Source organism: Rhinoderma darwinii, chromosome 3 (assembly GCF_050947455.1).
Source record: "Rhinoderma darwinii isolate aRhiDar2 chromosome 3, aRhiDar2.hap1, whole genome shotgun sequence".
Taxonomy (NCBI): Eukaryota; Metazoa; Chordata; class Amphibia; order Anura; family Rhinodermatidae; genus Rhinoderma; species Rhinoderma darwinii.
The window spans coordinates 219,549,499-219,693,677 of record NC_134689.1 but is presented as its reverse complement, the minus strand read 5'-3'; the positions used below and the strand labels follow the sequence as shown (position 1 = coordinate 219,693,677).

General features: G+C 42.3%; 1 protein-coding gene across 1 annotated transcript; it reads right to left on the bottom strand.

Annotated features, from left to right (window-relative positions):
• Positions 1-54,874: 54,874 nt before the first annotated feature.
• On the bottom strand, positions 54,875-130,838 carry BEND7 (BEN domain containing 7). Its single transcript, XM_075857395.1, has 9 exons — positions 130,653-130,838; positions 130,244-130,308; positions 110,548-110,625; positions 79,802-80,104; positions 78,394-78,516; positions 70,626-70,882; positions 63,487-63,712; positions 62,548-62,673; positions 54,875-61,033 (listed from the first exon to the last, which is right to left on the bottom strand). Exons 2-9 carry the CDS (start codon positions 130,302-130,304, stop codon positions 60,975-60,977), a joined length of 1,233 nt encoding a protein of 410 aa, XP_075713510.1. The 5' UTR covers positions 130,305-130,308; positions 130,653-130,838; the 3' UTR covers positions 54,875-60,974.
• Positions 130,839-144,179: the final 13,341 nt, after the last annotated feature.

The window sequence follows — 144,179 nt, the reverse complement described above, 5'->3', positions numbered from 1 at the left end:
CTACAGTGCAGCATTTAAAAGAAACAGGATCCTGACCTGTCCACAGAGTTTAAGGCAGCACAGAGTATTTCAGGAGATGAGCGTGCAGATTCAGTGCTGCTGTGAACTCTGCTCTTACCATTACGTAGCTCTCAGTCTGTTACCTCTCCTCCACTCCTGTCCTCAAGAACACCTTCACATGATTGGCAAGTCACCACGTAATGGTAAGAGCAGAGTTCACAGCAGCACAGAGTATTTCAGGAGATGAGCATGCTGATCTTGTGCGTGGTGGTGACTTGCCAATCATGTGAACGTGTTATAGAGGACAGGAGTGGAGGAGATGTAACAGACTGAGCTACGTAATGGTAAGAACAGAGTTCACAGCAGCACAGAGTATTTCAGGAGAGGAGCTTGCAGATTCAGTGCTGCTGTGAACTCTGCTCTTACCATTACGTAGCTCAGTCTGTTACCTCTCCTCCACTCCTGTCCTCAATAACACCTTCACATGATTGGCAAGTCACCACCCCGCACAAGATCTGCACGCTCATCTCCTGAAATACTCTGTGCTGCTGTGAACTCTGCTCTTACCATTACGTGGTGACTTGCCAATCATGTGAAGGTGTTCTGGAGGACAGGAGTGGAGGAGAGGTAACAGACTGAGAGCTACGTAATGGTAAGAGCAGAGTTCACAGCAGCACTGAATCTGCATGCTCATCTCCTGAAATACTCTGTGCTGCCTTAAACTCTATGGACAGGTCAGAATCCTGTTTCTTTTAAATGCTGCACTGTAGCGCAGCCTTATATAGTGGATCGAGCGTGTTCCCCAGCAGCATTTAAAAGAAACCGTGTTTGTGTATGTGTATATATGTGTGTTTGGGTATGTGTGTTTTTGTTTGTATATGTGTTTGTGTATATGTGTATGTGTGTGTATAACTGTGTGTGTGTGTTTGGATATGTGTGTTTTTGTTTGTATATGTGTGAGTTCGTGTATATGTGTGTGTGTGTTTGTCTGTTTATGTGTGTGTGTGTGTGTTTGTATATCTTGTTGTTTGTGTATATATGTGTGTTTGTGTATGGTTGTTTGTTTGTGTGTGCGTGTATATATGTGTGTAGGTGAGTAGAAGTATTGTTATTGTTCACATTGATAACTGTTTTTTTATGTTGTTGCAGATTTTGATGTACCGATTGGACTACATCTTCGATTCGTTGGACTACTGCGTAGATCTACGTTTTTTCAAATTTTAATAAAATGGTTAACGAGGGCTTTGTTGGGGATTTCTTATTTCAATAAAAAAGAATTGTCTTTGTGTTTTTTTTTAAACTTTATTAGTGCCTAGATAATGGCAGTTGGCTGATTGACAGCGTCCATTATTAAGGCGGTACTTAAGTGTTAGCCGGTGCAGAGGCTAGCACTAACCACCCATTATTACCCCGGTACCCACCACCACCAGGGGTGCCGGGAAGAGCTTGGTACGATCCAGTACCCGACCATCTGTTGTGATGGTCGGGTACTGGGGCGGCCGTAGGCTGGTATTATGAGGCTGGGAAGGGCCAAAATCAGTGGACCTTCCCACCCTTGTAATGCTAGGCTGCTGCTGCTGTGTTGTATCGGGCTGGTTATAAAAATGGGGGGGACCCCCACGTCGTTTTTTTTTTTGAATTTAACAAATTTAGCAATAGACGGGTCCCCCACATTTTTAATAACCAGCCATATACAAGGCCGCAGCAGTCTGGCATTACATTGGTGGGAAGGGCCACTGGTTTTGTCCATTCCCAGGCTAATAACACTGTGTTGTATGTGGCTGGTTATGATAAATTGGGTGGAACCCCATGTCTTTTAAAAAAAAAAAATGTAAATAAATAATTTAAAAAAATGACGTGGGGTCCCCCCCACTTTTATAACCAGCCAGATACAACACAGCAGCAGCAGCCTAGCATTACAAGGGTGGGAAGCTCCACTGTTTTTGGCCCTTCCCAGCCTCATAATACCAGCCTGCGGCCGCCCCAGAGCCCGACCATCACAACAGATGGTCGGGTACTGGATCATACCTGGCTCTTCCCGGCACCCCTGGTGGTGGTGGGTACCGGGGTAATAATGGCGGTTAGTGTTAGCCTCTGCACCGGCTAACACTAAGCCTCGCCTTAGTAATGGATGTTGTCACTCAGACAGCGGCCATTACTAAAGTGGTAGTAATAAAATTTGAAAAGAAAAAGACAAAGATATAGATAAAATATTTTATTGAAATAAAGCACCCCCAACACAACCCTCATTAAAGGAACAGTGTCATCACAAATATTTTATTAATATGTTAAAGATGTTAGTGCCTTAATATAAACGTTTATTTTCATTTGTGTGTTTGTGTTTTACTGTTTCTTTTTTTCACACTTTTTTTTCCCTATGGGGGCTGCCATTTTTTGTTCCATTTCTGTGTGTGTCGATTAACGACACACACAGACATGGAATACGGCAGCCACAGTCCCATAGGGACTGCGAACGGCTCCCGTCCCATTGACTGCCGTGTACGGCGTCTGTGTGGGAACTGCGCATGCGCCGCTCCCACACAGTCCTATTCGAAATTGGCGCCGTCCGGCGCCATTTTCCTGTGGACCGGAAGTCGCGGCCGGACAGTAATATTACTACTTCCGGTCGCGGCTTCCGGACAAGTGCACATGGAACAGCGGCAGCAAAGGGAGCGGACGGGCCGCGGCGGCAGGAGCAGGTAAGCGATTTCAATGTATGTTAGTGTTTGTGTGTGTTTACTACTGCATGTAAACCTACTACACTGTGGGTTACCTCAAAAAATGGCGACGCACAGTGTAGCAGGTTAAACCTTTCAAACCCCTCGTTTATCCCGGCACTAGCCAGGATAAAGGAGGGGGGGATGCTGAGCGCTCACTAGAGCGATAGCTTTTAACCCAATGTTGCAATGCTGCAATTTTGGGAACTAGCTCCAAACAGCTCCATCTAGTGACCAAAAATGGGTAGTATTATAAATTTGAAAAAATTTATAATATTTCCTGACTCGCGAAAAAAATAAAAAAAATTTGAACAATGTTTTATCACCCACACACTAAATGTTTAAATTTTAAAAAAAAAACATGTTTTTGGGGCGACACCATGCCTTTAACCATTTTATTGTAGAAAAAAAACACGTCATCTAAGTAGTCCTCGAAACCGACGTAGTCCAAACACCAAACCTGTGAAAAAAAAAAAATTAAATAAAACATGTCGTAGGCTTAGATTCAGTTTAATGTGTGATACTGACTGTTATACCATGTATAGAAGCCTGCCGCGAAGTTGACTTAGATACAGGGCGCCAGCAGACAGTATCATACATAGCCATACATACATATATACAAACATACATACAAGCATTGACATATATACATGCAAATATACATACATGCAAACACACACACACACACACACATATACATGCAAACTATCATACATACATGCATACACACACACACATGAAAACATACATACATACAAACAAACATGCAAAGATACATACATACATACAAGCATGCACAAATATACATGCAAACATAAATACATGCAAACATAATTACATACATGCACATATATATATAAACATACATGCAAACATACATGCAAAAATAAAAACATTCAAACATACATACATGCACATATATACATACATACATACATGACAACATACATACAAACATACATGACAACATACATACATGCAAACATACATACATACATGCAAACATACATACACACATGCACATGTATACATACATGCCAACATACATGCAAACATACATGCACATATATACATACATACATACATGACAACATACATACATGCAAATATATACATGCAAATATACATAAATACACACATGCACATATATACATACATGCCAACATACATGCACATATATACATACATGACAACATACATACATACATACATACATATATATATATATATACACACATGCAAATATACATACAAACATGCATACATACATACATGCAAACATACATTCATGCAAACACACATACATGCAAACATACATACATTCATGCAAACATACATACATACAAATATACATACACACATGCACATATATACATACATGACAACATACATACATACATGACAACATACATGCAAAAATACATACATGCAAACATACATACAAACATGCACATATATACATACATGCCAACATACATGCACAGATATACATACATGACAACATACATACATGCCAACATACATACATACCAAAAAAAATAATAATACGTTCATACTTACTTTCCTCCTGTCCGGCCTCCAGCGATGACGTTTCATCCATGTCGCCGCTGCAGCCTGTGATTGGCTGCAGAGGCGGTCACGTGGGATGAAGCGTCATCCTGTCGTGCGTGACCGCCACTACAGCCTGTGATTGGCTGCAGCGGCGAAAGGGATGAAACGTCATCGCTGGAGGCCGGACAGGAGGAAAGTAAGTACGAACGTATAATTTTTATTTTTTTTATTACATTTATTAAAATTGTATTTTCCGCGCGCCGAGCATGTACTGTGAAGGTTGCTGAAAGAGTTAGTGCAGCCCATTAACTCTATCAGCACCCCGGACAGTACCATGCTCGGCGCACGTAAGTGACAGGTTCGGTCAGAACTAGTTCGGTCCGAACCGAACTTTTTTGTGAAATTCGGCGAACTAGCCGAACCGAACTTTTGATAAGTTCGCTCATCTCTATTCAAGATGTTATCTGAGTCTATGCACAAAGACAAGTGTGACAGCACAATTTTATTTGAAAAGAACTTTGTAGGGGCTACTTATTCAAAAGAGTTCCTGAATTAAAGGGGTTATCTCTAAAAATTGATGGCCTATCCTCAGGATAGGCCATCAGTAGCTGATGGGTTGGGGTCCGTCTCCCGGGACCCCCACCGATCAGCTGTTTTGAAGGGGCCGCAGTGCTCGTACGAGTGCTGCTTCCCCTTCATTTCTTTTTGCTCGCTATGAATTGTCGACACGGAAGTAGCGGCGATTCACAGGTATTGTGTCACGTCTGGGGGTATGTGGACCCACTAGACCGCTCTGCCGTTGCAGCGAAGCAGTTCGCCAGAAAATAGTCAATAACAATCACAGTGCAGGAGTACCTGGAGGGCTATGCAGACAACACCAGATGTGGCGGATAACCTCAGACGTGGCGGATAACCACAGATGTGGCGTATGACCTCAGTCATGGCAGATGACCACGGACGTGGCAGATAAGGCAACACGACTCTGACACAATGAGTTTAGTCACAGGAACAAATGTAGCAACAAGATACAGGGGGCCGGATATGGGAACACAGGGAGCAGGAAACTACTAAGGGACCATTTCCTTAACGAACATGGGTAGACACAACAACGCTCAGGCAAGGAGTGAAAGGGCCGACCCCTTTTTAAAGTCCAAGGTGTTAACCGATTGGTGGAACACTTTTACTAGGTGCGAGCGCTGGCCCTTTAAGGCCGGGAGTGAACGAGTAACACAGAGAGGCAGCGCTTGCCGGCATCTCCGGGGTGGAGGATGACTCTGGTCGAGCAGTGAGTAAAGATGGCTGCCGCCATGGGAAGCCGGGTAGCGGCAGACGGCAGCCACCATCCTACACTACACCCCCCTTACGTTCCCTCTTCTTAGGTCCAGGGCATAGGAGGAACTTTTTGATGAGGGCTGGGGCATTGATGTTCTCCTCCAACTCCCAGGACCTCTCCACAGGACCATTCCCTCTCCAGTCTACCAGATAGAATGTCCTTCCTGCTACCCTCTTGGAGTCCAGAATCTCCTACACCTCAAATACATCACAAGACCCTTTGGGGGCAACTGCAGACCAGGGAGCTTTACTGTAGCAGTTCAGAACCACAGGTTTCAGGAGGGACACATGAAATGAATTGGGTATTCTGAGATTTATTTGTTGCAGGATCGCAAAAGGTCTGAAAAACCTGGGAGCAAATTCGTACGAGGGCACCTTTAAACAGATATTCTTCGAGGATAGCCAGACCTTGGTTCTATGAAGAAACTGAGGCGGCTTTCTTCTTCGAGTATCAGCCTTTCGCTTCATGCGATCGGCTGCCAGCAGGATAGAGAATCTGGTTTGCTGCCAAATGTGTAGAAAGTCTCCAAACGCAGAGTAAGCTGCGGGTATCTGAGATGTAGCAGGAACAGGAAAAGGAACTCGGGGATGTTGGCCGTAGATGATACAGAATGGCGTGGAAGTAGTGGACTCACTTGTGTGGTTGTTATAGGAGAAATCGACAGGGCATCGGCCCTCACATTCTTGTCATCAGGATGGAAGTGGAGCACAAACTGGAAACGGGCGAAGAACAGTGACCACCTGGCTTGACAGGGGTTTAGCCGTTGAGCCCACTGGAGATAGGTGAGATTCCTGTGGTTGGTGTATATCATGATGGGACGAATTGCGCCTTCTAGCAGATGTCTCCATTCCTCCAGTGCCAGCTTAATGGCCAGTAGCTCCTGATCCTCAATGGAGTAATTGTGCTCTGCGGAAGAAAAAAGTCTTGAGTTATAGCCACGCACTACTGCCTTTCCCTTTGGAACAGAAGTGCATCTGCACCAACAGAAGAAGCATCCACCGCCAAAGAGAACTGTCTGGATACATCTGGATGATGGAGGATCGAGGCTGAAATTAAGGCACTCTTGAGCTTGTTAAATGCTGACTCTGCCTCCAGAGTCCACACCTTGGCGTTCACACCCTTCTTGCTAAGGGTAGAGAAGGGAGCCATCAGCGACGAGAAATTTGGGATAAACTGCCGGTAGAAGTTAGCGAATTCCAGAAAATGCTTTATGGCCCGCAGTCCCTGAGGATGGGGCCACTCCAAGACGGACTTAACATTCTCAGGATCCATCTTGAGTCCTTGATCAGAGATGATGTAGCCCAGGAAGGGCAGAGAACTTTTCACAAGCTCATTTCTTCAGCTTGGCATGCAAACGATTCTCCCTTAATAGGATTTGACGGACATGCCCCCGATGTGTCGTCGCGCCTGGTGAGAAGATCAAGATATCATCTAGATAAACCAATAAGCAGACAGAGAGGAAATCCCGGAAGATCTCATTCACGAAATCCTGAAAGACCGCGGGAGCGTTACGCAGACTGATGGGGATTACCAGATATTCGTAGTGCCCGTCTCGAGTGTTGAATGCTGTCTTCCACTCGTTACCCCGACGGATTCAGACCAAGTTGTAAGCCCCACGCAAGTCCAGTGTAAAGAAATCACTAGTTGAGCAATTCTCCAGAGTGCATGTTATGGAATTGCTCTGTAAGCGATTCCCCAAAGGCAGCTGGAAACTGTCAGGAATATTTGCAAATAATCCACTACCTCAAGTCCATCACTACTCTCATCAGCAGAGTCTAAGGCTATTCTATGGTCTTCACCAGAGCCCACCGCAAGGCAGGTTGGATTTGGCTGCATAGAACCCAGGTTGCAGACAGACAGACAGCCAGAGGGTTAATAGCAAACAGAGTTAACCAGGAGAGAACGTAATTCCAAATCAGGAAACAGAAGAATACCAGGAGTTGCAGAGGTCAAAACCAGCCGAGAGCAGAATGTCCAAATCAGTGAGCAAAAAGGTTAATCTAAAGACAGAGTCGAGGTCCAGTTCCAAGAATTCAAATAGACAAGGTGATACAGGGTGTAACTGGGAGCTTCATCAGAAACTGCAAACACAAAGAAATTCACAAGCAACAGTGAAAGAACTAAACAGACTTAAATACTCCACCATAGAATCTGATAGGATGAATACGAAAAAATTAGATTGGCTCTGCAACTCAAACCAGAGCTGGCCAGACCCTAGGCTTGTAGGCATGGCAACCTTAAAGTAACGGATGTTTCCTTACAGTACCCCCCTTTCTACGAGGGGCCACCACACCCTTAAACCTCGGCCTAGGGTTTAAAGGAAACTTCAAATGAAAGACTTTAACTAAATGATTAGCATGAACTAAATAGGCAGGAACTCAAGTTCATTCTTCTGGCCCATACCCCTTCCAGTGCACCAAGTACTGGGGAGTACGCCTGACCCTTCTGGAATCCACAATCCTTTGAACCTGAAATTCCATATCTCCTTCTACCTGAACAGGAGGAGGAGGTTTCCTGAGTGGATCAGATGGTGGTACAATCTTTTTAAGGAGAGATTTGTGAAAAACATCATAAATTTTAAAAGCTATAGGAAGACACAGGGTTAATAACTTCAACTATTTCATATGGACCAATAAACCTAGGAGAAAACTTACGAGACGGTACTTACGAGGACCCATTGTATGTCTTTTGTCAGCATTTTTCTTTTGAATAACTTGGGAGCCTGAGCCAAACTGTGCACAGTTTATTTGATTCAACTTCCACCTCAGGGTTATTACTAGAAGAGGCAGAAAATGAACCAAAATGTGGATGAAAACCATAATTACAGAAGATCAGGTAAAAAGCAGAAGTGAAAGATAACTGTACACCAAGTTTCTTACTAAAAGCTCTCCAGAAGTTAGCCACAAATTGTACACCTCTATCAGAGACAATATTTTTCGGAATACCATGCAGACAAACCACCTGATCAATAAATAATTTAGACAGAGTTTTGGAATCAGTGAGTTGAAGCAAAGGAATGAAATGACACATTTTACTGAAACGGTCCACCACAACCCAAATTAGTTTTCCCATCAGAGGGAGGCAAATCGGTGATAAAATCCATAGACTGATGAGACCAAGATTTCTGTGGAATAGACATTGGAAGTAGTTCACCCATAGGATGAATTTAAGGTCTTAGCGAGAGCATAGACATCACAAGTAGAGATATAGGAACTAACTAATCATGAGATAAAGACGGCCACCAGTAGAACCGTGAGACTAATATTTTACTAAAAGTTATCCCTGAATGGCCACACAAAACAGAATCATGTAACTCATGAGCAAACGAAATCTGAACTGAGGAGGTACAAACAATCTCCCAGCAGGAATGGTTTGCGGAGTTGCTGAGATTCTTTAATCTCAGTTGCAGTATCAGGCGATATTGGAGAAACCACTACGACGGAGCCCCCTATAGTCGTGCAGGACTCTGTATAAAGGACACATGATGTAACTGTCCTGGGAAAGCTGGGTGATAAACAATATGCCCGCTGTTAGTGTGGTACCCAGCTTTCCCAGACCCCTGAACGATAAATCTCTCTAAAACCACCGAAAAAGGCCATACTTACAAATGAACACAGCCAGGTCAGAAACGCTGATGAAGGAGTGAGCAGGTGCTTTAAATAATAATAGCCACTCCCACTGGTCTTGAGGGGAGTGGTGTGTGGTGTGTGGCGCTTCTCTTGGACACAGCCGGGTCTTTGATGCTGGGAGAGCATGGTGTGTTGTTGTTTGGCATAGCAAGCAGGGTAGCCCGCTCTATGAACTATCAAGGCGTCACAAATAGGCTTCTACCTGGCTATACACGTTGTGGCTATTATTATTTAAAGCACCTGCTCACTCCTTCATCAGCGTTTCTGACCTGGCTGTGTCCATTTGTAAGTATGGCCTTTTTCGGTGGTTTTGTATATGTCCCCTTGTTTTTATCGGTTCTGTCTGTACATCAGGAACATTCTGTTCCATTTAAGGAGTTAGGGACTCGCAAGTCTGGGGATCCTTGTCGTGGATTGCGAGCTTGCGTCCTTTTGGCCAAAATGATTACTAATACCCCAGGTATTTTTCATTACTACGTATATTCGCTTCTCTTGGACACAGCCGGGTCTTTGATGCTGGGAGAGCATGGTGTGTTGTTGTTTGGCATAGCAAGCAGGGTAGCCCGCTCTATGAATTATCAAGGCGTCACAAATAGGCTTCTACCTGGCTATACACGTTGTGCCACATGACGTACACACTATCCCTCCATGTTTCACACACTTGCACCCCATTATCCATTTATTTCTATTGAGGCACTTCACTCATTACTGCCCCCTATATTTCACTTATAGTATTACACTTGCACACACACTATTCATTTATTATTTCTTACTACACATCCCATGCACCACACACCACTCCCCTCAAGACCAGTGGGAGTGGCTATTATTATTTAAAGCACCTGCTCACTCCTTCATCAGCGTTTCTGACCTGGCTGTGTCCATTTGTAAGTATGGCCTTTTTCGGTGGTTTTGTATATGTCCCCTTGTTTTTATCGGTTCTGTCGATAAATCTCTCTAGTTGTGCTGAGACTGAGAGGTTCATTAGTCACATTCCCAAACAGTCTCAGTACAACTAGAGAGATTTACCGTTCAGAGGTCTGGGAAAGCTGGTTGACCACCATTACCCCTCCTACTGGAGTGTGAGAGGTTCATTAGTCACATCCCCAAACACACTCCAGTAGGAGGGGTAATGGTGGTCATCCAGCTTTCCCAGACCCCTGAACAATAAATCTCTCTAGTTGTGCTGAGACTGAGAGGTTCATTAGTCACATCCCCAAACAGTCTCAGCACAACTAGAGAGATTTTCAATCAAGCGTTTTTTTAATGTGGTTTTTGTCACGTAAAATGTGCAAAAAAAAACGTGACAAATACACGCCGTGTGAACCTGTCAACTGAAAAGTCATTCACTTCACTTTCATCATTCTAAGGGTATGTTCACACACAATGATTTCAGCTAAAAAATCGGAAGCAGAACGCCTACAAGCATCTGCCCATTGGTTTAAATGGGAAATACGGCGTTCTGTTCCTACAGGGTGTTTTTTACGTGGTCGTTTTCCAAAAACGGCACGTAAAAAGACGCCCGCCAAAATGAAGTGCACATCACTTCTTGGGACGTTTTTGGAGCCTTTTTTCATTGACTTTATAGAAAAACAGCTCCAAAAACGGCCGTAAAAAAACGCGAGTTTGATTAAAAAATGGCTGAAAATCAGGAGCTGGTTTCCCTTTGTTTAGTAAGCGTGTGAACATACCCTTAGCCTTTTGGTGTATCCTATAACTTCTGCCAGCTGCAAAATCACACCCAAATTGCCTGCCGGACACTGCTTAACAATTAGAAGACACATTTTCCTGGCTTGTAGGAGGGGGGGGGGGTGAGATTCCCTCCCACATTTACGGCAGCTGTGAGTCAGGTTGCTTTGCCTTATTCACCATGCTGCAATTCTGGGAAGTGCCCACCCCTGGTGGCCAACATAGAAAAACATGTCAAATTATTATTTAATTTTTAATACTTTCCACCATGTGGAAGAAAAAAAAAATACAGCAAAAAACGTAAAAAATATAATAGAAATAAGTAACGACACTTAAAAAAAAAGGTCAACACGGTCCCCACGCCTATTTCTGAGGCATCAACCTCAACAATAAAGGGGCTAGGAAGGTCAGGTTGAACAAGTACAGGTGCTGCCATAAAACATTGTTTCAAGGTTTCAAAGGCAGAGTGTAAAGGATTTGCCTGACACAGCTTCTGTGTCGACGCCCGTAGTTAATCAGCCTACATCTGTTCCTAGGTCTGCTAGAGTGACTCGATCTGCTACCACTCAGACTTATACCTTCATTTGCTGCTTGTGCTTTGCCTGTGATTCTCCTGTTTCCTGGCTCTGCTGTTACCATTGACCTCTGCTTTATATTGACCCTGGCTTGACTGACTATTCTCCTGCTCTGCATTTGTTACCACGTAAACTCCTAGTTTGACTCGGCTAGTCCATTACTCTGTTATTCACGGTGTTGCCGTGGGCAACTTCCCCACTTCCTTTGCTTCTGTGTACCTTGTCTTGTTTTGTCTGTCGTGCACATATTCAGCGTAGGGACCGTCACCCAGATGTACGCCGTCGCCTAGGATGGGCTGTGCAAGTAGGCAGGGACTGGCGGGTAGATTAGGGGTCACCTGTCTGTCTCCCTATCCTGACATTACATAATCACAGGCCCATTTACCTTTTCTACCCTGGTCCCTGACACACTATGGACCCCCTTGATGCCCTGGCTCAGCAAATGCAGGGTCTCCCTCTACAGGTCCAAGACCTGGCTCAGAGGTGCAAAGTTGTAGGCTCTATTTCTGTTTAAGGCCCCACTCCTCAGGTTCTGAGAGCCAGCAAGTGGGTATAATTATGTCCCGGCTCCAGGACAGCCCCCAGGAATGGGCCTTCTCCTTGGCCCCTGACGCCCCTAAACTCTCTTCTGTTGACCTTTTCTTTTCGGCTCTCGGACTCATCTATGACGAGACTGACAAGACTGCCTTTGCCGAGAGTCAGCTGGTGACCTTATGTCAGGGTAAGAGACCCGTTGAGGAGTACTGTCCTGACTTTAGGAAGTGGTGTGTAGCTTCTCGGTGGAATGACTCTGCCTTGAGGTGCCAGTTTAGATTGGGTCTGTCGAACGCTTTGAAAGACCTGTTAGTTAGTTATCCCTCTTCTGACTCTATAGATCAGGTTATGGCTTTAGCGGTACGTCTTGACCGATGTCTAGTGTACTTGAGGGCAGGAGGCCCTGATCGCTATTCTAATATACTGCACTACATGTGTAGTACCGTGTATTACAGCTGTCAGCTACTCGCTGACAGCAAGCATAGTGGTTCCTGACTTATTCAGGACCCACTAGGCTTCCGTATATGGCATAGCCGGACGCGATTATAAGGCGTCTGGTTGCCATAGCCACCATCGCTGGCCGCTATCGTGTAGAGGGCTGACGATTGTAGTTTAACCGCTAAGAAGCCGCGATCGCTATTGAACGCGGTTTCCAAGGGGTTAATCAGTGGGGACACAGCGATCGGTCCCCGCTGAAGGAGCTGCGGCAACTGCTGTACGAGACAGCAGCTGTGACAGCTCCTGTATGTGTCGGGAAGACGGCCGAAATGGTCGTTCCTCCCGCGACGTACTATTCCCTCGCTGAGCGCGTACGCTGCACTTAGCACGACAGAATAGTACGTCGCTGAGCGCGAAGGGATTAATATAATGGCCTGTCTTTCCGGAGCAGAAAGATTATAAATCTGCCCCTTACGAAGCTTAGCATTAGGGAGAAGTATGATAGGACAGTCGTACGGCCTATGAGGAGGGAGAGATTCACAATTGATTTCAGAAAAGACAACATCCTCAACATTTTGAATACACTCAGGCAACGATGGTGCATTGCAAGATACATTAGTAGTAGACAGAGACATGCAAGATTCATAACATTTAGGATTCCATTTAACCCCTTCAGGACCCAGCCTGTTTTGGCCTTAAAGACAAAGCCGATTTTTTAAAATCTGACGTGTCACTTTGTGGTAATAACTTTGAAATGCTTTTACCTATCCAAACGATTCTGAGATTGTTTGCTCGTGACATATTGTACTTTATGTTAGTAAAAGAATTTGGTCGATAAATTCAATATTTGTGAAAAACACCAAAATTTTGAGAAAATTTGCAAAAATTATTGTTTTTTTACATTTTAATGTATCTGCTTGTAAAACAGATAGCAATACCACACAAAATAGTTACTATTTCACATATCCCATATGTCTACTTTATGTTGGCATTGTTTTTTTGAAAGTTCATTTTTTTTTTCCAGGATGTTACAAGGCTTAGAACTTTAGCAGATATTTCTCACATATTCCCAAGAATTTCAATAGGCTATTTTTTCATGGACCAGTTCAGATGTGAAGTGGCTTTGAGGGGCCCATACAATACAACCCCCCATTAATCACCCCATTTTAAAAACTGCACCCCTCAAAGTATTTAATACAGCATTAAGAAAGTTTCTTAACCCTTTAGGCGTTTCAGAAGAGTTAAAGCAACGTAGCGGGGAAATTTACAAATTTCATTTTTTTTGCAGAAATTCATATTTAATCCTTTTTTTTTTGTAACACAGAGGCTTTTACCAGAGAAATGCAACTCAATTTTTACTGCCCAGATTCTGCAGTTTTTAGAAATATCCCACATGTGGCCCTTGTCTGCTTATGGACTGAAACACAGGCTTCAGAATCAAAGGAGCACCTAGAGGATTTTGGGGCCTTCTTTTTATTAGAACATATTTTAGGCACTATGTCAGGTTTGAAGACATCTTTTCGTGCCAAAACAGTGGAAACACTCCCCAAAAGGCACCATTTGGCAAACTACACCCTTCAAGGAATTTATCAAGGGGTATAGTGAAAATTTTGACCCCACAGGTTTTTTGCTGAATTTAGTGGAATGAGGCCGTGAAAAGAAAAAAAAAATCCCCAAAAAACATAGAAGTTTTCAATTTTTACAAGGCATAAATAGACAAAAACACCCCAACATTCGAAAAACAATTTCTCCCGATTGTAGCAATACCCCATATGTGGTCATAAACTGCTGCTTGGACACATGGCAGAGCTCAGAAGGGAAGGAGCACCATTTGGCATTTGGAGCTCAAGTTTTGCTGCTATGGTTTTCGGCTGCCATGTCGCATTTGCAAAGCCCCTGTGGGACCAAAACAGTGGAAAACCCCAAAAGTGACCCCATTTTGGAAACAACACCCCCCAATAAATTTATCGAGGGGTATAGTAAGCATTTTCACTCCACAGGTTTTTTGCTGACTTTAGTGGAATTAAGGCGTGAAAATGAAAATCTACGTTTTTTCTAATAAAATTTAGTTTTAGCTCATATTTTTCCATTTTCACAATAAATAAAGGAGAAAAAGCACCTCAAAATTTGTAAAGGAACCTCTTTTGAGCACAGCAATACCCCAAATGTAGCAATAATCTACTGTTTGGACCCACGGCAGGGCTTAGAAGGGAAGGAGCACCATTTGGGTTCTGGAGCTCAAATTTTGCTGGAATGGTTTGTGGCGCTATGTCACATTTGCAAAGCCCCTGTAGGAACAAATCAGTGGAAACCCCAAAAGTGACCTTATTTGGGAAACTACACCCCTGAAAGAATTTATCTAGGGGTATAGGGACCATTTTGACCCCACAGGTTTTTTGACGAATTTAGCGGTATTAGGCTATGGAATTGAAAAGCTAAATTTTTTCAGATGAAATGTGGACATTTTTCAATTTTTACAAGGAATAAAGGAGAAAAAGCACCCCAATATTTGAAAAGCAATATCTCCCAATTACACCAATACCCCATTAGTGATCGTAAACTGCTGTTTGGAGACACTGCAGGGCTCAAAAGGGAAGGAGCACCATTTGGAGCTCAAATTTAGCTGGAATGGTTTTCGGGTGCCATGTCACATTTCAAAAGCCCCTGTGCGGCTAAAATACTAGGAGCCCCCCAAAAGTGACCCCATTTGGCAAACTACACACCTTAAGGAATCGATCTAGTGGTATATGAGCATTTAGACCGCACAGGTCTTTTGCAGAATTTATTGGAATTAGCTCGTAAAAATGAATATCAAATTTTTACACTAAAAAGTTGCATTTTTTTCATTTTTACAAGGGATAAAGGAGAAAAGGCCGCCAAACATTTGTAAAGCAATTTCTCCAGAGTATGGCTATACTCTACATGTTGTCATAACCTGCTATTTGGACACACAGCAAGGCTCTAAAGGAAAGGAGTACAATTTGGTTTTTGGAGTGGAGATTTTACGAAATGAGTTTTTTGACACCATGTTGCATTGAGCTAAGGTACCAGTACAGTCGAAAGCCCTGAAAAATTACCCCATTTTAGAAACTGCATCCCTGAAGAAATTTATCTAGAGGTATTGTGAGCATTGTGACCCCGCAAGTGTTTTGCAGAGATTAGTGCACAGTGGATGTTGCAGATTGAAAATTGCCATTTTTCCACTGATATGCCACTTCAGTGACCAATATGTTGTGCCCAGCTTGTGCCACTGGAGACGCACATCCCATAAATTAGTGGCTCACACTGTCAGGCTGAGAAGGACCACCATTTGGCTTTGGGAGCATAGATTTTGCTTGGTAGTAGTTTTGTTTGGGGTTTTACTGGTATTTCAGCATATAATGTGGGGGCATATGTAAGCTGTGCGGAGTACATCAGGGTATATGTAAGCTGTGTGGAGTACATTAGGGTATATGTAAACTGGACGGAGTACATCAGGGTATATGTAAGCTGGGCGGAGTGCATCAGGGTATATGTAAGCTGTGTGGAGTACATCAGGGTATATGTAAACTGGGTGGAGTACATCAGGGTATATGTAAACTGTTAGGAGTACATCAGTGTATATGTAAGCTGGGCAGAGTACATCAGGGTATATGAAAGCTGGGCAAAGTACATCATAGTATATGTAAGCTGGGCGGAGTGCATCAGGGTATATGTAAGCTGGGCGGAGTGCATCAGGGTATATTGAAGCTGGGCGGAGTGCATCAGGGCATATGTAAGCTGGACGAAGTACATCAGGGCATAAAAGGATGATGTAATAATGGGGTAAATGAATAACAAAATTAATAATCCATGGATTGGTGTGGTACGCTTTGAATCAATCTTTTGCACAGGCCAGGTTTTTGGGGTATTGTACAAAATATCTGTGCTCCAGCATTGCTTAATCTTTGACTTCTTCACTAGCCCTATAAGCAGCACAAGGCCCTAAAGTTTCCTCATCTCACCTGCATCTACGATTTTTTTCTTATCACTATTTATTGCATTTTTTGGGAGACGAGGAAACAAAAAAACAACAATTCTAGCACTTTTTTGTTTCTTCTTTTCTTACAGTGTTCACCGTGCAATATAAACAATATGTTAACTTCATTGTGTGGGTCGATACGATTACAGAGACACCAAATTTATATAGTTTTTTTTACGTTTTACTATTTTCCCACAATAAAAATACTCTTTTCTATAAAAAAAATTATGTTTTAGTGTCGCCATATTCTGACGGCCTAAACTTTTTTATATTTCAGTAAATATAGTAGTAGGAGGGCTTGTTGTTTGTGTGATGAACTGTAGTTTTTGTTGGTACCGTTTTAGAGTACTTGCGACTATTTGATCACTTTTTATAAAAAAAACAAGACAAGGTGACCAAAAAAAGAAATTCTGTCATTGTGTTTTTACGGTGTCCACCATGCGGTAAAAATATCGACATATTTTTAGAGTTTAGGCCGTTCTGAACGCAGCGATACCTATTATGTATAGTTTTTTGAATGTTTTAATTTTTTTTCATTCATAAAGGACTTGATCAGGGAAACAGGGCGATTATTGTTTTTATTACCTAAACTTTTTATTTATTTATTTTTCTTAAACATTTTTTTTTACACTTAATTTTGGAACTTGAAGATCTGATCTTCTGATCCCTGGTACAATACACTGCACTACTTGTGTAGTGCTGTGTATTGCAACTGTCATTTTTCACCTGACAGTTAGGAGCCCCACACACGAGCGTGTTCGGTCCGTGATATACAGTCCGTACGCCGGCCGCATTTCCCAGACCGAACACACTGCAGGGAGCTGGGCTCCTAGCATCATAGTTATCTATGACACTAGGTGTCACTGCCTCGTTGCGGGACCGTACTGTAATCATGTTTTCAGTACGGGACAGTACTATGCTTGCCGCCGTTGCAGCGAGATGTCAGCTGTATATTACATCTGACACCCGCTGAAGATGAAGCGAGCACAGCTCCTGTGCCTGCTTCATCTACATGACGGGTCTGGTACGTCGGGTTGCAGTAAGTTATTGTCATTTTACGGGAAGGGGTTAATAAAATATAATTTTACCCAATTAATAACAGGATTATGTGTCTGCAACCAAGGAATACCTAATATTACCTCAGAAGGCAAATTTTCTAGGATAAAGAACGAGATTAGTTCAGTATGTAAAGTACCCACTTCCAAAGTAACAGGCAGAGTAGAGAACTTGACCGGCCCCTGAAAGAGAGGGGTATTATCTATAGCAGACACATTCACAGGGCTACTCAGTTGAACGAGGGGAATAGCCAATTTTTTAGCAACCCGAAAATCCCAATAATTAGCCGCAGAACCACAATCTACAAAAGCCTTAAACATTATTAAACAATACATTAACAGGCAAAAGGATTTTTTGAGAAAATGTGTGAAAAACCTGACTGCCCATATGGCATTCTCGGGACCATCTAGGCTCTGAAGTTTTCCGGAGCTGGACATTTTGGGACTTGAGCATATTACCAGCATCCCCGCAATAGAAACAAATCCCTCTGCGTTTCCGGAAACGTCTCCGTTCTCAAGAAGAGATCGTGGAGCCCAACTGCATGGGCTCTTGTGCATCCGATGAAGGGATCTCAGCGCAGGGAAGGGGAGAGACCATTGCAGATTTTTCTTTTTTGCTCTCTCTTAACGTTGGTCAAGATGCACAACAAGAGTCATAATACCCTCTAAAGTCGAGGGCTGAGGGTAATTTATTAGGAGGTCTTTCAAGGTTTCAGAAAGGCCTCTGCGGAATCGACATCGGAGTGCTGCATCATTACACTGTGAAGAGATGGACCACTATTTAAATTCCGAACAGTATTCTTCGACAGGTCACCGTCCCTGCTAGAGAGATAACAGATTGGCCTCAGCCACTGCAGTGATATCTGCTTCACAATATATCAAACCTAGGGCCGCAAAGAAGGTCTCAACAGAAAAAAGTTCATGGGCATCAGGTCGCAACGAAAAGGCCCAGGTTTGAGGATTTCCTTGCAACAGAGAAATGACGAGACCAACGCGCTGCTGCTCAGTTCCAGACGAAGCAGGTCTTAATCGAAAATACAAATTACAACTGTCCCGAAAATTAATAAAAGGCTTACGTTCACCAGTAAAACCATAAGGTAAATTCATCTTTGGTTCGACCAGCGTCAGACCATGCATCTGTTCCACTAGGCCGTGCATGGGTTCCATAGTGGAAAGATAATTTTTACTTGGCATGAGAATATGTAATGGAATCACTAGTTGAGCAATTCTCCAGGGTGCACGTTATGGAATTGCTCTGTAAGCTATTCCCCAAAGGCAGCTGGAAACTGTCAGGAATAAGCGTGCAAATAATCCGCTACTTCAAGTCCGTCACTACTCTGATCAGCAGAGTCTAAGGCTACTCTATGGTCTTCACCAGAGTCCACCACAAGGAAGGTTGGATTTGGCTGCATAGAACCCAGGTTGCATTAACAGAATACGGTGTTGGACAGGAGGTACAACGCAGGCTATACCAGACAGCCAGAGGGTTAACAGGAAACAGAGTTCTCAACCAGGAGAGAATGTAATTCCAAATCAGAAAACAGAAGAATACCAGGAGTTGCAGAGGTCAAAACCAGCCGAGAGCAGAATGTCCAAATCAGTGAGCAAAAGGGTTAATCTAAGGACAGAGCCGAGGTCCAGTTCCAAGAACCCAAATGGTCAGGTGATACAGGGTGTAACCAGGAGCTTGATCAGAAACTGCATACACAAAGAAATTCACAAGCAACAATGAAAGAACTAACCAGACTTAAATACTCCACCCTAGAATCTGATAGGATGAAGACAGAGAAATTAAATTGGCTCTGCAACTCAAACTAGAGCCACCCGGAAGCTAGGCTAGTAGTCATGACAACCTTAATGAAACTGACGTTTTCCTAACATCCAGCTTAGAGATAATCTTGGCTTGTATACGGTCAAATAACTCAGGGATCAGCGGCAATGGATACTTATTCTTGACCGTCAACTGGTTGAGACCACGGTAGTCAATGCAGGGTCGAAGAGATCCATCCTTCTTTTTAAGGAAGAAGAACCTGGCTCTGGCCAGGAAGGAGGACTTTCATATGAACCCCCTCTCAAGATTCTCCTTGATATAGGCCGACATGGTCTGGATTTCTGGCAAGGAGAGAGGATATACCCATCCACGGGGAGGTGAGGCGTCTGGGAGTGGTTCAATTGGACAGTCGTAAGACCGGTGAGGAGGAAGCATCTCAGCCTCCACCTTGCTGAAGATGTCTGCAAACCGTGCATAGTGAGTGGGTTGTCCCACTAATGACTGGGGAAGGTGAGGCTGGACAGGACGGATCTGTGACAGGCAGTGGTGGAGACACTTGGAGCCCCATTTGAGAATTTCTCCGGAATTCCAGTCGGGGACTGGGGCATGCAACCGGAGCCATCCACTAGGTCCCCCAGACGAAAGCTCTCAGCCGAAACATACGTCGGGTGTGACACCTGACAGCACAAATCTATGGGTAAGTTGCTTATACTATATATCCACATATACTTTTTATTTAACCATTTGTTTGGGTCTGGTGCTGACTGCATATTTGCCTTCAAATGATTACTCAGACCTGGGACTCTTTGCATATTATTTAGAACACATTACATGTCTCCTGGGTTTATATATTTTATACACTATGTAGAGCACTGCATGTTCTTTCATGGTTGCAGTTACTCCAAGCCTTACTCATGATACTTTCAAAACACATATATATGTGTATTTATTATCCAACTATTGACAACTGTCTGGCCTCATCTGCTTCACACTGTGGTAATCATCTTTGATTTTAATGTGTGTGTTTTTTATATTGTGTACCAATAAAATGATATATTTTATCAGTATAAGCATGGTTTTGACTCTATTTTTAGGTTTTATTCTGATTATGTTATGAGTCACCGCTGACATCCCCCGCAGTCATGGGCGTTTTCTAATATATGCCCTCCCCCCATATAATTTTTTATATATGAACTACTGATATCTATTTCGTTTCTTTATAGAGGGGTATTTAGGTTGTCCTCCATATTGGTTAAGTACATGTATCTAAGCCTACCACAAGGTACTATGCATAGCACTACTAAGTGGTCGGCTTAGATACAGTATAAGATTACTGTCTGTTGGGGCCCTGTATCTAAGCCTACAATGTGGTAGGCTTAGATACAGGGCCCATCAGACAGTATTATACAAGATAATGTATCTAAGCCCACCATGTAGTAGGCTTAGATACAGAGTCCATGTGTGTTACTGTCTGTTATACCCTGTATCTAAGCCTACTACAAGGCAGGCTAAGATACTGGGCCCCAGCAGGCAGTAATGTTACACTTACCCTCCTCTTTGGCTCTGAGGGCAGCAAATGTCCCGACACTATCCAGTGTTGTGACGTCATGCGCGGCGCACAGCATCGTGACGCCGTGACGCAATAAGACGTCAGGACTTCCGCTGCGTTCGGGAAGGAGGTTAAGTGTAATGTTATTACTATAGTAACAGGATCCTGTGTATTTTATGACATGGGCCCCAGTTACTATAGTACTATAGTGCGGGGGGCCACGCATTGCAAACGCTGCCCGTTTGCAATTGTGACCCCTGTAGCGGCAGTCATCCGGGGCACCAAGCCAAAAATCTGGGGCTTGGGCCCTATAGGCCCGGTGCGAGCAATGCCCCTGCTCCAAGAAATGTCAATCTGTAAAGGATCTGCCAAACACATCTTCTGTGTGGACGCCCGTGGTTAGTCAGTCTGCACCTGCTCCTAAGTCTGATAGAGTGACTCCTTCTTCTACCACTCAGGCTGGGAGGCTGAGGAGTGGGAGAGCCTATCACAGCCTGGCTAGACGGAGCTAGCTCCCGCCCTCTGTCTATTTATACCTTCATTTCCTGCTTCTCCTTTGCCTGTGATTCTGCTTGTTTCCTGGCTCTGCTGCTGCTGCTTGTACTATTTGTCCTCTGCTTCATATTGACCCTGGCTTTACTGACTACTCTCTTGCTCTGCGTTTGGTACCTCGTACGCTCCTGGTTTGACTTGGCTCGTTCACTACTCTTGTAGCTCACGGTTTTGCTATGGGCATCTGCCCCTTTTCCCTTAGCTTCTTTGTACCCTTGTCTGTCTGTCTGTCGTGCACATAGTGAGAATAGGGACCGTCGCCCAGTTGTACGCCGTCGCCTAGGACGGGCCATTGCAAGTAGGCAGGAACTGAGTGGCGGGTAGATTAGGGCTCATCTGTCTGTCTCCCTACCCCGTCATTACATAATCACAGGCCCATATACCTTTTCTACCCTGGTCCCTGACACAACTATGGACCCCCTTGAGACCCTGGCTCAGCAAATGCAGGGCCTCTCCCTACAGGTCCAAGCCCTGACTCAGAGGGGCAACCTGCATGATGCTACCCTGGTAGTGCCCCCCACCTCACCTCTTGAACCCCACCTCAAGTTGCCTGACCGGTTCTCAGGGGACCGGAAGACTTTTTTCTCCTTTCGGGAGAGTTGTAGGCTCTATTTCCGTCTAAAGCCCCACTCCTCAGGTTCTGAGAGCCAGCGAGTGGGTATAATTATGTCCCGGCTCCAGGACGGGCCCCAAGAATGGGCCTTCTCTTTGGCTCCCGACGCCCCTGAGCTTTCCTCTGTTGACCTTTTTTTTTCTGCTCTCGGGCTCATATATGACGAGACTGACAAGACTGCCTTTACCGAGTGGTGTGTAGCTTCTTGGTGGAATGACCCTGCCTTGAGGTGCCAGTTTAGATTGGGTCTGTCGAACGCCCTGAAGGACCTGTTAGTTAGCTATCCCTCTTCTGACTCCCCAGATCAGGTTATGGCTTTAGCGGTACGTCTTGACCGACGTCTCAGGGAACGACGACTTGAACGTTTTTGTGCCTTCTCCTCTGGCTCCCCCATGATGGCTCCCGAGGTGCCGTTGCTTCGCTCTTCCACGGAAAACTCGGATGAACCTATGCAACTCGGGGCTCCGTGTCTCCCCAACAACGTAGAGAGTTCCGCATCAAGAATGGTCTCTGCTTCTACTGTGGGGATGACAAGCATCAAGTGAACAACTGTCCTAGGCGTAAGAATAAGCAGCCGGAAAACTTCTGCGCCTAAGTGACCATCGGGGAGGTCGCTTGGGCGCACAGGTATTTCCCGTATACACGAAACCTAATAAGATCTTGCTTCCCTTTCAGGTCTCTTTTGGTGGTAGGTCTGCTACCGGCAATGCCTTCGTGGATTCAGGGTCTTCTGCTAATATTATGTCTGTGGAATTTGCTATGTCTCTAGCTATGCCATTGATTGAATTGCCTAAACCTGTCCCGGTAGTGGGTATCGACTCCACTCCTCTTGCTATGGTCATTTTACGCAGCATACCCCTGTTTTTGAACTCATTGTTGGCACCATGCATTTGGAGCAGTGCTCTGTACTGGTGATGCAGGGATTATCGTCCGATTTGGTTTTAGGCCTTCCCTGGTTGCAGATGCATAATCCCACGTTTAACTGGAATACTGGGGATCTTACCAAATGGGGTAATGAATGCATGACGTCATGTTTTTCTATTAATTTTATTTCTCTCCCTGAGGAGGTGAACACTCTACCTGAGTTTATTCAGGACTTCGCTGATGTTTTTTCTAAAAAGGCCTCCGAAGTGTTACCTCCTCATAGAGAGTACGATTGCGCAATCGATTTGGTACCAGGAGCTAAGCTCCCTAAGGGTAGGATATTTAATCTCTCTTGTCCCGAACGTGAAGCCATGAGAGAGTATATCCAGGAATGCCTGGCCAAGGGTTACATTCGCCCCTCTACTTCTCCGGTAGGTGCTGGCTTCTTCTTCGTAGGGAAGAAGGATGGTGGTCTTAGGCCGTGCATCGATTACCGAAACTTGAATAAGGTCACTGTAAGGAACCAGTATCCCCTTCCGTTGATTCCTGATCTCTTCAATCAGGTTCAGGGGGCCCAATGGTTCTCTAAGTTTGATCTACGGGGGGCTTATAACCTTATCCGCATCAAAGAGGGGGATGAGTGGAAGACTGCGTTTAACACGCCCGAAGGTCATTTCGAATACCTCGTCATGCCCTTTGGGTTGTGTAATGCTCCCGCGATCTTCCAGAATTTCATAAATGGGACGGGCCGTTGCAAGTAGGCAGGGACTGAGTGGCGGGTAGATTAGGGCTCACCTGTCTGTCTCCCTACCCCGTCATTACACAATCTCTTCTTTAAAAATGGATTCTGGATGCAACTTTATTGTTTGTATGTACCAGAAATAGCATGAGTTTTTGTTCTAAAATCAGTCCATGATTCTAAGCTGGCTGGACATTTAGGCATTAAAAAGACTCAAGAACTTCTTTCTCGTTTCTTTTGGTGGCCAAGCTTTAAAAGGGATATCCAAAAATATGTTTCCATATGTGTGATTTGTGCTTATAAAAAAACTCTACACTCTTCTTCTTTAGGTACAGTCACTCCCCATTCCATTGCGCGCTTGTGGCTTAATTACTATGGATTTTGTGGTTGACCTACCTCCTTCCAAAGGAATGAACACCGTAGATTGTTTCACAAAGATGGCCCATTTCATCCAAATCAAGGGAATACCCAGTGCGGAACAAACTGCTGAACTAATGATTCATAATAATATTTGTTATATATATATCTTCACACTGGATTACAGGAGACCAACAAGAAAACAGAGAGTGCTTGTCGGTTGTCAGGATTTTTGTGGTCCTAGAAACTGCACCAAACAAGGTAAGGCGATAGATATGTAAGCTGCAATGAATATGGGTTCATTATTACCTTGGAAAGTTTTTGCTTGTTCTTTTTGCTAACATCTATTTCAATTTCTGGTTAAAAAAAAATAGTTTTCTCTCAATTCTACTATTCCTTTTGTATAAATCCTACAGTTACTGCAGTACCACTTGCACACAGAAGGTGTCAGCATATAGCCAAATTATTTTCCAGACTGTACACCCACTACGTTTTTTGTTTCACTTTTGAACCTCATGTATGATGGATGAATCTTATGTATGTCACATAAAATAAATATTACTATAACATCAGTATAAAACATAACAGTGAAAAGATAAAGAGAAGGTTACATAAATTAACTGTGACTCACTACAACATATATCCATTGCTAAACATATGCTGTATCCACAAGGAGAGGGAAGAAAACCTGGACCGCACATCTACTTGCTATACTTGATCTATTGCGGCTCAGCAAAATTTAAAAATGTATGAACATGAGGTTCTTAGTTAAACATTTTGAGCAAATTGTATAAGCCCACTTGCCACTTCACGGCGACCTCTTATTAGTGGGTCCCTAATCTATTAAGTACAGTATCCCATGACAACCAGTGCCACTACAACACAGTACCCACAGAGGGTTCAAACGAGCAGACCACGTGAAGTGGCAAGTTTGATCAAAATGTAAACTAAGAACCTCATGTTCATACATTTTTAAATTCTGCTGAGCCGCAATAGATCAAGTATAGCAACAGGATGAGCAGTCCAGGTTTTCATCTCTCCACTTGTGAAACATATGCTGTGTAATTTCATTGTACAGTTGTGCAAAAAATTACTACAAAATCTTATTTTTCTAATTTCCAAGATATATTTATATATATTTGGATCACATAAACAACAAAAATTTGAACGGCACATTCCAACATAATGATATAAAATGTGTATGGAGGTGCAAGAACAACTGTGACTGCAAATATACAGCAGACAAAAAATGGCGACAGCACACTGCGAACACTAATGTAACCTAAACAGCTAAATATAAATAAATATGCATTACTGCTAAATCTACTTACAATAGGGAGGTTCTTAGTGCACATTTTGATAAAAAAGTGTTTGCCCACCTGCCACGAAAAGGCGACCTCTGTAAGTTTTAACAGCACATTCCAACAAAATTATATAAAATGTGTATGCAGGTGCAAGAACATGTGTGACTGCAAATATACAGCAGACAAAGAAATGGCGACAGCGCACTGCGAACACTAATGCCACCTAAGCCACTGAATATAAATAAATATGTCACAGTCACAGGTGTTCTTGCACCTGCATACACATTTTAGATCATTTTGTTGGAATGTGCTGTTCAAACTTTTGTGTTGTTTATGTGATTCATATATGTGGGGTTAGTGACTGCCTCCATTTTTTGTTCTCGCACTCCTCCCATTCTTCCCTGGGTGATTTTAATTTGTTAATGCTGGTTCCTACCATCTCCAGATATATATGTAGGCTTAGGCCCCATGCGCACGACCGTATTTTTGTCCACCCGTAAATACTGGCGTAAATACGGGTCCTTGGTCACACGTATTCGACCCGTATTGCACCAATATTTACGGACCCGTATTTACGGGCACATTTTCGCTGCAAAATTACACTGCAGTAATCGGCAGCCCTTCTCTCTATCAGTGCAGGATAGAGAGAAGGGACAGCCCTTTCCGTAATAAAAGTAAAAGAAATTCATACTTACCCGGCCGTTGCCTTGGTGACGCGTCCCTCTCTTGACATCCAGTCCGACCTCCCTGGATGACGCGCAGTCCATGTGACCGCTGCAGCCGGTGATTGGCCTGTGATTGGCTGCAGTGGTCACATGGGCTGTAACGTCATCCCAGGAGGCTGGACTGGAGGAAGAAGCAGGGAGTTCTGGGTAAGTATGAACGTCTTTTTTTTTTACAGCTTTATCTATATTGTGATCGGTAGCCACTGTCCCTGGCGCTGAAAGAGTTACTGCCGATCATTTAACTGTTTCAGCACCCTGGACAGTGACTATTTACTGACGTCGCCTAGCAACGCTCCCGTAATTACGGGTGCACACACGTAGTCACCCGTAATTATGGGAGCCCCATAGACTTCTATGGGCCTGCCCGTGCTGTAATTACGGCCTGAAATAGGACATGTTCTAGAGGTACCCGTAGCCAATAGAAGTCTACGGGCCCGTAATTACGGCCCGTGATTACGGGCGTTTTTACGTTCGTGTGCATAGGGCCTAAGTCCCAGTTCTGGGTGTATGTGCAGAGTAGGACCCCACCTTACAGAGGTCGCCTTGTCGTGGCAGGTGGGCAAACACTTTTTGATCAAAATGTGCACTAAGAACCTCCCTATTGTAAGTAGATTTAGCAGTAATTCATATTTATTTATATTTAGTGGTTTAGGTTGCATTGGTGTTCGCAGTGCGCTGTCACCATTTTTTGTCTGATATATATATATATATATAAAAAAAGAAAGCAGCACAGCTTATAATATTCACAGGTGCTGTTAGTACTGGCAATCTGCTTGAAAAAAGAGTACAGATAGAGATGAGGAATTTCCCAAAATTCGTTTTGGTTCCTATTCACTAAATCGGCCACTAAATTCAATTTGGTCCAAATAAATTTGTTGCCAATCAAAAGTGCCCTGATTGCACCGAAAACTCATGTCCTACTCTCTGATCTCTTCTATGACGGTATCTAAGTTAAATCAAGCACTCTAATGTTAAGCCGGCCCCAGTTCACATTACACATTACGTTAAATGGCCTACACTTGACGTATACGCTGGGAAAAGCTGCGGACGTATACGTTAAAAGTAGGCTTTGACGAATGTCCTAACAGTGGCATCCGTCAAATCGACACGTCATTAACTGGTGTCATGTGAGTTCATAACATATCCATTAAACGGATACCATTATAGTCTATTGGTGACGTATGCCACTATTAGGCATCAGTTTAACGTATCTGTCACCTACAGACTATAATAGTATCTGTTAAACACATGACGTATATGTTAAACGTATACCTGTGAGGCATGCCATACAGTGGCAAACGTCACCCACAGGCTCCCATGTTAACAAACTATACCAAGCTATTATGTTGTTTTATGTGATTCTGTTGAAAGTGAGGGCCAGCACCATATATAGGTAGACGGAGCAATAAACACAGTGCATTTAGGGAAGGCTGCCTGCAAGGCATAATGTGGAAGCCCGTCCAGGGTCATGTGATACTTTTTATAATCTGTAAAATGATGGGCAGCGCTCACCAACAGGCACTATTTTGCTGCGATTTTTGCACCAAAAAGCCCAAATGTCTCGGAATTAGCTGAATCAGAAATTTTTGGGAAATTTGGATTGAATTTGATTCGGGTACAATCGCTTCGCTCATCTCTAGTACTAGTTTTAAAAAAAAATCACTAGTTCTTCTTGGTTTGCTTTTGTACAAATTCGGAGCCATACAGTGGTACAGTATGGCCCCACGCAGATAAGGCTATGTGCATGGTCTCCAAGTGTAGTGAATATTGGAGAAAGCAGTATGGGTAAAGAAAAACAAGAAACCTGAAATCTGAGATTTCAAATGTCTACTCACAATTTTTTTTTTAATACTGAACCATTAATGTTACTGTCTGTTGTGACAAAGGTTTTTCTTCAGGGTGCACTCACACGTGGCGTACTTGCATTGTATTTCCACAGCATATAAATACGCTGCAAAAAAACTACAATGTATGCCAATGGGAAAAATATTCTGTAACACAACAACTAGAGTAATCTGTCTGCGTTCTAGACTATTTTTCTCATACATATTTTTATGCAGCGGAAAAACAATGCAAATACGCCACGGGTGAGCACACCCTTCAGCCTTATTTCAGTGTCTTATGCTTATTATTTTTAGTGAATTCATCTTGTTACAATGCTGTGACATTTTTGGCACTATATGATAAAAGGAAATACATAATTGAACCCCTTTGTTGTGATCACATGGGCACTGCAGTTGTGTCTGCACATTTATTGAAGGGAGTTGGGGCGGCTTATGTTTATGGTGTAATGAGAATACCGAAAAATTAAACAAAACAAAAATGTTGGAATGAGTTGCATTAGCAGTTCTATGAAATCCACTAGAGAGCACTGTAACCTCAGGTATGACATCATCTATCAATGATCCAGAGCCACAGACTGGATCATCAGCATTTTAATACTGGGTAACTGAACTTAATGTTTCTCAAATGTGAAGAATAAAGGTGTGGGACTCAGCTATGTCCACACCCTATTCTACAGAATGTCCTCCAAGGTGTTCCCTCCTTCCTGTATCTACACATTGCATGTGTTCAATTGTCAAACTGCGTAATGACATCAAACATACCTGTACCGTGAATAATCTTACTGGGAGCGGCTATTGAAGTATAAACCATAGAATCATCAACAGGAAAGTGGTTAAACTGGTAAAATAATGCACGTCTGCAAATTTTGATGAGTTAAAGTTAGGTCATGTGTTAAACTAAAAATTAAATGAATAAACTTTTTTCATTGTCATTGAAATAAACTATGATAAGCTGAGTGATCAGTTATTTTATCATTTATTATATAGTTTAATAAAAGAAAATCAATAGTCAGGACAGGACCATTAAGATAACTGTTAAGGATCTGCCAGGCACAGCTTCTGTATCCACGCCCATAGGTAATCAGTCTGCACCTGCTTCTATGTCTGTGAGACTGACTCCATCTTCCACCACTCAGGATGGCAGGCTTAGGAGTGGGAGAGCCTATCACAGCCTGGCCAGACGGAGCTAGCTCCCGCCCTCTGTCTATATATACCTGCCTTTCCTGTTCCTCCTTGCTTGTGATTCTCTGTTGGTTTCCTGGCCCTGCGGCAGCTTCTTGAACTACTTGTCCCTGCTTCGTATTGACCCTGGCTTACTGACTACTCTTCTGCTCTGCGTTTGGTACCTCGTACACTCCTGGTTTGACTCGGCTTGTTCACTACTCTCCTGCTCTGCGTTTGGCACCTCGTACTCTCCTGGTTTGACTCGGCTCGTTTACTACTCTTGTTGCTCACGGTGTTGCCGTGGGCAACTGCCCCGTTTCCCTTTCTTCTGTGTTTCCTTGTCTGGTTGTCTGTCGTGCACTTACTGAGTGTAGGGACCGTCGCCCAGTTGTACCCCGTCGCCTAGGGCGCGTCGTTGCAAGTAGGCAGGGACTGAGTGGCGGGTAGATTAGGGCTCACTTGTCTGTTTCCCTATCCCTGTCATTACAATAACAGAGCTTTTGCATGCTATGTGAAGCTCTCCTGCCAAGAGTCCTGAGAGTCCTGTCAAGTTTCGTCAACTTCATAACTCTTTAGAAGCCGGGAATGTAAAAGAGGGAACCATGAGGTGTGAGCTTTATCAGAGCAAAATGGCCAAAAGATTTATTCTGGCAGCGTTCTTATGGCCACTGGATCAGCCGTTTTGCTCTTTTAATGGATTTGATGTAAAAGAGAAGGTCATTGTTCACATGTATCTAATATCCATGAAGGTCTGTTGTGCTTACCATTTATTTTTAGATAATTATAGTATTATACTATTATATTTTTTAGGGTGGTGCAGTAGTTAGTGATGGTCTCCAGGCAGAAAAGTGTGCTTATAATCTAATTTTATTCAATAAGTATGATAGGTCCGGAATTATTCTAAAAGTCTGGACGCTGTTCTTTTTCTTTTTATGGAGCACCAAATCCCCTGGTTTCTTTCAAACACCCGTAGTGTAGTATGATACTATTCTGTCTTCCTGCAGCTGCCACTAGGGGGAGCTCACTGCATAAGCATTTAGACAGCTCCCATTAAACTCAATAATAAATTCATATGTAGGGAGCTCCTACTAGTGGTGGAAGAAAGAATTGTAATTTTGTATTTTTTTTTCCTGAACTGCTTCAGGCACTAGGGGAACCACTCTAAGTAGGCCCCTGACTATATAAACTATATTAGCCTAAGGCCAGATTCATACGAACGTGGGGAAACTTGGACTTGACATAAGGCAGTTTTTCACATCGAAGTTGCCCCCGTGTGGGTCGGGTTTTCATGGTTCCCCATAGACTTGAGTCTATTGAGGGATCCGTGAAAACTGAACAAAATAGGACATGTTCTTTTTTTCAACTGAACCTTCACACGATCCGTTGAAACAACGGCCGTGTGAACTGGCCCCAATGAAATGCATGCGTCTGTGTGATGGCCATTGTTTTAATGGCCATCACACGTATGTATACCACGGTCGTCTGGGTTTCTCCCAAGTAAAGCTGGTAGTAGTTTTATTAATGCAGAAACATTTTACTTAAATTGTTTGCAGTGGAAGCTTTCCTTATTCATATAAACCATTGAAGGTCATTTCAGTCATTCATCCCAACGATCAGTTGTAGCTGAAGATCAGATGCAGTTGTAATTCCATGGTAGGGCTTATTTTCAATAAGCGGAGTACTATCTTCCTACTATTTGATGTGTATATGTAAGGAATCCGATTTCTTACACAGTTTCTGCTGCTGCCCCGTTATAAAGAAATTTTAGTATAAGGTAAATCAATACTCTAATGGAAAAATGTCATTTCTTTCTTCAATGGGCTGTTTAGTACTTTGGAATGGAGTGAACTTCATTTTATTCACAAAGAAAAATCTTATTCTTTCTGCAGCTGTGATAAAAAAAAAAAGAAAATGGAAATGTATCCTTATTGCTTTTCGTGTTAAATCGTCTCTCTCTAAAGTCCTATGATACCTGCACTAGCTTTATTTCCACTTTGTTACTAACAATTAGTCCACAAATTCACAATTTCAAATGAACTAATTGGTTGGTCATAATCCCATAAATTCCTGTATGAAATTGTGTTGTCATGGAAGATGGCTGGTGACGGGGATGCAAAAAAGTATTTGCTGCAGTTTTAATTAAAGTCTACAAATTCCATGATATACTAGGGTAGATATATAAATATATACACCTACAACTGTCCTGATGTGCGGTACTTCTGCTTAGGTGTAGTTGTTTTTTAAATATGGCTTGACTAGAATGTCATAGTTGCCATATCCCTTTACGCCCCTCCCAAGAAATTATACTTTTGTCAATGGAAAATAATAGTCAATAACCTAGTGACCTCTGTTCATACTGGCTTCCATTATTACAGGAGCCATGATCGATAGGATGGAAACGTTGTGTAACAGATCCTGATGGATCCCATTGATTTATAATGGGTCTGTCAGGTTTGTGTTGGTTTTTTTACAGCGAAGAATAGCCAGAGTGGTAGCAGTTGGGATAAAGACTCATGCCCTAAATAATCTAATATCTAAATAAGAACTGAATTTTTGGGGGACTGCATATTATTTATTTTCATGAGAACAGGAGCAGCACTTTGTTACAGAAGAGTCCAACTTTCCCAATTGCAAACTAAAAAATGTTGCTCAAAATATCAACATTTTAGCAACAGTAAGTATAGTTACAAATATAGGATAAACAAGTTGATCATGGAGTTGGTCTCTGTTTCTCTTGGCCCACGACACCTTTCGTAGATAGAGCAACAAAAGGGACGTGGCATCTGTATATAAAAGGTACGGTGGCTTAATGGAGCCCCCCGACACCCAGCACAGGAGACTTTGCTATTCTGGGTGCCAGAAAGCAACAGAAACGCACAGGAACAGAGCCTAATTCAAGTGTGAACATAACCGAACACTAACAAGTCACCCTTATGTATCTAGGAGTGTTCTGTACATATAATGTACTAAGCCTCGGAGTCATTCATGCGTCTATAGCCCATAATGTTTCTCCTTAGACCTTCTTTATTTGGTTGTAGCAATACAAACCTTTCGGAAAAAGCCATCTCTTCATCAATGACTTGATTGTCTTCATAATCCAGTGACAATCCTACAAGTACATTACAGTCGACTTGATACTGGGAAAATATTCAATATTTTAAATAAATACATCGGATTTGATCCCATCAAACATGGTTGAAAGAGGTTTTGGCAGCAGCTCTTCATACCACAGACTCCTGCCTGTGACTACTGAGGTGCGGTTTGGTTCAGTTGCTGGTTCACTGCAGTAGGTCATTGCAATTTATTAAGGATTATATTTGCGAACATGTTTTCACAGGCATTATTCTCCAACATTAAATAACATGAGACTGGCAGAAAGAACTATTTACCAGAGCACATTTTGCTGCAGTTACTTTTTACTGTGAGTATCTTCCTGGTGTGATGTTTCCATAGAAGCAAAGCTTAACCTTTTAAGTGCAGCTTATAAAAGTCCCTAATTCAATTAAAATCAGCCTTTCCTACCAGCGCTTAATGCAGATTTGTTATTAGCGGATTTAAAGATATGTAAAAGCCATAGACCTCACACGAATTCCATTTGCTACTTTCACAAGACGCCAGTTATTTTCCTTCTTACCCACTTTTCGGAAAGTTCAATAGATAATCATAAAGTTTAATAATTAATGCAAGCGTTTACCGTGTCCATCATACTTAGTTACACTGCAGGTTACTTTTTTTTTTTGCAGGATAAAACATTTTGAAGAAATCCGTCTTGTATTGCTTTTTTTTTCTTTTTTAAAAATTGGTTGCAAAAGTATACACACGTTGTATTGTAATAATCTACCTTGAAAATATTCCCAATTGTCTCCTTTTTTTTTTTTTCCTGAATAGCCTGTACTGCCCTCTCCAGCTCCTTGCCTTCTCTTCCAACGCCAACCTCATTTACATTGTTTTCACCAGTCACTGTGTTGAGCAAGACAGGATATACTAGACCAAGGGCATATCCAAAATTGCACTGTTCTAAAACAAAGCAACAAACAAACGCCATTTGGTGCAGAGCAGTGTGAACCACATGTTGTTGTTATTGATTTACAGCACAGCGGATATCTCCTAGTGTTCTCACAATCCTATGAAACACTTTTTAATTATTTCCAGTTTAATAAAGCCTTTACGCGAGTATGCTGATGTCGCAAATTTTGGCCCATGCTTGTTTTGCGCAAAATTATTATTATTTTTTTTACTTTTAGCCTGCTCACAGCAACATTCAAAAAAATGGGTGGAGCTTAGAATAAGTGGGTGTGACCACAGCAGCCCAACAAATTTACTAGAATTCACACCAGACACTGGCATAAATTGCAGTGGAAATATATGCCGGCTCATAGCTGGTATAGATTTAACTTTGTTTCGCAGGGACAGCCAAAGATGTGAGAATTTATTAAAAGATGTGCGCCTTTAAATGAATTTGGCACATCTTACTTTAACTTATTTTACTTTAAATCTCCCCATAGTGTTCTCCATGCGGCTAAGCTATCTGATTCCAAAAATTAGTGCTGCCTTCACGTAGACAGTCATATATCCAGCCAGTTACACACTCATTCACCCACTCACTAAGCTACTCTCTCTTTTACCAACTCACTCTCTCATCTCAGGAACTCAAACTCAACAGGGAGCTAGGATACCATTCTAAATGTTTTCATACACAACCAGATGCTAATACAAAGACATCTATCCAGGTACCCATCCAGGCGCATACTCACCCATTTAGGGACTCCATTACCTACATGACACCGCAGTCATCCACTTAGGTAGGCAATCATTCACTCACTTACTGAGGCAAATAATATATGTCTCTGACAACAAACATTTTAGTGGCAAAGTTTCTCTTCAGTCTAAAAAAAATACTGCAACAGGACAGTTGGCAAAAATGCATATACACACGGCACAAATAATCGCTATGGATGTGTTGGAGAGTCTGCAGTCAGTGGATTAAAATGACCTTATCCATCTACTGCTGTCAGTGGCAGATTAAGTAGGCCATGGGCCCTGGGCTGTTACCCAAACTTGGGCCCCCCTTCCGCACCGCCGCCCTGCTGCGCCGTAACTATGTTTAACACTACCTTTTTGGGCAAGCATTAACAAATGGGTGTTACGATTCCCCTTGTCACAGGGCTGTGTCCCTACATACTGACAGCATCACACTGTGCAGGGACACATCCTCCTGAGAAGGGGAATGGTAACACCAATTTGTGTATCAGTCCTGGACTGCAGAAAGACTTTTTGTGAAATACAAGGATTTCCTATAATAAACATGTCAGGAGAGGTGACAGATTCTCTATAAATCTAGTGAGTCACAGGTGACGACGTCTCAGATTCTAGTAGTTTTTTTTCCTCTTTTCTTCTCTATCTGGTCCAGAGCTCATGACGACTTTTCCCGGCCATGACTCATTTCTGCAGAATTTGCCACACATATGTCTTCGGCTCCTCACTTTTCCAACATTTCCACACCTATAAACGAAAATAAAGTTATCATGCTGCCACATACTGTGCCCCTAAATATAATAGCACCAAACACTGCGCGCCTGAATATAATACCATACACTGTAAAACACCACATACACACAGCCCCCTGTACATAGTGCCACACACATCCCCTGTAGATATTACACACCCCCATAGATAGCGCCACACACAGCCCCCTGTACATAGTGCCACACACAGCCCCCTGTAGATATCACACATCCCCCCGAAGAGCGTTACACACAGCCCCCTATAGATAGTGCCATACAGCCCCCCTGTAGAGAGCGCCACACAGCCCTTCCCCTCTTGTAAATAGCGCCAAAAAGCCCCCCTATAAAGAGCACCACACACATACCGCTGTGGATAGCGCTACACAGCCCTCCCCTTGTATATAGTGCTACACAGCCCTCCACTTTGTATATAGTGTCACACAGCGCTCCCCCTTTGTATATAGGGCCACACAGCGCTCCCCCTTGTATATAGTCTACACAGCGCTCCCTCCCTTTTTATATAGTGCCACACAGCACTCCCCCCCTTGTATATAAATTTGCAGATAAAAACAAGGATCTATACGGCGCTGCTGGTTTGTAGTGGACAAATGAGATTCCTGAGATCGGGTAATAGTTTTGTAAAAAACTGTTTTAATTGCAACGCGTTTCAGCACCGAACCGGCGCTTTCATCAGGCATAGGTTTACAGAAGGAAAGAGGCAGGTTTATATAGCGCCAGTTCAGACTGGATAATTGCTCAGAAAAACCGCGAAAACACAACAGCAGGTCAAAGTTCACAATCAATAAACGAATCATAATATAAATACATGGAGGATAAAAGTAAAGATAATAACAAATAAAAAAGGCTGTGTACTCAACAAAAGGATGTTTTTAGGAGCGTAGCAAGTTTAAAAACTAAAATGTGTAAATAAATATCATCGTTTTATTAATTTTATTAACAGGAAAAATGTATAAGGTGACATGGGAAAAATGGGGTGGGTAAACGTTGTTTGACTAAGGGTTTGTATGTATTGTTAGGAAGTGGTACTGTATGTTATGTTTAGTTTACATGTCGCCACGGAGACCAGGAGGGTAACGGAAGCCGAAGCGCTCCAAAAGCAAGTGGAACGCAAGATGGAACGCAATGCGCGAGAGAAGGAAGAGAGGCTCAGGAAGGACCGGCGGAGGCTGACAGGCCGGGACAAAATGTGAGCATCGGACGGTGGGTGAGTAAAAGATGATTAACAAATATCAATGTGTAGCAGGGACTAAGATTAATAGGCAGGTTTATTACTTGTGGGTATTTAAACAGGGCCGTAATCAAGAATAGCAGGTGAAAATAGCAGTGGTCGTGTGTCCACAAAAGGAGGGTATGTTCGACATCGTGTGTATAGCAAGAAAAATGGAACATAAGTTAACGTAGTAGATGACAAGTGAAGTGCGGTAGTGGATCATTTGAAATTGTCTGGATACTGCAATGTTGGGAAGATCTGAAGGATAGACGGTTTAATTAATCTAAGGATGATTCTGTAATATCATTTAGACCCAAAGGGTGAAGGGTGTTCAATTTAAAAATCCAATAGTTTTCTCTCTGTTTCAATTTGCTAAATCTGTTTGGGACGTCACTGCTGATGTGTTCTATTGGAGTAATATTGATTTTATTGAATTCGCAGTTATGCATATGGAAAAAATGTCTAGAGACACTATGCTTGAGGTATCCGTTATTTATATTGAAACGATGGTTATTGATTCTGGTTCTCAGACACTGAGTGGTTCTACCAATGTATTGCAAATGACATGGACACTCTAATAAATAGATGACATAAGAACTGCCACAATTCAGCAGAGACTGTATACTGAAGGTTTCATTGGTGGCTGTGGATGTGTAATCCAATTTTCTGTGGCAAATGGACTTACAGCAAAGGCAACGTGAGTGTCCGCATTTGTAGGACCCTTTTATACTAGAAAGAAAGTCTGTGTTGGTTATAGGATGTTTATTAATTCTGCTGGGGGCCAAAATGTTTTTAAGGGATAGGGACCGTCGGAAAGTAATATTAGGTTTACATCGTAATGCGTTTCTTAAATACGGATCAGTCCTGAGAATGTGCCAATGTTTGGAAAGTATGTTCCTGATTGTTTTGTTACCCCTGTTGAAGGTGGTGATGAAATTGAGATGGGGATTAATTGCACCCAATTTTGGAATCTTAGCTGAGGGATTGAGGCAAGATATATGTGTTAGCTTAGAAGCTTTTAGTCGTGCACCTTTTATGAGGTTTTTAGGGAAACCTTTATCTTTGAACCTTTTTTCAAGGACCGCGCATTCTTTGACAAAGTCGTTGTTAGTACTGCAGTTTTTTCTTATCCTACGGAATTGCCCAAAAGGTACGTTTTTCAACCAGGGACGATGATGGGCGCTTCTGAAGTCAATATAGCTATTGACATCGACTAGTTTAAAATGTGTCTTTGTTATGAATTCTTTGCTGACAATGTCATAATTAATAGTCAGGTCAAGGTAGTCTATGGAAGTGGGAGAAAAGGTATAAGTAAATGTTAGGTCATAATCGTTTTTATTGAGAGTATTGATGAAACGTACAGCTTCCTCCTCGGTGCCCTTCCACACTAGAAACAGATCATCGATGTATCTTTTATAGAGTAGTATATTGTTTTTATAGGGGTGTTCGCCATAGATATATGTTTTTTCGAAAGACCCCATATAAAGATTTGCGTAGGAAGGGGCAAAACGACTGCCCATCGCACATCCCTTTATTTGGTGGTAGAAGTTGCTGTCAAAGCTAAAGATGTTATGTTTAAGAATAAAATCGATGCAATTGGCTAAAAAATCAACCTGCGGTTTGGAAATGTTATTAATTTGGGATAGAAATGCATGGGCTACTTTAATGCCTTTATCATGAGGGATGTTACTATAAAGTGTGGTTACGTCTGCAGTAAGAAAACAGACTGGGGCCGTTGAAGGGTCAAGTTTGAGATCGTTTAAGTCTCTGATTAATTGTGTGGAGTCCTTAAGGTGGGAGGGTAAAGTGTGAACGAGTGGTTGGAGGTGAAGATCTACGAAATGAGAGAGATTGCTAGTGAGTGAGTCTATTCCAGAAATGATGGGACGTCCTGGGGGATCTGTTAGTGACTTGTGAATTTTGGGTAGATAGTAAATGAACGGCATGTTCGGAAAAGTGACAGAGAGGAACCTTTTTTCTTTTTTATTAATCAAGCCTGATGAGGCCGCTGTTTCAATTAGGTTTTGATATTTAAGTGTGTACACAGGTAGCGGGTTTGTGGTCAATTTTTTGTAAAACGTGGTGTCACTCAAAATCCTAATAGTTTCTTTTAGGTAGTTTTCTCTGTCTAGGATGACTATTCCCCCTCCCTTGTCAGCAGGGCGGATTACGATATCATTGTTTTTTTGGAGACTTTTCATGGCCTTCCTTTCATGTAAAGTTAAATTGTCAGAGTAAGTGGATGGTAAATTGAGAGTTCTGAACTCATTGCTGACTAGGGACGAAAAGGTTTCAATCATGGGACCTTGGTGGTGGGTTGGATAGAAATTAGATTTTGGATGAACTTCTACAGGGATGGCCCTCGGTGCAGCAGGGTTATCAGATGGTTCTGTGTCGGTGCTGGTCATGGATTTGGTCATGGCAAAATGTCTGGTGAGGGTGAGCTTCCTCGTGAACCTGTTGAGGTCCATGAAAAGCTCAAAGTTGTTAGTTGAGGATGTGGGACAGAATGAAAGACCTTTATTCAAGAGGCTGCGTTCATGTGTGTTTAAAGAGTGTAGTGACAAATTGAATATTTTTATTGATGCTGGACCAGGTTCCTCTTTTTGCTGAGAGATGAATGATGTTTTGTGGCGTTTTTTACCTCCTCTTCGTCCTCTGGGTCTATACCTAGTTTCCTTTTGGTGGAAATTGTTTGAATTGTGGGAAAGAAATTGGTGATGGTTTGAGCTTTGGGGCTCATAATGTATGGAATTAATACGTCCTTGCTCACAACAGTGGGGGTTAAAGGGGGTCTGACTAGCTGGGACGGAAGGCCTAAAAAAGACGTCGCTGCATATGTAATATCCAGAACTGACGTGGCTAAATCAGTATTAGGATTAATGAGCCCCTGGGTGGTGTTATGATTGAAGAAATGGTCAGCAGGGGAGGTTGGATTAGAGAAATATGGTGTATCATGGATCGAAAGCTCAAGAAGGGATGGAAAAGGGTTACCATCCTCCTCGTCTATAGACTCATTGATCAGTGAAGTGTGTGAAAGGTCAATAATTGGGGGAACCTCCATTGGTTCGGATGCAAGGGGTAACCGGGATAGATGGATTGCTAAATCAGAGGATTTAAAAGCATTCATCGGTATTCTGGGGCTGTATTGGCTAAACCGAGAAGGTATGTTAGGTTGTGGGAACTGAGTTGAGGTGGGTATTGTGGCTGTATTAAGGCACAAGTTTTCAGTGTTAACCAGAGGTGCGGTATTAATACTAGGAGAGTGGTTTGGGATCAACATAGTGTCCAATTTCCTAGATTTGGTACTGTTCCTGAAGGATCTGCTGTAATTCAAGACCCTATCCCGTGTGGTAATTTGAGTGGGTTTGATCGGCATGTTTCTGTTTGAGGCAGTGTCATGTTCAGATATGATGGTTTTTTTGGGGTCTAGGGAAGGAAAGGTGTTCGTTTTCCAATCACCAATAGGGTCAATTGCATAGTCGAGTTGGTCCCTTTTATATTTCTTAACTTTTCTCAAAATAAGGTCTTTTTCATAAGAGATGAGTCTTCTGCTAGTGGATTCTTCTAATTTGAGGAAATCACAATGATCACTGTAGTGCAATAATTGTTCTTTGATGATAGAGATATCTGACAGTAAAGCATTGCTAAGTGATGTACGTTTAGTGAGCAGTCTTTCAAGAAAGCCTAGATGACATGCATCTATATGAGACTTCCAATCGTTGCTAAAAGAGGTGTCAGCAGGGTAAGGGTTAGTGATGGATAACCTTAACCCTCTGGGGGTGATATTGGCAGAGATATATAACAACAAAAACTGACAATCAATATTCTGTAAAGCCTCTTTTTTAAGGAGGTCCTCAAGAGAAAGGTATAGGTCCGTCATTTTTAGGGTCTCCTCAATGGATGAGGTATTACTCACTATGTGAGAATGTCCTTGTAAAGTATCAGTCCCAATAGATTCGAGGATGAGACGTTCCCGCAATATGTTCCTTTCGTTAGTGAAATCCAACATCGTGGAGGATGGTTGTAGACGGGAACACAATGTCGCCAAACGACGGAGGGGTGATGGATCAAGTCCGTTCTTAGGTTGGGTCAAGCCCGTTCCTAGGTTGTCGTTGTGATTAGGGAGGTAGTTCCAAGATAGTAGATCCAAGGTTAGGCTGCCAGTGCAGGAGACAACTTGTCACCGGTCGCAAACCGGAAAAATCCGGTGGTGATAGATGCGGTGCTCCTGATGTCGGAGTATCAGCTTTGCAGGGCAGATGCAATCCGAACTATATCAGAACGGGGAGAGAAAAAGCCACGGCGCCACTTGGTATGGATCAAGAAGGTGGTGTAAGATGGTGAAGAAATATAAATGCTCACCGTGTGGGTTAAAAGAGTTGAGCACTGGGGTCCACGAGGTAGCTGCTGCCAGATCCGGGCCGGTCGCCAAAGGAGACCGCTTGGGTACGAAATTTGCAGATAAAAACAAGGATCTATACGGCGCTGCTGGTTTGTAGTGGACAAATGAGATTCCTGAGATCGGGTAATAGTTTTGTAAAAAACTGTTTTAATTGCAACGCGTTTCAGCACCGAACCGGCGCTTTCATCAGGCATAGGTTTACAGAAGGAAAGAGGCAGGTTTATATAGCGCCAGTTCAGACTGGATAATTGCTCCACTACAAACCAGCAGCGCCGTATAGATCCTTGTTTTTATCTGCAAATTTCGTACCCAAGCGGTCTCCTTTGGCGACCGGCCCGGATCTGGCAGCAGCTACCTCGTGGACCCCAGTGCTCAACTCTTTTAACCCACACGGTGAGCATTTATATTTCTTCACCATCTTACACCACCTTCTTGATCCATACCAAGTGGCGCCGTGGCTTTTTCTCTCCCCGTTCTGATATAGTTCGGATTGCATCTGCCCTGCAAAGCTGATACTCCGACATCAGGAGCACCGCATCTATCACCACCGGATTTTTCCGGTTTGCGACCGGTGACAAGTTGTCTCCTGCACTGGCAGCCTAACCTTGGATCTACTATCTTGGAACTACCTCCCTAATCACAACGACAACCTAGGAACGGGCTTGACCCAACCTAAGAACGGACTTGATCCATCACCCCTCCGTCGTTTGGCGACATTGTGTTCCCGTCTACAACCATCCTCCACGATGTTGGATTTCACTAACGAAAGGAACATATTGCGGGAACGTCTCATCCTCGAATCTATTGGGACTGATACTTTACAAGGACATTCTCACATAGTGAGTAATACCTCATCCATTGAGGAGACCCTAAAAATGACGGACCTATACCTTTCTCTTGAGGACCTCCTTAAAAAAGAGGCTTTACAGAATATTGATTGTCAGTTTTTGTTGTTATATATCTCTGCCAATATCACCCCCAGAGGGTTAAGGTTATCCATCACTAACCCTTACCCTGCTGACACCTCTTTTAGCAACGATTGGAAGTCTCATATAGATGCATGTCATCTAGGCTTTCTTGAAAGACTGCTCACTAAACGTACATCACTTAGCAATGCTTTACTGTCAGATATCTCTATCATCAAAGAACAATTATTGCACTACAGTGATCATTGTGATTCCCTCAAATTAGAAGAATCCACTAGCAGAAGACTCATCTCTTATGAAAAAGACCTTATTTTGAGAAAAGTTAAGAAATATAAAAGGGACCAACTCGACTATGCAATTGACCCTATTGGTGATTGGAAAACGAACACCTTTCCTTCCCTAGACCCCAAAAAAACCATCATATCTGAACATGACACTGCCTCAAACAGAAACATGCCGATCAAACCCACTCAAATTACCACACGGGATAGGGTCTTGAATTACAGCAGATCCTTCAGGAACAGTACCAAATCTAGGAAATTGGACACTATGTTGATCCCAAACCACTCTCCTAGTATTAATACCGCACCTCTGGTTAACACTGAAAACTTGTGCCTTAATACAGCCACAATACCCACCTCAACTCAGTTCCCACAACCTAACATACCTTCTCGGTTTAGCCAATACAGCCCCAGAATACCGATGAATGCTTTTAAATCCTCTGATTTAGCAATCCATCTATCCCGGTTACCCCTTGCATCCGAACCAATGGAGGTTCCCCCAATTATTGACCTTTCACACACTTCACTGATCAATGAGTCTATAGACGAGGAGGATGGTAACCCTTTTCCATCCCTTCTTGAGCTTTCGATCCATGACACACCATATTTCTCTAATCCAACCTCCCCTGCTGACCATTTCTTCAATCATAACACCACCCAGGGGCTCATTAATCCTAATACTGATTTAGCCACGTCAGTTCTGGATATTACATATGCAGCGACGTCTTTTTTAGGCCTTCCGTCCCAGCTAGTCAGACCCCCTTTAACCCCCACTGTTGTGAGCAAGGACGTATTAATTCCATACATTATGAGCCCCAAAGCTCAAACCATCACCAATTTCTTTCCCACAATTCAAACAATTTCCACCAAAAGGAAACTAGGTATAGACCCAGAGGACGAAGAGGAGGTAAAAAACGCCACAAAACATCATTCATCTCTCAGCAAAAAGAGGAACCTGGTCCAGCATCAATAAAAATATTCAATTTGTCACTACACTCTTTAAACACACATGAACGCAGCCTCTTGAATAAAGGTCTTTCATTCTGTCCCACATCCTCAACTAACAACTTTGAGCTTTTCATGGACCTCAACAGGTTCACGAGGAAGCTCACCCTCACCAGACATTTTGCCATGACCAAATCCATGACCAGCACCGACACAGAACCATCTGATAACCCTGCTGCACCGAGGGCCATCCCTGTAGAAGTTCATCCAAAATCTAATTTCTATCCAACCCACCACCAAGGTCCCATGATTGAAACCTTTTCGTCCCTAGTCAGCAATGAGTTCAGAACTCTCAATTTACCATCCACTTACTCTGACAATTTAACTTTACATGAAAGGAAGGCCATGAAAAGTCTCCAAAAAAACAATGATATCGTAATCCGCCCTGCTGACAAGGGAGGGGGAATAGTCATCCTAGACAGAGAAAACTACCTAAAAGAAACTATTAGGATTTTGAGTGACACCACGTTTTACAAAAAATTGACCACAAACCCGCTACCTGTGTACACACTTAAATATCAAAACCTAATTGAAACAGCGGCCTCATCAGGCTTGATTAATAAAAAAGAAAAAAGGTTCCTCTCTGTCACTTTTCCGAACATGCCGTTCATTTACTATCTACCCAAAATTCACAAGTCACTAACAGATCCCCCAGGACGTCCCATCATTTCTGGAATAGACTCACTCACTAGCAATCTCTCTCATTTCGTAGATCTTCACCTCCAACCACTCGTTCACACTTTACCCTCCCACCTTAAGGACTCCACACAATTAATCAGAGACTTAAACGATCTCAAACTTGACCCTTCAACGGCCCCAGTCTGTTTTCTTACTGCAGACGTAACCACACTTTATAGTAACATCCCTCATGATAAAGGCATTAAAGTAGCCCATGCATTTCTATCCCAAATTAATAACATTTCCAAACCGCAGGTTGATTTTTTAGCCAATTGCATCGATTTTATTCTTAAACATAACATCTTTAGCTTTGACAGCAACTTCTACCACCAAATAAAGGGATGTGCGATGGGCAGTCGTTTTGCCCCTTCCTACGCAAATCTTTATATGGGGTCTTTCGAAAAAACATATATCTATGGCGAACACCCCTATAAAAACAATATACTACTCTATAAAAGATACATCGATGATCTGTTTCTAGTGTGGAAGGGCACCGAGGAGGAAGCTGTACGTTTCATCAATACTCTCAATAAAAACGATTATGACCTAACATTTACTTATACCTTTTCTCCCACTTCCATAGACTACCTTGACCTGACTATTAATTATGACATTGTCAGCAAAGAATTCATAACAAAGACACATTTTAAACTAGTCGATGTCAATAGCTATATTGACTTCAGAAGCGCCCATCATCGTCCCTGGTTGAAAAACGTACCTTTTGGGCAATTCCGTAGGATAAGAAAAAACTGCAGTACTAACAACGACTTTGTCAAAGAATGCGCGGTCCTTGAAAAAAGGTTCAAAGATAAAGGTTTCCCTAAAAACCTCATAAAAGGTGCACGACTAAAAGCTTCTAAGCTAACACATATATCTTGCCTCAATCCCTCAGCTAAGATTCCAAAATTGGGTGCAATTAATCCCCATCTCAATTTCATCACCACCTTCAACAGGGGTAACAAAACAATCAGGAACATACTTTCCAAACATTGGCACATTCTCAGGACTGATCCGTATTTAAGAAACGCATTACGATGTAAACCTAATATTACTTTCCGACGGTCCCTATCCCTTAAAAACATTTTGGCCCCCAGCAGAATTAATAAACATCCTATAACCAACACAGACTTTCTTTCTAGTATAAAAGGGTCCTACAAATGCGGACACTCACGTTGCCTTTGCTGTAAGTCCATTTGCCACAGAAAATTGGATTACACATCCACAGCCACCAATGAAACCTTCAGTATACAGTCTCTGCTGAATTGTGGCAGTTCTTATGTCATCTATTTATTAGAGTGTCCATGTCATTTGCAATACATTGGTAGAACCACTCAGTGTCTGAGAACCAGAATCAATAACCATCGTTTCAATATAAATAACGGATACCTCAAGCATAGTGTCTCTAGACATTTTTTCCATATGCATAACTGCGAATTCAATAAAATCAATATTACTCCAATAGAACACATCAGCAGTGACGTCCCAAACAGATTTAGCAAATTGAAACAGAGAGAAAACTATTGGATTTTTAAATTGAACACCCTTCACCCTTTGGGTCTAAATGATATTACAGAATCATCCTTAGATTAATTAAACCGTCTATCCTTCAGATCTTCCCAACATTGCAGTATCCAGACAATTTCAAATGATCCACTACCGCACTTCACTTGTCATCTACTACGTTAACTTATGTTCCATTTTTCTTGCTATACACACGATGTCGAACATACCCTCCTTTTGTGGACACACGACCACTGCTATTTTCACCTGCTATTCTTGATTACGGCCCTGTTTAAATACCCACAAGTAATAAACCTGCCTATTAATCTTAGTCCCTGCTACACATTGATATTTGTTAATCATCTTTTACTCACCCACCGTCCGATGCTCACATTTTGTCCCGGCCTGTCAGCCTCCGCCGGTCCTTCCTGAGCCTCTCTTCCTTCTCTCGCGCATTGCGTTCCATCTTGCGTTCCACTTGCTTTTGGAGCGCTTCGGCTTCCGTTACCCTCCTGGTCTCCGTGGCGACATGTAAACTAAACATAACATACAGTACCACTTCCTAACAATACATACAAACCCTTAGTCAAACAACGTTTACCCACCCCATTTTTCCCATGTCACCTTATACATTTTTCCTGTTAATAAAATTAATAAAACGATGATATTTATTTACACATTTTAGTTTTTAAACTTGCTACGCTCCTAAAAACATCCTTTTGTTGAGTACACAGCCTTTTTTATTTGTTATTATCTTTACTTTTATCCTCCATGTATTTATATTATGATTCGTTTATTGATTGTGAACTTTGACCTGCTGTTGTGTTTTCGCGGTTTTTCTGAGCAATTATCCAGTCTGAACTGGCGCTATATAAACCTGCCTCTTTCCTTCTGTAAACCTATGCCTGATGAAAGCGCCGGTTCGGTGCTGAAACGCGTTGCAATTAAAACAGTTTTTTACAAAACTATTACCCGATCTCAGGAATCTCATTTGTCCACTACAAACCAGCAGCGCCGTATAGATCCTTGTTTTTATCTGCAAATTTCGTACCCAAGCGGTCTCCTTTGGCGACCGGCCCGGATCTGGCAGCAGCTACCTCGTGGACCCCAGTGCTCAACTCTTTTAACCCACACGGTGAGCATTTATATTTCTTCACCATCTTACACCACCTTCTTGATCCATACCAAGTGGCGCCGTGGCTTTTTCTCCCCCCTTGTATATAGTGTCACAGAACACTCACCCCCTTTATATACAGGCCCACACAGCGCTACCCTCCCCCTTGTATATAGGGCCACCCAGCACTCCCTCTTGTATATGGTGTAACGGAGCAATCCCCCCCTCCTTGAATATATACACAGCGATGGTCCCCACCTAAAAAAATATATAAAGTTTACTTACCTTACGCCGTGGCGGCCGCTCCAGCTGTACACGTGTGAATCCTCCGGACTAGATGCATGCGCAGACCGGCGTGATGCAGTACCTCATCACGCCGGCCTGCGCAGGGAGTCTTCCCAGCACCTTATAGGCTGCAAGCCTAACGTGACCTGCAGCCTATAGTATTCATTTGTATCTAAGTCCTGAGGACTCAGATACAAATGAATGTGGCTGCCGCTACCACTGGGGCCCCCTCCGGGGCTAGCGACGCCACCGGGCATGAGGTGGCCCGTGCGATCATGTGCGGTTTGGCCGGCCATAGGTCCCCCGGGAGCCTTGGGCCCCGGGCGGCCGCCCGAACCGCCCTAATGATAATCCGCCACTGGCAGTATACCTTGATGTAAGTAACTTTAAAGCAAATTTATTTGACATATTCCTTTTCTTACCTTGATGTCAATTACGAATGTACTAGGCTGAACAATCCAACTTATTCCCTTAATGATATACAGTAACACTGAACTACAATGCCCGGCTGCCGAGCTGCTCACTAGGGAGATATTAATACGGATCTATATATTATTTGTTAAGTTATGTGCTGTTTATGGATTGATTTGGAATGCATAAGTCATTTACATTAGTTGTCTGCAACTTGTGGCTTTCTAGCTGTTGTGAAACTCAAGTCATTTATGCTATGGCAGTCTGTAGTTATCATGGAATGCTGGGACTTGTAGTTTCACAACAGGTGGAGGACTACAGTTTGCAGATTATAAGCAAATGCATTCCTATCTATGGTATATTGCACTGGCACACTCTATAGGCCTGTTCACAAAATGAAAATGTGCAAAATCTTAGCAATCAGCAGGGCCATTTTACTGCGCTTAAAGAGGCTCTGTCACCACATTATAAGTGGCCTATATTGTACATGATGTAATCGGTGCTGTAATGTAGATTACAGCAGTGTTTTTTATTTAGAAAAACGATCATTTTTGATGGAGTTAAGAGCTATATTAGCTTTATGCTAATGACTTTCTTAATGGACAACTGGGCGTGTTTTACTTTTTGACCAAGTGGGCGTTGTGGAGAGAAGTGTATGACGCTGACCAATCAGTGACCAATCAGCGTCATACACTTCTCTCCATTCATTTACACAGCACATAGTGATATAGCTATATCACTATCTGCAGTCACATACACACACACACACACTAACATTACTCAAGTTTCCTGAGAGTTAATAGACATTACTACCAGCCAGGACGTGATGTTTATTCACAATCCTGACACTTCGGTAACGTTTCTGTGATATTTATAAAGGCAAGCATGATCTCGCGAGATTATGCTGTAAAGTGTCATTTAAAACGAAATTACGCTTGCCTTGCTGTAAAACTCACAGAAACGTTACCGAAGTATCAGGGTCTTGAATAGACATCACGTCCTGGCTGGAGGTGATGCCTATTCACTGTTAGGACACTTGAGTGACGTTATAGTTTGTGTATGTGGTTGCACATAGTGATCTAGCTATATCGCTATGTGCTGTGTAAATTAATGTAGAGAAGTGTATGACGATGATTGGTCAGCGTCATACACTTCACTCCACAATGCCCACTCGGTCAAAAAGTAAAACACGCCCAGTTGTCCATTAAGAAAGTAATTATCATAAAGCATAAAAAATTATAGTTTTTCTAAATAAAAAACACTGCTGTTACCTACATTACAGCGCCGATCCCATTATGTACAAGATAGGGCACTTATAATGTGGTGACAGAGCCTCTTTAAAGTGGTTGTCTGGGATGAGGAAAAAGGTCTGCTCGTTTTCAGGAAACAGTGCCACTCTTGTGTATGGGCTATGTCTGTTATTGCAGCTCAGCCACACAAATTTGTGAATGAGCTACAATACCTGACACAGCCCATATACAAAAGTGGCACTGTTTCCAGAAGAATAAAAAAAGATTTTTTTTCTCATCTCGGATAACCCATTCCAGGCATTGAACAAAGCAGGTTCTCAAAACGGTCAGTTAGGTGCATAAATCACCAGCAATATGTACACTAGTATAGAAAACCCGTTACACGGGTTTGCTAGAAAAAGGAATGATGATAAGTATTTGTAAAAATTATTATAAAAAAATCTAAGTGTATTTTAAAACCTAATTACCAAAATGTGAAACCTAAGAAAAATGCAGAAGTCTTTGCTGAATAATAAATGATTCACTCAGGGTAAAGGTATAATGTAGTAAATGTTACCTGTAGTCCTATGTAACACAGTGCTAACTCTCTGATTGTAGATAATGTAGTAGATGTTACCTGCAGTCCTATGTAACACAGTGCTAACTCTCTGAGTACAGATAATGTAGATGTTACCTGCAGTCCTATGTAAGGCTCTATTCACATAACAGGGTCCGAGTGTCGGCCGATAAAAATGGCCGTTTTGGTCCGTTTTTCTCGGCCATTTTGCATCTGTTTAGTTTTCGTGTTTCCGTTTTTAACGGCAGATTTTGACTCGTTTTGCATCCGTTTTTTTTCTTGTCCGTTTCAAAAACGGATGAATTTCATTTGTAAATTTTGTCACACACTTCCATCTGTAGATAATGCCACACCCTGCCCTCTGTAGATAATGCCACACAGCCCCCCTTGTAGGTAGTGCCACACAGCCCCCCTTGTAGGTAGTGCCACACAGCCCCCTTGTAGGTAGTGCCACACAGACCCCCTTGTAGGTAGTGCCACACAGCCCCCCTGTATGTAGTGCCACACAGCCATGTAGGTAATGCCACACAGCCCCCCTGTAGGTAGTTCTACACAGCACCTTTGTACATCATAGATGGCACCCCCCATAGATGGCACACCCCTATCTTCTTGTAAGGGACCGCTCCAGTAGAAGTCCCTGACTTCAATGTCCATATATGGACAGTAAAGTCAGGGACTTCTCCTGGATCTGAATCAACGGCCACAGCGCCAGGGATTCTACCTTAGAAGTTCCTGACGTCACTGTTCATATATGGACAGTGAAGTCAGGGACTTCTCCTGTAGCGGAATCACCGGCCACAGCGCCAGGGATTCTGCTTCAGGAGTAGGGGACCGCCCCAGGAGAAGTCCCTGACGTCACTGTCCATATATGAACAGTGACATCAGGGACTTCTCCTGGAGCGGAATCCCCGGCCACAGCTGCGGCCAAAGCTGTGGCCGGGGATTAGCGATCCAGCTCCTACAGGGAGCAACAAAATACCCTCCTCCTCCTCCTCACATGCAATTCGCACTGTGAGGAGGAGAAGAGAGCGAGCGTCAGAATGCACCGCCGTCACTCGGATCACATCCGAGTGACATCCGTGCTTCACACGGCCCCATAGACTGCTCACTGTACATGATAATCCTCATACATCTGTCTCGAGTGGAGCACAACAAAATGATATCAGCGCCATATCCGTCTGTCGAATTTTGAAGAGGCATCATTATCATCCTTATAAGAGACGTCTAGTTCAGGAGCTATCCGAAGATGATTATGACAGAGGAGTGCAATTTTGCGATACAATGATGACACGATTTGATGATAATCATCAGATTTTCAACTGGACCTGTTTTTCGGATGAAGCTACGTTTGAATGAAACGGTTCTGTAAATCGACAGAACATGAGGTATTGGGCAGACGAAAATCCAAATTGGATGAGAGACAGTCATACCCAGTATCCTCAGAAGGTTAACGTTTGTGCCGGAATATTGCTCAATCATACTGTAGGACCGTTTTTCATTGAAGGAAACATAAATGCAGAAAATTACTGCAATTTGCTAAGAAACCAAGTGATACTATTCAAAATATTGCTGGAGAAGCTTTCTGCAATGTTTGGTATGAGCAGGATGGAGCTCCGGCTCATTTTTCTCTGCGAGCTCGGAATATTCAGAACGATAATTTTCCTGATCAATGGATTGGTAGAAGAGGCCCGATAGAATGGCCACCGAGATCACCAGATCTGACCCCATTAGACTTTTTTTTACTGGGGGTATTAAAAAGTAAAAAGTCTATCAGACTAGGATCGCAAATTTAGACGAGCTGTGGGAAAGAATAGTGAACATTTCGAATTCAATCACACCAGATGTTATAAAGAACGTTATCAACACGTTTTACACTCGCTTAGGACACTGTCAAGTTGTTGAAGGACATCAGTTCGAACATTTGATTTAATACAGTAATTGTTATGTTTGTACTAATGCACATAATACATGTCCTTGGTCTTGCTTTGGTTGGCCGAACACACACACACACACACACACACACACACACACACACACACACACACGGCAAGGGGACTCACATTAATCTGGCACCCCGATGAGATGTAAATCCGACCGTGCAACCTTCGCGCGGTACATTTTGGGTAATGCCAACACCGGCGGTAGCCGATAATGAAGATGATAACTTTAACGTTAAATATCTCAGCGAAAAAAATCCTCAAATCAAAAGTTTCCAGCATCGTTTTTGTATTGAAAAGAGCTTTCAAGATTTTGCTGACCCCACCCGCCCCCAAGGGGGTGGGGGTGTTTTTTTGGGGCGTTAACTGGTGGATTTTATGACCCCATTAAATCCCACCAAATTTCAACACTCTACCTCGAGCCGTTCAAAAGTTATTTGGGTGTTCCGGAACTTTTGGTGGGCACTGTATATGATTACTGCATTTATTTACCTCCACAGCAATTTTCATGCTGGAAGCTGCAGTTGTTCTTCTCAGCCTGTAGGAGGGTCAGCTTGCTAGTCTACCTATGTCTTAGGGTATGTTCACACGTGCACGTCCGTTACGGCAGAAATTACGGAGCTGTTTTCAGGCGAAAACAGCTCCTGAATTTCAGACGTAATGGCAAGTGCAGGCGTTTTTCGCAGCGTCCATTACGGACGTAATTGGGGCTGTTTTTCTATGGAGTCAATGGAAAACGGCTCCAATTATGTCCCAAGAAGTGACAGGCACTTCTTTGACGCGGGCGTCTTTTTTACGCGGCGTCTTTTGACAGCGGCACATTAAAAAAATGACCGTCGGCACAGAACATCGTAAAGCCCATTCAAATGAATGGGATGATGTTTGCCAACGCTTTCAAGCAGTATTCCAGCACAAAACGCCTGAATTACGTAGTGCGTGTGAACATACCCTAACACGTACAAGCTGTAATGTAACATTAACAGGATCTCTTCACTCACAGACTGTCACTGTGCTACCTCTGCGACATAAGGTTTGAGGGCTTATTTATACGGTGTAATACGTCCGTGCAACGCGTGTGATTTTCACACGCCTCGCACGGACCTATGTTAGTCTATGGGGCCATGCAGACTGTCCGTGATTTTCACGCAGCGTGTCCGCTGCTTAAAACTCACGACATGTCCTATATTTGTGCGTTGTTCACGCATTACGCACCCATTGAAGTCAATGGGTGTGTGAAAATCACGCGCAGCACATGGAAGCACTTTGCGCAACAGCAGTTAAAGCTATGAATGAAGACAGATAAGCACCACGTGCTTTTCTGTTTACAAACAGAGTGTCATAATGATGGCGGCTGCGCGAAAATCACACAGCCGCGCATCATATGGTGATGACACACACTGAGCTATTATGTACCTTTTGCGCGAGCAAAAAGCTGCATTTTTTGCGCACGCAAAACGCACACGCTGAGCACTGAGACCCCCACCAATCTCTAAAACTAAGCGCCAGAAGCGCTCGTGTGAGTTTCTGTTCGGCTTTTCTCGGAAAGATAGACTTTCTATTGAGTCTGTACAGCAACTGCTCAGCTTTCCGAGAAAAGACGAACAGAAAGCAAAGCGGCTCAGCGCTCACACGAGTGCTTCTACCACTTCATTTTAGCGATCGGTGGGGGTCTTAGTGCTCAGACCCCAGCGATCAAAATTTCTAAAATGTCACTATGACATGTCAGAAGTTTGTTGAACGTTTAGTTACCCTTTAAGCAAGGAAGGAAAACAACCACAGATTTTTTACCGCTAGACCCAAGATGATAGAAAATGTGGCATGAAGAAACAGAACATAAAGGCAGTGGTAGTCTGGGGGAAAAAAAAAGAAACTGAAGAGAACACTACACATTGTTTTTACATATAAATTTTTCTGAGCACTGTTTTTTGGGCTGTTTTTTTAACAAATTTGAGAATTCAGGCTAATATAATTCCTTGCAGAGATCACAAATAATGCAATAATCAGGACGCAGTTTCAATTAAAATTTATTTTATTTTTTTTTGTTTTCTAATTAACATTGAAGTCTCCCCATAACCTCATGACACAGTACAGTGTTAGACACAAATGCCACAATGTTCATTGTTTTTTCTATATAAAAAAAATGAAATCCCCAAAACAAAATCAGAATTTAAAAATATCCATATATATTTACATACGTATTAATAAAGTTGTATATACAAATCAAAGCAACTCCCTGTATATACGGAATGACCTAAACAAGTAGAATTCTTATGCAGCATTTTAAGAAATACTCTATAAACAGTAGTCATTGGTAAATGAAATCAACCCAATAAAGAAAAACAGTTTTTTTTTAGTTTTTGTTTTTTTTTTTAACATGGATGCTTGAGATTATATATATATATATATATATATATATATATATATATATATATATATTTATTTTACCTTTGAGTCTGATGCCTAAGACCAAACAAACACTTTGACGTTACAGATACAAACATTAAATAAAAGTGCAAATTTGGATCTTTAATGTAGCAGGAGCACCATTGAAGTATGGCTATAAAACATAACAAAAACTAATTAAAATATGATCATAACAGTTAAGTTATGAAATGTTGGAAAGTTGATCTATTCATTGAATTTAACACCATGTGATTTTTAGGTCCAAAACTCTGTGCTGATTAATTTCTTAATATATATTTATAGCAGTCAGGGCTCATTTCTTTTCTGATACAGAGCCCCAAATCCCTTGCATAGTCAAAGAGTTAAAAAATAAGATTCTGTCTGCCTCCATCAACTACTAGGGGAGCTTAGCTTACTGCGCGCTCATTTATTATGGAGTTCAATATGTAAGTAGTACGCGACAAGCTCTTAAACTCTCCCTAGTGGCGGTTACAGACAACCAGATTTTTATCTTCTAACTCTCTGGGGAAACGCTGCAACTTGAGCAAACACTTGCTTATTTTTCCATTTTTATGCCGTCTCCGTCCCTTTAAAAAAAAAAAAAAAAAGGTGGGTGGGTGGGGCCTAGTTGAAGGAGATGGGGCAATGAGGCTCACAGCTGGCGTAGACTTTGTTTTCTGCCGAACAGGCAGGCAGAGATGCGCTAAATTTATGAAGATACGTGCTTCTCTTCATAATTTAGGTGCACATTACTCCAACGTGTTTTAGATTAAGACTGGCATATGAAATGGCAGTCTTAATAAATTCCCCCCTATGCCGACGCTAATGATCTGGAGATTGTTAGTAGAAAACAGAGCTCTGACCCCTATAAAGATATATTAGGAAATTAATTAGCATAGAATTGGACCATTTTTAGATTATACTGTACAATGGTGTTCTATGGTGGACAGGGAGCTCAGGCTGTTTCCCTACTCCCCATTAGGCTTCATTCACATCTGCGCAGCGCATAGGTTTCCGTTTCAATCAGCATTGATTTCAATGGTGACGGATCTGGTGCCAATGGTTTTCGTCTGTCTCCGTTGTGCAAGGGTTACGTTGTTTTCACGGAATCCATAGCGTAGTCGACTACGGTATTGATTCTGTCAAAACGACGGAACCCTTGCACAACGGAGTCAAACAGAAACCATTGGCACTGGATCCGTCACCATTGAAATCAATGGTGATGGAAACGGAAACCTATGGTTTCCGTTTGTGTCTGTCAGGTCTCCGTTCTGACGGAAAGCTCAGACGGAATGGAGCCCTAGCGCAGATGTGAACGAAGCCTTACCTTGTCAGTCAGTGGCCAGAGAGCGTGAGAAGGGAATCAGGGAGCCCCGTTGTAGAGATAGGGGTGGTTTCTGCATCTATCAGACATTTATGGCATATACTCTGGATATGCCATAAAGGTCCTAGATTGGAAAAGCCTTTAAAGAGACATGGTCACCAGTTTATCAATTCCCTATCTCCTAACTAATCTAATAGGTGCTTTACGGCTGATAACTACAGTGAATTCTTTTTTAAAAAAAACTTTTATTATTTGCATTTTTCTAAATATGCTAATTTGGCTATAATAGCCAAATAGGAGGTGACTCTTTCTTTTCACTCTGGGCAGTGTAATGTTTTCTGTATGACGCTGTCCAATCAGCATAGAGCTTCTCCCCCTTCCCTGCCCAGCAACACAACGTGATCATATATTATACAGCTTCTATTCCCAACTGTTTTCAACTGGCGAGATCTCTGGTTGTTTTACAGCTAGAACTGCGATCCTGGTGTCATATGAAAGACTAGAATCTCATCTTTCATATGCCACTAGGTGGTCCACAGCCTGAGATATGGCTGTTTTAAGTGATCCCCCTTCCCTCCAGCCTCAGTCTCTCCCACCGTGTGAAGCAGCTTCAAGCTGATAGACAGCGTCAGAGGCTGTGATGTAGCTGCACCTCCCACGCTAAGAAAGGCTCATTTACATATATAGAAAAAAAGCTCATAACTTTAAAAAAAAATAAAAAAAATCACACTGTAGTTATCAGCAGCAAAGCGCCTATTAGATTAGTTAGGAGATAGGGAATTGACAAACTGGTGACAGAGTCTCTTTTAAGAAGGGTTCAGACATCCTGGTGTGATTAAAGAGGCTCGGTCACCACATTATAAGTGGCCTTTCTTGTACATGATGTGATCGGCGCTGTAATGTAGATCACAGCAGTGCTTTTTATTTAGAAAAACGATCATTTTTGATGGAGTTATGACCTCCAGCCAGTAACTCAGTCAAAAATTATTGTTTTTCTAAATAAAAAAACACTGCTGTAATCTACATTACAGCGCCGATCACATCATGTACAATATAGGCCACTTATAATGTGGTGACAGAGCCTCTTTAAGTGCTTTTTAGTGTATTTTCTAGTTATACTTTATTTTTGAGATATTATTTTTGGATTGATAACACAAGGGCACCGAAAAACAACACAGTTAACGCTAGAATTTAACAACACAATAATACAAAAAACACAAAAGTATGGGTGAGTGCAATTGTTATAAGCAGGTTACATTTTTATTGTTTTTTGTGTGGAATGTTTCCACAGAGTTTTCAATTTGAAGCATAAATTTACATTTGAATTTAATTTTATAGTTCACCTTTAGATATAATCTATATAAAATGTGGAGACGCTCATCTACTGTCTTAATGTTCAGTGATGCATTCAGAATTGGAATTTGTGTGCATTGTGCTGACGGTGTAAACACTACATTCAGATGAAGCTCAGATCTAAAATATATGCAGTTACTCTGGACTAGTACAAGATATATAAGGAAAAGTATTGGCAAAGTCACTTTTTATTAAATGTAATTATATCTAGATGTAAAATGCACTTGCGCTTTAAGCATCTATTTTCTTATGTATTTAAGATATACACTTGAATTAGAGACATAAGTAGAGATATTTAGTCGTACACTAGAAAGGACAAGAACATACATCCAATCTGCAGCAGTAAATCAACACCGAGATGTAACTAGGCTCGAGAACTGGGACATTCCTACATAAAACTGGCACAGCTGGGACTTCATGTCTTATATACAGGTAGCATTTTTGTTTCATTTGTGCCAACTGGCAAAGAAGAGTGTTGGAGATTACTGTGCACAGTTTTTCTACAGGTCCAGTACCCAGTGCTTATATTTAGATAATACCAATCGAGCTCCTACTAGTAAATTAAACAGCACTGCCAGAATAAAGTCACAGACAGGAACCTATGTATTTATAGACACATGGATAAAAAAAATATATATAATTTTATAAACCTAGAGATAAAGGGATGAAATTCACCACACCCTGCTTCACATACGAACATTCTGCTGTATAAACTCTGCATTATGGATGTAACAGTCACAGAGCATATCGGCTTATCAATAGCTGGTAGCATGGAAGGACAATGTGCTAAAAATTAAGCGCTACATAACCTCTCTGTCAGATGATGGAAGAAGTGACAAGGGATCACTATCCAAAACGGCAGGAGAAAACAAAGGAGCAAATAGGTTATGTGATCATATAATGCCACCGGATACTTGGAACCTAAAGCGTACCTAACTTTTCAGGTGACCTTTCAGAACAAACTATCATATGTGTGTACATGAGGAATAACACTATTTCTGGCCATTATATGATTTGTATTCTGCAGTTTTCCCCTCTGCAGGCTCCATCTCTAATCCTTAGTTGTCTCTGAGCTAGTGGGCGGAGCCTAACGACTATACCGTACACTGCACACATAGAAGAGGAGAATCATGCTCTCCTATCTATACACTTATATATATATATATATGCAGCAGCATGGAGATTATACAGCAGTACAGACCAGTATAGCAGAGAATCCAGCACTGAGGTGACATAGATATCTTATCAGCAGCCTGGTGTTTCTCACTCTGCTCCGGCTTCCTCCTCCTGCTCCCAGTCGAAAGACTTAGATAAAGCATGTGTATTGCGGAATCACTTGCTCTGTTCCCTCCTCCTGCTCCCCCATCCCCTGTCCATAGACTTGTATGCAACATGTCTGTATGACTCACTCTCGCTCTCTCTGCTCCCCCCTCAACTCCCCATAGACATGTATAGGCAGGCAATGAAGTAACACATCCCCACATTCTGCACCCGTCAATTCTGCTCTGTAACCAGGGACGGACACTGCTTGATAACAGGAGGTGGGAAGCAGATTACAGGAATGGAGACACCTAGTGGCAGTAACTTCACACAGGTTAACATTTCAAGTATACCATTAGATTAGCATAAGTTGTTTGAAAAGTTAGCACCCATTTAAAGGGAACTTCTCACTTCATTTTCCTCACCCAATCTACTATCGCAGTCATGTAGCCTCAAGTACCCTCAAACATTCTCTATTATGCATTTTTTTTTAAAAGTACTCCATACCTATGTAATTCTTTTCTAAATATTGCACACGCTGTATGTAAGTTAGCCTCTCCACGTCATCAATCCCTTTCTGTATACCCCTCTATCCAACTTCTCTCCCCTTGATTGATAACCGAGTTTCTTCCCTCTTCACGTCTTAAATTCTGCATCTGTGCAGTAAACGATTCTGTGCACCCAGAAGCATGGCTTCAAAGCGCTACTGCACATTCGCACAGACTGAACCCGCTAGTACACAATATCAGCAAACAGGGGGTATGTGCAGGGTAGTAGGTTTGCATACAGCGCATGTGCGGGATTTCGGTTAGCATGTCCAGGGGGGGGGGGGGGGAGTGCGTCAATAATCAAGATGTAGGAGTTTCTGGGTGAACTCATGAATACGCCAGACTCCTCCTATATCTAGAATGCCAAGCGGACTCCTTATTGCTGATCAACATACAGAGCGGAAAAAGTTTGAGAATGATTATTAAAAGTTATTGGGCACGCTTGGACAATACTGTTAATGTGCAACCACTATTTTTTATTTACATAACTGGCGGCACAGTTTTTGTGCGAAAAGGAATGTGATCGGTTTCCTTTAAGGAGTAAACAGTGGTGGAGGTCCTTCATGTAATAACTTGCTGAATTTAGTCTTCACCCCTTTGCAGTTATTTAAAATAGAGTTGTCTTGGTTTACAAAATTGCTTTCGCTTGTTTCAGCATGAGCTTTCTATATTACACGAATTTGAAATTTGGTCTTACTCTGGTGCTCTTGCTGTATGCATACGAGTTTGTTCACACTAGCGTGTTTATACAGCTCTGTCTATGACTTATAGTGTATGAAGAGTGGCCACAAACATGTGTAAGCCAACAACACACATCCACTCAATACAGTCCCGCACACAAGGTCTTGTAACGGAGTGTAAATGAGAAAGCTCCATGACTTTCAGAGTGGAAACCAGTAATCAATTTTGGAATCTCAGAAAATACTTTTATTATGTGAGTGGAAACCGATAACTCTCTGACTCTCAACAAATTGTTCTCACAAATCATGTTGTTGTTCTAAGAAAAGCCCTTTCTATTGTTCTAAATGATCTATACATACAACTATTCGATTTTCTGCAATGTGGAATTTAGAATTTCAATGTAACATAATACTGACTTGCCAAATGTGTACCCAAGAGGAAATTATTATTGGGTGAGGCTTCTACAGTAAAGAAAAAAAAAATCACACCCATGTATTTTCGTAATGTATAGATATTTGTGCAATAAGGCTGGTTTCGCATAGACTAGTTTCTTTTTACTTTTTTGTTAGTTGTGAGAAGATTGGAAAATCTTTTTCAATTCACACACCGCTATATTTAAAAGGTGTGTTCTACTTTAGACAACTCCTTTCTATAGGCTCTATTATAGCATATGGATGTAATTGATTCCCTTCAAGTGAAACAGCGTACACTGATTTATTGAAATATGACCAGACCCCAAAGCAGAAACTAGATGCATCATTATTGATATCAAAACAGATGTATAGCGTTGTACAAATTCTCAGCAGGTAATTGTAAAGGTTTCCATATTATTTTTGAAGTCTTCTTTTAGAATGAATCTATATACAAAAGTAAATAAATTTTTATACTCATCTTGCTATTATAGCCCAGAGCTGCATTCTCAATTCTGCTGACTTCAGAGACCAAATCTCAAGTCACAACATTGCTTGCTGGCTAAAAATCTGCAAAGAGCTTGCTTTGATGACTATTGTTGTGGGTAGTGTAGTCTCTACACCAGGCACTGTACAGTAAGGCCTTATTCACATGAACGTGTTATACGTCCGTGCTACGTGATTTTCACGCGCGTGGCACGGACCTATGTTAATGAATGGGGCCGTTTAGACTGTCAGTGAATTTCACGCAGCGTATGTGTGCTGCGTGAAACTCATGACATGTCCTATATTTGGCCGTGTTTCGCGCAGCACGCACCCATTGAAGTCAATGGGTGAGTGCAAATCGCGCTCGGCACACGGAAGCAATTCCGGGTGCCGCGCCTGATGCGCGGTACAGTAGGAAAGTAAATTAATGAAAACAGAAAAGCACCACATGCTTTTCTGTTTGCAAACATAAAACCAGAGTGTCATCATGATGCCGGCTGCGCGAAAATCACGCAGCCGCGCACCATATGCTGATGACACACGGACCTTTTGTGCGTGCAAAACGGACATGTCCGTGTGAATAAGGCCTTAGGCGGAGTTCACACGGGGCGGATACGCTGCGTAAAAAGCATGCACCGTAGCCACCCTGCGTGCCACAGGGAATTCAGAGCGAAAAACCGCACCAAACTGTGGTGGTTTTTCGCCCGGAATGTCCGCTGCGGAAAACGGTTGAATTTCGCCGGCCTGCTAGCATGCCGGCCTCCTGGGATGACATTTCATCCCAGGTGGTCGGCCTGGAAGAAGAAATACAGACTTCTGGGTAAGTATGAGAACTTTTTTTTCTCCGAGTTGTGTTTTTGGCGGCGGAATTGCTGCGAATCTGCTGCAAAAAAATGCAAGGACTGCTATTTGTTGCGGGATTCACCTTGCCATTGAAATCAATGGGGGAAAACCAGGAGCAACTATGCAACATTTACGCAAATACAACGGACGTGCTGCGAAATAACATTCCGCACAGCATGTCAATTTCTGAGCTTTTTTTTCCGCTCAGTATTTATGCACCGAGATTTGTTCTCGCTCATCCACTTTGCTGCTACGGTATTATGCTGTGGATTTTCCATTGCGGAAAATCCGCAGTATTTACGCAACGTGTGAACTGACTCTAATGTAAAATAGAGAACACTATAGGTAGGCATAAACGAGATAACCGTCAGCCAAACGCTTATACGTCTGACAGCTATCTCCCGCAATCTCCATTAAGCATGCACAAACGGCTGAGCAGAACAAGGAATCAAGTATGCCGAAATCCAACATACTAAATTCTCGTTTCCCCAGATCTGCCGTTAAGGCTCATACACATTGGTTTATTTGCGGATACTGCTGAAATATAGGAGCTAAGCTGCTTGGGCTTTTGCTATCAATAAGATTGTCATCTGTTCCCAATAAGAACCAAGAGAATTATGAAGGCAACTCTGGGCTAAAACACATGCTGTAACTCAGGAATAGTGCAAGTTTACTAATGCAATGTATTTTCAATGTTTTTCCCCTATATATATATATATATATATATATATGTAGACTGTAAAATGATGTTAAATGGACCTCACTAAAACCTGGAGGAAAATGAAGCTTAAAACTCAAGCAAGTCAATTTCCATTTAATTAAGATAAAAATCATAACATATAGAAATATGAACCGAACAGTATATTCATTTGTTTCATTTATATCTTTCTGTCATTATATTCACTTTAAAAATGAATTATTTTGCACAAACCATATCCTTTAAAAAGTAACCTGCAAACATGCAGCATATTAAATCACTGTATGTTATCACCTGTTTATAAAAAAAAAATATGGCGGTTTCTATTGTCAAACGTGTTCTGGGGAAAGGTATAATATATATATATATATATATATATATATATATATATATATATAAAAAAAATGGGGTAGAATGTCCCCCGCCCCCTCCCCGTCCCTCGGTTGTACTGAATTCAGTATTTGACTGTAGATATGAAAAACTTTTTTATGTTTCATAACAAAAAATTTTTTTGCCTTGCAGATTAATAAATGACTGCGTCTTCCGTCTAATGAATGCTACACGTTCTAGTAAAAAGAAGAGTGTCTGAAACATCTAACCAGCCTTCCTAATATAAAGCATAGACAGCAGACTCCAGTCCTCTGTGTCACATGAAGATGTGACGGTAAGAATGTAATGCCAGTACTCCACACAAACAGCAACAGTCTTCAGAGAAGATGTTTTACCAAAAGCATACCACCTGTCAACACGCCGCAGCGGCTGCACTATAAAGCCACAGCGTCCACCCTGCTTGTGATTGACGTCCTGCCGGATATGAAAAAATAGACGTTTTACTGGTAAAGATGTCAGCACAAGGTTGTCACGCCTTCTGGACACTTGTTGCTCAGAACCCAGCCTTAGAATGAAGCCACATTTCATCATCAGTAGTCTGAAGAGAATTTCCTAAAAAAGTAAAGAAAAAAAGGCCTAAGAAATAATAATAATAATATGTGATTGACATGATAAATACGGATACTGGAAATACACTGTAAACCTGTGTTTCCAGATTCAGCCTCTCGGAAGTAAACTTCCATGCATTGTATCACCTTTACTGACACTTCCCATAAAAAAACATAAATTAAAGTGGTTGTCCAGTTTTTTTGTTTGCTTTTTACTTATTTGTAGAATAGGGAATCATGCCGCTTCCTAATATACATTAATTAGAAATTCTGCTCACATACATTTATTATAGTGCATGAAGCCCCTGTCACAGAAGAATTGCATAGTCCACAGATTAGTCCGGTGTAATGTATCCACATGCTAAGTGAATATGACTAAATATGGCATCAGTCATGTGATCAGAGGACACATCCATGGGCTAAATGAATAGGAATAATGGTAGAATAATGATAAACAATTATTTCACTGTTACTGTATCTGTGTCTAGATGATTTATGAAACGGCTGCAAGTCTCTATGAGAAGTTGTCATGTTGTTAATAAAGTAAAAAAAAAACACACAACCCACACAGAGGAGACATGAAGAAGAATGTGAGAGCTGCTCCTCACAAACACGGACAGACATGATGAGGAGATGCGGCTGTAGATAGAAACACTTTATAACTTCTGCTCCTCTATAACCTATGTTTCACCCCTTAGATACTTGGACAGTGCTACCTGAATGTCAAGGGTTACATGATCTGGATCACATGACCGCCGCTATCTTTAGTCCATTCAGTTATCCTATAGATGCATGTATATGGACTAATCTATGGGCTATACCAGTCTTTTTTAGACGGAGGCATCTGCACTGATAAGAAAGATATGTGAGCAGAATTTTAAATACATGTATATTAGAAATCTCTGATTTCTTATTCTATAAATAAATTAATAGAAGAAATAAAAAAGTGGACAACCCCTTTATCATATCAAAGTAATAGGTTAAATTTAGGTCCCCACAATGAATGAATATCATTAGTATCTACACTTATATATTAGAGTTTGGCCTAAGCTGCTGTAATTTGAGGGGTGCGCCTTTCCTTCCCATACAATATATGACACGGTTATCTGGCAGCAGCTTATACCTCTGAAGTAAACATCTATGCTCGGCCAATCTGAGTGTACATGTTTAGGGGGGAGTTGGGGAGATCACTCTCAGCAGAACGATCATTCATCTCTATCAGTGGCTATACAAATCCTGTTCATCAATATCACTGATATAGTTATGTATGCTAATATAATTCACCTATATGTATGTATGTAAATGTGTCTGGAGTCATCAGACCTGGAGATATATGATCATGGGGGCGGACATTTTTTTGGAGTTCCTGTCAGTGATGAGCAGTACTGTCAGTTTCTTCCCAGCCTAAAATGGTTACTTATAGGGAACAATAGACTATATTCAACTACACATCTAATGGAGACGAGATAGTCTTTACATTTAGTGTCCCTTCAGGCCAGATGTTAACGATTTGCTCACCTAGATCACAGCCTCTTTTTAATCTTCTCCTGGCGAGCTTGATCTGATCCTGGAGAATCTGTACCCAGTGTCGTGGCCCCGGGACCTTTTCTACATTGTTAGCAGTGCAATATTTTTCTGTAAAGACTGTGAAATAAAAACACCATTTTAAATACAGAAGATTGATGGACTATTAACTGCTCTATAAGAAGGCAGAGATGTAGCATTTCTTGGAATAAGGCAATGTGCGTATAAACACTGCATCAATATCATCTTGGTACAGCGTCTGAATCTGCTGGATATACAAAATGGTAATGAAGACCTCAGTCATTGTGCATCCTCATATGAACCTGCTAATATAAAAGGGTACAGACAAAGCTGAGAACAGCAGAAGGATGCTGGGGACCGCAATCCACATTCACTTCTCCTGCCGCCTTGTCATTATCACTGCATGGAATAAAAAATGCTTAGCAAAGCCTTGTGAATCCAACGTATAATTAAGAAGAAGGATCATTTCCTTACAATTTGCCTTTATCTGTACCGCTGAAATGTGTGAGCTAGTCTCTTAATATTGAAGCTTACTGTACAGTCTACATATTTCCTTCTGAGTTTTAGGCTATCTCTAGCAAATACAATGAACAATAATATAATGAACAAAGAAAATATATAAAGTTTTTTTTTTGTTTTTTTTAGCAAGGGTTAACTAGATATGGTCAATTAGTATATCCGCCAATATAATTTAAGCTGGAGATACACCTAAGATTATGATCTGCTTTTTTTTTTTAGACAGGCCATCATACTTTGTGAACCTGGTGCCTAAAGGCCATAGCACTTAGACACTTTTCCCATATTTTGTATAATATGCGCAGTAATCTTGTCCAGCTCTGTACATGATATGAATACGTCTATCCCCTTATACAGCACATATGCTACAGACCACGTATTATAATCAAGGTGTACCTTTTATTGCTCCCACAATATTTTGATCCAATCCTTGCCTGTTGTCATTGAGTCCACGCTTCCTTTTTCCATTGGGTAGCGATGTTGCCAAAGTTTTATCATCGAAAAAAGCACACACAAGTTTCCGAAAGAGCAGGCTGCCCGATCTCTTATAATTAGACAATATGGAGTCCAGCTGAGATTTTGCCATGAAGACATCGAATCCTTCTGCCAACTGCACATCTGGCTAACAAACCAAAACATATAGTGATGTCAGGATAATTTATGCACTGTACCGGATAACATGCACATGCGACTGGTTTATTACTTTTCATCTAAACTTTCACAATCTCCACATTTTAAAAATGGCAAGAAAATGAATCAGCAACAGTCTGGACTAGAACGTTCTGCACATATATAAAACAAGGAGAAATGAGAATTAATGAGATTATCACTGTAGGTCTTTTATCAGGCCCCATGAATAAGAAAATGTGGAGACAACTAGCTCAAAACAGCAAGAACGTGTCACAACATCACCACTTGCACTGTGCCCTTTTCAAGAAATGGGTACTTCACGAGTAGAAAAAGCCAATGAGCAAGCAGCAGCTAGTTTCTACTCTTCTTGTTACAACTATCTGCAAGTATTACTTTGGGGGAAATGTACGAAATGCACCTGAATTCTGCCTCAAAAAGCACCAAATAAACTGGCATACTCTGTGCGCCATATTTATTGTGTGTTTTAAACACTTTTTGTGCCCCACTAAACAGTTTTGAAATGTGTCTAGAATGGGGGCATGGCATGGAGACATAATATGTGTCCGATTTATTAATGATTTGTGCCATATTTTTTATTGCAAAATTTTTTTATGTGAAGTAAGCCAACCAAGAGGGGACATAAGGAGGAGAAAAGTGTCTAATATCTCAAATTTATCATACAGCGAGCGCCACTGTCATAAATTTGGCAAAGTTTCAGTCTGACTCGTCCAGTTTTATGGTGTTTAAATATGAAACAGTGTTAATAAATCTGCTTGTGTATTTGTAAAAGTTTTCTGACTTAAAGGGGTATTCCAATGTAAGACATTTATGGTATAGCCACGGGATAATCCAAAAAATGTCTGATAGATGCAGGTCCCTGTCCTGCCTGGTGATACAGGCTTCAACTTTCTCAACTGTTTCTGTAACTCCCATAGGAATCAATGGAGGGAGACACACACATGCACAGCCACCTGTCAATTAGTTCTCCACCTGGATGCGGTGGCCACCTCACCAGGCGGAGCGGGAGTCGAATGAGCTGGGACCTGCATCTATCAGACATTTATGGCATATCCTGTGGATATCCCATAAATGTCTTAGATGGGGACCTAATTTAAAATATTTAGTGTTAAGATACAGGACTGTGGAAAATATCCCCCACTTCGTCATGCAAGAACTTTTAACAGACACAGACTGTTTTACGAAGCCCTTGTCTGCAAGCCCATAAAGAGAATACAGGCTGCTATATGCAGGACATGTACAAGGAATTTTGAATTTCCCAGGGCTCTGCATGCTCTATAATTCCTGCTGCTGAAGAGATTATTTCTGATAATGATACTAATTTTGGAAATACAGTCGAGTCAGATTATTATGACCACCTCCTACTTTCGATGTCAGCAGCGCGGAGCCCATGAAGGAAGTGATGTGTCGTGGGCTGGCTTGGTGGGCATATAAGGTGTGTGATAGGCTGTCTGAACACATATCACTCGTGGTTGCCACGGGTAAAAGGGGCGATTTTATCAGTGTTGCAAAAAGGGATGATTATTGGCTTTTGGGCCAAGGGTGGCAGTATTTCTCGAACAGTGCAGTTTGTGAACTGTTCGCATGCTGCTGTGGTGAAAGTGTATCGTGAGTGGACAAATGGCACCATTGGGAATAACCAATGTGGAAACTGTAGAGCACCACGTGCCATTGATGTGAGAGGTGAACGTCGGCTACAAAAGGTGCGCGAGAGCCGAACGACACGCTACAGTGGAGCAGCTCACCGTGAAAATCAAACGAGGCTACCAGACGCGTGTCTAAAACAACAGTTCAGTGAACCCTACTGCGTATGGGGCTCAGAAGCAGACGGATGGTCACTGCTCCTTTGCTAACAAAGGTGCATCGAAAAAAAAAGGCTTCAATTTGCACGGCAGTATCAGAATTGGACCACCGATGATTGCCAAAGGGTTGCCTTTTCCGAACAGTCATGATCTCTGCTTCATCGTACGGATGGATGTTGGTGTGTCAGGCGAGAAACATCAGAGAACAAACACCCTGCAACCATTGCTGGAAGAACACAAGCTCGTGGTGGCTGGGGAATTGTTTCATGGGATTCTCTGGGCCCACTCATCCATGTGGAAGGCACTCTGAACCTATATGGGTATGAATCCATCTTTGCAGATCACGTCCACCCATACATGCTGTTTGTCTTCCCTGGGGCTGATGGAATCTTCCAGCGAGACAATGCGACATATCACACGGCTAGAAATGTCCGACAGTGGTTGGAAGAGCATGACCAAGACTTCCAAGTACTTAATCTGGCCCCTAATTAGTCATACTTGAACCCAATTGAGCATCTGTGGGACCACCTCAATGATCTTGTTCGCTCTATGGATCCTCCCCCACGCACCTTCCAGCAAATGTGGGATGCACTGCCGTCAGTATGGCTCCAGATACCGGAGACCTCCTACCAGCACCTTATTGAGTCATTCCCAGCCCGTCTAGCTGCTATCTGTGCTGCACATGGCGGTTTCTCTGGATATTAGCTGCTGGTCATATTAATGTGACTCGACTGGGTATTATTTATTCCTAATATATTTTTTAAAGTAGATCAATAGAAGAGCTACACTTTGTGGCAACAATGACATGTGTAATAAAACCTTCCCTATCACTGTGTACAGGATTACAGAAAATCATTCATCATTCCACGGGCCTAAGTCTACATGGGTCTCCACTTTAATAAACCGTACATTTTAGGCAATATTCACACAACATGGAATCACTCGAATTGTACTGGAAGTACAATAAACAAACAAACAAACAAATTCACATGTTACAGAACTAAATCTGTGTGGATTAAGGGCATCAACAACATGCCCTATCTATTTTGATTCCTCACAAAAAAGCTGCAGATTTCATCCACTGTATTGAAATGCATGAAATCTGCATGTAAATCCAGATGTGGATATTTCAGGTTATATTGTGAAAAGAATCCGCAAGGTGTGTATATAGCATTAAAGGGGTTGTCCAGCCACATAAAGAACAGAGAACCCCGGAAATGTTGGCACGGGAACATCTAGGAATTGGTAAGGTGAGTATTACATCTATTGCTATTTTATTAGTATCGTAAGTGTAGCGTCCACGGCCACCAGGATTACTAACCCCCCCAACGGCCGCAGCCATGGATCCGTGAGCGCTGACCCGCATCTCCTCCCTAGGAGACGCCAGCGCTCACTTCTGCTCCGTGCCCGGCCTTGAAAATAATCATCAACTAGTCCATGATTCCCTGGACTATATGAAGGGCCCTGCCCCTTTACTTCTTGCCTGAGCGTTGTTCTGTTTTACCCTTGTTAGTCTTGCAAATGGTCCCTTAGTGTTATCCTGTTCCCAGTGTTCTCGTGCCTACTACCTGTATCCCGTGCTACCTTTGTTCCTGTACCTTAGAGAGTTGGAGTTGTGTCACCGGTCACGCCAAGGTCCCACCTGAGCCTAGCCGTTGCTACTGTCTGAACTACAGGTACCCTTGTGCTTGAACTATATATATATATATATATATATATATATATATACATACACACACACACACACACACACATTGATTCGGTACACTGTTTGGCCAGCTGCTATCCTGCTATGGCGGTATGGCCCAGCGGGTCCACATACCCACAGATCGTAACAGTAAGCACTTGGTTAAAAAAATTATGTTGTTGGACAACCTCTTTGAAATGAAGGTCTATTCCAGAACACCATTTTATTTTTTTTTAAACCAAAATTGGTTCAAAATTCTGCGATGATTAATTTATTCATAGTCGTAGCTCCATTTTTAAAATACAGAGTTCCAAATCCACTGCATAAAATAAGAGTTAGGCCCCATGCACACGAACATGCTTTTGCGACCGCAATTCCCCCGAAAATCCACGGGAGAATTGCGGCCCCATTCATTTCTATGGGGCCATGCACACGACCGTAGTTTTTACGGTCCATGCATGGCCTGGGAGCCCGCACCGCAGAAAGAACGGACATGCCTTATTACGGCCATCTTCTACGGTCCGGGCTCATTGAAAATAATGGCCACGGCCATGTGCATGGCCCGCGATTTGCGGGCGGCTCGCGGCTGACAGTCCGCAGCCGGCCGACCCGAAAATCACGGCCATGCACATGGCTACGGTCGTGTGCATGAGGCCTTAAATTATAAAATGCTGGCTACCTGAGACAAATTAAGAAAATAAGTTTCTGTTAATATTGGATTTCATTGGGGGTTCTGTTCCATGCAGCGCTATTCTTGCAATTTAAACTACGGAATATTTCCATTATAAGGCAATGGTGTCAATTGGAAGACATTTGGTCCCGTCTTACAACAAATCTGTCACAGCGTCATGACTTCGATTGACAGTTTGAACAGAGCGCACACAACATATATAATTTGTGACCTAGAAGCCACATGGTGATAAAAGGTAAACTGTAAGCTCTGTAGATATTAGCAATTGTTTCTACCCTATACTGTTCTATCATTTTTTACAGAAAAAAAATAGAAAAACATTTGACATTTCGATGAGATTATTCTGATGGCAAGTGGCAGTCTCTGTTCTGTCAGGTTTTTGCAGGATGCATAGTGTAGTCTGCTAGTAATACTAGTCTATGTAGTAAAAAAAATAAAGCATAATGGATCCCATTAAAGTCAACAGGATCAGTTAAGATATATTATTCTTTTGGTTAATAATATGAGTATAATAGTATTTCAAACCTCTCATAGCTCTAAGGCTTTGTTCACAACTCGTTGGACTTGTCAGGATTTTCGTTCATCTGTTCTATCAGAGGAACAGATGAATAGAAAGACAAAATCAGAAAAAAGTATCGTGTTTTTTTTGTGTCGGTGTGTTTCAGTTTGCCATTCCGCTAGGTTTTCTTTTTTTTTTTACGGAAACAATAGCACAGAACACTACATTAGGGTTTCCGTGAAAAAAACTGAACCCTAGCGGAACGGAGGCAAACTGAAACAGATAAACAAAAAAATACCATGGAAATCAATGGTAATGCAAACGGAAACGATACTTTCCGTTTGTCTTTCCGTTCATCTGTTCCTCCGACGGAACATGTCCCTACACACTCTGCATTCTTTGCACATATGGGTGAATAAACCATTTGAAATTTAACATTGGTGTGCCTCTCTTCCCTTTTGCCCGTGACTGTGGGATCTTCAAGTCGGATTCCTGGAGGCTTGCACCCTTTTGGCTCTTTAAAAAGGTATATTTTCTACTGTGCTGCTCCTATTCCTGGCATGTGGACGTCCCTACACACTCGGATACTGACCAATCACTGCTGACCGTGTCAGACAGTACATGTTCACGCCCTATTGACAAGGGGAATGGTAACACCCAGTTGTCAATTTATTCATACATTTTTAGGAGGAGTAACAGAGGAACAGCACAACGCAAGTGCTACAAGAAAAGATACTCCAGCATTGGTATTTCTTGGGGAATGTCAGTATTAACTGAAACAGACACGTCAGGAGAGGTGACAAGTCCTCTTTAGTTCTGCTCAGGTGTGCTGTAGCTTAAAGAGTCTCTGTCACCAGATTTTGCAGCCCCTATCTGCTATTGCAGCAGATCGGCGCTGCAATGTAGATTACAGTAACGTTTTTATTTTAAAAAAACGAGCATTTTTTGCCAAGTTATGACCATTTTTGTAGTTATGCAAATGAGGCTTGCAAAAGTCCAAGTGGGCGTGTTTAAAAGTAAAAGTCCAAGTGGGCGTGTATTATGTGCGTACATCGGGATGTTTTTAATACTTTTACTAGCTGGGCGTTCTGATGAGAAGTATCATCCACTTCTCTTCAGAATGCCCAGCTTCTGCCAGATCACGCTGTGACGTCACTCACAGGTCCTGCATCGTGTCAGACGAGCGAGGACACATCGGCACCAGAGGCTACAGTTGATTCTGCAGCAGCATCGGCGTTTGCAGGTAAGTCGATGTAGCTACTTACCTGCAAACGCTGATGCTGCTGCAGAATCAACTGTAGCCTCTGGTGCCGATGTGTCCTCGCTCGTCTGACACGATGCAGGACCTGTGAGTGACGTCACAGTGTGATCTGCCAGAAGCTGGGCGTTCTGAAGAGAAGTGGATGATACTTCTCTTCAGAGCGCCCAGCTAGTAAAAGTATTAAAAACGCCCCGATGTACGCACATAATACACGCCCACTTGGACTTTTACTTTTAAACACACCCACTTGGACTTTTGCAAGCCTCATTTGCATAACTACAAAAATGGTCATAACTTGGCCAAAAATGCTCGTTTTTAAAAAATAAAAACTTTACTGTAATCTACATTGCAGCGCCTATCTGCTGCAATAGCAGATAGGGGCTGCAAAATCTGGTGACAGAGCCTCTTTAAGTACTAATAAGAAAAATAATAAAAACCTAATTTTTTGCTCTTAAAAATATATATTATATAATCACTATATCATATAACATTGTGCACCAAATAAAAAAAACATAGATCTATATACCCTGCAATGCGTACTCATAACTGGATTTAGTGCTAGGATACAGGCTGACAGTGTCGAAAAAAGTTAAGAAACCAAGATAATATATGAACGTCTTGTCCCTTAAAATTAGATGGTGTAACAAAAAATTGTAGCATAATGTCATTAGAAGAAAACAACTACTAGTTTGGTATGGGGATTGTCTCCCGAGCACAATGCATCATGGCTTTAAGTGGTTTGTTATAAATGAATATGTCTCCCTAATGCAGCATCTGCATAACACATTTCTAGATTTAAAAAAATAAAAATAAAATAGGATATAAAAAAATTGGGCTGCAAAGGAGAAATGCTAATGTTTTTAGCTTTGGTGTAATGAGAAGTCATATGAAACTCATTACACTGCTGGAGGCCAACACAACTAATTAACCTTTGTCTCGCAACTTACATCAGAGGATGACGAGTCGACAACAATACCGTATCCTGCCACATGGTCGTCCTCTTTCTTGACGTGCTCGGCTTGTGACACTCCGGAGGACTTGTCTGGTAGAAGCAGCGGCTTGTGTTCCCTCGCGCTTGTGCTGTGTACGGAGGTCACGGTTGTATTCTTTGGAAGAACTTTTTTCTTCATGATTCTTTTTCGAGAGAGAACGGTCTTCTGGGAGCAAAGACATGACTGGGCAGTCTGCTGTCGGGTTTGTGCAACTGTATAAAAATAAATGGACTTGAAAATGAAGGCAATGCTACTTTTAGCTGCAGGCTATTAGAAGAATACTGACAAAAGCAAATGTACATAGAGTTTCTTAAACAACATTAGTTTTGCGCTGCGCACAGGATTACTAAAAAGCACTTTACATTCAGTTTCAATTGCCGTCATGCAGCCACTAAGTACAGCCTTCAATGACACAAAAAGTACGATTCTTGAAGTAGTATGAATTCTAAGCTAGACTGGAAAAATGCGGAGACATTTCTAGGTTCATAAGAATGTTGACTACTTTCACATAGCTATTTTAGAGTGAAACCAAATAGGCCTAACGTGTACTGGGCATAGCGAGGGGGGGGTGGTCTGGGCATGTGCCCTGGGTAATGGATGCCAGCAGGTGAGCCAATAAGCCACTTTGTCTTGGCTAGAGTATTCAGATACAAGGGTAGGGCAGCAAAGTGAATCTTTGCCCCGGGTGAAGGAAAGCATATCTCCGACTCTGTATTCCGCCAAAGACTTGTAATCAATCTGTTTAGACCGAAATGCATTAGTACGGCCGAGTTCCCACAGGTCGGATACACTACGTAAAAACTGTGCAGCATATCCGACCTGGAACCCGCAGCACCTTCCGCGGAAAGCAGCGCTTAAAAAAGAAATAATAAAGTACGTTGATACTTACCCCCTTCCTCTTCACTGCACGTAGTCCGGCCACTTACGATGACGTTGCAGGCCATGTTACACTGCAGTCCGTGATTGGCTGCAGTGGTCACATGAGATGAAACGTCATCCCAGTAGGCTGGACTGCAGGAAGAAGGAGAGCGTTCTGGGTAAGTATGATTTATTTATTTTGTTCTTGGAGTTGCGATTTTTGCTGCGTAAGCGATGTGATTACGCCGCAAAAGTTGCAACACTTGGCTTTTTGTTTTGCGGGTTTTCCCATCCCCATTGAATTCAATTAACAATTACGCTGCTTTTTTTTCTGCAGCGAGGGCATGAGATTTTCTAAATCTCATCCACTTTGCTGCTACTGTAAATACTGCGGAATTTCCGCACACAATTCCGCAGTGTTTACACCTACGTGGGAACTTGGCCTAAGAAAGGCACGTCCTGGCAAACTCCTAACCCCGTCTCAGACCTCTGTTCAGAAGCAATCCTGTTTTGAGCTGAACACCTGAATAACATGAGGCCAACTGGTTACCAATATTTAAAGGGGTTGTCTGGTTTAAGGAAATAAGTGTTATTTTTTGTATAATTAAAAGTTACACAATTTTCCAATATATTTTCTGTATTAATTCCTCATGGTTTTCAAAATCTTTGCTTGTTGTCATTCAGTAGGAACAATCATTGTTTACTTCCAGTGGATGAAATTCTGTCCATGAACATGTGATGGACACACAGGTGCACGTAGCTCTGGACTATAGGACAAGTAAGGTACAGCTTTATTTACACGAACAGTGAAAACAGCCGTCACATGGCTGCATAAAAAACAATGTATTTCTATGGAGCTATTTACACGGCCGTTTTTTTTATAACGCACAGCGTGAACGGCCTGTGAAAAGATAGGACATTTCCTATTTTTGCTCGTTTTAACAGATCCCTCAATAGACACAAGTCAATGAGGGATCTGTGAAAACGGGTCCCACACGGACGCAAATCAGCCGGAAAAAAAAACTAACATTTTTCACGGCCCATTTGACACACGTTCATGTAAATAAGGCCTAAGTAATGCAAAATTCAAAATGGCTTAACTTTTTACGTACTGTAGATGATCTCTATATGTAAACCATGAAATGATGTACATGGTAATAGCAACGGATATAATGGACATATTTAACTAGCTGTGTTTACTTGCTTGTATTTTTCCCCAAATGCAGAGCTACTATTACCCACATATGGCGTTTCCTCTGTCATTTCTGTATAAACGCACCCTGTGCCTGACAACAGCGAAGGATGCCCACACGCGTGGCGGATTTGTTGCAGAATCCCCTTGGATTTCCAACCTTCTATACTGAACAGGGTGAAATCTGCTGTGATCCGAAACAGAATGAACATGCTGCGTATTCAAAAATCTGCAGCAAGCTATGATTTCTGCGAGGAAAATGTTCCGCATGGCTGGCACTGTAATCTGCGGTGGATTTTCCCTGCACAAATCTGCACAGAAAAACCATGGTATTTCCGTCCCGTGTTCAGGAAGCCCAACAAGTCTGATTTAAGGCGCTGTTCACACCACATTTTGCATAACATCTGTAACTGTATACAATACTTTCTGCAGATTGTGAGGGTTCTGGGGATCAGATAGACCATGAATGGTTTTTTTTTTCTCAGAACACCTCTGTAAAGCCGCTAAATTACCAGTAAGGAAAAGTTTTTCATTAAGCTGCCATGCACACAGAGGCAAAGGAGCCGCAAAGAATGCTGGAGTTTGTTTTCAAGTAATGAAGATAAAGGGACGCTTAGTACTAGGATACCGGATTTCCATTATTCAGCTTTCTGAAGCAATTGAAATACTTGACGGTACAGCAAATGAGTTTACTGGAATCTTGGTCTTACTATATGAATAAAAACTAATTTCATAGGTTTAATGAAGTCTGCGTACATGCTCCACCGGTTATTTATTGGAAAAAGCTTTCCCTGTGTTTTCTGCATTTTGTACATTATTGATGTTCTGCTAAGAAAATTATTTATTATACAATGGACTAAAAAAGTAATCAGCTTTTTACAAAGGAGCTGGAGATTAGCGCATGATCTAGTATGATGTCTCTTGTGATAAGGACTACTGGGTCTGTGCCACTTGCAGCTGGGAAATATTATTGGCACAAATATCCAGAGACCTTTTATTAAACTGTACCTACCCATACCAGGAGCAAAAATTATTTGGAGCCTTTTTATAACAGCAGCATAAAGTTCTTGGGTAACAGTCCCCGCCAACCCAATATACCCTGTACAGTCTTGATTCTATTGTTATGGTTTAGCATGCTAGTTCTTTGGCGGTTTGTCTTTGGTCTATTTTAACATTGTTTTTATGTATTTTGGCTTATTTTACCTGCTTTTTCAATGAAAGAAGAAACATCAACATACAAACACTTAAGATTCCGGTCAATGAATCCAGCAGTTTTCAATGGGATCTTGGACTATCTATATTTATTAGGGGGTTGACAGACACACTCAGGAATTGACCAGATGGACAGTTATGTATGAGCATCACAGTCCTTTTGAATTCAATGGGAGACCTGTTTCAGCGATATGACCGGTGTCTAATAGTAAAAAGGAAATGCAGAAGAGAGTTGTCTACTGACATCCAATATAGACTATAGCATTTTACTTCGTACGATGTGTCAGAGTTCCAAGTGGTGTTGAAGGGGATTCCTTTACACAACAAAAGGCGACGTAGTCCTTTCTTTTTGGAAATCTGCGGGGTCTAAGCTGTGATCCTAATGCATGTCAATAGGCCATGTCAACCAATAGCCAAAAATAAGAAATGAATCACGCAGTGCGTGGGAAGATATTACAGATAGATGGAACCGTAACAAATAGACAAAGAGTATCCTATCACGTAGGCACTACTCTATGATAATGAGCAGGTACAGCTAACGCCTCCATACGGCTGGTGGGAGACTAATCGCATGTAGTTGAGAAGTCCTTCTCCTTCCTGTGCTACAGCAGCATAGCCACCCCCGCTGCACAATCCTGTAACTGATAGAAAAGCTCCAGCAGTAGACAGAGACCATCCGTATCCTGCTGGAAATCTCTGCTGCAATGTGAGGCTTCCTGCTGGATACAGATGCTGCACGGCGATACACATTGGGACTTCTGCTCTCATGGCCTTTTATGCACTGTCCGTTGTTTATGGATAAATATCTTTTTTTGGGGAAAAAAATATTGACGTGTGTAAATGTTTTTGGCTCACTGAAATCCCAGTTAATATTCTAATATTATTTGTTTTTATAATATCAAACATTTTTGGGTTTGTATGTATTATTTATGTCACTATGATGAATTTTTATTTATGAATTATTGGGGATTTAGTGCATAAATTATTTCTTTTACTTAGATTTCAGACCCATGGGCCATTAAGGGATTTTGTTTTAAGGGCACTAGAGGGAAGCACTATTACTAATGGGGACGCTCGGGGGAGCAGCATTATTAATGGGAGCACTTTGGGGTAGCACTATTATTAATAAGATCACTCTGGGGGAGCAATATTATAAATAGAGACGCTCTGGGAGAGTATTATTAATGGGGGCCCTACGCAGGAGCATTACTACTATTGGAGGCACTCTGGAGGAGAACTATTACTATTGAGGGCATTGTGGGCTAAAATTATTATTATTTGGGGCTATTATTACTAATGGGGGCACTCTGGGCTAGCTTTATTACTATTGGGGGCCCTCTGCAGGAGCACTGTTACTAATGGGGCACTCTGGCCTAGAATTATTATTATTATTTGGGGCTATTACTACTAATGGAGGCACTAGCATTATTATTACTGGGTGCAACTCTGGGCTAGCATTATGACACTTTAGGGGCACTATTACTTATGTGGGCCCTCTGGGGGAGCACAATTACTAATGGGGGAACTCTGCTTCCCAAAATTATTTTTTAAAGCACTGCCTGAGCACTATTACTGTCAGGGGCACTATTTACTTTAATTGGTATTGCTGCATCTGAAAAAGTCTGATCTATCACAATATAACATTATTTTATCCCGCTCAGTGAATGCAGTGAGAAAAAAAAAGAAAAATCTGAAATGCTGTTTTCCTAATAACCTCACCTTCCCCAAAAACAGAATACGAAATTATCCAAAAGTCCTATGCCCCACAAAATGGTACCACGAAAAACTACTTTCGTCCCGCAATATACAAACCCTCATACAGCTCCATCAACAGAAAAATAAAAAAAGTTATGGGTCTCAGAATATGATGATACAAAAAAAGTAGATTTTTAAACAAATGTTTTATTTTGTAAAAGTAATTCACAAAAAAATGAGACATCGATATACTAAAAAAAAAGAAATGCAAAAAAGGCCATACTTACTAAATGGGCAGGTAGACACCAGTTCCCAGCAGGACGTAGACAAGTCACAAATGTTACGTAGTGGCTGCTCAATGTTGTCACTGCAAACAACCAAAGCTGCAAAAAGTGTGCCTGTTGCAAGGCGCAGCGTATCTTGCAGGATAACAGCCTTAGTCACGCCCTCTCCCTCTATGCAGCATTTGTGGCTTGTATGTGTCTTGCTGGGAACTGGTGTCTGCCTGCCTATTTTGGAGAAGTAATTAAGCATAAAAAAAAAAAAAAAATGAATAAAGCCCTGTTCACACGTTTTTCCGCAGGCAGAAAACATCGGCCTCAGAATTCCTTTTCAGGTTTCCGCATCAAAATCAGAGCCAAAAAAAACTCAGGCCTAAATTTGGTATTACCATAATTGTATAGACCTACAGGATAAAAGTAACATTTAATTTTTACTGCACGGTAAACGCCGTAAAAGAAAAATCCCGAAAACAATGGAGGTATTATTTTTTTTTTCATTAAACTCCCAAAAAGATTTTTTTTTCAGGTTTTCAGTACTTTATAGGGTACAACTATAACTATAAGCTATAACTCTTCTCTCAAAAAACAAGCAAAAAAGCAATATCGATGGAAAAATAAAGAAGTTATGGCTCTTGGAATGCAGGGAGGAAAAATGAAAAAGAAATAATAATAATTGCAGCGAGAAAGATTCGTGTCATCAACTTAGGCTGGATTCACACGAGCACATTACGGCCGTAATTGACGGACGTATTTCGGCCGGAAGTCCCGGACCGAACACAGTGCAGGGAGCCGGGCTCCTAGCATCATAGTTATGTACGATGCTAGGAGTCCCTGCCTCTCCGTGGAACTACTGTCCCGTACTGAAAACATGATTACAGTACGGGACAGTTGTCCGGCAGCGACTCCTAGCATCGTACATAAAGTATGATGCTAGGAGCCCGGCTCCCTGCAGTGTGTTCGGTCTGGGATTAGCGGCCGAAATACGTTCCGTCCATTACGGACGTAATGTGCTCGTGTGAATGCAGCCTAAAACTGACACTTTACTTCCAATTCCATCCAGAAAGTCATTAATAAAGAGATTAAAAAGGATTGGGCCTAACACAGATCCTTGTGATGCACCACTGCTGACTTTAAAGGGGTTGTCCACTTTCTGAAAACTGATGACCTATCCACCAGATCGGTCATCAGTATATGATCGGCGCGGGTCCGACACCCAGACCCCGCACCATCCAGCACTCCGGCTGCCTCAGGGCGCCGGACGATGTTGCCGGAAGCAGATGGCTCCTAGTATTGAAGCTCTGCTCTTATTCCGGCTCCAACTACTGCATACCGTAACAAACATCCCGTGCCCGGCTGTCGTACACGCACCGATCACATACTGATAACCTATCTGGTGGATCAGTTTTCAGAAAGCGGACAACTCCTTTAAGTCTATTTTGAGTATGTAACATTTAGAACGACTCTTTGTTTTTTTTCCCCGTAGGCCAGACTCACACAAACGAGTGCAAACTCTGACGTGAAAAATGGCAGTTATTCACGTCCGATTTGCACCCGTGCGGGTCCCGTTTTCACGGATCCCTCATAGACTTGAGTTTATCTAAGTATCCGTGAAAAAGAAAGAAAATAGGACATGTTCTATTTTTCAACGGATCCTTCACACGGTCCGTTGAAGCAATGGCCGTGTGAACAGCCCCATTGAAATACATGCGTCCCTGTGATGGCCATATACTATGGTCGTCTGAATTCAGCCTTAGAAGAACAAGCTGCAGAGAGGAAAGAAAAGCCTGATGGGATATGTAGTTTATCAGTGCGATTTGAATCACTATGTCCCACCAGAAAAACGGAAGTAGAGGAGCGTTTATGCCGCAATATTGGGGGCAGGTTAGTGGCACTAAAATATTTTATTTTTAGGAAATTATATAGTACCATAAGGGAAGCGATATATTTGTGTTTAGGGCGTTTTGTTTTTTTTGGGCCGTCGAACAACCCTTTTAAGAAAACTGCAATCAAAAAAACTGCATGTACTTACTTAGAAAACCAGTTTTCATATACCCTTTAGTTAATAGAGCGGGGTCCTCTGTTCAGGATCCACATCGTTTGGCCAGAATGGAGAGAACTTACAAATAGTGGGGTCTCCTGAGGACAGGGCTTAATGTGAATACGGATTTCTGTATACACTACAGAATATGTTGGTGCGATATGAATAATGTAAAACTAAATAACAAAGAAAAAAAACAACCCTTCCGTATAATCAGTATGCGAGTACGGTTTCAAGAATGCGTGATAAAAATGTACCATTTTTTCTCAGAAAAGGATAAAATAAAGTAAGAGGTGTTTATGCATTTTTGACCATTTCCTGAAGTTTTGTCATGGTTTTTTTTGCAGTAGTATGAAATGTAAACCACCTTCTTCTATTAACTATACAATTGAGTACGTAATGGTAGTAAATAATACTTGTAGTATGTAAGTGGTATGAACACAGTACCTGCCTGTACTTGCATGAACTTCCTCATTGCTTTTAGTTCCTGAAGGATGGCCTGGAGCGTGGGCTGGCAGTTACATGTACAGCACTTTGATTCTGATACTGAATTCACCATTCGTAATTCACCTAAAGGAGAAGAAGCGGTCAATCATAACACTATGGTCAAAATCAAGATGTAGATACTTAAAGGGGTTTTCATCTGCGAGGCATACGCCATTAATGTTTTAGTCGAGGAAAAATCCCTTTAATGTATTTTGCACTAGTTTAAAAAAATAAGTCTCACTGCTTGAAAGATATTCAGGCTTTAGTGGCACGTTAATGTCCGACAGTGGCCAGAAGGGACACCAGCCATTGGGATCCATGGTCGTTATTACAGTGTGTTGTACAAAGGTCACCTTTCAATGCCCTACCAGGATAGGCAAAAAAACATCCCATATTTAGGAGTTCTAAAAAAACCTATGAATTTTCTGAGCGGGAGCTGTGGTGTTGCAGTCTCTTAAATGTTATTAATATGTATACACAAAGGACTTGCTTTGATAACCACAGTCTGAAGTGTATTTCATATAGTTCAATATATATAGGTGTGAAGCTAAAGGTTGGTGCAAATACATGGTTGCTCCAGCTTACTCCAGTAAGTGTTAGCTGCGGGGACCAGTACAGCTCTGTTTACATCTTGTTCAGACTTTTTTGTTCGAAACTGAACATAAAGCCCCGACGTGTGCTATACAGTGACATGTCATACATAGTCCCCCCAGCATGTTAAAAAACTGCATTCCGTGTGGTACATTTTTATTGTGTTGGCCAATTGTGAAGGAAAGCTCAGAAGACTACTCTTAAAGGTACTATAGGTTTTTTTTTGTTTTTGTTTTTTAAACGTATACTGAAACGTATTGAAACGTAAATACCAAACATGGTGTGAGCAGAGCATTAGGGTGTTTTCAGACGTTGCGGTTAGGGTGTGGTTAAAACTGCATAAAAGAGAAGCTCATCCGAAACCGGTGTACATTTCTGTTGCGATTCGGTGTGTTTTTTGCCAATGCGGTTGTGGTAAAAGACGCAACAGCATTGAAAAACACACCAAATCGCAGTAATACGCATGTGTTTTTTGGATCATATTGTGGGTGTGATTCTAAATACACCCAGACACACTGCTTGTCTAAAGGACTGGCATCTACAAGGGACTTGTTGAAACTTAGCGAATGTATTATTTGGCCTCAAAGATTGGTGAAGGTCAAAAAGTGAGGATGTGCCCTATGCGTGGACTAAGCCGATTGATGTTTTCCAACCTAGATTAATTTAAAAGCTGAATAAAAGGCATTTGTTATTGACACAAACAAGCTTTTATGGAATTAGTTTGGCTCGCAGCACCACAACCATTTACTTACGAGTCTAGGTAGAAGCAGCAACCTACCATTAGTTCCAGGATTTTTCAGCTGATTCTGCACAGTTTTAGAACGGGTCCCATACTGTCCTGAAAACTCGCTAGTTTGGATTGGCACATTGTTCCATGAAGCCTGGGTTGAGTGAATGGGATCATCAGCTGCACATGAAGTGCTCAGACTATCATTCCAACTTATATCCAGATCATGCACACCTTCCTTGAGTTTCTCGCCTTCTTTGCCAACACGCTGGTAAACCCGTCCAGTACTGTCATTTAACAGTCTTCTCATGCCAGTGATCTGCTTCTTTATCTCCATACCTTCATCTTCCACACCTGTTTACATGAAGAAACAATGATAATGAAGAGTTTATAGCAGCAAAAATATACTTTATATCAGTAGTATTGTTGGGGTAGGATGGAAAATGGTCACCAATTTTAGCAAGGTGTAGGACATTTTTTTAAAAATGTCTCACAACTCATAATAAAACTCAAGGCCCTGTTCATATCTGCGTCAGGACATTTTGTTGTTCTGCTCCGTCAGAGGAGCAGAACAACGGAATGCCGGACGCAACGTTTCTGTTGCAACACGGACTACACCGGCAGCCGACCGAACCCTTTAGCTTTAATGGGTTCCATCAGCTTCCCGTCGGGGTGTCGGTGGTTTTACTAGCATGCTGCGCTATTGTTGCCGGTAATCTTTGCCAGATCGGTGACGGAAACCCCTAACCCAGCCCCCAATGCAGATGAGAACAGGCAATAATAATATACGCGGTTACAAAAGCTCTAATAGTTAAACCTGTGAGTAGTTTGTTCCTGCAGTCATGTTACTCCCTTCCATCTGTTCTCTTTTCTACTGTCTGCAGGGTATCAAGAAGAGGTGGCAGAGGGAATTTAATAATCGAGACTATTTGCAAAGTTGACTGTTTTTGTTTTTTTTATTTTAGATGCGTGATATTTTAGATGTGTAAAAATATGGTTGCAAAATTGCACATATACTTGAAAGGTCTTTGCTAAATTTGTTCTGGTAGGCCTCCTTTAACCCATCCTGGCATGGAAGGACTACAGCAGCCATGGATGTATGTGATATATCCGTTCCACAAAAGGCTCTAGCAAAGGCTAGATTGTGGCTAAAAAATGTTTGAAGATTTTGGGCCACAATCTGCAACAAAAACTGCACCACAATTTGGTGAGGTTTTTCGGCTAGAATTCACTGCGGCGCCCAGGGCAGATACGCTAAGTGCTTTTATGCAGCATATTCGACATGTGTGAACGGAGTTTGGAGGAACATCCACTTTTTGGGGTGTTTAATCCTTTTTATATTGACGTTATACTGTGTGGGGTAAACTCCCTTTTCAAGGTATGTAAGCCCTTATTTTATAAATAGTTATACATTTCCAGTTTCAATAAAATGTTACGAAAATTAGAAATTTGAAGCAAAACTGCAAAAAGGTGTCTGTGTGTTTAAAGTTTGAGCAGAACTTTGACAATGTCCTGGGTGTCTAATTTCAGAAAATAATGTAAATGGTTATGGAGGAACAGTATGATTTTTTTTTAATAATTCAGTTTTTATTGTTACGTGTCAAAAGTGTGACAATTTTACAGGATACTAGAAATCTAATCCGTCCACAAAACCCCTGGCATTAAAAGGTTTAAAGTGTAGCTAAACGTTTGACAAACTTCTCACGTCATAGTGACCTGTCAGAAGTTTGGATTGGTGGGGGTCTGAGCACTGAGACCCCCACCAATCGCTAGAACGAAGCAGCTGAAGCACTCGTGTGAGCGCTCAGCCGCTTCGTGTCTGTTCGGCTTTCTCTGGAAATAAATGTATCGGTGTACGGGCTCAATAGAGATTCTATGAGCCCGTACACCGATACATCGGCTTTCCGGAAAAAGTCGAACAGACACGAAGCGGCAGGCACTTCAGCTGCTTCGTTCTAGCGATTGGTGAGGGTCTCAGTGCTCGGACCACCACCAATCCAAACTTCTGACATGTCACTATGACGTGAGAAGTTTGTCAAAAGTTTAGCTACACTTCAAAAAGTTGAAAGTTTTCAGGAAAGAGTTTTCTGGAGAAAAAAAAACAACAAAAACACCCAATACAATATGTGGTGGTAGAAAGCAGAAATATAACTTAATATTTTATACTTTCTACATATGAGTACAGTGATCTCTTACCAAACTGGTATAAGTACAGTTGCAAGAAAAAGTATTTGAACCCATTTGAATTCCCTGAATTTCTGGATTGATTACTAATAAAATGTGATTGGATTGTAACCTAAGGCTCCTTTTACACGGCTCTGAAAACACGCACCACTCAACAAGACAGATAGTCGACCAGCGATCGTCTGCTCCTTTCACAACGAGCAATGATCGGTTATGTAGGAGGACGAGTGATCATTTCTATGATCGTTCGTTCGTTCCCATACATTTACATCATGTCGGCAGAACATCTCCCGGTTTACACAAGGAGAGGTGCTGCTGACCATTTTATTGGCTGCATAAACGAGTAGGTCAGCCGATAAACGAGCCTTTCATTGGCCGATTGTTGCCCTGTGTAAATATGAACACTCGTTTGCCCGATAATTGGCCCGTGTAAAGGGTCTTAAGTCGCAATAACAAACACAATATTAGAGGTTATGACTTTTTCTCCCTGCACTGTGGATATTTATGTAATGTGTTCTATAAAAGACATGAACGGTACAATTGTTTGTGTTATTAGTTTAGTTAGATTATGTTTGTTTATAAGGCCGCATGCACATGACCGTTGCCGTTTTGCAAATCACATAACGCGGATCCTAGTGGCTTCCGTGTGCTGTCTGTTTTTGTTTTTTTTGCGATCCTATACACTAGAATGGGTGAGACGGACTGCAATTACGGACAAGAATAGGACCTGTTGTATAATTTTGTGGAATGGACACTCAGTCCGCAAAAAAACAAAAAGAATGTGTGCGCATTGATCCATAATAAGAAATGATTCAGTATGCTATCCGCAAAAAAAGAAAAAAAAGATAGGACACTGAAGAAAAAAAAAAACAGGCATGTGCATGAGCCCTCATTGTGACTTACATAATAATCAGACCACATAGTAACAGGCTCAGTGGCAATGTATGTATGTACATATATATATATATATATATATAGTGGCTCTATTATAATCTTATGGCCCCTTGCACACGGTGCAGATTTGTTGCAGAAATTTCTGCGACTGAAATTCAGTTCCATTCATCTGAATGGGGTTGTTTGTGGAACAAGCACAAAATCTTGTTGCTAAAAAATGTATGTCTCAAATAATTTCCTTTATATGCCCTCAGAAGTAACTTGTTCCTTAATCCCATATGTATTCATTTTCTGAATTATCACATTACCTGCAGATATTAATTGCAGTCACATAAAGAATTGTGCACATAGGTGAGATTGACCTTCATATTCTCAGCTAACAGCCAAAGGCCTCATGTACCAGATTCCTGGAAGCCAGAGCAATTAGGTTTTGTCACCTTCACTTCCTTGAATCTGGTTGAATGAATGCAAACCATAGAAAATCATTGGAAAGGTTGTTATATTACATTTCACAAGTTTATTTACAGCTATGGATAGGAGTCACTTATTATCAAAATATGCTGGATATACTTTAAAAAAAATTCTAATAATCTTAGGGGCCATGCACACGAACGTGCTTTTGCGGCCGCAGATCCCCCGAAAATCCACAGGAGAATTGCGGCCACATTAATTTCTATGGGGCCATGCACACGACCGTAGTTTTTACGGTCTTTGCATGGCCCGGGAGCCCGCACCGCAGAAAGAACGGACCTGTCTTATTACGGCGTCTTCTGCGGTTCGGGCTCATTGAAAATAATGGCCGCAGCCATGTGCATTGCCCGCGATTTGCGGGCGGCTTGCGGCTAACAGTCCGAAAATCACGGGCGTGCACAAGGCTACGGTCGTGTGCATGAGGCCTTAGGGGGGATTCACACGAGCGTGATTTTCGTGCGTGCAGGCCGCGTATTTTTCGCGCGCCACGCACAGCCCTATAGAAGTCAATGGGGCAGTTCAAACAGTGCGTGATTTGTGCGCAGCGTTTGTTCGCTGCGTACAAAACGCGACAGGTTCAATATCTCCGCGTATTTCGCGCATCACGCACCCATTGAAGTCAATGGGTGCGTGAAAACCACGCAGGTCGCACGGAAGCACTTCCGTGCGAACCGACTGAAACAGCGCACCATCTGTCAAAAGGATGAATGTAAACAGAAAAGCACCACGTGCTTTTCTGTTTCCAAACATCCAAATGGAGTGTCTTTGAGATGAGCGAACCCGGACAATCGAACCGAACTTCACCGGGTTCGGCTGAACTCGTTTTGGCCGAACCCGGCAAAAAAAATTCCAGTACACGACGTCAGGAGATAGTCACTGTCCAGGGTGCTGAAAGAGTTAAACTGTTTCAGCACCATGGACAGTGACTACCGATCCCAATAAACATGAACCTGTAAAAAAAAAGCGAAGTTCTGACTTACCGATAACTCCCGGCCTCTTCCTCCAGTCTGACCTCCCGGGATGACAATTCAGTCCAAGTGACAGCTCCAGCCAATCACAGGCCAAGCACAGGCTGCAGCGGTCACATGGACTGCCGCGTCATCCAGGGAGGTGTGGCCCGATGTCAAGAGAGGCGCGTCACCAAGGACGCGTCACCAAGGCAACGGCCGGGAGGGAAGTTCTCGGTAAGTACGAACTTTTTCTTTTTTTTTAACAGGTTTCTCGATATTGTGTTCGGCATTCACTGTCGAGGGTGCTGAAAGAGTTACTGCCGATCAGTTAGCTCTTTCAGCACCTTGGACAGTGACGGGCGTCGACTAGCCTCATCTCTATGATGGCGGCTGCGCGAAAATCACGCAGCCGCGCATCATACACGGATGACACACGCAGCTGTCAAATGGTTTTTGCGTGCGCAAAACGCTGCGTTGTTTGCGCGCGCAAAAACGCAACGTTCGTCTGAATCTGCCCTTAGAGTAAGGCACACAGAATACGGATTGACGAGTTAACGGGAATCTGTCAGCAGTTTTATCTTCCCAAATTTTCCTTAAAGAGGACCTGTCACTAGGTCCTATAAGTTGAACTGGTTAACTGACCTAAATAGCGCGGTCTTCTTGATTCCAGTGCTGTTTTTCTTTTTTTCCTGGACCTTCCCTTTCCAGAGATATGGCCCACTGTTTTGTTGGCTCCTTATATACTAATTTAATGTAGTTAGTCAACGGGGTGGCGCTAACTTCCATGCTTCTGATGCTGACCTATCAGCGCAAGGCAGATTGAGGGTAGTTCATGCCCTGTTAGCTAACAACAACAAATCAGCATATAGGGAACCAACACAATAGTGAGCCATATCGCTGGAACAGGAGGGTCCAGGAAAAAAAGAAAAAGAGCGCTGGAATGAGGGAGACACTGCTATTCAAGTCAGTTCACCAGTTCAACTTATATGACCTAGTGACAGGTTCACTTTAATGGGATTTTCTGGAGAGAGAAAGAGGACGGCCTATCCTTAGGATATGCAACCAATATCCGATTAATGGTGGTCCGACTATCGGCACCCTCAGCCGATCAGCTGTTTTGAAGGGGCTGCGGCGGTGCCTCCCCTTCATTGCCTTTACTGCTCAATACTGTAAAATGCTGATACACTTGCCGCGGCGATTCACAGCATTAGGGCTTATTCAGACTAACGGGATATACGTCCGTGCAACGCGCGTGATTTTCACGCGCGTCGTACGGATCTATATTAGTCTATGGGGCCGTGCAGACAGTTGCGGGATTTTTACGCAGCGGGAGTCCGCTGCGAAAAACTCACGACATGTCCGTTCTTTGTGCGTATTTTGCACATCACGCACCCATTGAAGTCAATGGCTGCGTGAAAATCACGCATGCCACACGGAAGCACTTCCGTGGGACGAGCGTGATTTGCGCAACAGTTGTCAAACTATGATTGTAAACAGAAAAGCACCACATGCTTTTCTGTTTACAAACATCCAAACGGAGTGTCATAATGATGGCGGCTGCGCGAAAATCACGCAGCCGGCATCATACGGGGCTGACACACGGAGCTGTTAAGTACCTGTTGCGCGCGCAAAACACACACGCTTGTGTGAATCAGGCCTTACAGTCTTCTACCATTAAACTTGCCGAGAAATCAACGTTTTAATGCCCAGGTGCAACGGAGGCACCCCCTTTGATATTCAAGTGCTCCAGGCTCTCAGTGAATGCTGCTGGCCTCTCCCCTCTGCTCTGAATGATGGCTTTAGTCTTTTTTCGTGATTGGACACTAACCAGAGCATTAAAATGTCGATTTGCAGGACACCACCGGTAAAAGTTACAATCTCCACCCTGTATATAGCTCTGTCAGCAGATTTGAGGGCTAAAAACTGCTGACAGATTCCCTTTAATTATAAGAAAAACTACAATCATTAACCCCTTAACGACATTCCACATGCACGTACGTGGTAGCCGTTAAGGGGTAGTATGGAGTGGGCTCACGGGCTAAGCGTGCTCCATACTCAGTGTGTGACGGCTGTGTAATACAGCCGACACCTCACTGCAACGGGCGAAATCAAAGAACACTTTGATTCCACAATTTTGACACCTTAAATGAAGTGGTCAATCGCGACCGCGGCATTTAAATAGTTAGAATCAGGGGGGAGGACCTCTATGATGCGCTATCCGCCCGATTACGATGGTAGTCATGGCATCCTGGGGGGCGGGGGGGACGGGGACGACTAATAAAAAAAAAAGTTGAAAACAGTTAAAAAAATTAAACGTAAAAAAAAAACAAAAAAAAAAAAACATCTTTTCCCGAAAGCAATGTTAAAAAAAATAAGTTAACATAACTGGTATCGCTGCGTTCTTAAAAGTTCGACCTATCACAAAATATAGCGTTGTTTAACCCAGTTGGTGAATGGCGTAAAAAAAATATATATAAAAACACGCAAATTGCTATTTTTTGTCACCCTAGCTCAACATAGAATAAAAAGTGATCAAAAAGTCACATGTACCCCAAAATGGTATCGGTAAAAATTACAGCTCGCCATGCACAATATAAGCCCTCACATTGCTAAATTGATGGAAAAATAAAAAGGTTATGGCTCTTAGAATATGGCGACAAACATTTTTTTTTTAGCAAAGTTTTTTTTTCTAAATGTGGCAAAACATTAAAAAAACATACATTTGGTATCACCATAATTGTATCAACCTGTAGAATAAGGTGAACATGTCGTTTTTACCGCCTGATGGATGCCATAAAAACAAAACCCCTCAAATAATGGAGTAATCGCTGTGTTTTGCCCATTTCACCCCACATATAAATTTCTTTCAGCTTCCCAGTACATTATGTGGTACAATAAATGGTGCCATGAAAAACTACAACTTGTCCCACAAAAAAAACAACAAGCCCTCATACGGCTATGTCGACAAAAAAATAAAAAAGTTGTGGCTTTTGAAAGGCGGAGAGGAAAAAACGAAAATGAAAAAACACAAATTGGCCTGGTCATTAAGGGGTTAAGGAGATCTTAGTCAGTGAGACATAAAGTCCACTCTATTTTATAATAGCCTCAATAAAAAATAAAATGTATTTTCTGCTGCTTATTTAGCAACAACATAATCCGCAGCACTGTAAAGAGATTGTCAATGCTCACATCAGTCCTTGACCCCAGTGGGGCTTTAATTTCCTTATCTCAGTCATGCACACTAGGGGAGGAAACGTGACTACTCAAAGGAAACCCACAAAAACACAGGAGAACATACAAACTCCATGCAGTTGTTGTCCTTGGTTGGATTTGAACCCAGGACTAGAGATGAGTGAATCAATTCTACACAAATTGAATTTGTTATTTTAGCCAAAACTTTTCGCCCCGCAAGAATAGATTTTACAGATCAGAAGAAGATCACATGACCTCAGGGCGGCAGCCCAACGTCCTTCCTCATAATGCCTTGTAGGCAGCCTTCCATCTAGCACAGTCAATCATGAGGGGTATAGGTGTGAGTCACTGATGACTCAGTTGATAATAGATTTTAAATCACATAATAAAGATAGATAGTGGATTAGTGCCAGTGATTGTGTTTCATAGTGAGGGGAAGATAATAAATATAATAAATACAATCATTTGGTACGAGATAGATTTTATAGTGATATATCAAATCGGTCAGTGTCAGTTTGTTAGGCTACAGCCACACGGCCTTTAAAATCTGATCAACTTTCAGATTTCCACTCCTAGAGGGAGCCCTGTCCATATATGGACAGTGACACCAGGGGCTTTTCCAGTAGAGGAATCCACTGGCCAGAGCGTTGGCCATGGATTCCGCTCTGGCAGGGGATTCCAGAGGTAGCACCTGATGTCACTGTCCATATATGGGCAGTGACGTCAAGGGCTTTCCCAAGACAGGGGATTTCACTCATAGACTGAGCCCGACGTCCCTGTGACGCCGGTCTGCTTCTCCAGGAGCGGAATCCTCTGCCAGACCGGGCCGGGGATTCCGCTCCAGGAGTAACCCCTTGACGTCATTGTCCATATATGGATAGTGACGCCGGGTTGCTTCTCCAAGAGCGAAATCCCATGCCAGAGCGGGGTCTGGCCGCCAGGGATTCAGCTCCTACAGGGATTGTTTCCAGAAAAACGGCCGGTAAAAACGGATCGATTGACTTCTGTGGGAGCCGTAGTGCCGTCAAAACGGCCAAAAATAGGACATCCTATTTTTTGACAGCCAGTGTTCAGAGGCCGTTAAAAAACCGGCTGTTTTTCACGGTCGTGCGAATGTAGCCTTAGTTATGCAGAAACAGGCAGCCATTGCTATGAGTAGTCAACTACGCTACTGATCCGGACAAAAAAATGAAAGCCTCATGGAACGGAGACAGAAGAAAACCATTAGCAACGGAAGCGTTACCATTGAAATCAATCGTAATGCAAACGGAAAGCTATGGTTTTCATTTGGTTTCTGGATATGGGTCACCCCTAACAGAAAGGTCTGACGGAACCCCGACGCAGATGTGAATGAAGCCTTAGAACTCTGCGTAGACTGTTACTCTATTATTCCTTCTGAAAATGTATGAATAAATTGACAACTGGGTGTTACCATTTCCCTTGTCAATGGGGTGTGTCCCTACATAGTCTGACACTGTCAACACTAATTAAACATTGTGAAAGTGTGTAAGGACACACCCCATTTGACAAGGGGAATGGTAACGCCCAGTTGTCAATGTATTTATACATTTCCAGGAAGGAGACTTTCTAAGAAAAGATGCTCAAGTATTGTTATTTAATGGAGAATGCAAGTACTTACTAAAAAAAACACTCTACTCGTATGTTTGTAGTGAATTACTTTAAACCAGAATTGAACCTGTGGAAGATTTTGTTGAATTTGCAAGAAATAGATTTTCCAAGAGATTAAAAATGTGAGGCAAGCTTCAGAAGTGTGACGACCCAAAGTTGTTGGTGAGGGGCAGGCAGTTTTGCTATGTTGATTTTTCTTGCTGCAAAGGCCTCTTATCTGACTGCAACGGTATTTAATTTAGCAACGCAATTGAGCTTGTGTGCCTATTTAAAGAGGACCTGTCACTAGGTCCTAAAAAGTGAACCATCAGTCTCCCCTTACTACGGCTGTCTCCTGGACTCCAGCGGTGCTTTTTTCTTATTTCTAGCCCCTCCCCCCCGTTCATGAGATATGTCACAGGCACTGGTGCTGTCCTATCAGCGTGACGAATGAGGCTGCTGTAGAAACCCTGTCATAGCTCAGCGTGATCTCGCGAGCGGAGTCACTCATAGCACATACTAGAGGAGTAAGTTATGGGGACATTCTACTATGTGTGGGGGCAGCTATGGGTGCATTATTCTGTGTGGGGGCAGCTATATTGTCATTGTACTGTGTGGGGGCCACTATGGAAGCATTATACTGTATGGGGGACACTATGGGGGCATTACACTGTAAATGGAAGTAACATAAACAGTGTAGCAGTTACGGAAACAGTGTAGCTCTTTATGCTTCGCGGTTTCCGTAACACCCATTCACTTCTATGGAAGTTTACAGAAAAAGAGTAGCACAGCAAACTACGCTGACAACGCAAGCCTGACCGCGCCGGAATTCCTTGCAGCCCGGCATCTCTCAGTACTCCCTGTTACTAGCAGCCTTAGTACTGAGGGTAGACATCGGATGGGATCACAACTGTGATCCCCGGCGATTAACCCCTTAAATGTGGCGATGAATAGCGACCATCGCATTTAAGGAGTTACAACAACATCGGTACCCCGCTACATGATTGCGGGGTGCCGATGGTTGCTAGGTCTACCATTTACGAAAGGCGATTAGGTCCTGCCGGAGGCAGGACCTAATACGCTGTCTGTCAGTGTGAAGCTGAAAAAAAAAAAAAAGAAAGTACAAAAAATGTATTACCAAGTAATAAAAAATTGCCCTTTTCCCCCTTATAAAGTCCTTTATTATTAGTAAAAAATAATAATAAATCTATGCATAATTCGTATAGCCGCGCCTGTAACGGCCTGAACTAGAAAAATATAATGTTATTTATCCTGCATGGTGACCACCGTAAAAAAAAAATAATAAAAAACAATACCAGAAGCGCTATTTTGAATCACTTCAGCCCCCCAAAAATTGAATGTACACAAAAACTAAAGTTTGTTCCGCAAAAAACAAGCCCCCACACGGCTTCCTTGATGGAATAAAAACAAAACAAAAAAACACGTATGGCTCTTAGAATATGGCGACACAAAAACGAAATATCTTTTTTTTTTAAAACCATGATTCTATCGTGCAAGAACCGTAAAACATTAAAAAAAAAAAAAAATATATATACATATGGTATCGCCGTAATTGCATCAACCCGCAGAATAAATTAAATGTCATCTTCAGTGCACGGTGAATGCCGTAAAAAAAGAAAAAGAGAAGAATAAAAAAACAATACCAATTTTCACGGCTTAATTCCACTAAATTCATTTAAAAAAAAACCTGAGATCAAAATGCTCACTATACCCCTAGGTAAATTCTTTTAGGGATGTAGTTTCCCATATGGGATCACATCTGGGGGGTTTCCACCGTTTTGGTATCTCAGGGGCTTTGCAAATGCGACATGTCACCCGAAAAACAATCCAGCAAACTTGAGCTCCAAAAGCCAAAATTACGCTCCTTCCCTTCTGAGCCCTGCCATGGGTCCAAACAGCAGTTTATGACCACATATGGGGTATTGCCATAATCAGGAGAAATTGCTTTTCAAATGTTGGTGTGTTTTTCTTCTTAATACCTTGTAAAAATTGACAATTCCTACGTTTTATTGGGAAAAAAAATGTAGATTTTCATTTTCACGGTTTAATTCTACGTTCAAGCAAAGTTCAGCACAAAACCTGTGGGGTAAAAATGCTCACCATACCTCTAGATAAATGGTGACATTTTGGCTGTGTTTCCACTGTGTTGACCCCACAAGACCTCTTAAAACCTGACATGGTGCCTATAATATGTTGTAATAAAAAGGAGGCACCAAAATCCACTAGGTGCTCCTTTGCTTCTGAGGCCGGTGCTTCAGTACATTATCACACTAGAGCCACATGTGGGATATTTCTAAAAACTGCAGAATCAGGGCAATAAATATAGAGTTGCATTTCTCTGGTGAAACCTTCAGTGTAAGGGTATGTTCACACGGCCAAATTTCAGACGTATACGAGGCGTATTATGCCTCGTTTTACGTCTGAAAATATGGCTACAATACGTCGGCAAACATCTGCCCATTCATTTGAATGGGTTTGCCGACGTACTGTGCAGACGACCTGTTATTTACGCGTCGTCGTTTGACAACTGTCAAACGACGACCCGTAAAAATACAGCCTCGTCAAAAGAAGTGCAGGACACTTCTTTGGACGTTTTTGGAGCTGTTTTCTCATAGACTCCAATGAAAACAGCTCCAAAAACGGACGTAAAAAACGCCGCGAAAACGGCGTGGAAACGCCGCGAAAAATGCGAGTTGGTAAAAAAACGTCTGAAAAGCAGGGTCTGTTTTCCCTTGAAAACAGCTCTGGATTTTCAGACGTTTTTGTTGACTACGTGTGAACATACCCTTACAGAAAAAGATGGGTTAAAATGGATTTTCTAAAAAAAAAAAAAAAAAAAAAAAATACAAAATTCTCAGAATCGCTTGGAGAGGTAAAAGCATTCCCAAGTTATTACAACATAAAGTGCCACGTCAGATTTGAAAAAAAAATGGCTGCGTCCACAAGGCCAAAATAGAAAGAATTTATAAAGAAAATAATAAATGTAAAAAAAAAACAACAAATAAAAGCAGCAAAGAAGGAAACTTAGAGACTCATTGTGAAAGAAAGTAAAAGTAACCCAAAAAATGTTTTTCAACTACAAAGTGAGAAAAAAGCCAATTTATTAAAGAGGCTCTGCCACCAGATTATCAAATCCCTATCTCCTATTGCATGTGATCGGCGCTGCAATGTAGATAACAGTAACGTTTTTTTTTTTTTTTAAAACGATCATTTTTGCCTAAGTTATGAGCAATTTTATATTTATGCAAATGAGTCTTTCTAATGGACAACTGGGCGTGTTTTCTCTTATTTCCAACTGGGAGTGTATTGTGTTTTTAGCAACTGGGCGTGTTTACTTCTTTCACTGCACAATCACACTGTGCTGTGGATCATGCTGGGCTGGGACAATGAGAAGTGTATGAGGCTGATTGGTCACTGATTGGTCAGCCTCATACACTCCTCTGTACAACACCCAGTTGGTAAAAAGTAAAAACACGCCCAGTTGTCCATTGAGAAACTCATCAGCATAAATTTAACCCATTCCCTCTTTAGCCGCTTTTGACCAAATGACAGAGCCTCATTTTTCAAATCTGACATGTGTCATTTTATGTGGTAATAACTCCGGAATGCTTTCACCTATCCAAGCGATTCTGAGTCTGTTTTCTCGTGACACATTGGACTTTAAGTTACTGGCAAAATTTGCTCGATATGTTCAGTATTTAATTGTGAAAAACACCAAAAATTAGCGAAAAATTGCAAAAATTAGCATTTTTCTCAATTTAAATGTATCTGCTTGTAAGACAGGCAGTTATACCACACAAAATTGTTGCTAATTAACATCACCCATATATCTACTTTAGATTGGCATCGTTTTTTGAACATCCTTTTATTTTTCTATGACCTCACAAGGCTTAGAACTTTAGCAGCAATTTCTCACATTTTCAAGAAAATTTCAAAAGGCTATTTTTACAGGGGCCAGTTCAGTTGTGAAGTGGCTTTGAGGGCCTTATATATTAGAAACCCCAAAAAAGTCACCCCATTTTAAAAACTTCACCCCTCAAAGTATTCAAAACAGAATTTAGAAAATGTCTTAACCCTTTACACATTTCACAGGAATTAAAGCAAAGTAGAGGTGAAATTTACAAATTTCATATTTTTCTGCAGAAATACATTTTTAATACAATTTTTTTTATAACACAGAAGGTTTTACCAGAGAAATGCAACTCAATATTTGTTGCCCAGTTTCTGCAGTTTTAGGAAATATCCCACATGTGGCCGTAGCGAGCTACTGGACTGAAGCACCGGCCTCAGAAGCAAAGGAGCACCTAGTGGATTTTGGGGCCTTATTTTTGTTAGAATATATTTTAGGCACCATGTCAGGTTTGAAGGGCTCTCGCGGTGCCAAAACAGTCAAAATCCCCCAAAAGTGACCCCATCTGGGAAACTAGACACCTCAAGGAAATTATCTAGGGGTGTAGTGAGCATTTTGACCGCACAGGTTTTTTACAGAAATTATTGGAAGTAGGCCGTGAAAATTAAAATCAACATTTCTTCAAAGAAAATGTAGGTTTAGCGATTTTTTTTCTCATTTCCACAAGGACTAAAGGAGAAAAAGCACCGCAAAATTTGTAAAGCAATTTCTCCCGAGTAAAACAATACCTCACATGTGGTAATAAACGGTTGTTTGGAGACACGGCGTGGCTGAGAAGGGAAAGAGCGCTATTTGGCTTTTGGAGTTCACATTTAGCAGGAATGGTTTGCGGAGGCCAGGTCACATTTACAAAGCCCCTAAGGTGACAAAACAGTGGAAACCCCAAACAAGTGACCCCATTTTGGAAACTATACCCCTTGAGAAAATTATCTAGGGGTATAGTGAGCATTTTGACCCCACAGGTTTTTTGCAGAAATTTTTGCAAGTAGGCTGTGAAAATGAAAATCTACATTTTTTCAAATAAAATGTAGGTTTAGCTAATTTTTTTTCATTTCCACAAGGACTAAAGGAGAAAAAGCACCATAAAATTTGTAAAGAAATTTCTCCCGAGTAAAACAATACCCCACATGTGGTAATAAACGGCTGTTTGGACACACGGCGAGGCTGAGAAGGGAAAGAGCGCCATTTGGCTTCTGGAACTCAAATTTAGCAGGAATGGTTTGCGGAGGCCATGTCACATTTACAAAGCCCCTGAGGGGATAAAACAGTGGAAACCCCCCACAATTGACCCCATTTTGGAAACTACACCCATTGAGGAAATTATCTAGGGGTATAGTGAACGATTTGACACCACAGTTTTTTTGCAGAAATTATTGGAAGTAGGCCCTGAAAATAATAATCGACATTTTTTCAAAGAAAATGTAGGTTTAGCTAATTTTTTCTCATTTCCAGAAGGACTGAAGGAGAAAAAGCACCACAAAATTTGTAAAACAATTTCTCCCGAGTAAAACAATACCCCACATGTGGTAATAAACGGCTGTTTGGACACACGGCAGGGCTTAGAAGGGAAAGAGCGCTATTTGGCTTTTTGAGATCACATTAAGCAGGAATGATTTGCGGAGGCCAGGTCACATTTGCAAAGCCCCTGAGGGGACAAAACAATGAAAACACCCAAAAAGGGACTCCATTTAGGAAACTACACCTTATGCCACTGGAGACACACACCCCAAAAATTGCTAAAAGGGTTCTCCCGGGTATGACGATGCCATATATGTTGAAGGAAACTGCTGTTTGGGGACGCTGTAGGGTTCAGGGCCGAGGGAGCACCATTTGGCTTTTGGAGAGCGGATTTTGCTTGGTACTATATTTGTTTGAGTATTGCTGGTGTTTTATAATGTGGGGGTACATGTAAGCGGGGCGGAGTATATAAGGGGCATAGTCAGGTGGTATAAAAAAATAAAAATAATCCATAGATGTGTGTTACGCTGTGAAGCAATCCTTTCTGCACAGGCAGGTGTCGCACTGATAAATGGTGTCATTTCTTATCCCCCTTTTGGTCCACACTCCGCGCCTTTGTAGTTTGGGGAATTTTGCTGGGAAGTGTTGTCCTGGTATAATACGGGCACCGTCGCTTCCAGCGGTTATGTTTGGGCCCTCCCCTTCCTGGTTCCCTAATTTTAGGTCCTTGATAAATCGCCTCTTGAAACAGAAGAAATGTTCCCCTCGGGCACAACTGCATATTTTTTTATTTCCTGACTTATTGGAGCCATAACTAATTTTATTTTTCATAGACGTAGCGGTATGAGGGCTGGTTTGTTGCGGGACGAGCTGTAGTTATTATTGGTACCATTTTGGGGTACATGCAACTTTTTGATCACCTTTTATCCTATTTTTTGGGATGCTAGGTAAACAAAAAAACGCAATTCTGGCACAGCTTTTTTTGTTTTTTTTATACAGCGTTCACCATGCGTTATAAACTACATGTTAACTTTATTCTGCGGGTCAGTACGATTCCGGCGATACCTAATTTATAGGACTTTTTTATGTTTTACAACTTTTTGCACAATAAAATTACTTTTGTAAAAAGAATGTATTTTTTCTGTCGCCAAGTTGTGAGAACCATAACTTTTTAATTTTTTTGTCGACGGAGTTGTATGAGGGCTTGTTTTTTGCGGGACGAGCTATAGTTTTTATAGGTACTATTTTTGGATACGTGCGACTTTTTGATCACTTTTTATTGTAATATTTGTAGGGCAAAGTGACCAAAAAACAGAAACTCTGGTAAAGTTTTTTACGGGTTTTTTTTACGCTGTTCACCGCGTGCAATAAATAATATAATATTTTGATACCTCCGGTCGTTACGGTCGTGGCGATACCAAATACATATGGTTTATTATTATTTTTCAATAATAAAGGACTTGATAAGAGTAAAAGGGGGATTGTGTGTTATTTGATTACTTGAAACTTTTATTGTTTTCAAACTTTTATTTTTTGCACTTTTTTTTACACTTTTTTATACTTTTTTTACACTTTTTCTCAAGCCCCACTAGGGGACTTGAAGGTCCAACGGTCAGATTTATTTTTTTCTAATACATTGCACTACCTATGTAGTGCAATGTATTAGATCTGTCAGTCATTCACTGACAGCAAGCCGTTTAGGCTTCGCCTCCCGGCGGGGCCTAAATCGGCTTCCGTAATGGCAGAGCAGGAGACCATTGTGTCTCCTGTTGCCATAACAGCAGTCGCCAGTCCCGATTGCCTATCAGGGCTGGCGATCTGCTAGTAACCGCTACGATGCAGAAATCGCTTTCGATTGCTGCATCGAAGGGGTTAATGGCAGGGATCGGAGCTAGCTCCGGTTCCTGCCGTTACAGGTGGATGTCAGCTGTACAGTACAGCTGACCTCCACCGCTGATGACGCCGGATCAGCTCCTGACCCGGCGCCATCTTGCCGGCAGCTACGGAAGCCGATCAGGCTCCGACGCCGAGCGGATCTTGACCGGCTTCGGTGCTAGGCAGACCGGGAGGCCAGTATTAGGCCTCCGGTTGCCATTGCAGCCACCGGAACCCCGGCAATTTCATTGCTGGGGCTCCGATGAGCTGCAAACACCTTAAGTGCAGCGATCGCGTTTGAGCGCTGCACTTAAGGGGTTAATGGCGGGGATCGAAGCTAATTTCGGTCCCCGCCGTTACAGTCGGATGTCAGCTGTAAGATACAGCTGAGATCCGACGATGATGGCACCGACTCAGCTTCTGAGCCGGTGCCAAACGTTTGACGTACATGTACGGCATTTTGCGGGAAGTCAATGCTTTCCATGACGTACATGTACGTCAAATGTCGGGAAGGGGTTAAACTAGCTCATAACTTGCTCAAAAATGATCGTTTTTCAAAATAAAAACCACTGCTGTTATCTACATTCCAGCGCCGATCCGATTATGTAGGAGATAGAGCACTTATAATGTGGTGACAGAGCCTCTTTAAATTACTTCTTGGCGGTGAAATAATTTAAGATAAAGGAAACTCTCTTAAAAGTCACTTATCCAAAACAAGATAACGTGCAGAGATAACGTGTCCAGATGGCATACAGCCCTGTGTCATGCAGGAATTAAATATTCTAATAGACAGACCATTATTACTATTATTTAATGATTCATTATTGAAAGGGTCCATTCTGCAGGACTGGAGCATAAGAACTGTGGTACCAATATTAAAAAAAAAAAAAAAAGGTATCAAAAACAAAGCCTGGAAACTATGGGGATAATTTATAGACTTTACTATGCCAGTTTTATGGCGTAGAAAAGTCGCAAGCGGCACAAAAGTCGCAATTCATGGGAAAAAGTTTGATTGGGTGGCTATTAAATGGGTATTCCCATCTCAGACATTTGGATATGCCGTAAACGTCTGAAAGATGGGGTTCCCAGCTATGGGACCTGCACCTATCTTGAGATCGGGGGTCCCCGACCCCACCTAGTGAGCTGGCCACTGCCCGCCGCATGCAGACTGGTAGTCAGTGCAGAGTTGGTTGGGGTTCTGGAAACAGTCAATCTCTCTGAGCTACGCTGTTTCCATAACTCCCATAGAAGTGAGATGGGAGATATGGAAAAAACGTAGCATTGTAAAATCGAATTTATATTTTCACAAAGCGAGTCATGTGCTACACAGGCGCCAGTTCAAAGTCCCCCACTTTTCCATTTAACGCAGCCCTTGGGACCAGCAGTCAATCTCAATCCCCAGGGAACCAGATCCTTTCAGGGACATAAGGGCAAATATTAGAGCCATTCCCACTAGGGATGACAGAGGAGTACATCTCACGTTTAGACAGCATGTAGGGCAGAAAATAGAATTACTGATAAGTCGGTTTCTATGAAACCCTCCATGACAGCACCACAGGGCTCCGCCGCTAATTGTGACAGGAAACACAACAAGACGTTAAATAGCCCCTTCCCGTCTCCCTCCTCAGTGTATTTCAAATTACCATATAGCATAGTGATTCAACATACTTATTCCTTCATAATCACATTGATCGCTTTTAAATAATAGTACGCGGGGAGGGGACTCAGGTTGCGGTCATGGAGGGTTTCATAGAAACCAAATTACCAGTAAGTCTAATTCTATTTTCTCACTTACCCTCCATGACAACACAAAAGGAGAGTTAACAAATGAAAACTTAGTAGGGGGGGGGGACGACTATGGCATGAAGAACCTTCCTGCCAAAGGAAAGATCTTCAACGGAAGCCAAATTAAGTGTGTAGTGGTTAGTGAATGTATGGACGGAAGACCAGGTAGCTGCTTTGCAAATATGGTCCAAAGTAGAATCGCCTCTTTCCGCCCAAGATACAGACATTGCTCTGGTGGAATGAGCTCTTAGATTTTCTGGGGGATATCTTGGCTCTGATACGTTTCTAGGATTGCTTTCTTGATCCAATTTGCGATGGTAGTTTTGGAAGCTTTTTTGCCTTTATTGGACCTCCAGACTTGGACAAAAAGATTTTGTTGTGTCCTCCAAGAATCTGTCAATTCTAAGTATTTTAATACAGTTCTCTTCCTTTTTATTCTTAGGATTATGACAGAACGATGAAAGTACAATGTCTTGGGACATGTGAAATTCTGATACCACTTGTGGTAAAAAAAAGTGGGGTCTGGACGAAAAATTATTCTGTCTTCCATAATTTTCAGATATGGTTTTCTTATGGAGAGGTCTTGAATTTCTCCTACTCTGCGTGCCATAGTAATGGCCACAAGAAGAGCTGCTTTCCAAGATAGTCTCCTAATTTCAGTAGGAGATTTAAAGGGAATGTGTCGCAAATTAAACCTTTTTTTTAAGTGTCGTTACTTATTTCTATTATATTTTTTACGTTTTTTGCTGTATTTTTTATTTTTTTCCATATGGTGGAAAGTATTAAAAATTAAATAATAATTTGACATGTTTTCCAATGTTGGCCACCAGGGGGAGCACTTCCCAGAATTACAGCAAGGTGAATAAGGCAAAGCAACCTGACTCACAGCTGCTGTAAATGTGGGAGGGAACCTCACCCCCCCCCCTCTCACAAGCCAGGTAGAGGTGTCTTCAAATTGCTAAGCAGTGTCCGGCAGCCATATTGGGTGTGATTCTGCAGCTGGAAGAAGTTCTAGGACACACCAAAAGGCTAAGTGTATGTTCATACGCTTACTAAACAAAGGGAAAACTGCTCCTGATTTTCAGCCATTTTTTAATCAAACTCTCGTTTTTTAACGGCCGTTTTTGGAGCTGTTTTTCTATAAAGTCAATGAAAAACGGCTCCAAAAACGTCCCAAGAAGTGATGTGCACTTCATTTTGGTCGGGCGTCTTTTTACGTGCCGTTTTTGGAAAACGACCACGTAAAAAACGCCCTGTCGGAACAGAACGCCGTATTTCCCATTGAAACCAATGGGCAGATGCTTGGAGGCGTTCTGCTTCCGATTTTTCAGCTGAAAACATTGTGTGTGAACATACCCCTAGGGTATGTGCACACGCTAACTGCATTTACGTCTGAAATGACGGAGCTGTTTTCAGGAGAAAACAGCTCCGTCATTTCAGACGTAATTGCTCGTACTCGCGTTTTGTGTGTGTGTGTGTGTGTGTGTGTGTGTGTGTGTGTGTGTGTGTGTGTGTGTGTGGGGGGGTGGGGGGTGCTCGCCGCTGATTCTTCAAAACAGCTGATAAGCGGCTATGAAGTATCAGCGGCGCCCGTGCACACTCCGCTCTGCCACACACACACACGGGAAAAGTCTTAAAGGGGTCGTCCAGGAAAACATGGCGCCGCACCTGTCCTCAGGTCGTGTGTGGTATTACAGCTCTGTCCTATTCACTTCAATGTAGGTGAACTGCAATACTAGACACAACCTGAGGACAGGTGCGGCGCAGTGTCTCCAATCCGGACACCCCTTCTGTCCTGAGATGACCCGACGGGGGAGGCGGGTGTCAGAGCCACCCACCGCCATCACCGCAGACAGAACCACAACTACGGAATGAGGGCAGGGCTTGTCCTGAGTGCACTGTCTCTTGTTATGGACAGAGTTATAGTCACATGAACCCCGTCTGATGAACCGGTAACCTAAGTCCGATCACATGACAGAGGAGGTCACCAAAAACCCTCTGCACCCTCAGCCCGTCCATCCAGCCCTTTCCTGGTTATATCTGCGTCTGGGAAAGCTGGGTGACCACCATTACCCCTCATACTGGAGTGTTTAGGGATGTGACTAATGAACCTCTCACACTCCAGTGGGAGGGGTAATGGTGGTCACCTAGCTTTCCCAGACCCCTGAACGATAAATCTCTCTAGTTGTGCTGAGACTGTTTGGGGATGTGACTAATGAACCTCTCAGTCTCAGCACAACTATAGAGATTTATCATTCAGGGGTCTGGGAAAGCTGGGTGACCACCATTACTCCTCCTAGTGGAGTGTGTTTGGGGATGTGACTAATGAACCTCTCACACTCCAGTGGGAGGGGTAATGGTGGTCACCTAGCTTTCCCAGACCCCTGAACGATAAATCTCTCTAGTTGTGCTGAGACTGTTTGGGGATGTGACTAATGAACCTCTCAGTCTCAGCACAACTAGAGAGATTTATCGTTCAGGGGTCTGGGAAAGCTAGGTGGCCACCATTACCCCTCCCACTGGAGTGTGAGAGGTTCATTAGTCACATCCCCAAACACACTCCACTAGGAGGAGTAATGGTGGTCACCCAGCTTTCCCAGACCCCTGAATGATAAATCTCTCTAGTTGTGCTGAGACTGAGAGGTTCATTAGTCACATTCCAAAACAGTCTCAGCACAACTAGAGAGATTTACAGTTCAGGGGTCTGGGAAAGCTGGGTGACCACCATTACTCCTACTGGAGTGTGTTTGGGGATGTGACTAATGAATCTCACACTCCAGTAGGAGGGGTAATGGTGGTCACCCAGCTTTCCCAGACCCCTGAATGATAAATCTCTCTAGTTGTGCTGAGACTGAGAGGTTCATTAGTCACATCCCCAAAGTCTCAGCACAACTAGAGAGATTTACCGTTCAGGGCTTTCCCAGTACAGTTTCATCGTGTGTCCTTCACACAAGGGAGGGAGGGGGGGGGGTGTCGGGTGGGGGGGCCCGTCGGGGGTCACGAGAGCGGGGGTCTGTGAGGTAGAGAGTGGGACATGCAGAGACACACATCTTACCTGCAGTGCAGCTGGTCTTCAAGATGGCGCCTGCTCTCTCCCTGCAAACAGCTGCTCTGCTCTGTGTGACTCTGACCTGCGTCTTCCCAGGACAGAACCATAGAGCAAAGTCAATGGAACGGCTCCCGTTCATTGACTCCTATGCACTGTAGCTGCCGTATTCCATCTCTGTATGTGTCGTTAATCGACACATACAGAGATGAAAAACAAAATGGCAGCCCCCATAGTGAAGTAAAAGTTAGAAAAAAGAAAAAAGTAAAACACAAACACACACATAAATAAAAGATTTTATAATAAAACACTAAATGCAAATTGATATCAAATTTTTTTTTTCGTGACACCTTTCCTTTAAATGGGGGTAAAGTTAGTTCACTTAAAGAGACTCTGTCACCACATTATAAGTGCCCTATCTCCTATATAAGGAGATGGGCTCTATAATGTAGGTGACAGTAATGCTTTTTACTTTTAAAAACTATCTATTTTAAACCACTTTATGAGCGATTTTTAGCTTTATGCTAATGAGTTTCTTAATGTCCAAGTGGGCGTGTTTTTACGTTAGACCAAGGGGTTCTAACAGAGGAGTGTATGACACTGACCAATCAGCGTTATAAACTTCTCTCCATTCATTTACACTGCACTAGCGATATAATTATATCGTTATATGCAGCAACATACACAAACACTAACATTACTGCAGTGTCCTGATAATGAATATACATTACCTCCAGCATGGACGTGATGTTTATTCAGAATCCTGACACTTCTGAATCTTTTCTGTGAGATTCCAGCAAGGCAAGCGTAATCTTGCGAGATTACGATGTAACCTGTAATTTCAAACGAGATTACGTTTGCCTTGCTGGAATCTCACAGAGACGCTACAGACATGTCAGGATTCTGAATAAACATCACGTCCAGGCTAGTTGTGATGTATATTCATTATCAGGACACTACAGTAAAGTTAGTGTATGTAGCTGCACATAACAATATAACTATATCGCTAGTGCAGTGTAAATGAATGGAGAGACGTGTATGACGCTGATTAGTCAGCGTCATACACTCCTCTGTACAACGCCCACTTGGTCTAACGTAAAAACACGCCCACTTGGGCATTAAGAAACTCATTAGAATAAAGCTAAAAAAATCGCTCATAAAGTGGTTTCAAATAGATCGTTTTTCTAAATAAAAACCACTGCGGTCACCTACATTACAGCGCCGATCTTCTTATATAGGAGATAGGGCACTTAAATGTGGTGACAGAGCCTCTTTAACACAATATTTAGGTCCCAGGAGGGGACTAGAATCTTCTTCTGTAGTGATAGCCTGAAGGCTCCTACGAAAAATCTTTGATCCATCAGTGGGAAGCAATATCCTGATTGAAATATGAGCTTAGTGCAGATATCTGCACTTTTAGCATACTTGGTTTTAAACCCTCCTCAAGACCTGCTTGAAGGAAGTCTAGAATTTTTGCTATTTTGGGATGAAGAATATTTGGTTTCTCATCCCCACACCAGGAAAGAAATGTTTTTCAAACTTTGTAATAGATTGCATTGTTCACTTTTTTTTCTACTCTTTTGTAGCTTATTTATTATTGCTTCAGACAATCCTTTTTATTTTAGGCTGGTGGCTTCAGAAGCCAAGCTGCTAGTTGGAGCATTTGAGGGTCTGTATATAGGATTGGTCCCTGATGTAGGAGATCCTGACATATTGGTAGTATCCATGGTTGTCATCTAGGTCCCGCCCCAATACATATTCGGGATAGCCCATAGTTTTGTTTTTGTCCACATTTTTAGCCAGAGGGCTAGTTGTATTAGAAAGCACTCCAGCTCTAGAAGCAATCCTGATGGATTCAGCTGAAGAGTCAGCTAGAAAACCTGTTGCCTTAGATAGTAACGAAATGGAAGCGATTATGTCCACTCTAGGGGTACCTTCTCTTAGGTGAATTCCTAACTGATCTAACCATCTATAGATGGATCTTGCGCCGCAGGTCGTCCCTATACTTACTTGTAGTAAGGCCGTAGAAGATTCCCATTACTTTTTTAATAGGCTGGCAGCCTTTCTATCTAGTGGGTCCTTTAATTGTGAAGAATCTTCAAAAGGGTGAGGTAGCCTTTTTTTCCCCACTTTGGCAACCTGGATGTCAATTTTTGGAACTTCCATCCATTTTAATGTGTCTTCAGCCAGTGGAATTCTATCTTTTATTTCTGCTGGCCAATAGACCTGTTTTTAAGGAAATTCTCCTTCCTCTAGGATATCACCCGATAGAGAGGGAAGGTAACAACCCCTTCAGACCCTGAATCCTCTTCTACCACAATTTTCCTTTTCTTAGGTGTGGGAGGGGGCTGAGAGGGAAAAATCTGCCTGAGAGAAGGAGGCAAAAAAAGATTCGATCTCCTGCTTGAACATTCCCTTAATCTCTTCCATAAATTGTGGTTGCTCCTCCCTCATGATATTCTCTGTGCAGGAATGGCACAGGGGCTTTTTGTTATTAGAAGATAGCTTTTTGTCACCATATGGCACATTTATGAGATAGGGGTTCTCTCTTAGGCTTCCGAGATGTCTCACACTGAAACAATAAGGAGGGAAATAGTTAAGTAACTAATCCCCATACAAATATTCCAATTACCAGAATACTTACTGGGTTGGGAAACGCGCTAGGTTCCACCACACTGGGTTTGGAGGCAGGTTTCTCCGACTCAGACAAGGTGCAGGCAAGATAGGAGTGATACAAAAACAGTCCTACCTGAGAGAATGAGGCCTCATGTCCGGGTGACCTTTAACCTGGATCACCGGGACTAGCGTGATGATGACTACCAATCGGTAGCGCGCTCTTCCTCTGCTTGCTCTTGGAAGCTCTGCAACTGCAGCCCATTCCATGCGGACGCCGGTAACAAGGCGCCACCATGACACTTCCGGCGTCCGCAACTGGAAGTACATCACTCCGGAAGTGATGTACACGTGCATTCCACCGTGGAATGCACACTATGAGCAGCAGAGGGATCCCTGTTTCACAGGTGAAGCGGCCAGCTGGGGAGCTCAGGGAGGACCAAAGCCGGCACATTGTTTTCACCATAGCTTTACCCGAAGACGCAGGAGAGGTGAACAGGGTCCCAAGTTCAAGGAAGATGGGAGCAGTGTTTTAAAAATGGAGGTGAGACACGACCACTCACTGCCTGGTGATTTATTTTTAAAGTAGGCTAACCGACTGACACTAGCCCAGCCGGCAGCAACCTCTTGATACCCAATAGGGACAGAAAAGAACACTGAGGGAGGCGGGAAGGGGTTATTTAACCTCTGGTGTTGTTTCCTGTCCCAATTAGAGGCAGAGACTTTACCTCCTGTGGTATGATCATGGAGGGTAAGTGAGAAATCTCTGCTATGCAAACAAACCTAAAGCAACTCACTGACCACATTGGTCAAGCAGAAACCTCTGCCAATGCCCTTTCCACTAAGTTGGACAACACTGCAACATTTTGTTTTGTGGCTGGGCTGTTAATAGTCCTCTAGAAGACTTCATATAAAAATGTATGTGACTTGGTGATAAACATTTTGGAGAGATACATCAAAACTGGGGCAAAGGAAACATAGAGAAGTTGCCCATAACAACCAACCCGATAACTCTTCCATTTTCAAAATGCTCTCTGGAACATGAGAACTAGAATCTGATTGGTTACTAAGGGTAACTGCTTCACTTTCCTTCATGCCAGTTTTGATAAATCTACCCCTTTGTATCTCCCCACGATTCCCACATTGAAACCGAATAACACAAGCCATGGTGTCCTTTTTTTTACAGAGAAGCCTGGAGAATGCCTGCGAAGATTTTTGAAGTCACTGTGACAACTATGTCCTTAAGTAAATCTGTCATGAGACATATAGAGTTCAAATTTAGACATTTCTATAATGTCCACCAATGTATAAAACAGTAAGTGAGTCTATTATAGAACCCCAAAGAACCACAATGTGATGGGCTTCTCACTAGTATCGCCTTGTTGAATTGGTTGAGAAGATAACGCAGTATGCTTGTCTATAGGTTCTCAGCAAATCAGCATCTTCGGTCTACTCACTCAATAGATCGGATAGGAAGCACACTGTAAGGGAATCCCTGGCTGCCTCCAAGCTCTCTATGAATAAGCATCACACAGAGTTCACTGTTGACGGCCAACAATCTGGAGGCAGGGATTCCCTCACACTACACACTTACAGCTCAAACGTCTGGGTGCTTTTTTAATTTTTTTATTACTACCACAGTATTACTTACAGCCCACGAATATAAGCCTTTATGAAGGGATGTCTGTATTTAAAGTGCGAATGTGCTTTCATACATTACATGTAATCCATAGAAGCACTCAGTCTGGAAGGAGGCAGCACAGATATCCTTCTTATCTCAGTGACCGTTCATATACAAATCTAGAAATTAGAAGCCTCAGGAGTGTTTTTAGCGGTAAGAATTTATTTTAAAGTCTGCTCTCCAATGAATACACAGTCTCACTTTGTCAACCAGCTTTGAAGTTTCTTGTCCTTTTTTTTCTAACACAAGGAAATAAATTACCGACGTGTTTGCCAAAAAGATAATTAGTTGTGCAATTAATCCTTTAGACATACCGGTTTATTTCGTAGGGTTAATGAAGGACTGTCATACTGTTATATGAACATGAGAATACGGCCAATTAAGGTTGATCTCTACGCACTGAATATAATGGCTGAAGCAATGATGGGCTGCTACTGTCCCATCGGTTGTACCTCTAGAAGTCAGATTATGCTGCATTCTACCATACTACAGTACAAGGACATATTCATTTAATCTCTGAACCAGACCTACATTATTCCAACAAAACATTGCAAAGTGCACCAAGTACGGTTATCTATTGGTCCTCAATTGAATTTTTGTGCTTTCTATGATACTTTTGTATGTTTATTGCATGGATTAATTCCAATATCATATACATCATCTGTTTTTACTTATAGTTCCTCTCTGTAGTAACTGTTGAACATTACTGCAGAATGAATAACTATATGAAGTTTACCAGGCTCTTATCATGTAGCTGAACCTCTATGTAATACTTATCCCTGTCCGGAAGCCTCAGAAAATAGAGGAGACCAAAAGGTCACAATAACGCCTCTACAGACACTTTCACATCAGTCTCATGCCTATTTCTACAAATCAGGCTGAAGACACAGGTGACGAATGTCCAAGCTGAACTGTCACCACTAATCTCCATTAGCCAATAAAAGGGAGTATTTTATTCACAGCTTCTTACCATTTGCTGTGAATAGACAAGAAGCCGATTGGTTGGAATGGAGGGGTTTCTGTGCAGTAGAACGCCTCTGGGTCCGGGACAGTGAGCGGTTGTACCTGAAAGGACGGTGGACCTGATCAGGAAATGTTGTTAACAGTTTTTTTTTTTTTGGTTGGTCATATTTTTGCTGTCATTACATAAATTGCAGCTCAAAAAATGTAATAAAACTGAAAAAAAAAAAAACGCTTTTGACCAGCTTCCCCACCCTTTCAGGTACAACCACTCATTGTCTGGAGCGTTTCAAAGGCACAGAGGCCCTCTCCAGTCCAACCAATCTACTGAGATATATAATGTATACATTACACCCCTGCCATACGCAGAGGGTTGGTGTGTATATTACTCAGTCATGGCATACGCCACACTATATGTGTCTTTATATATGTGTTTATCGTATTAGAAAATGTCAGCAAAAAATGTGATTTGGCTGCTATGTTTAGATGCACTCTAATTTCTGCGGTCAGTCAGTCAGTCAGTCAGTTTAAAAGCAAACATTTAAAGCAAACGGTATGTTACCACATAACAGTGTGTTACTACAAAAGTCCAGATGTCTAATGCCAAGTCAATAACTGACTGCTCTTACTAGATGAATAACTCACTCCCAGCACAGATCGCAGCAGATACAGTAGCAGCAAAGTGGATGCGATAAAACAAATCTCATCCACATGCTGTGGAAATACTGAGTGGAAAAAATGCTCAGAAATTGACCTGTGGTGCTGAATTTTATTCTGCAGCAGGTCAATTGTATTTGTGTAAATGCTGCTTATTTGTTTCATGTTTACCCCATTGTATTCAATGGGGAGGTAAAACCCGCAACAAATAGCAGTCGTTGCGTTTTTTTGCGGTGGGTTTGCAGAAATTAAGCCGCATAAAACACCAAAAAAAAAAAAAAATGTATACTTACCCAGGAGTCTGTTTCTTTCTCCAGGACGGCCTCCTGGGATGACGTTTCATCCCATGTGACCACTGCAGCCAATTACAGGCTATAGCGGCGGTCACATGGGATAAAACATCATCCCACGAGGCCGGCCTGGATGACGTCAGAGGACATCAAACGGCTAAGTGCTGCAGTTTTCCGCAGCGGACATTCCAGGTGATAAACTGCACCCCAGTTTGGTGCGCTTTTTTGCAGTGTATCCGCAGCTTGTGAACTCTTAACGGTACTTTCTTGGGGGCACCATGGTTGCTACTTCTATGGAAGTCACTGTTATGGGGCAATGTGGCTGTCGTTATGGTGGCATTCTGGCTATTGTTATGGGTAACCAGAGCATTTAGGGTTGAGGCTTAGCTACATGCAGCTATAAACTTTAGTGTTTTAAGAATTAAAAAAAAAAATGAACAAACCCAAATAAAAAATTGGATTGTCTGGAGAAACATTATGCACGTGGTGGCCAAGCGTTGAAACCAACTTGACAGCACTGGGTGGCATGTATTCAAGGAACCTTCTCTATATAATGTACCTGGTTTCCTACAAAGCAAACATCTATCCTTATAATGTAGTGTACGGTGTGGAGACTTTAGCAATGCAAAAGACATCCAGACATCTCTACCGTTCTCTACAGACACATACAGGCAACATAAGGAGAAAAGAAAGCGTCTTCTGCAATAACCCAATAAGTTCATGAGGACAGTGATGAAGGATTGGATATTTTCCCATTTATAATGGCTGTGCCTCGGGATCACAGCAGGGATACTATTATGTGTAGGTCCACCCCATCAGAGATAAAAAAATAAAATGTATCAGTTGGTAAAACATTTTGTTTTCTAATTTCCATTCAGCCGCATTAGCTGTGGGCATTTAATTAGCTCGGTCTCTCATACATCCCCAATGCCTATTATCTGATGACAATTCATTCTTAACAGGGATGACAAGCATTTCATTTCAGCCAGCTGAGGACAAATCTACTAGGCAGAGCACATAATGCTACAGGTTATGAATATTAAATGAGGACGTCAGACAACTAGCATTTGCTGTGATGTGTGCTTGACATATTGCTGTACGGATAATGCAGGTAATAGCCACTAAAACCAAGCAGATATGTGCGCTACTTTCCTGCCGTGCTAAATGCAATTGTCTTAATATTCTGACACTAGTGATGAAGCAATAGGGGTTGAAATTGCAACAAAGTGTCTACACCTAGGGGCTGGCTGGCTACAGCTAGGGGCTGTCTACACCTAGGGGCTGGCTGGCTACAGCTAGGGGCTGGCTGGCTACAGCTAGGGGCTGTCTACACCTAGGGGCTGGCTGGCTACAGCAAGGGGCTGTCTACACCTAGGGGCTGGCTGGCTACAGCTAGGGGCTGTCTACACCTAGGGGCTGGCTACAGCACCCTCTGACATACAACATAGGCAGGTGATACGAGGACAAAATGGAATATCACTATGAGATAGAGCTATGTTATTATACAATTTGATACGTCATCATTATTATAGTATACCTAGCACTATATTGTGTGACATTTTCAGCAGGTGTGGAGTGGACCCAGCCTTTGAAATGGCCTCTAGGATTTTCAAGCTAGTCCTCTGTCCAAGGATCTGTCCACAAACTCATTAAAATACTATGCAACCGTTATGTTTTCCGTCACTGATAGGGGACAGTGGGTAACAGCTATATGTGTCAAAACAGCTAGCTGCTGCTACCTCCTAGAGTAGTGGGGACTAAAAGTTTATTTATTTAACAAAAATACGCCTTTGTGTGTGGTTTGTTTGTTTTTTAAATCCCAATTTTTATGTTTTAACTATAATGTACTGAGATATATCGATATTCCAGTACATTAGTCTGTGTTTCTGGCTGCAACACAGGCAGTTGTTAGGGTATGTTCACACGAGGTCATTACGTCCGTAATTGACGGACGTATTTCGGCCGCAAGTACCGGACCAAACACAGTGCAGGGAGCCGGGCTCCTAGCATCATAGTTATGTACGATGCTAGGAGTCCCTGCCTCGCAACTGTCCCGTACTGTAATCATGCTTTCAGTACGGGACAGTTGTCCGGCAGCGAGGCAGGGACTCCTAGCGTCGTACGTAACTATGATGCTAGGAGCCCGGCTCCCTGCACTGTGTTCGGTCCGGTACTTGCGGCCGAAATACGTCCGTCAATTACGGACGTAATGACCTCGTGTGAACATACCCTTAGGGCATACCTATGTATGCCCTAACAGGGAATATGGTCAGAAAGCCCTGGAGTCCTCCAATGGACCCAGAGCGGTCTGCCTATACAAAAAAACAAGGTATTAGCCACAATTGCGTCACTGGTATTCCTTGAGACACGTTTAAAGGCTGGTCCCTCCCGCAGTCTCTCTCTTTAAATGCCACGATCATGTGTTGATCGTGGCATTCTACGGGTGAAATGGTGGAAATCAATGCGTCTAAGAGACTGCACTTGTGTAAGAAAGGTGTGCGAGCAGAATTTCAAAGGCTATGGCCTCTCTTTTTCTTTTGCATTCAATGTATTATGGGTTAAAAAAACGTTTTTGTAATTGTTTTTTATTAAAAATGTAGCACCGTTTTTCTCCTGCAGCTCGTGTGTATTCCAACATATTACAAGTTGCTAAATACCATTCAGTGTCAGCTGACTCTCCAGCTGCTATGATCTTCTCCAGAGTGCTCATCTAAGCTGAATTGTGATCAACTTTGAGAGCGGGGATTCGGTAACCCCCAGTTCGCCAATTCACAACTGCTGCCTTCATAGAGTTTAATGGAGAGGTAGCTGTGTTTGCGCATCGCTCTTACCATTGAAGTCTAAAAGAGTTACAAGGAGCCGAGGAGATCCCCATTCTCCCAATAGGTGAGAGTCCCCAGAGGTGGGACCCACACCTATCAGGCATTTAAAGCATATTTTATTGATAGACTTTAAATGCTTATGAAGGGAATACCCCAATATCCACATACATTGTACTGGCTATTTCATATGTCTCGAATTGGTCTTACTATATAACAAACACAGTAGTCATAACTCTTCACAGACATCGGCATGTTTTACGGCAAAAGTAAAGAAATCCTGAAAACATGCAGTTATGCCACTGGAGTCAAGGGGAGATAAGTAACAATACTAGTTTGTAAAATATTGCGCGGCAAAGTAAATATATTGTTCAAGACTTTACCAGAAAAATGGTGGAAGTCTATGGATTCTCCGTTGATGTCACTGTAGTCTTGGGACTTATATACCTCAGAATGGTAATCTGTAAAACAAAGGCAAGTTTGTGGGAAAACAATTATATACTAATGATATATTGAAAAAAAGGGTTAGATTTCTACTTTTTGGCATCTGAAGAATATTAAGGTAGCAGCTAAAAATGAAACCGGACTGTGATCCTGAAATGTTATGCGCATGTACGTTGTGCTTTATATAATGCCATGAGGAGAATCTCTGTTACTTGGTCACCCAAAAAGTGCTCCTATCTTCCTCTCTCTGATCTCACTGAGATACCCAATCCTCTCACTGTACATAGACAGACATCATTGAATGTTCATCATAGTTTCTATGAATACAGGGCACTTTTTTTTTTTCCAAAAGGGCACATTATTGTATGCTGTGGATTGTAGCTCAATGGTGTCATTACTGCAAGAGGAAGTAGCTAGCTTCTCCTCCAAATTGAGTTTTAATAGAAATTAATATAGTTGGCAGCATGGGACAAAACTGCATGATAAAACAGAACTTTTATCAAACAAATGTAGTCATCTTATTGTACCGCTGAGACACATACGTTAAAAAGAAATCTCTAAAAAGTACATTAACTTGTGCGGCAGACATTTTTATTATAATTACTTAAAAAACAAAGTTTACAATGCCCTAGAAAATAACAAAGAAAGCAGGCTATTGTAAGTACAAGCATATAGTTTGTGCAAAGTTAATATGAGAGTTCACCTAGAGGCAATCATAAAAAAAAAAAAAGAAAGATACTTGAGGTCATAAAAAAAATTCCATGTATATGAATCCAACTGGATGACACAAACTTAAATGTAAGGGTATGTTCTCACGGAGTATTTTCAGACGTTTTTCGGCCCGTATAATGGCTGAAAAATTGGAAGCAGAACTCCTCCAAATATCTGCCCATTGACTTCAATGTGAAAAACGGCGTTCTGTTCCGACGGGGCGTTTTTTACGTGGCCGTTTTTCAAAACGGCTGCGTAAAAAAACGCCAGCGAAAAAGAAGTGCATGTCACTTCTTCAGCCGTTTTTGGAGCAGTTTTTATTGACTGTAGGAAAACAGCTTCAAAAACGTCCGTAAAAAAACGCAGAAAAAAACGTGACTGATTAAAAAGCTTCTGAAAATCAGGAGCGGTTTTCCCTTGAAAACAGCTCCGTATTTTCAGACGTTTTTGATTTTGTGTGTGCACATACCCTTATGTTTTCTCGATAGAAACGACATTGGGAAAATGTTGAGCTTGTGTGAAAATATCAGGAAGAAACGTCTTAAATAAACAAATACGCTGTGACATAGAACATGCTAAAGACATTGCACGCCTCTGTGCATACCAGGAGGTGACTTCTTTCAGGAACAGCCCGTAGATAACCAGTCGTCATTTGGACTCCTAAAGAGTAACTCTCGTTTCAGCAAACTTTTGACATGTCATGGTGATATGTCAGAAGTTTTGAGCGGTGGGGGTGCCAAAACCCCCACCGATCGCTAAAATGAATGGGCAGAAGCGCTCAGCCTCTTCCGCTGCAGTCGGACATTCTAGATGCCTGAAGACGGGCTCACATAGAAAGGTGATGACCACGTCTTCAGCCTGATGACTCTGCTGCAAAACACTTTATCCAGTATGCATTTTACAGTAAAACAATGTTTCAAGCCTTTAACAACAGCTCAATAACAATAAAAACATTTCAGGCTTCAGAGAACCGCAAAAATTGCCTAGATTTATTGAAACCAGTGCAAAGCAAAAGTGGAGGTTGTTCATAACTAATCAGCTTGCTGCTTTCATTTTCCTAATAGCCTCTGAAAACTGAGAGATGGAATCTGATTGGTTGTTATAAATAACACCTCCACCTTCCAATTTCACTAGTTTTTATAAATCTTTAAAATCTCTCTCTACGGCCTAAGTTACACAAGCTTTTATAAAGCGTGAGGTGTGAGATTGTAAACCATATGCGATCATGCGTGCTTACTGAATGATTTATCATCTGATTTTTTAAATTAAATGAATCACTTATCTTGTTTATGAATCTCATAATTCACCAGCTCTTTATAACATTCACTAAAAAAAGAGTGATACTTTATGCTATAGAATCGCTATTGTATGCTCCTGTTGATTGATCGCTTTCCTGAATCTACTACAAAGCAAGAAATTTGGGAGTCCCCTAGAAGCAATGTCTGTAGGAGAGAAGTCTCGGTTATGCAGAGTCTGATGGAACACTTTATTTTCTGTTGGATTGGAGCGAAATCTCTGTATCACCCTAAGGGCTCATGAACATGGCAGAGCTGTACAGGCTGCATCGGAGCCCGTGTATACGGAGATATTCTTACCTAGACGCATTGTGCATTTGGCGTCCAATGGAGCTTGCCACGTTTTTTTTCTGTCAGATTAAGAGAAAAACCTTTCATATAAAATCGAAGGTACAGAGGTACAGTAGAGGGCTCATGAAGGAAACTTTTCCATTTTTTTGCCTGGACTTATGAAAGGGTTAAACTACCATTACCAGAGTTAGCTCCAACCATGGACGTTACGATTTTCTTTTAATTATTTTTGTATTTTTTTTTATTTACATGATTGAGGGCCAACTTGTCTGAGTGACTGCAACTCCAGAGATTTTCTTTACAGCAGACATCCCAATACATAAGAAAACCAAATTAGAAAACAACATATTGACTTTATATTATTGAGATGTGAATAGGTCACACAGCTTTATAATAGAGATGTTACCTTTTACAGCAATCCTGATCTCTAATTTTAAAGAGGCTCTGTCACCAGATTATAAGTGCCCTATCTCCTACATAATCTGATTGGCGCTGTAATGTAGATAACAGCAGTGGTTTTTATTTAGAAAAACGATAATTTTTGACAGTCATGACCTATATTCGCTTTATGCTAATGAGTTTCTTAATGCCCAACTGGGCGTGTTTTACTTTTTGACCAAGTGGGCGTTGTGGAGAGAAGTGTATGACGCTGACCAATCAGCGTCATACACTTCTCTCCATTCATTTACACAGCACATAGTGATCTTACTAGATCACTATGTGCAACCACATACACACACATTAACGTTACTGAAGTGTCCGGACAGTGAATACACATCACTACCAGCCAGAACGCGATGTCTATTCAGAATCCTGACACTTCGCTAACGTTTGTGTGTGATTTACAGCAAAGGAAGCGTAATCTCGTGAGATTACGCTGTAAATCACAGCCCAGCGTGAGCTCGATGTGCTGTGCTGTAAATCACACAGAAACGTTAGCGAAGTGTTAGGATTCTGAATAGACATCACGTCCTGGCTGGTAGTGATGGCTATTAACTCTCAGGACACTTGAGTGACGTTAATGTGTGTGTATGTGGCTGCACATAGTGATCTAGTAAGATTACTATGTGCTGTGTAAATGAATGGAGGGAAGTGTATGATGCTGATTGGTCACGGATTGGTCAGCGTCATACACTTCTCTCCACAACGCCCACTTGGCCAAAAAGTAAAACACGCCCAGTTGGGCATTAAGAAAGTCATTAGCATAAAGCTAAAATAGGTCATAACTCTGTCAAAAATGATAGTTTTCTAAATAAAAAACACTGCTGTAATCTACATTACAGTGCCGATCACATTATGTAGGAGATAGGGCACTTATAATGCGGTGACAGAGCCTCTTTAAAGGCTATGTACACTTTTAAAATCATTTCTTTTTTTTAATACTTATCAGTATGAGTGCACCTTTCAAAATATTTTTTATTAAAAATAATTTTTACATTTTGAGATACAGCTGCTTTGTATTTTGTATAGAGCGTCTGTATCGTGCGCTGACCTGAATCGGTCAGGTTCGCAGGACTGACGGGTTCAGTTAAAGCGGGTCCTGCGTATCTCTGACACACAGGATCCAATTGCAGTAGTTCACTTCGTTCGTTCACATCTGCATCAGGACTCCGTTCATGGGTTCCATCTGAGCTTTCCGTCAGGGGAACCCATGAACGGAATCCAAACTGAAACAAATGGAAATCGTTTCAATCACCATTGATTTCAATGGTGACGGATCCGGTCCAAATGGTTTCTGTTTGTCACCGCTGTGTAAAGGTTCCGTAGTTTTGACGGAATAACTACCGTAGTCGACTGCGCTATTCATTCCGTCAAAGCGACAGAACCCTTACACTAACCATTTGCACCGAATCCGTCACCATTGTTTCAGTTTGGATTCCATTCATGGGTTCCCCTGACGGAAAGCTCAGACGGAACCAATGAATGGAGTCCCGATGCAGAAGTGAACGAAGCCTAAGTAATAAACTTAGATGTAATCTATAGCAGCTCGATCCTGGACGTCAGAGACACTCAGGACCCACTGTCAATGAGCCCGTCAGTGCCGCTGACCTGACTAATACAGGCTTCGGCGCTAGATACAGCTGCTCTGTATGCAGTATACAAAGCAGCTGTATCTCAAAAAGAAAACAATATTTTTAATAAAAAGTATTTCGAAATACACTAATAGACACTTTTATTTACACTACCGTTCAAAAGTTTAGGGTCACTTAGAAATTTCCTTATTTTTGAGAGAAAAGCACAGTTTTCTTCAATGAAGATAACATTAAATTAATCAGAAATATACTCTATACATTGTTAATGTGCTAAATGACTATTCTAGCTGCAAACGTCTGGTTTTAATGCAATGCCTACATAGGTGTATAGAGGCCCATTTCCAGCAACCATCACTCCAGTGTTCTAATGGTACATTGTGTTTGCTAACTGTATTAGAAGGCTAATGGATGATTAGAAAACACTTGAAAACCCTTGTGCAATTATGTTAGCACCGCTGTAAACAGTTTTGCTGTTTAGAGGAGCTATAAAACGGACCTTCCTTTGAGCTAGTTGAGAATCTGGAGCATTACATTTGCGGGTTCGATTCAACTCTCAAAATGGCTAGAAAATGAGAGCTTTCATGTGAAACTCGATAGTCTATTCTTGTTCTTAGAAATGAAGGCTATTCCATGCGAGAAATTGCCAAGAAACTGAAGATTTCCTACAACGGTGTGTACTACTCCCTTCAGAGGACAGCACAAACAGGCTCTAACCAGAGTAGACAGAGAAGTGGGAGGCCCCGCTGCACAACTGAGCAACAAGACAAGTACATTAGAGTCTCTAGTTTGAGAAATAGACGCCTCACAGGTCCTCAACTGGCAGCTTCATTAAATAGTACCCGCAAAACGCCAGTGTCATCGTCTACAGTGAAGAGGCGACTCCGGGATGCTGGCCTTCAGGGCAGAGTGGCAAAGAAAAAGCCATATCGGAGACTGGCTAATAAAAGGAAAAGATTAATATGGGCAAAAACACACAGACATTGGACAGAGGAAGATTGGAGAAAAGTGTTATGGACAGACAAATCGAAGTTTGAGGTGTTTGGATCACACAGAAGAACGTTTGTGAGACGCAGAACAACTGAAAAGATGCTGGAAGAGTGCCTGACGCCATCTGTCAAGCATGGTGGAGGTAATGTGATGGTCTGGGGTTGCTTTGGTGCTGGTAAAGTGGGAGATTTGTACAAGGTAAAAGGGATTTTGAATAAGAAAGGCTATCACTCCATTTTGCAACGCCATGCCATACCCTGTGGACAGCGCTTGATTGGAGCCAATTTCATCCCACAACAGGACAATGACCCAAAGCACACCTCCAAATTATGCAAGAACTATTTAGGGAAGAAACAGGCAGCTGGTATACCTATCTGTAATGGAGTGGCCAGCGCAGTCACCAGATCTCAACCCCATAGAGCTGTTGTGGGAGCAGCTTGACCGTATGGTACGCAAGAAGTGCCCATCAAGCCAATCCAACTTGTGGGAGGGGCTTCTGGAAGCATGGGGTGAAATTTCTCCCGATTACCTCAGCAAATTAACAGCTAGAATGCCAAAGGTCTGCAATACTGTAATTGCTGCAAATGGAGCATTCCAAGACGAAAGCAAAGTTTGAAGGAGAAAATTATTATTTCAAATAAAAATCATTATTTCTAACCTTGTCAATGTCTTGACTATATTTTCTAGTCATTTTGCAACTCATTTGATAAATATAAGTGTGAGTTTTCATGGAAAAACACAAAATTGTCTGGGTGACCCCAAACTTTTGAACGGTAGTGTATAGTAAAAAAAAGAAAAAAAGTTTTCAAAGGTGTACATAGCCTTTAATGAAATTACTTCTGTTCAAAGGATACAAAGATCAGGCTGAAAAATCACTGCTACAAAACAGTTATTATAAGCTTAATGTGAATGCCGTCGATCAAGCTTGGTTGTCTACCTGAACTTAACACATAGCGGACATAAGAAAAGGGGAAATTAAAAACCCACTAGTGGCCCATTTTAAAATCCAACACGTACAATCCCCGCCTGGTCTTCGATTTAGGAGTATACATCAGCTAACAGAGGATAGAAGGGGAGGTGATAGACATGGACTCCTTAAACAAAAGGAAACCATGAGGTTTTTCATCTTGGATACATTGTCACCCAAGGGGTTAAATACCAAGATTAAGTTCCATATATTCCTTTAAGCAGATTGGGTGGCTCCGGAAGGTGGGGACACAGATGGAAGTGGTGTATATCAGTGTCGCCAGTTACCAATCTTGGTGTCTATATATCCCCTCCTCCCTTTGGATAATAAACTATGTAGATTGATAACCTGGATATTTTTCCCTTTGTGGGGCTAAATAAATAGTACGGGGCTTAATATGCTCTGATGGCCTTGGACGGTGGGGACCCGGTTGGAATGTCTATATACCAGCATGACCAACCGACTCGCTGCATTCGAGGGCCATCCCCGACAACAATATAAAATTGTCCTGAATTGGTGAATATATTAGTATTGTCTAACCATCTCCAATTATTGTTTTCTTTATATTTAGTTTTATTTACGTTTGTTATTATTGTTTGTAAGTGGGGGGACACCTGTCATCCAGATAACGGTGGAACAACGCTCTATATTATTTGTGATAACTAAAACTGTTCTTAATGAGGACCTGTCATTAGGTCATAGATAGTGAACCAGCAGTCTCACCTTACTACCACTGTCTCCTGGACTCCAGCGGTGCTTTTATTATATTTCTACGCCCTCCCGAGATATTGACCCCGGTTGTTTTGGTGCAAAATATGGTAATAAATCGCTTACTAGCCAAGTGGGCGTCAACACCAGCGATACCCCTCAGGTGGAGCTAACTCACAGCCTTGGACGCTGCATGAAGCTGCTTAAAGGGGTTTTCCAGGGATACAAAATGTTTGTACTAGTACTCGATGTCAAAATTAAATAAACTTCCTAATATGCATGCTGTCAAAAATCAGAACACATTTGTTCCTATTCCCCCTACCTGTGGCTGGCTGGAAGTTCTGCTTTTCATCCTAGTGTCTTTTTGCTTCCACACACACACTCGTGCACGAGCGTTATTATGCAGACAGACCTGTGTCGATACCTCATTGAGTATCGACACAGGTCTGGCATTGAAGCATAAGGAAAGAATGAACAGCGCGGGCACGGAGGAGGCTGTGGACCAATAGGATGCCTCAAACCCGAGTATACGTCAGAAGTCCCGGGTTTGAGTCATCCTATTGGTCCACAGCATCCTCAATGCCCGCCTCGTTCATTCATTGCTTATGCTTCAATGCCGCCACAATTTTCTTCTCGTTCATGCTATTCCTCAGTGCTTGTGCTCTGCACTCCCCAAATTTTTTTCCTGGGATGGGCAGCGCACGAGCACGGAGGAATAGCATGCTCGTGAAGACAATGGTGCCGGCATTGAAGCATAAACAGAGAATGAACGGCGCAGGCATTGAGGAGGCTGTGGACCAATAGGATGCCTCAAACCAGGGTATACGTCACAAGTCCCGGGTTTGAGGCATCCTATTGTTCCACAGCCTCCTCAATCCCAGTCAAGTTAATTTTTTACTTATGCCTCAATGCCCGCCCCATTTTGTTCATGTTCATGCTATTCCTCAGTGCTTGTGAACGGCTCGCCCCAAAAATGTAGTGTCCGTGGGAAACCCCTTTAACACCCCTTAAAGGGAAGGGGGAGCAATTCAAATAGCCATATATTGGCCTTCGGACCACCTAGAACAGTGGTTCTGGTGGCATATGAAAGATGAGATTCGAGCTGTGACACAACCAGAGATATCACCAGTTAAAGAAAGTCACGTGAGGTAGCTCCACCTCAAGAGAATCGCTGGTGTGGACACCCTCTTGGCTAGTGAGTGATTCATTACCATATTTGGCACCAAAACAACCAGGGGCCATATCTCGGGAATGGGGGGGGCGGGGGGGGGGGGGCGTAGTAATAAAATTAAAGCACTTTTGGGAGTCCAGGAAACAGTGGCAGTGAGGCAACACTACTTGTTCGCTTTCGACGAGCTAGTGACAGGTCCTCATTAAATATTTTAATAAGTATGATACATATTTGCAATTTATTGGATTGTAATGGGGTAAGAAACGCCCGAATTGGCCAAGGTGATCCCTTGCAGGTCTATAAATGATAGTCAAATGAGCATGTTACTAAAGGATGGCTATGAGAAAGTCCCGACTGCGATGAAACGCATTAACCAATAAGCAACCTTCCAAGCAAATAACGTGTTTGACCTCATCACGATACTAACTTACCCAGTGTAACACCGCGAGACGCTGAGCGATGCTGAACCTGGCCATGCACTGGGCAACTAATGACATGAACTGTGAGCATTATGAAGAGGAGAGTTCTACCCTCCTGCTGAGAAAAAAAGGTAAATGTAAAATTCCATTTTCCTCTCTATATCACCCTGCCAGCAAATCTGAGGCCTCAACACGGCTGACAGGTTCCCTTTAACCCCTTCCCGACATTTGCCGTATAGGTACGTCATGGAAAGCATTGACTTCCCGCATCTTGACGTACCTATACGCCGAATGTTTGGGACCGGCTCAGAAGCTGAGCCGGTGCCTTCCATCACCGGATCTCAGCTGTATCTTACAGCTGACATCCGGCTGTAACGGCGGGGACCGAAATTAGCTTCGATCCCCGCCATTAACCCCTTAAGTGCAGCGCTCAAACGCAATCGCTGCACTTAAGGTGTTTGCAGCTCATCGGAACCCCAGTAATGAAATTGCCGGGGTTCCGGTGGCTGCAATGGCAACCGGAGGCCTAATACTGGCCTCCCGGTCTGCCTAGCACCGAAGCCGGTTAAGATCCGCCCGGCGGCGGAGCCTGATCGGCTTCCGTAGCTGCCGGCAAGATGGCGCCGGGTCAGGAGCTGATCCGGCGTCATCAGCGCTGGAAGTCAGCTGTACTGTACAGCTGACATCCACCTGTAATGGCAGGAACCGGAGCTAGCTCCGATCCCTGCCATTAACCCCTTCGATGCAGCAATCGAAAGCGATTGCTGCATCGTAGCGGTTACTAGCAGATCGCCAGCCCTGACAGGCAATCAGGACTGGCGACTGCTGTTATGGCAACAGGAGACACAATGGTCTCCTGCTCTGCCATTACGGAAGCCGATTTAGGCCCCGCCGGGAGGCGAAGCCTAATCGGCTTGCTGTCAGTGAATGACTGACAGATCTAATACATTGCACTACATAGGTAGTGCAATGCATTAGAAAAAAAAAAAAATCTGACCATTGGACCTTCAAGTCCCCTAGTGGGACTTGAGAAAAAGTGTAAAAAAAGTATAAAAAAAAGTGTAAAAAAAAAAAAAGTGCAAAAAATAAAAGTTTGAAAACAATAAAAGTTTCAAGTAATCAAATAAAACACAATCCCCCTTTTACTCTTATCAAGTCCTTTATTATTGAAAAATAATAATAAACCATATGTATTTGGTATCGCCATGACCGTAACGACCTGAGGTATCAAAATATTATATTATTTATTGCACGCAGTGAACGGCGTAAAAAAAAAAACTTAAAAAACGTTACCAGAGTTTCTGTTTTTTGGTCACTTTGCCCTACAAATATTTGAATAAAAAGTGATCAAAAAGTCGCACGTATCCAAAAATGGTAAGTATAAAAACTATAGCTCGTCCCGCAAAAAACAAGCCCTCATACAACTCCGTCGACAAAAAAATTAAAATGTTATGGTTCTCACAACTTGGCGACAGAAAAAATACATTCTTTTTACAAAAGTAATTTTATTGTGCAAAAAGTTGTAAAACATGAAAAAGTGCTATAAATTAGGTATCGCCAGAATCGTACTGACCCACAGAATAAAGTTAACATGTAATTTATAACGCATGGTGAACGCTGTATAAAAAAAACGAAAAAAGCTGTGCCAGAATTGAGTTTTTTTTGTTTACCTGGCATCCCAAAAAATAGGATAAAAGGTGATCAAAAAGTTGCATGTACCCCAAAATGGTACCAATAATAACTACAGCTCGTCCCGCAACAAACCAGCCCTCATACCGCTACGTCTATGAAAAATAAAATTAGTTATGGCTCCAATAAGTCAGGAAATAAAAAAATATGCAGTTGTGCCCGAGGGGAACATTTCTTCTGTTTGAAGAGGCGATTTATCAAGGACCTAAAATTAGGGAACCAGGAAAGGGAGGGCCCAAACATATCCGCTGGAAGCGACGGTGCCCGTATTATACCAGGACAATACTTCCCAGCAAAATTCCCCAAACTGCAAAGGCGCGGAGTGTGGACCAAAAAGGGGGATAAGAAAGGACACCATTTATCAGTGCGACACCGGCCTGTGCAGAAAGGATTGTGTCACAGCGTAACACACATCTACGGATCATTTTATTGTTTTTATTTACCCCATTATTATACCACCTGACTATGCCCCTTATATACTCTGCCCGGCTTACATGTACCCCCACATTATAAACGGAAACACCAGTAAGACTCCAAACAAATCTACTACCAAGCAAAATCCACGCTCCAAAAGCCAAATGGCATTTCCTCCCATCTGAACCCTACAGCGTCCCCAAACAGCAGTTTCCGTCCACATATATGGCACCGTCATACCCGGGAGAACCCTTTTAGCAATTTTTGGGGTGTGTGTCTCCAGTGGCATAAGCTGGGAACGACATATTTGCCACTGAATGGCATATCTAGGGAAAAATATAAATTTTGAATTTGCACCATCCACAGCGCATTCATTTATGGAAAAGACCTGTGGGGTGAAAATGCTCACTACACCCCTTAATAAATGCCTTGAGGGGTGCAGTTTCCATAATGGGGTCACTTCTCAGTTGTGAACCAATACTTTGTAAATCGCCAAATTAGGCCTCAATTTTACATGGTACGTTTTCACTCCTGAGCCTGGTCGACTGTCCAGGCAAGAGATTAGGGCCACATGTAGGGTGTTTCTAAAACCAGGAAACCCAGCATAATAATTAGAGAGCTGTCTTGTTATGGTGGCACAAGCTGGGCACCACATATTGGCGCATCTATGGAAAAAAATCCCATTTTCACTCTGCAACATCGAGTGCACACCAATTTCTGCCAATCACCTGCAGGGTTAAAATGCTTACTACACCCCTAGGTAAATGCATTGAGGGGTGTAGTTTCCAAAATGGGGTCACTTCTGCGGGGTTTCCACTGTTTTGGGCCCACAGGCGCCCAGAAACCAATCCAGCAACATCTGCACTCCAAATGGCGGTCCTTCCCTTCTGAGCCCTGCCGTGTGCCCAAACAGCAGTTTATGACCACATATGGGGTATTGCCGTACTCGGGAGAAATTGCTTTACAAATGTTGGGTTCTTTTTTTTTTCCTTTATTTGTTGCGAAAATGAAAAAATTTGAGCTAAAGCTACGTCTTATTGAAGAAAAAGGATTGTTTTTATTTTCACTGCCCAATTCTAAAAAATTCTATGAAACATCTGTGGGGTCAAAATGCTCACTACACCCCTAGATGAATTCCTCAAGAGGTGTAGTTTCCTAAATGGTGTCACTTTTTGGGCGTTTTCATTGTTTTTTCCCCTCAGGGGCTTTGTAAATGTGACATGGCCTCCGCAAACCTTTCCTGCTCAATGTGATCTCCAAAAGCCAAATAGCGCTCTTTCCCTTCTAAGCCACGCCGTGTCTCCAAACAGCCGTTTATTACCACATGTGGGGCATTGTTTTACTCGGGAGAAATTGCTTTACAAATTTTGTGGTGCTTTTTCTCCTTCAGTCCTTGTGGAAATGAGAAAAAATAAGCTAAACCTACATTTTCTTTGAAAAAATGTAGATTTTTATTTTCAGGGCCTACTTCCAATAATTTCTGCAAAAAAACTGTGGGGTCAAATCGCTCACTATACCCCTAGATAATTTCCTCAATGGGTGTAGTCTCCAAAATGGGGTCACTTGTGTGGGGTTTCCACTGTTTTGTCTCCTCAGGGACTTCGTAAATGTGACATGGCCTCCGCAAACCATTCCTGCAAAATGTGATCTCCAAAAGCCAAATGGCACTCCATCCCTTCGAAGCCCTGCCGTGTGTCCAAACAGCCGTTTATTACCACATGTGGGGTATTGTTTTACTCGGGAGAAATTGCTTTACAAATTTTACGGTGCTTTTTCTCCTTTAGTCCTTGTGGAAATGAGAAAAAAAATCGCTAAACCTAAATTTTCTTTGAAAAAATTTTGATTTTAATTTTCATGGCCTACTTCCAATAATTTCTGTAAAAAACCTGTGCGGTCAAAATGCTCACTGTACCCCTAGATAATTTCCTTGAGGTGTGTAGTTTCCCAGATGGGGTCACTTTTGGGGGATTTTGACTGCTTTGGCACCGCAAGAGCCCTTCAAACCTGACATGATGCCTAAAATTTATTCTAACAAAAATAAGGCCCCAAAATCCACTAGGTGCTCCTTTGCTTCTGAGGCCGGTGCTTCAGTCCAGTAGCACGCTAGGGCCACATGTGGGATATTTCCTAAAACTGCAGAAACTGGGCAACAAATATTGAGTTGCATTTCTCTGGTAAAACCTTCTATGTTATAAAAAAAATTGTATTAAAAATTTATTTCTGCAAAAAAATATGACATTTGTAAATTTCACCTCTACTTTGCTTTAATTCCTGTGAAATGTGTAAAGTGTTAAGACATTTTCTAAATTCTGTTTTGAATACTTTGAGGGGTGAAGTTTTTAAAATGGGGTGACTTTTTCGGGGTTTCTAATATATAAGGCCCTCAAAGCCACTTCACAACTGAACTGGCCCCTGTAAAAATGGCCTTTTGAAATTTTCTTGAAAATGTGAGAAATTGCTGCTAAAGTTCTAAGCCTTGTGATGTCATAGAAAAATAAAAGGATGTTCAAAAAACGATACCAATCTAAAGTAGACATATGGGGGATGTTAATTAGCAACAATTTTGTGTGGTATAACTGCCTGTCTTACAAGCAGATACATTTAAATTGAGAAAAATGCTTATTTTTGCCATTTTTCACTAAATTATTTTAAACATATCGAGCAAATTTTGCCAGTAACTTAAAGTCCAATGTGTCACGAGAAAACAGTCTCAGAATCGCTTGGATAGGTGAAAGCATTCCGGAGTTATTACCACATAAAGTGACACATGTCAGATTTGAAAAATGAGGCTCGGTCAGGAAGGTCAAAAGTGGCTAAAGAGGGAAGGGGTTAAAGATCAGTGCTGGCTGTACTTTATTTTGTGTATGAACAGTGGTGCCTGCTATAGGACTGATCTATGTTTGGTCTATCTTCTTGCCTTGTGCTATTAATAACTGGTGGAAGCAATTGCTAGCAGAACAATTGCATGGATAACTCCAGGAAAAAAACGAAGCGCTGGCTACACTTGATGGGTGGACAAATTGGTATCCTTTTGTTGCAAAATCGATCCATTAGGCGGAGTTCACATCTGCGTTGGGCTTCCGTTCATGGGCTCCGTCAGACCTTTCCAACCCATGAACGGAAAGGCAAACGGAAACCATAGCTTCCGTTTGCATTACCATTGATTTCAATGCTAATGCTTCTGTTGCAAACGGTTTCCGTTTGTCTCCGTTTCGTAACGTTTTAGTTTTTTTGGCGGAATCAATAGCACAGTGGACTATGCTAGGGTGATGCTGATGTGAACACACCCTTATCTTGTCATGGTACAAGCTTTCATCGGAGGCAATTACCTGAATGGCAATTTGATTGATGGCCTCCCTGATTCAAAATTGACAAATGTGTGTCTGGATGAAGACCGGTAGAAGCCATATGAGAGACTTTACATACCCTGGTCAGGTGATGCTTAATACTTTAGTGGGTTTACTTTGTGTTTATAAATGTATTTGTTCACTTTACCAGGATATTTATGGATTTTAGTAATAATTAAAAATTATTATGTTTTTCTGCCTTCAATGAATGCTTCGTATATTCTTGGGAAATGTCTTTATTCAGTCATAATAAGAATGGTGCATGTGCATGGTGCAGTTATTCTTCCATCATGGCAGATTTATTTAGTCACTATATGACAATAATTCAGATGTATGATATAGGTTCTTATGAAAAATGTTTGCAATTCACACAGTGTTACATTCTATTCCCCCACAACACAACCTTAACTCCCCCTAGGATATGCCACCCATGTCCAATTGGTGGGGCCGACCATTGTGAACCTGTCGAATGCTACAACAAAGTGGCAAGTGTTACTGGAAAAGCTTCATGCCACTCTGTCTCCTGTTGGTATTGTATATTGGCGATTTTCCAATAACTGATGAAAAGCTATTCTTTAGTTATAAAAGTTTCACCAATATACTTCTACTTCCTTTTACTAGGAATACAAGTCTAAGCTATAATATAATGGTGATAAATAACACTGAAATCACAAAGACAGAATCCCACTCCAGAGGGAACGGCTAAAACAGGGGTTTAAAATGAATTATTTCTAACAATAGTTTACTAAACCTAAGGACAAAGCGTTAATAATTTACCAGTGTTACTAAGTAATATTGTATTTTGTCATTACTTGGATTAGAATGGGACCTACTTCTATGACATATACCATAGGTAACAGCCGCAATGTGAACAATGGCAAGTATATACTATTCACTGCAAATATTAATGTTCAGCTACAGTCTGTGTAGCTAGGAATAAGCATTAGCGGGTTCTGTGAACAATACAGAAAAAAACGATTTCATTGGGAAATGCCAGCAAGTAACATCTGCACGCCGAAATTTTGCTGCGTCCAACTTCCTGGAGGCCGGCCTATGCCTTTTTTTCCCCACTATCCACTGTAAACCATTACACATTATAGAAGCTGTAGCCCTATTTGTATGGTTCCATAGACATAAACAGCAAAAATGTAGGGTTAAATATATTTACATAAGTGTATAACACATTTAACATATGGAAAAAAAAAAAAAAAAAAAAATCGAGCAAAGAAGCAGCACTCAATAGCAAAAAATGAAATTTATTCACCCAACACAGCAACGTTTCACTTCCTCCATGGAAGCATTTAACATATATACACTGGTGTGAAAAATCTTAGAACGGTGTGGATAGTTTATGCCTATCTGCCCAAATTGACATCTAAATTCCTCTGGAACCTTGAAAAGATTATATAAAAAGGCTATGAGAGCTCAACTTTAATTTCTTAACTGGTTCCTGACCGTCCACGGTAACTATACGGTGGGTGGTCAAGGTCCTTAAAACCCGTGCCATAGTAAAATCTACGGCGTGGGCATTAGCTGGCTGCCCGAGTGATCTAAAAAGATTTAAAAAAAAATGCAAACCTGCATTGTCTGCGAACAAATCGTTGCAAAAATCACGTCGCTAGCCCAACAAATAAGAAAAAAAAAAAAAAGTTATAGCAGTTGAACTAAGGCATGCTAAAAATGACTAAACTGTGTCTGGTCCTAAAAGCTCAAAACAGACCAGTCATGAACCGGTTAAACTTCTCTGGTAAAATGAAATCTGTGCAGTAAAGTATAGTTTTTCTTTAAGACAATTTTTAGAAACCTGCGCCAGTGTGGGTTCTGTTCTACACGTGCAGCTGTGCATTAAGGCTCTGTTCACATCTGCATCAGAGGATAAGATTCGGCCGAGATTACTGGAAACAATATGCTTCCGGTAAAACCACTGACACCCTAATGGAAAGCCGACGGAACCCATTAAAGTCAATGGTGGTGTCCGTGGTGCCACCGCTGCTTCCGGCATTCCTTTGTCCTGCGCCTCTGGCGTTACAAAACAACGGACTGGCCTGACGCAGGTGTGAACCCAGCCTAAGTTTGTCAGAAATAGAAAGAAAGAAACCAGATACAACAACCAGGAATAGAAAAGTCATACATGTTTTGCATTCAGAGAGCTACAGTCACACAGGCATTACCTAAAAGGAGGAGTGTTCTCATTCTGTTGTGTAAAACGCCTAAATCAAGAGGGGAGCACTGAGAAATAGTTAGGAAGAGAAGACCAAGACTGTGGTGACTGGAGAAGACATTTTGCCCAGAATCTGCTAAAAAACACTTCATTGGCACCAGAATGGCAAGCCTCAACTGCTGTTGCCATAACTGCGAGTACTGTGCGGCGCAGACGGTGTCCCATGGGATTGAATACTCAAAAACGGAAGAATACCAAAGCAATAAAAAAGAAATGTCTCCACCGATGAAGAGACGCGAATGGAGTGTTTGCAGTAAAACATGCCCTTGGAGTCATGGTGTGTTGGCTTTTCTCATACAATGGAGTTAGCCACATTGGTTTCATCTCAGGAATGATGGAGGCCACCCAATACACGGATGTTATTTGAGGAGTTGTGATACAGGACCACCCAAAAAAATAAAACTGACGAAGACCATTATTCGTGTGTGGTACCACAAAAATCTCCCCTCAAGTGATTCAAAGCAAAACCGGATCAAGGAGGTGATAAAGCAAAAGGGAGATTGCACAAAATATTACGTATATATTTTTCACCCACAGTGGACTGATCTGGTGTAAGGACTGATCTGGTGTAAGGACTGATCTGGTGTAAGGACTGATCTGGTGTAAGGACTGATCTGGTGTAAGGACTGATCTGGTGTAAGGCCTGATCTGGTGTAAGGCCTGATCTGGTGTAAGGCCTGATCTGGTGTAAGGACTGATCTGGTGTAAGGCCTGATCTGATGTAAGGCCTGATCTGCTCAGTTGGATATTTTTCACTTTTGTTTCCTGCAAGATGTCTGTGGTCGCCTACTTAGCCTTCATATACATAAACATCCATCCATGTGTACATTTAATAGACATGTATTGGGGGCCTACACTTATCCTTTACATAGTGGAACTGCATGCAAGTCCCTGACATGTGTATTCTCGAAATGGCAATCTTCAAAATGATATTCTCCACTTTGCTGATCAGTAAACAGCAGCCTGTATTCTGCGAACAGATTCACATAGCAACAGCAGGAATAGTGCATATGATTTTCCTGTTCTGTTGTTAGAAGTATTTTAGGAAATTGATGTTAATGTAATTCCCTAATCTATAAATATAGGTACAACTTTTGGATACCTGAAATTGGAACAACTACAAATTGGTGAAGAGGTGTAGACAAACACACCGTAGCGGATTCCTTGCGGATTTTCACTTCTTTTACATTGAAAAGGGTGAAAATCGGCAATAAACATCTATAAAAGTATGAGCATGCTGCCGATTTGAAAATTCCCAGCATGCTCTGTTTTTTTTTTTTAAATCTCATCCACTTACCTGCAACTATTTTCTACTGTGGATTTTCCACTCACAAATCCAGATGGAAAAATCCGCAAAATATACGCTTTGTGTGCAGGGGGCCTAACACCTATTAGTATTTTAGGGGAAATACCTGCTTCCTTGTGGGGTGTAGGAGTCAAATGTTAAAGCTGCGTACACGTGGTAAATCGGTTGCGGACTTTTGTTGTGCAACAAAGTACAATATAATGCATTGGGATGGATTTTAGAATACCACATCCACATGCAGTGGAAATATCTGTGTGGATTTCATAGAATGCTACATATTTTAAATTCAACAGATTTTGGCACGCAAAGGGTGAAATCTGCATCAAAATCGGTGGCAAATTGGGGGAGATGTCCAAAACGTGAGTAGTTGCCCAAGGCAACCAATCATATTGCTTCTTTAATTTTCAAAAGGGCCTCTGAAAAATGAGAGCTTGAACCTGATTGGCTGCGGTGAGCAATTACACCACCTTTCCATTGCACCAGTTTTGATAAATCTCCTCAGTGTCCCTGTAACGCAGGAGGATTTTGCAGCAGATATCAGGCCATTTCCACAGTGGAAAATATCTGCTGCTTGTGCACATAGCCCAAGTTACAGACAAATCTCATGTTTGTTTAGTGTTATGCCAGCCATAACTAAACTCAATGAAGGTGCAACTATAGTGAGAAAAAATCCTAATACTGCAAAGGATCGTGTACAAGTGACAAAGTGCGCACATTTGGACTTCAACGGGGTAAGTAAGCGGCCAGCAGAAAACTCTGGTGCCAGTTGAGAACAAAGGATTGAACAGGTTAAAATCCAACCCATCAAACTCTTGTTTCCCCTAGAAGGGGGGAAATTTATCAAAACTAGTGCAAAGGAAAAGTGGAGTAGTTGTCCATGGCAACCAATCAGTTTTCTGTTTTCATTTTGCAAAGGACCTCCGCAAAATGAAAGGTGGAATCTGATTGGCTATGGATAACTATTCCACTTTTGCTTTGTACTAGCTTTGATCAATTCAAGCCGTTCCTATATATACACTTTAAAATGCTGGCAGATCCTGAAAATCTGCGTCATCCACCAGCAACTATCTATTGTCTATACTCAGCTTAGTCTCTACAATAGTGCAAGATGGTTACAGCTATTCCAATCAAAAACACATTCTATGTCTAGTCTAGTCTCACTATGTATATCTGTGTACTTTTCAGTAACTATAGAGTAGTTCCCCTAAAATAAAAAATACAGGTTCCGAAAAGCTGTGCAACAACCAATGTGGCCACTGTTACATGAATGGTCACCCAGCTTTCCAAGCCTGCTGGCAGATCTGACTAGTCATGTAACGATAAGGGAGTGGGAAATGCATCGCTGCATATCTAGGAACAATTGCCATTCAGGGGCCTGGAAAAGCTGGGTGACAGCCCCTATGGGAGTTATAATGGCACGATACAGAAACCATCTGACTGGTTATATTTATTAGAAGGTGCAGACACGTTCACCTGCCTTGAACTCTGCAGACAGACCACCCACCTCCCTTCTACTGTACAGTCATGTATATGTACATACAATATATATACACTTTTATAGACTAGGGCACTGGATAGAATAGTCTCCATGGTACAGAAGTGGACACTTGCTATGAGAGCGAGGAAAAAAGGACTAGAATGAATCCTGAAAACATGGAGGGAGGTCTGTATTGGACCGGAGCAATCCTGTCATGAAGTCTGCCTCTCTGTGGGGTCTCCAGAGCTTTTGTCCTCTGCAGACCTATTCATTCATCAGCTTGTCTTTCATTGTGTCTCCCTGCGGACACCATAACAAACTGCCACTGGCTGCTTTTCTACCAGAGGCCCAACTAGGCAGTCACCAGCAGAGCCCACTTTCTGCCCACACACCGAGCGAGACCACAGCTGCTGCAGAACCTCTTACATCACAACAATAGCAGTCAGTGTCAGTTCTGCCGTCCGTATTACTGTAGACGCAGCCAGTCACAGATGAGCCCCGTGCTGCCCACCTCTGACAGGTGTCACCGGCGCCCATACTGTGCCCAGCCTAGGACAACAACCCCCACAAGAGCTGCCAGCCTGCTGCTGCTGACTTACCTTCATTCACCAGCTTGTAGCTCTGGGATTTCCTGCTCCGTCTCCTCTCTGAAAACTCCATTCTCCTACAGTCAGTGTTATGTTGATGAAGGCAATGCCAGTGACGAGAAGAACGAGAAGCACAGGGAAAAAGATCAGACAGATTAAGACGGTGACAAGGAAGGGGAGGGGGATATCAGAAGAAAATAAGGAAGTTAACCGCTAGAGTGTGCCACGGGGAACAGCAGGCTAAGAAACTGCGAGCGGGAGCTTTCACTTCCAACTGGTGGGAGAAGGTAAAGTTTTTCCAGGTTTCCAAGAGGAATGCACTCAGAAAAATGTAGAGAAATCAGATGGTAATCCCAAGGACTTCCCATGAGGCGTTGATCATTTCCCCACAGTGTCCTAAGGTGCCGGTAATAATACATACGAGGAGCCCCAGAGGACTGAGAGCCGCAGACAGGGCCCTCTCTCTCTTTCTCTGTGTTTTGCTTTCTCCTTTTTTTTCTTTTAGGGTCAATGGTAAACAGGAGAGAATGACTTGGACACGGAGGGGGGAGCCTGACACCTGCTGGTCAAGTTTGGTGTAACAGCGAAGTGAAAAGAAGCGACGTAGTGCGTGACGTCATCAACGCTGTACTAGGTAGAAGGGAGAGAAACGGCACCTCAGAAAGAGGTGGGGACGAGGAGTAATAGAGGCGCATGCGCAGTTACTGATCATTTCTTGGCTTTGTCAGTGTCTGCTACAATTGTGGTTTGGCCGCTGCAATGACATAACAAACGCGTCCACAGAAAAAAAAATATAGATCTATGGCCGGGTCTTCACTTGTTAGGGTGTGTTCACACGGCTTCTTTTCAGCAAGCACTTCCTTTAAAAAAATCAATAAAAATTCTCTACATGTCTTTAGCAACTGATGTGTGAAACACGGATGTTGTCCGTGTGCTGATTGTGTTTTTCACACACCCATAGACTTCAATGGGCGACAAGGTCTGCGAAAACTGACCAATATAGGACATGCAGTGAGTTTTACGCAACGGATACACGCTGCGTGAAAAATCCCGCATGTCTGAATAGCCCTATTGACTTGCATGGGTCCGTGTGCTGTCAGTTATTTCAACGGACAGCGCACGGACCCGGAATACGCTCGTCTGAATGAGCCCTAATCGTAATGGACACCGGAGTTCATGTGTCAGTTCTTTCTGTAGTACAAATTTGGAACAATGGAGGACATTTATTAAAGTAAATGCATCAGAAAAACTGCAAAGTGTGAGAGAAAAAAAATGGCATATGCCACATCAGGGTCAGCACCTTCTTTCTACTAGTTTCGAAAACCATCTTGAGAAAGTGGCCCAAACTGAATAGTCTTTATTTTGTAGGGATGGTCTCAAAATATTAAAATATTCCAAAACCATTACGACCTGGTGCATGTGAGGTAGAAAATTTGGTATATTTATCAAGCACCTAGAGGCATTTTTCTAACATATTTATAAACTCTGTCCTAAAGTCAAACATGATAAAACTATTCCAGACAGGCAGAAATTGCGGAAAATTTATCACAATGACGAAAATTATGATCAATTTGATGCATTATTCTAGAATTTCTCAAAACCTTTCCTTATTCGACCTCTTGACTCACGTACTTGAAATCAAGATTTTGAATCAAAAGATGGTGCACGCCCTTAATAATTTAGCACATTTTACAACTCTTAGCCGCTACCCTTTTTCTAGACACTTTACAAGACTGTCTAGGAAGGTTCACAAACCGCTTAAAAACACATAATAAATTTGGAGCATGGCATGTACTTCAGTTTTTTTTTGCCACAGTTGAAATTTGCTTCTAGTGTTGTAAACGCCCAAACCTATTCTTAACGATACACAGTATTAATTAATGTGGGCCAGTGTTTAAAGCGGTCCTTGGTTTATACAACATTTACTGAATAAAGTGCATGCTATGAAACTGTTCTGTGTGAAGTGATTACACTCAGATAAGGCCCTGTTCACATCATGTTTTTTCCTTCCGTTGGAGGTATATGTCAGGAGGTGTCCAGATGTATACCTCCGATGGAAGACACCGACGTATCCCTCTGTATAAGCATACAGTCGGATATGTCACCCGAACTCACTGGACACAGCGCTACTTTAAGCGCTGAGCCCTGGGTCCTGTATATATGGACAGTGATATCATGGGCTTTAAACTATGCCGTCCCTGGCCTGAGCATCGCAAGCGGGCTGGCCGGGGACTCCTATCTTGGGAAAGCCCTTGACGTCACGGTACATATATGGACAGTGTGACGTTAGGGGCTTTGTAATGCAAAGATCCCCAGCTAGAACATCAGCAACGCTCTGGTCAGGGATTCTGCTCCTAGAGGGAGCCCCTGACATCACTGTGACGTTAGAGGTTTTGTAATACAAGAAACCCTGGCCAGTGTGTCGACAACGCTCTGGTCAGGGATTCTGCTCCTAGAGGGAGCCCCTGACATCACTGTCCATAAATGGACAGTGACGTTAGGGGCTTTGTAATACAAGAAACCCTGGCCAGTGTGTCGGCAACACTCTGGCCGGGGATTCTGCTCCGAGGGAGCCCCTGACGTTGCTGTCCATATATGGACTGTGATCTCAGGGGCTTTAAACTATGTAGACCCCAGCCAGAGCATCAGCAGCGCTCTGGCTGGAAACTCCGGGACTGGAGGAGCCCCTGAGGTCAGTGTCCATATATGGACAGTAATGCCAGGGGCTTCTCCAGTCCCGAAGACTTTGACCAGAGTGCTACAGATGCTCTGGCTGGGGACTCAATAAAAATTCCCCGACATCACTGTATATACATTTGACAGGTGTCCAGAAATATATATATTTGGGCAACTGGTGCTGAATATAAGGAGACCAGATAAGATCGCAAAAGTCCCTATGATGTTAATTTTGTTCATAACTCAGCACAGCCAGACCTGATTGATGTTGACAAACCGTTTCTCAGCATCAAAGGTCATCAGGTCTAGAAAAGATAGGTGAACACTATTCAAGAACGGTAGTACCTTTCTTATGTTGGCCACAGCATAACGACTTCTAATAAAGCCCATTTGTGAAGGAGCTATAATAGATGGTATATAAACCACCAGGCGAACTGACATAATCTTTCACGTACATTTCACGTCTACATTTATTTAGTGATATTGGCCGATACGAGTATGGAAGTAATGGATCCTTCCCTGGTTTGTGCAGAATTCTCTAATGATTTTCTAGAATCCTCTTAGGGTTCCTTCACACACAGAATTTGTCTGACGTTTTAAAATGCATCAAAAACGTTATTAGCGTTATTAAAATGAAACATGCGTTTAAGCCATTTTTCATTTAGTGTCATTTTGAACATGCTTTTTTTCTGGCAGTTTTGAAGTCCTATAGAGTTTATGGGAAAAAGGCCTGAAAAACAAAGCCATACACAGAGCATGCTGCGTTTGGAAAAATAAAAATGCCACTGACCAAAACGCAGTTGTGTGTTGTGCATTTGATATTTTACTACAGACTTTAATTATCTGGCCACACTAAAAAAAAGCACCACATACAGTGAAGGAAATAAGTATTTGATCCCTTGCTGATTTTGTAAGTTTGCCCACTGTCAAAGACAAGTACAGTCTAGCATTTTTAGGCTAGGTTAATTTTACCAGTGAGAGTTAGATTATATTTAAAAAAAACCTGAAAATCACATTGTCAAAATTATATATATTTATTTGCATTGTGCACAGAGAAATAAGTATTTGATCCCTTTGGCAAAAGACTTAATACTTGGTGGCAAAACCCTTGTTGGCAAGCACAGCAGTCAGACGTTTTTAGTAGTTGATGATGAGGTTTGCACACATGTTAGATGGAATTTTGGCCCACTCCTCTTTGCAGATCTTCTGTAAATCATTAAGATTTCGAGGCAACTCACTTGGCAACTCGGATCTTCAGCTCCCTCCATAAGTTTTCGATGGGATTAAGGTCTGGAGACTGGCTAGGCCACTCCATGACCTTAATGTGCTTCTTTTTGAGCCACTCCTTTGTTGCCTTGGCTGTATGTTTCAGGTCATTGTCGTGCTGGAAGACCCAGCCACGAGCCATTTTTAATGTCCTGGTGGAGGGAAGGAGGTTGTCACTCAGGATTTGACGGTACATGGCTCCATCCATTCTCCCATTGGTGCGGTGAAGTAGTCCTGTGGCCTTAGCAGAGAAACACCCCCAAAACATAATGTTTCCACCTCCAGACTTGACAGTGGGGACGGTGTTCTTTGGGTCATAGGCAGCATTTCTCTTCATCCAAACACGTCGAGTTGAGTTAATGCCAAAGAGCTCAATTTTAGTCTCATATGACCACAGCACCTTCTCCCAATCACTCTCAGAATCATCCAGATGTTCATTTGCAAACTTCAGACGGGCCTGTACATGTGCCTTCTTGAGCAGTGGGACCTTGCGGGCACTGCAGGATTTGAATCCATTACGGCGTAATGTGTTACCAATGGTTTTCTTGGTGACTGTGGTCCCAGCTGCCTTGAGATCATTAACAAGTTCCCCACGTGTAGTTTTTGGCTGAGCTCTCACCTTCCTCAGGATCAAGGATACCCCACGAGGTGAGATTTTGCATGGAGCCCCAGATCGATGTCGATTGACAGTCATTTTGTATGTCTTCCATTTTCTTACTATTGCACCAACAGTTGTCTCCTTCTCACCCAGCGTCTTACTTATGGTTTTGTAGCCCATTCCAGCCTTGTGCAGGTCTATGATCTTGTCCCTGACATCCTTAGAAAGACCTTTGGTCTTGCCCATGTTGTAGAGGTTAGAGTCAGATTGATTAATTGAGTCTGTGGACAGGAGTCTTTTATACAGGTGACCATTTAAGACAGCTGCATTTCTCTGTGCACAATGCAAATAAATATATATAATTTTTCCTATGTGATTTTTTTTTTATATAATCTATCTCTCACTGGTAAAATTAACCTAGCCTAAAAATTCTAGACTGTTCATGACTTTGACAGTGGGCAAACTTACAAAATCAGCAAGGGATCAAATACTTATTTCCTCCACTGTAATACTAATGAAAACGCAATAAAAAAAACACAGCAAAACACTGTGTGAATCCAGCCTTAGAGTACCTGTGGGACGGGGCCTAGGTAAGTAAATTTTTTTTGGTTTGGAGGGCACTGTCTACAAGAGGGAGGTTGGGACTGTACGGCACTGTCTACAAAGGGTTGGTGGGGGGCTGTATGGCACTGTCTACAAGGGGGAAGTGGGGGCTGTATGGCACTGTCTACAAGGGGGAGGTGGGGGGCTGTATGGCACTGTCTCAAAGGGGAGGTGGGAGCTGTATGGCACTGTCTACAAGGGGGAGTTGGGGGCTGTATGGGACTGTCTACAAGGGGAGGTGGGGGGTTGTATGAAACTGCCTACAAGGGGGAGGTGGGGGGCTCTATGGCACTGTCTACAAGGGGGAAGTGGGGGCTGTATGGCACTGTCTACAAAGAGGTGGGGGCTCTATGGCACTCTACAAGGGGGAGATGGGGCTGTATGATACTGTCTACAAGGGAGAGGTGAGGGCTGTATGGCACTGTCTACAATGGGGAGGTGGGGGGCTGTATAGCACTGTCTACAAGGGGGAAGATGGGGCTGTATGATACTGTCTACAAGTATGAGGTGGGGGGCACTGTGTACAAGAGGGAGGTGGGGGCTGTATGGCACTGTCTACAAGGTGGAGGTGGGGGCTGTATGGCACTTTACAAGGGGGAGGTGGGAGCTGTATGGCACTGTCTACAAGGGGGAGATGGGGGCTGTATGACACTGTCTACAAGGATGAGGTGGGGGGCACTGTGTACAAGAGGGAGGTGGGGGCTTTATGGCACTGTCTACAAGGGAGAGGTGGGGGGCTGTATGGCACTGTACAAGGTGGAGGTGGGGGGCTGTATGATACTGTCTACAAGGGTGAGGTGGGGGGCACTGAGTACAAGAGGGAGGTGAGGGGCTGTATGACACTCTACAAGGGGGAGGTGGGGGGCTGTATGGCACTGTACAAGGGGGAGGTGGGGCTGTATGGCACTGTACAAGGGGGGGGGGTGGGGACTGTATGGCACTGCCTACAAGGACGGGGTGGGGGGCTGTATGAAACTGCCTACAAGAGGGAGGTTGGGGATGTATAGCACTGTCTACAAGGGGGTGGGGGCAGTATGGCATTGTCTAAAAGAGGAAGATGGGGGCTGCATGACACTGTCTACAAGAATGAGATGGGTGCACTGTGTACAAGAGGGAGTTGGGGGGCTGTATGGCACTGTACAAGACGGAGGTGGGGGGTGTATGGCACTGTCTCCAAAGTGAAGGTGGGGGCTGTATGGCACTGTCTTCAAGGGAGAGGTGGGGGCTGTATGGAACTGTTTACAAGGGGGAGTTGGGGGCTGTATGACACTATCTACAAGGGGGAGGTGGGGAATGCATGACAATGCCTACAAGGGGGAGGTGGGGGCACTGTATACAAGAGGGAGGTGGGGGCTGTATGGCACTGTCTACAAGGGGTGGGGGATTATGGCATTATCTACAGGAGGGCACTATCTATAAGGGGGCTGTGTGTGGCAGCCAGGGGCGGAGGGGCATTATACTGTGTGGAGGTGACTAAGCTGACATTATACCGTGTAGGGGCACTACAGGAGGAAATATAATGTGTGGCACTTAGGGAGCATAATATTGTGTGGGCACAATTAAAGGACAAAATACTGTGTCCTTGAAGGGGTTATAATATATTAAATTATTTATTATTAGCATTATACTGTGTGTGGGGCACTAAAGGGGCATTATATTGTGTGGGGGCACTATATAGGGCATTATACTGTGGGGGGCATTATACTTTTTTATGGGGCACTTTTTTTATGATGGGGTGGGGCATTAAAAGATAATTTCGCACGGGGCACCATCTATCCTAAGGCCGGCCCTGGCTATAAAGTAGGAACTCGTCCCCTTGTAAAGTTTCCTTTCCAAAAGCATCCCCCTGGAATGCAGACTTGTGAATCCTTGGATCAGGTTATTTTGTCAGCACTAAAGCAAGAGAAAATGTCTCCATCCCCTCCAGGATTGACTGGCTGGATAAGCCATGTCTTCCCAATAGCTAAGTCAGGTGGTTCTTTTTGTCCCGTTGGGGGCATAAAACTAATATCTAAAACTATAGAGATTACACATAAAAGGTATATTGGATCCACGACTTTTATTGGAGAAGGGAGTCTTTCTCATAAAAAAAAAAAGAGATCTCAAATATGCCTTCCATACGATTTTGATTGCCTAGAAACATTGTCATCTTCAACAGTTCTGGTGGAACAACCAGCTATACCACTGGAATGTAATGGTGTTTGGTCTATCCAACACTGCATACAGTTTCTCAAGAATTATGAAGGTATTAGTTTCCCATTTCCTGACAAACAGAAATTCTGCCTTGTCTACTTAGATGATCTCCTTTTATTCCAGTCAAATCCAGACACATGGTGCAATCAAAGGGACATTGTAATGACTGCTTTCTTAAAAACAGGTTTCATAGTGAACGTCGATAAATTGATGATCCTGTCAACACATGCATTGATATTTCTGGGTTTTCACATATGGTTTCTTTCTCAAGGAGTATCCCAGTCAAAAAGTGGACAGACATCCAAAAATCAGCTTTTCACATACACTATATAGACAGAAGTATTGGGACACCCCTCTTAATCATTGAATTCAGATGTTTCATTGCCACAGATGCATAAAATCAAGCCCTGAGCCATGCTTTCTGCCTTTACAAAAATAGGTCGTTCTAAAGAGCTACCGGAATTCGGGCGTGGTACTGTAATAGGATGCCACCATTGCAAGAAGTCAGATCCTGAAATGTCTTCCCTCCTAGATATTCCACAATCAACTGTGAATGGGATTATTGCAGAGTGGAAGCTTTTTTAGAAACCACAGCAACTCAGCCACGAAGTGGCAAACCACGTAAAGTTACAGAGCGGGGGCGCCAAGTGCTAAGGGCGCATAGTGCATTAAAGTCGCCAACGCTCTGCTGGCGTTATCAGCACAAAAACTGCGCCGGGAGCTTCATGACCTGTTTCCATGGCCAAGCAGCTGCATGAAAGCCTTACATCACCAAGCACAATGCTAAGTTTTGGATGGAGTGGCGTAAAGCAGAATGCCACTGGACTCTGGAGCAGTGGAAACATGTTCTGTGGAATGATGAATCATCCTTCTCTATCTGGCAGTCTGATGGACGTGTCTGGGTTTGGGGAATGCCAGGAGAAAGCTACCTGCCTGACTGCATTGTGCCAAATGTAAATTTTGGTGGAGTAGGGATTATGCTATGGGGTTGTTTTTCAGGGGTCGGCCTAGGCCCCTTAGTTTCAGTGAAAGAAAGTTTGGTGTGGAAGAACTTGGTTGGCCCACACTGAGCCCTGACCTCAATCCCATTGAACACCTTTGGGATGAACTAGAATGGAGAATGCGAGCTGACCTCAGAAATGCTGGGTGAATGGGCAAACATTTCCACAGATACACTCCAAAATCTTGTAGAAAGCCTGACCAGAAGCTTGGAAGCTGTTTTATCAGCAAAGGGGGGGGGGGGCAACTCCAAATGAATGCCTATGGATTTAGAATGGGATATCATTAAAGCTCCTAAAAACCACACCGTCAGTATGTTTTAGTACAGATGGGCAACATTACAGCAGTGTGATATAGAAACAGAATGGGGGGAGCAAGCTCAAGGAATCTCTGTGTAGAAGCCTTATATATGAGTGTCACGTGATGATGCTGGCCTAGGAATATCTAGAGGAAACAGCCTCATGCTGATAGGTCAGTGTCAGAGGCTGTCTGCTAGCTCCGGCTAAAGTCAGTGGTTCATTTACGTATTGTTTAATAAATAAAGAGGGGGCAATATCTCAGCAACGGGGGGACACAGAAGTAATCAACCACCACTGCTGGACTCAGACACAACAGCAATCACATCTAATAACTCACTTTATAGGAGCTAGTGACAGGTCCTCTTTAACCCTTTCATGCCGACAATCTGTACATACACGTCCTTTTCGCACATACCCCGTGCTGCCAGGGCATGTATATACAGATCTCTGTTCCAGCCGGCATAGCGTTGTGAAAAGCGCTCAGACGCCGGCTATGTCAGTGTTCCCGGCTCCCCAGCAACCTGTTCTCTGACAGCCAAACCGATTGGTTCGGCTCCAGAGAATATGATCACCAGTATTAACCGCTTCCTGACCGCCCACAGTAAATTCATGTCGGTGCTTGCTGGGCTCTGTGCAGCGCCGACGTGAATTCACAGTGGGTGTTAAAAGCGCGATCCGGGTGTCTCAGAGTAGTGCTGACACCCAGATCACGCTGTTCTCCCCTGCCTCTGGTCCCGGAGACATGACCGGGACCTGATTGGTTCAGGTCCCGATCATGTGATCGCAGGGAAAGTTTGTTGTAGCAACAAACTGGAAAGTTTGTTGCTACAACAGACTTTCCCGAGGACCGATTGCGGGTGCTGCCTCCAGTTGCATGGCAAAACCGGAGGCCATACAACGGCCTCCGGCCTGCCATTCACGGAAGCCTATGCGGACCAGCTGGTTCTCATAGGCTTCCTGTCAGTGTGACTGTCAACGTCACACTGAGAGTTTATAACGCGTTACACTACCTAGGTAGTGCAGCCATCAGTGCTGCAGGTCTTCAAGTGAAAAAAAAAAAAGTAATAAGTAATAAAAGTGTATAGATCTTTTTTGTGAGATTCCGGCAAGTAAAACGAAATCTCGTTTAGCTCCGTAATCTCGCGAGATTTCGTTTCACTTGCCGGAATCTCACAAAAAAGATTCAGAAGTGTCAGGATTCTGAGTACACATGATGTCCAGGCTGGATTTCATGTGTATTCATTATCAGGACACTGTAGTAATGTTAGGGTTTGTTTATGAGGCTGCACATAGCGATATAACTATATCGCTAGTGCAGTGTAAATGAATGGAGAGGAGTGCATGATGCCGATTGGTCAGCGTCATACACTCCTCTGTACAACGCCCCCTTGGTCGAAAGTAAAAATACGCCCACTTGGACATTAAGAACGCTCATTAGCATAAACCAAAATCGCTCCTAACGTTGTGAAAATAGATCGTTTTTTAAAATAAAAAGCATTACTGTCACCTACATTACAGCGCCCATCTCCTTATGTAGGAGACGGGGCACTTATAATGTGGTGACAGAGTCTCTTTAACTCTATATGTTTTGATATAGTAATTAAATATTGTTTCATATCTAGATTCCATTATATTTATACATATGGATTATAATTTAATGTTTATTCACTATGTATTTATATATTTTTTTTGTACTTGTTGCACTTTTATGAATTTCATATAAGTATATATACATATTTTTTTAGTAAACACGTAGAGTACAATTATTTGCTCAACAAATATGCAATGTTTCTGTCTGACTAATAGTGTTATATATTTTTCAGGTGCAGTCTTAATTCTTTTTCACGTTTTTATTTCTCCCTATTTCTTCTTTTATTTTTACTTTTCACTTCACGTGCACGTGTGATCACTCACCTTATTCACTTTTTATTATTTCACTATTTATTTATTTATATTGTAAATTAATATGGTTTCTTTGTACATTTATGAAATTCTCATCTTAGGGTGTTGCCTTTACGATAGGGGCATTTATGTGTACGTATTTATCATATATATGTATAATTAATCTTTTAACTTTTTATTTTCTGTGAGCACATGTGTATATATATATATTGATCTATGCATATTTATGGGGGTATATTGTGTCCAGGTTCTGGGTTGTGTCAATACCTAGATGAAGTGCCGATATACATATGTAAATAGTCAATACACACAGCCTATGATCTAACAATATCTGTCCGTTTGTAGTATAGTTCCAATCCCCCAGTGCTGAGACACGCCTTCTATCCCTTTACACCTAAACGCAATATTCTGGCATTATGCCAGTCTCCAAGATGGCGTAGCCCTCTTTGCGTTTCGACGGACATGGACAGTCTGACTCCTCCTCTACTATCCTGGCTGTTTTTGATGCGCACGCGCAGTGTGTACTCTCGTGACTGTTGTCGTCATGTGCGATGATGCTGGCGCCTGGATGAGCGCCAGTGCGCATGTGCGATTCTGAGCGTCATGTCGCCTGTTGACACGGGTCCAATCTCTGGTCTGCGCTTACTTCTTCCGGTCCTTAGATACGGTAGGCGTGCATATACTGATAATTACAAATGCCTATAACCTGTGTATGCTCCATGCTTACTGGATGTTGACACAATCCACTCCTAATGCGTCCCATATTTAAGATGACTATTATCCCATCAGTCAGTACCCCTTGAGAAAGCTGACGGCGAAACGCGCGTCGGGGGCGTCTAGTGTGGCGATACTTTTTTGTGGGACAGATCATGCAGTCTACGGGTTGGTACAGCTCTCTGAGACCTTGACTTTAGGCTCATCTATATGTTTGCTATGCAGTGTTAGTATATTATCCACTGCTACATCTCTGAATTTGTGCTATGTACCTTGTTTATGTGTATATGAAAATCAGGTTTTTGTCTTACCTATACTGCTTATGCTATATCCTCTTTTTGATGGAGATGTCTGTACCTTACCACATCACATGATGTTTACAGTTTATTGGCATGTTATACGTATATGTCCCAGCTGTATCTCCACGCTATTCTTTTATTGCTTGTATCATTGATTTTATCTTTTGATGGCCAATATATTGTTATGTGTATTTCAATAACGTTTTTTTTTTTATATTTTCATGGTACAAATTGTGTGCTGTATATCATTTATCCAGTTGTGGATATACTATAGGTCTTCACATCTCGTGATAGGTATTTAAAGGAAGCAGAGAGGACCTGGGCAAAATACATGGGATCGGTGGATGACCTACCTAGGAAGTTGCGACCAGCCTTACCAGCAGGAAAGGCTGGATTATCCGTAATAGGAGTTAAAGGACCCAGGGGGTCTATAAGCGAACTTCCAGGCCCTAAGGACCGCAACGCCAAGAGTGTATGGTAAACAACAAATGAGGCTTGAGTCGGTCTATTCCCAGACAAGGTCCACGGCAGGGTAGATAGGGTACTGGGACAGAGTTGTTGAGCCAAACAGACCCACAGTTTTGATTCGTGATTGTGAAAAAAATCTAAAACACGTGCATGAGTTGATGCCAAATAATAGAGCCGACAGTCCGGCAGACCAACCCCACCCGCATCCCTAGAACGAGTCAGAAGAGCTCGGCTCAAACGCGGACGACCAGTCGGCCAAATGAAGGAGCAAAAGCACTGCTGAAGCCGCAACCAATAGGAAGATGGGATAGAGATGGGGATCGTCTGCAGGAGATAAAGTAATCGGGGAAGGAGGGACATTTTAATAATATTAATACGCCCAAACCAGGAAAATTCAGTCTTATGCCAGGAATTAAGATCAGTACGAAACTTGGCAAGTAGGGGAATGAAATTATTTGTAAACAGTTGTGTGAGGTCACTACTTATACGGGCACCCAAATATGTTATGCCTCTGAAGGGCCAAGAGAAAGAGAAATTAGTTTGGAGAAGCGACACTAACGGGGCCGGGAGAGAAACATTCAACGCTTCAGATTTAGAGAAGTTGATCTTGAAGTTAGACCATGTTCCAAAACGGGACAACTCGGACATCAATGAAGGGAGAGAGACATGCGGGTCTGTGAGATAAACCAATAGGTCATCAGCAAATGCAGAGCATTTGTATTCCATCCCTCCAATGGTAATACCTTTAATATCTGTGCTGTTCCGAATGGAGGCCATGAGATGCTCCATGACCAGCACATACAACAGGGGGGATAGGGGCAGAATGTTTTTTTTAACAAATAGTTTTTTCTTTGTAAAAGTAGTAAAATATAAAAAAAACTATGTACATTTGGTATCACCGTAATCGTATTGACCTGCAGAATAAAGTTTAGTTGTCATTTTTTACCGCACGGTGAAAGTGGTAAAAACTAAACCCAAAAAACAATGGAGGAATCACAGTTTTTTCCAATTTCTCCCTGTGAAGAATTTTATTTTCAGTTTCCCAGTACATTATATGGTACTTTAAATAGTGTCAATAGAAACTACAACTACTCCTGAAAAAATAAGCCCTCACACCGCTCTATTGCTGGAAAAATCAAAAAGTTATGGCGTTTGGAAGGCAGGGAGTGAAAAACTAAAATGGAAAAGCAAAAAAGGATCAGTCCTGCAAAGGTTAATTAATTTCTATTAAAACAAACAGTTATTACCGCATGTGTGGTATTGTTATACTCGGGAGAGATTGCGTTACAAATGTTGGCTGGCTTTTTCTCTTTTATGCCTTGTGAAAATTAAAAATGTCAACATTTTAGTGGACAAAAATGTTGATATTAATTTTCACGGCCTAATTCTACTAAATTCTGCACAAAACCTGTGTGGTATAAATGCTCACTATACCCCTAGAAAAATTCCTTGAGGGGTGGTTTCCCAAATGGGGTCATTTTGGGGGGGTTTCCGCTGTTTTGTTTCCTCCAGGGTGTTGCAAACACGACATGGCACTGAAAACCAATCCAACAAAATCTGCGCTCCAAATGGCGCTCCTTCCCTTCTGAGCCCTGCTGTGTGTCCAAACATCAGTTTATTACCACATATGGGGTATTGCCGTAATCGGGAGAAGATGCTTTACAAATGTTGGGGTGCATTTTCTTCTTTATTCCTTGTAAATATTACAAATGTCTGTTTTTTCAGAAAAAGAGTCGATTTTCATTTTCACAGTCTAACTCCAATAAATATAGCAAAATATCTGTGGGTCAAAATGCTAAGTATGCCCCTAGATAAATTCCCTGAGGGGTGTAGTTCCAAAATGGGGTCACTTTTGGGGAGTTTCCACTGTTTTGGCACCACAAGACCTCTTCAAACCGGACAAGGTGCCTAAAATATAATCTAAAAAAAAA

Coding starts and splice junctions, on each gene's coding strand:
- BEND7 (XM_075857395.1), bottom strand. CDS start 130,304: ATGGAGTTTTCAGAGAGGAGACGGAGCAGGAAATCCCAGAGCTACAAG. Junction 80,105..110,547: donor AGACTTCCACCATTTTTCTG/GTAAAGTCTTGA, acceptor TCATGTAAACAG/GTGTGGAAGATGAAGGTATG. Junction 78,517..79,801: donor GAAAAATCCTGGAACTAATG/GTAGGTTGCTGC, acceptor CTTCTCCTTTAG/GTGAATTACGAATGGTGAAT.